Source organism: Canis lupus, chromosome 27, assembly GCF_003254725.2.
Source record: "Canis lupus dingo isolate Sandy chromosome 27, ASM325472v2, whole genome shotgun sequence".
Classification (NCBI taxonomy): domain Eukaryota; kingdom Metazoa; phylum Chordata; class Mammalia; order Carnivora; family Canidae; genus Canis; species Canis lupus.
The window spans coordinates 26,116,812-26,250,534 of NC_064269.1; the positions used below are offsets into that span (position 1 = coordinate 26,116,812).

Genomic DNA, 133,723 nt, shown 5'->3' on the forward strand with positions numbered 1-133,723 from the left:
TAAATTATGCAGTCATGAAGTCTCTTGAGTCCTTTATGCTTTTTTCTAGAGCCCCCAATAGCTGTATAATAGTGCTTCTGAATTGGCTTTCTGACATTGAATTGTAATCCAGATTTTGTAACTGTGTGGGAGAGAGGACTGTTTCTGATTCTTTATTTTGATATGAGTTTTTCCCTCTAGTCATTTTGCTCAGTGCAGAGTGTCCATAAACAAGTTGTATTGGGAAATGGAGAAAAAGAGAGAAGAGAAAAAAGAAAGAAAAAGAAAAAAAAAGTAAAAAGAAAGAAAAAATGAGGAAAAAGAAAAAAAGAAAAAAGAAAAAACGGGGGAGGGGAAGCAAACAGAAATCAAAAAACAAAAAACAAGGGGGAGTAGCCTCTATTTCTGTATACTGTAAATCCCTCGAGTTCACCTGGAACTTTCCAGTGTTGCTTGGTCAATAATTTGTTTTTCCCCTGTTGGTCTAGTTGGTCTTCTGGGGGAGGGGCCTGCTGCACTGATATCAGGTGTTAGCACTTGGGGGAGCTGCTCTGCCCCCTGCCTGGTGCAGGGCTCAGTGGGGGCTGTTTACCCCGTGAGGCCCCAGGAGTAACAACCACAGTGGCGGCGGCCAGCTCTGGAGCCCTGGAGTCAGCTCCCGCAGTAACTATGGAGCTCTCTGTCTGCAGGGCCTGGAGGCTCCGGGGCGGGGCCGCTGATCTGCCCAGCTCGGGGCGCCCGGCGGCAGTAGCGTCCTCGCTGTCCTGGGCCCTCCCGGCCTCTGCCTGTCCCGGGGGGAGGTCGGATCCTGGGCTGTGTCCGGCGCCCAGTGCTCCGGGGCCTGCGCTGTTGGATTCGTGCTCCCGCCCGGCAGCCCCCTCCGAGCTGCTCCCGCCCCGCAGCCCCCTCCGCGGAGCCGCCCCCGAGCCCCCCGAGCTGCTCCGGGTCCCGCCGTGCGCGCTGCAGCCCTTAGGGAGCTCGGCGCACTCTCCCGGGGCGCAGGTGTCTGTTACTGTCCCAGGGAGCCCGAGGGCATCCCCGCCCTCCTGGGTCCTGCTCCAACTCCCTACGAGCCCCTTTCCGCCCAGGAAGGTCGGTGCAGCTCCTGCGTCTCCGGGACGGGGCTCTCCTGTCCTGGGGACACTCGCCCCGGCCTCAGCCCGGCTCCTCGCGGGGCCCCTCCCCCTTGGAGGCCTTTTGTTTCTTTATTTCTTTTTCCCCGTCTTCCTACCTTGATAGAAGCACGAACTCTTCTCACTGTAGCGTTCCAGCTGTTCTCTCTTTAAATCTCAGGCCGAATTCGTAGTTTTTCAGGATGATTTGAAGGTTACCTAGGTAATTTGGTGGGGACAGGTGACTTGGGGACCCTACTCTTCCGCCATCGTGCCCTGCCTCCTATTTTTAATTTTTGTGGAACTTTCATACTCATTTACATAGTGTCTGCACCAATATATTGTCACTCGCAGTGCATGAGGGTTCCTTTTCTCCACATCCTCACCATCACTTTTTATTTCTTGACTTTTTTTTCGTTGTTATGACAGATGTAAAGTGATATCTTATGTAGTTTTAACTTACATTTCCTTGATGATTAGTGATGCTGAGCATGTTTTCCTGTGTCTATTACCCATCTCACATGTTCTCATTGGAGAAATGTTTATTCAGGTCCTCTGCCCATTTTTTAATGGATCATTTGGTTGTTTTTGGTATTGAGTTATGGAAAATACTTATGTGTTTTGGAAATTAATCCCTTATTGGAGATAGGTCTTATAATATCAAATTAGGTACTTTGCCTTTTTGTTTTGTTGATGATTTCCTTTGCCGTTAAATGTTTTATCGACATGAAATCAAAAAGATATATGCACTTCTATGTTTATGGCATCCTTATTTACAAAAGCCAGCATATGAAAGCAACCCAAATGACCATTGATAGATAAATGCATAAAGAAGATGTAGTGTATGTATGTATTAATATATATAAATACATATTTACATAGTTTATATAATGGAGTATAATTCAGTAATGAAATCTTTCCATTTATAACTACATGGATATACCTAGACGCTATTATGTAAAGTGGAGTAAGTCAGAGAAAAACAGATACTATATGATTTCACTCATATATGTACTTAAGAAATAAAACAAAAAAAAACATAGAAAAAGAAGAGATAAATGAAAAAAAAAAACCAGAATTAAAGATAGGGAACTGGTGGTGTCCAGCAGAGAGATGGTTGGGGGGACGGGTGAAATAGATTAAAGGAATTAAGAAAACACTTATATTGATGAGCCCTGAATATGTATCACTGAATCATTATATTGTATACATAAGAATAAAATAACAATATTGTATGTTAATTATACTTCAATAAAAATAAAAGAAACAAAGAAATCCCCCCAAATATGAAATATGATCACTGACTTTAAGGAGCTTAAATTCTTAGTTTCATTCTTTTTGCTTTTTCTTTTTTTTAATTTAAATTCCATTAGCCATCTTATAGAACATCATTATTTTCAGATGTTGAGTTAAGAAATCCATCAGTTGTATATAACACCCAGTGCTCATCACATCATGTGCTCTCCTTAATGCCTATCTCCCAGTTACCCCATCCCCCTACCTACCTACCCTCAGTTTCTTTCCCATAGTTAAGAGTCTCTCATGCTTTATCTCCCTCTTTGATTTCTTCTTATTCTGTTTTTCCCTCCTTTCCTCTATGATCCTCTGTGCTGTTTCTTATATTCCTCATATGAGTGAAACCATATGATAATTATCTTTCTCTAACTTATTTCTAAGGAGCTTAAATTCTAATACAAGGGGTAAAGCATAGCTGTAACACAGAGTATTGTCATAAGTAATAAGCAGATAATGTGTCTTGCAAATTCAGAGTTGAGGAAATCTTTTGTGGCTGGCACAGTGGTGAGAGTTGATTGGTGAAACCAGAGAAGATTTTGCAGAGGAATGGCATTTGAATTGGTTCTCTCCAAAGACAGATAGGATATTCCACACAGGGAAAGCAGGGAGAGAGTGCAGGCAGAGGGAACACTAGGAAAAGCACAAGAAAATGAAGCAGAGTTCAGAGCACACAGAGCCAGCTGTGTAGTTTGAGCTGTGGCTGTGTGAGGGGGCAACAGAGCATGCAGAGGTGGATTGCAGCCAGTGTTTTCCTCTGAGCACAAAGCACTTTGACCTTGAACCCACTACCCATGCTGAAAACCCTGGGGGCTGGTTCTTCCACTTGGTGACATCTGCATTCTTGGACTTTCAACTTTCTCTATTGTTGTCTGCTCAGCAGGGCTCAGAAAGTGCACTGCTGAGAGCCACGTGTCCTGGGTCCTGGTCTGGTTTCTACCACTAACCAACAATGTAGGCTTGGATAAGCCTCTCAGTGTCTTCCATGCTCTGCTTATATTTATGTGTAACTGGATCAGAACTGACCATTTCTGACTTATCTGATCTGTTTATTAACAAAGTTCTAGGATTTCCTCTGGTTCTTCTGTCCTGTTATTCTCTCAACTAGATCTGTCTACTGCATGTGATCTGAACCTGCATCTTGCCCACTTTCCTTACAATCCATTGTTGGAACTGTAGAGGTCCAATAAGTAACACCCCATTTCCCCCTACTATGTTTGGAACCAAGTGATGGATTAAGACATAGAAATAGATTATTAATCCCTCAGTTTTAGATCTGTGGCCTAATCGTTTTGTTAATCATGCATCACTCCGACAGATTGACTGACTCCTCATCATATGTAGTGCTGAGCATGCCTGCCTTCCAACACAGGAGAGAGATCACTTTTATTAGATTTTCTTGTGTATCGGCAGGTTAGAATGCATGTGTCATGTGGTCAGGTTGATTCTGGATGAAAAAAGAAAACTGGTCTTAGGTAATGGATGACAGTTGCTTGGCAACAGATGAGCTCTATGGAAAATCTGAAAAATTTGGAATTAGGAGCACAAAAGGAGGGGCCTAGGCTGGGGAAATTGAATTTGGGGAAGAGGAGAAGTATGCATAGGTCTTGGCTGCCCTCCTGTCTCCAGGCCTCCTGTGTCAGTCATTATGCTGGGATTTGGCACACTGCCCATTTTGGTAAAATGCCTTCCTTACCTACCCTAGAGTCTGCCTGGGCTCAGGGGCTCCTGTGGGACAAGCATTGGTTGGGTTGGAACTGCCAATTCTGTTTCCCCTTCTTCATATGATGGCCTGAAAGGGACTCGGAGGTCATGGTAGTCATGCCTCGCCTCAGGGTTGTACTGTCCCTTAATCAAATGAGTGATAACTTGATGATACTAATTGAGGAGGCTATGGAGGTTAGGGGATGAAATAGGAGTACTTAACTGTCTGTCCTGGAAATTAGGATACTTCCATCTTCCAAAAGCTTTAAAAATATATCTTATTTATTTATTTGGCAGAGAAAGAGAGAGCACACAAGCTGTGGGAGTGGCAGGCAGAGGGAAAGGCAGAAGCAGGCTCCCTACTGCGCAGGGAACCCAATGGAAGGCTCCACCCTAGGACCCTGAGATCATGACTTAAGCTAAAGGCAGATGCTTAATTAACTGAGCCACCGAGGCACCTCTCATCTTTCAAAAGTTTTAAGGAGAGACCAGATGACTGAATAAGTGGTTATACCTGGGTAGGAACCAAACTAAAGCTTTTTAGGGGATTTTTAAATTATTTTTAATGGGTTATTGACATAATATATGAGTCCTATATTCCAGAGACCTGGAGTGATTGGCAAATGGAACAATATTACCAGGTGGGCATTTGAAAATTTTCTGAAGCTTTCAAGAGTTTGTGTATCCCATTCCCTATAAGAATAGGTGATAAATAGAGGTCAATATTGATGGAAAAGAGATGGAGATTGAACATAAAGAAGAATTTTCTGTTTTTACAGGATGACAGAGGGGATGGGAGGGTGCAGGCTCTCTGGCTGTGGGCATGACTGTCTCACTTGGGTTTGGATTGCCTCAGATAGGTTCCTGCCCAGAAACAGGGAAATGTACAAAATGAACTCTCAAAATCTTTGTTATGCCAAGAATTCTCCAATCAACTTCTTAAATGAGAGGCCGGGGTGGATGTGTGGTGTATGTAAGGTGGGGAAGCATGAGGATAATGAATGACAGAAAGAAAAACCAATCTTATTAGAACGTTGACACCTGCTAAATGTTTGAAACGGGGCTTGGATTTGGGAGAACAAATTGCATGGTAGGGCTCAAATAAGAGTTTTAGGTTTCCTATTCTTTCTCTCTCCGTGTCTTCATCTTGTCTCATTAATGAGATTTAAAAGTGCCCCAGGGTCCCTAATAGAAAAGGTTGTCCTTTGTGACCTACATTTAAGTCTGAGGCAGGTGTCTATGAAATTTAACTCCCACCTATCATGTCTCTTCAACGGACACCAAATGTGTGTCATATATATTAATGTAAAATGTTGTAGTAAAATTTTATCAGAACCTTATGAAAAACCCAATAAGTATGTTTTATGATGCTGCTTGAGAAAATAATATGCAGGTATAAATACTACCTACTGTATCATAAATAGAGTTGACATTTATTTATACAACAATATAACTGCCACCAAAATACTTGCCACTCATTGTGCACTAATTTTAGACTATGCTTGATCAAAATGCCTAGTAATTTCTCACATATTCCCCATGCATTCCTTATTCTTGTCTATTAGTTCTTTTACTTATACAACAAATGTTAACTGGGCACCCACTATGAGCTAGTTATTATGCTTATACTTAAACATCGTTAATTACTCAACATATGTTTTATGGTCTACTTGATGATGTCATCCACTTAAACTTGTCTTTGAATAGGGCTAGCATAAATAATATACATGCATGATATGTTAATTTATAAGATAATGTGAAATGTACAGAGTCCTATATTATTTATTGACTTATGTATATTATCCTCCAACACTCCGATGACACAGCAAGGCAAGGATAATTATTCTTGCTTTGGAGAAGAGGAAACTGAGATTCAGGGATGCAAAATGAATTGCACAAGAATTCAGGGCTTATGACTCTCAGATCAAAACTCTGTCCATGTATCACTCTATGCAGAATAATAAGGAATTTATTTATAAATAGGTCAGGAACATTCAGAGTAAGTTCTTAAATATACACACTTCAAAGCATGCCTGCCCCTTAACATTCTTCATTGTTATACCTAGGTTATAGTAAACAGTATTTTTTGAATCATGAGGTGGAAATGTGAGCCAGATTTAGAAACGAATAAAGCATTCATAGTCCTGGGGGTACCTGTGTGGCATAGTCAGTTGAGTGTCTGACTTTTGGTTTTGGCTTGGGTCATGATTTCCTAGTTGTGGGATCAGGACTTGCATCTGCCTCTGAGCTCAGCCTGGAGCAAGCTTCGTTTTCTATCTCCCTCTGTCATTTTCTTCTTCTTCTTCTTCTTCTTCTTCTTCTTCTTCTTCTTCTTCTTCTTCTTCTTCTTCTTCTTCTTCTTCTCCTTCTCCTTCTCCTTCTCCTTCTCCTTCTCCTTCTCCTTCTCCTTCTTCTTCTTCTTCCTCTTCTGTCTGTCTGTCTGTCTCTCTCAAATAAATAAGTAAAATATTTTAAACAACTATTCATATTCCTGGAGTACAAAAAAAAATGTGCTTTTGGCTAGTGTTGCTGAACTTTTTTTTTTTTTAAGCCATAGTCAATTTCCCTTCTTCTGGTGGCCAGTTTTACTTCATCTGACACTTAAGACTTCTGTTAAATTAGTGAAGCTATAAGATAAATGGAAGTCGACCTCATATGCCTGTCTTTATTCTCTCTGAATTGTATTCTTCTATGCTCAGTTAATTTAATCTTTTATTACTGATCTCCCAATGGATTTTATTTTCTCAGTTGTGAGATTTACTGACATCCTGAAGACATCAGGATTATTCTTATTCTTATTCATTATTCTTATTAACAGTCCTCCAAAGTGGATAAAAGTGCATCCCTTTAAAATTAGAATAAGAAATGGCCAAAAAGTCATAAAGATTCCTATTCTGCAACATTTTTATCTTAGTTCTGCTTGTTATACTAAAGAGCTATTTAATTTAAAAAGCTATTTTGACTATCTTAAAGGCCATCAGAAATCCTAGAAGTTAGAGTAAAGGCATCCAACAACACCACGTGTTCTCAAGAGCTAGATCCCTCCCATCCCAATATTGATAAAGATAGAGGAAATAAGCACATAATCAAGTTGCAGGATATGGTAAAATGTATTAGCAGACAGGAAAGCTGAATGTTTCAGTAGATGCTTCATACTAGGTCAAGAGACCATAACAATGAGGACTGAATCATTAATTCCTTCCTCGAGGTTCCTTAGTAACAAGTAACAGAAAACTTTTTGGCTGACTTAAGTAAAAAATAATAATAACTAATTAAAGATATGGGGTAGTTCATGGAATTTAGGAAAACTGAAATCCCAGGTTGCCAATGGGAGCATCCCCTTCTTCCTTTTCCCTGAAGACCCTACAAAACTTCACATGAGGCGATTCCCACACAATGGGATGTTTATTCTCCTTAAGACCAATCACTAACAAATATTAGCTCCCATATTCCTTGAAGCAGAGAGTCAAACTCTTAGTGGTGATATACAACATTTTCCCTGTACAATATGGTGGCCACCAGAAACGTGTGGCTACCAAGTACTAGAAGTGTGGATCATCTGAATTGAGATGCTCTTTAAGTGTTACACCTTCCTGGATTTCAAAGATTTTTTTTTTATTTCAAAGATTTAAAATAAAAAGAAAATGATAATACAATGTTTAATTAATAAAAAAGTGCCCTAGGGAAAAGAGCATATATATATATTTAAATTTCAAATTTATTTATTTTTTTAATTTTATTTTTGTATATATTTATTTTTTATTGGTGTTCAATTTGCCAACATATAGAATAACACCCAGTGCTCATCCCATCAAGTGCCCCCCTCAGTGCCCATCACCCAGTCACCCCCACCCCCTTCCCAACTCCCCTTCCACCACCCCTAGTTCGTTTCCCAGAGTTAGGAGTCTCTCATGTTCTGTCTCCCTTTCTGATATTTCCCACTCATTTTTCTCCTTTCCCCTTTATTCCCTTTCACTATTTTTTATATTCCCCAAATGAATGAGACCATATAATATTTGTCCTTCTCCGATGGACTTATTTCACTCAGCATAATACCCTCCAGTTCCATCCACGTCAAAGCAAATGGTGGGTATTTGTCGTTTCTAATGGCTGAGTAATATTCCATTGTATACAGAAACCACAATTTCTATTTAGTCAACATATATGGTAAAAGTGGTTTCAGGGTTAGAATTTAGTGATTCATCACTTACATATAATATCCAGAGCTCAACATAAGAGAACATCTCTTTTATATATTACTTCTTTATATCTCTAATGCTCACAAGATGATGATGGAAATATTACCTACCATTTGTTGAGTAGTAAGTCTTATACTTAACAATTTACATAATCACCCTTTTAATGCAAAAGTTTAATAAGGTGAGTATTGTCATTCCCATTTTACAAAAGTTGAAACTAAGGCTCAGAGAAGTTCATTTGTGCAAATGTAATGAAGCTAGTATTTGTACCAAGTTTGAGTGAATCTATATTCTGCACAGAATAGTGGCTCATTGATACTTGATGACATACACTAAATGAAAGGCAGTGAATAAATCTAAATAGTGAATAATTAATAACCAATTTCTATGTATTTCATGGCATGTAGTGAGAGACGCTTAGTGACACATGTAGCACACACTCAGACATTCTTTCCTTCACCCTCACTGTGCTCCACCCTGCAGTCAGGATCTTGGAACGGGGGTGAAGCTGGATGCATATATTCATAAAGCACCTAATTGAAAGTCATGTGTGTGTACATACTATATGGACATACATGTTTGAATTTGGATGGAAACATAACCTGCAGTGTGGGTATGTTTATTTCCATAGGTCTATAAATATGAGCATACTTGTTAGACTTCTTAAGTATGGATTGTGTGTGTGTGTGTGTGTGTGTTGTGTGTTGTATGTACATAAAACCTGTGAGGACATTGAATTAATCCAGATTTTGTAACTGTGTGGGAGAGAGGACTGTTTCTGATTTTCTTTTTGAGATGAGGTTTTCCTTCTAGTCATTTTGCTCAGTGCAGAGTGGCCAAAAACAAGTTGTATTGGAAAAGGAGAAAAAGAGAGAGAGAATGAAAGAAAAGAGAAAAAAGAAAGAGAAAAAAGAAGAAAAAAGGAAAAAAGAAGAAAAAGAGAAAAAAAAGAAAGAGGGGAAAAAGGGTGGGGAAGCAATCAGAAACCAAAAAAATAAAAAACCGGGGGAGTATCTTCTGATTCTGTATACTCTAAGTCTTGACTTCCCTAGGAACTTGTCCTCAATCTGGTCTTCTGGGGGAGGGGCAGAGTTGTGCTGATTTTCAGGTGTTAGCACTTGGGGAGCTGCTCTCCCCTGCCTGGTGCAGGGCTCAGTGGGTTGTTTACCCCGTGAGGTCCCTGGAGGAACAACCCCAGTGGTGGAGGCCAGCTCTGGAAACCTGGATTCAGCCCCCACAGCACTTTGAAGCACTCCGTCTGCAGGGCCTGGAGGCTCTGGGGCTGGGCTGCTGATCTGCTCAGCTCCCGGCAGGAGTGTCCTTGCTGTCCTGGGCCTCCGTGCTTCTGCCTGTCCCGCGGGAGCCCGGATCTTGGGCTGTGTCCCCTGCGCACAGTGCTCCGGGCCTGCGCTGTTGGATTCGTGCTCCCGCCCCGCAGCCCCCTCCCGCGGAGCCAGCCCCCTCGACCTCCGGGTCTTGCCCGCGCTGCAGCCCTTGGGAGCTCGGCGCACTCTCCCGGGCGCAGGTGTCTGTTAGTGTGGGGAGCCTGAGGGCATCACGCCCCTCCTGGGATCCTTCTCTAACTCCCTGTGAGCACTTTTCCGCCGGGAAGATTGGTGCAGCTCCTGATTCTCCGGATGTGCTTTCCTGGCCTGGGGGCACTCGCCCTGGCCTTACCCCCCCCTTGCATGCCCCCCCCTTGGATGCCTTTCCTTTTCTTTTTTCCCCCATCTTCCTACCTTGATAGAAGCACGAACTCTTCTCACTGTAGCATTCCAGCTGTGCTCTCTTTAAATCTCAGGCCAAATTCATACATTTTCAGGATGATTTGAAGGTTATTTAGGCAATTTGGTGGGGACAGGTGATTTGGGGACCCTACTCTTCCACATCTTGCCCCTCCTCTCCCTGCTTAGGTTTATTTTAAACTTTTATGCAATGTCCCAGAATAAAGTCAGGCTCCAAAGTCTGATTTGTCAATCCTCTTGTTTCTGAACATATTTGGCTTTTTTTTCCCTTTGAAACTAAACAGAAAGACAATCCTTTACCTTGTCTGTTGATCTTCCTTTAGTAATAGCATGTTGGAATATCCATGATTCTTTATATCTAGCCCATATTCCTTAATACTTCAAAAAATAATGAAGAGATCCAATATTAGACAAAGAGGTCTGTACTGATGCCTGATGTCCGTTGGTCTTGTGTTTATTTCTGTGAATGATTAATAAATACTAATAATGCTCTAATGCTGTGAGCTCAGAGCTGGTCACAGACATGGATCATAATGGAAAACACAAATGCCCATTTTTATAGTCTACTATGTCAGACCTCTGGTTGTCAACAACAACCGAGCCAGAATGATTAATCTGATATGACTGAAGTATTTTTTCCAGCATAACTCTGCCAGTTTAGCTCTGGAATGGTTAATCATATTTGAACTGACTGTTGGGCTCAGTTTTCTGGTTCTGGTTCTTCCGAGTTAAGGATAAAGAAGAGATTTCCATCTCTGGCAAACATTCAACCTGGTAAGGAAGTGATGTAGACTGCAAGAAGGAAGGAACATCAGAACAGTTAAAGCAGAAGGAATAGCATGAGCACAAAGGTTCACTTTCAGGAATTAAGAGGTGACCAGTAGCTGGTGTTGGGGGGGGACACACTGACATGTGGAGGTGAGGATGGGGAGAGTCATGAGCAGCACTGTAGTTGTAAGGAAAGCATGGAAGTTGTAATAGTGGAGAAGCAAAAGGAAAGTCAAAGGTTTTTAAGCAGGAGAGTAACATACTTTGCTTATGTTTTAAAATTTTCCATCCATTTTTTTAAAGTTTTACTTATCTGACTGAGGAGAGAGAAAGAGAGAGAATGAGGATATGGAGAAAGTGGGACGCCTAACCATTGCTGGTGGGAATGTAAAAAGTGCAGTAGCTGTGAAATAGTATGATGATTTCACAAAAAATTACATATGCAAATAATTTATGATCCACCAATCCCATTTCTGGGTTTACATCCCAAACAACTGAAAGCAAGTACTCAAAAAGATATTTATATACCTGTATTCAAAACAGCATTATTCACAACAACGGAAAGGTGAAACAATACACATCCCTATAGTTTAGTGGGTGGATTGTTGGATTTGACAGTTTTTCTTGGAATTTGGGATGGAACTTTTGTTTTGGAGTTTGCAAGGAGCTGAGAGACTTAGAGCAACACAGGGAGGAGGAAGGAGGAAGCTTGGGGGCATTATGGGCTTCATATAAGCTGATTTCATGTTCCCTCCTCCGTCTCGCATTTCTTTAAGATTTCTCCTGAGCAAGCACCACCTTTGGGAGAGACTGTTCCTACTTCTGAGATTCACAGACCCAGAGCCCTATGGAAATGTTTCAAGACTCTTGAAATAAATAATAGTGTGTGTTTTAGTCTCCTATTTCCTCCATGTTTTTTTTCCAAAACATGGTTTTTCCAAAACAAACAAACAAACAAACAAACAAGCAAAAAACAAGAAAACAAAACCCTACTTCTCGGAATCTTAAGATATAGTGATTAATCAATACACATCTGTATTCATTTTCTCTGTCCTAAATCCTCTTTGGTTGCTTTGCAATCATGAGCAGATCCTTGCCCTGGTAGTGCAGGTTTGGTGTAGAAGTGTGGAAATCCGAAGGAGGAGGATACATGGATTAGTTGTTCCAGAAGCTTTTAGACTGTAGAGATGTAAGGACACACTCAGGACACCAGCTGACAGAAAGGGAAAATGTTTCAAATGAGCATCAGGACAGGCTATAAGTGCTGGTGGGAAGGGGAAGAGGATTGGGGATGCGGATCAGGCAGGATGGTTTAGGAAAGGCTTTTTAGATGTAGGGGGAAGGTTGTAGAATAAGGTTGAGAAGAACTAGAGGGTCAAGACTGGACAGAAGGAGTGAGAAGGGTCCCTGGCAGGGCACATCTTACCCAGGCCACGGGCTTATCCCAGGAAGGGTAAGTCAGGATGTGATGAGTTGAGTAAGGAAGGAGGTGATGGGCCTGAGGATAGGAGAAGAATTAGGGGCGGGACTCTGAAAGCTGGGTCAGAGTCTGGACTAAACAAAACTATTAGAATAATCGCAGATTGTGTACGGAGAAAGAACATTTCTGAACATGGTGATTGAGAACAATGTTTCTCTGTGTTGTTATAAGCTGAATTTGTAGCAGGCTCTCTCAGGATTCCCAATTATGGGTTTGCTCTCTTTCTGTGCATTTGGTTGTTCATTTGTTTGTTCTGCCTTCACACCTGATTCTGTTGGAGAAATAAAATATGATTATTTGGTTCCCATACATTTGTTCTTTATGTTGATTCTTTGGTTATCTTCATACTTTGTCCTTAGATCTACTCTCCCCCATCTTCAGTAAAGTAGGAAGAGTGCAAGCACCACACTGCACAACACAATTGAGGGAAACAGAAATTATAAAAAGCATTGACCATCTCTGACCCTGCCATTCAGATGGTCCTCCGCTGCGATCCTGCTCAGTCCATGGATGGAATTTGAAGAGTGTATGATATTTTTGGTGACCCACCTCAGAGGGGTCTGTGATTCAACAAATGTGAAGAACCACTGTTATGTCTTTGTTGGGAGGTAGGGGTTTAGGACAGCTCCCCAGAGAGAGAGACGTGGTACAAGCATCGTTAGTGCTAACTATAGAAGCCTCCAGTACACTTGAAGGGGCTGAAGGAGAAAGAGGATGGGAAAAGGGACATGGGTTCAGAGGAAGCTAGAGGAAGGGTGCTCTATCTTCCTTTTATCCCCCTCTTCCTAGCAGGTATTTCTTCTTTGTATTCTCCATATCCTGGCAATCACAGGACTCTGGTTTCCCTTCATGTTAAATCTCCTGAATGCTTCCATTTATCAGGGTCTTTACCAGGTCCTATCAAAACATTATCTCCTGCAATTCCTGTGTGCAATCTACAATGCACAGAGTAGGCTCAGTCCTTCCCTCAGTCATAGCATGTTTTACCATCACTTGCTGTCAGGCCCCTTTGCAATGCATTTTGTTTTCTTCTCTCATCTTTATCTCTATTTTCATTTCCCCTCCTCACAGAAGTGGTGGACTGTACATTCTTGGCCATAAGTACAGCTAAGTGGATGATGCAGAATGAGGAAAAATGGGGATCAAAGTACCATCTGACCTTGGCCAGGGATTTGGTGCCCAAGGATGTAAGAACAGGAGACTAATATATTTTAAACTCAGATGATATATACAAATGGCTCTGTAATTGCAATGAAACATCTCGTCTGTGAATTAATGTGTCATTACTCAAACTCAAGAACCTTGTAAATATCCCATATGTGAATTATTGTACATTTATACTCTGTTGGGTCTTGCAGCTTAATTACTACATGAAACTGCACGAGTTAAATGAACTGAGATGGGTTTATGTCATGTGGTATGCAAAAAAAGGAGAATGTTGGGAGGTATTTGGCACTTTTTCTGGGTGGAAAGCAGGGTTTATTTTGCTATGATGTCCTTTGGTGTCAGTTTCTGTTGTGTATTTGGGCTGCAGGTGACATGGGACTTCTGAGCTTTGGTTGGTGGGTTGAATAATGAGTTCAGTAAAAATTTATTGTTTACTATGTTTTAGGCATCGTGAAGGGCTACATGAAGAAATATGAGACAGCACCTTGAAGCCTGAGCAACCAATCGAGGCAGCCCCAACTCTGCTTACAACCTCACTGAACTTGATCTGCGATTCTCTGACCCTTGGATTTGCTACAGCTCTCTGATTCTAGAATCCTCTTCATTCCAGCTAAGATGCTGTCAGTTCCGAAGATTTGGTAAAAGCTGGTGCACAAACATCCGCTGGAGCAATCTGTGCCTGAGACTGCCCCTGCCAGAACTCAGAACACTCTGGATTTAGTGGCCCTGTGTGGGCTACACAATGGGTATAAATGTTTATATTCTGGCTGGGGTGTTTGGATTATAGCAGGACCAGCCATTGTGATCTGCTTTTTGGTGGCTGGCCTAACTCATTGTTGGCTGGGTTGTGCTATGCAGAGTGTGCCTGGTTCCCCACTCTGGCTCTTCATCTCTACACTTATGTCACTGTAGGTGAACTTGGGGCTTTCATCACCGGCTGGAATCTCATCCTTACCAATGTTGCTCATATAGCATTAGTTTTCCGAGCCTGGACCTTAGCTTTTGCAGCCTTTTGGGACAGCTCTCTCAGATCTTGCACAGGAGCATTTCATTGCATGTTTCCCAGAACTTTATAGAAATTCTAGGCTATTTTGTTGTGGGCCTTGTGATGGTGTTCATGGAAGTGCTGACTTCAAACATTAGACGGCTTTTCTGTGGTTATCAAAGTTTTCGCATCAGTGAACATTTTGGTTCTCAGTTTTATCATCATCTCTGGCTTCATAAGGGGGACCTGCACAACTGGAGGCTCACAGAAGAGGACTACATAAAGGCTGGACTCATGACACCTCTAGCTTGGGTCCTCTGGGCTCTGGAGGATTCATGCCTTTTGGCTTCCAGGGTATTCTCCATGGAACAGCTATCTGCTTCTATGCTTTTAGTAGTTTCACCATTATTATACCAGAGTTGAAGAAGCCCAAATCCTGAGCGTTCCATCCCAGAGCATTGAGTTTCACTTTCATCTCCACTTTGATGTATTTTAGTGTCTCTGCAGCATTTACACTTATGTGCCTTACTACCAGCTCCACTCTGGGAGCACCTTGCTAGAGACATTTCTTCATATTGGCTGTGTCCCTGCCTACTATGTTGTACTTTTGTAATTTTATCTAATATTTTTTTAAACATCTTTGGCTTTACATTCTTCTTCCTCGGGTGATATCCAAGATGGCAGAGGATGCCTCCTGTTCCCTGTCCTTGCCAGGATCCAAGACATGCTTTCACATCACAGCCATGTAGTCTTTGTTATTATTGCAGCAATCATGGCTTTCTTTTTGGAATCATTGACCATGCGTCTCAGGTCACTGGTGTCTCTGTAATTTTCTCTCTGATATCCTTTGGGGTTCTCTATCATCAGGTATCTGCCCAAAAAGAAGAGTGAGGGTGAAGCAAGGAGGTGCAGGAGGAGAGTGAGAGAAATGAAGCAGAGTGCAGGAAGAGAATGGACCCATAGCAGAGAAGCTGACTTACAGGGACTACTCTTTCCAGAGCCCCACCCCACCCGCACTCTCTGGCCGGATTGTCTCTGTTTGCTCCTCACTGTTTGCTCTGCTGCTGACTGTTCTCTGCTTGGTGCTGGCCCAGTGGCCATATCTGCGTTCTGGAGCCCAGTGTGGATCACAGTGGTTGTGCTGCTCCTGCTGCTCATCACTGGATCACCGGGGTCATCTGGAGACAGCCACAGAACTCCACTCCCCTTCACTTCAAGGTACCTGGTCTGCCTCTCCTCCCACTCCTGAGCATCTTTCTCAATGTTTATCTTATGGTGCAGATGACAGCTGGCACCTGGGCCCTATTTGGTGTCTGGTTGCTGTTGGGTGTGCTATCCTCTACTTTGGCTATGGGATCCAGAGCTTGGTCGCTTCTCACTTAAGTTGGGGCAAAACTGTAGATCTTGAACTCAACTAGTACATATTTGGTTGAATCATCACACTGAATGCACTGTGGCCCCCTGAATGATAATGGAAATACTCCTAGCACATGCAAAGCAAGGCCTTCCATGAGATGTTGACGGCACTAACAGAGCTGTGTATTTATTGTAGAGTGACGGATGTGTCTTGGGTCTTTTCTTGTTTTTCAAACTGTCTACTTTACAATGTGTCTTACCTGCTTACTGGCTTTAAAAAATTTTAATAAAAGAGCTAGAAAAAATGTTTCTGTTTTCTTTGGGTTAATATCTAGTAGTGGAAATACTGGATCATATGGTAAGTAGTTCTATTTTTTATTTTTTTATAAATTTATTTTTATTGTGTCTCATTTGCCAACATATAGAATAACACCAGTGCTCATCCCGTCAAGTGCCCCCTCAGTGCCCAACAGCCAGTCACCCACATCCCCTCCCAGCCATCCACCACCCCCAGTTCGTTTCCCAGAGTTAAGAGTCTTTCTTGTTCTGTCTCCCTTTCTGATATTTCCCAGTCATTTCTCTCCTTTCCCCTTTATCCCTTTCACTATTTTTATATTCCCCAAATGAATGAGACCATATAATGTTTGTCCTTCTCTGACTGACTGATTTCACTCAGCATAGTAACCTCCAGTTCCATTACGTTGAAGCAAATGGTGGGTATTTGTCGTTTCTAATGGCTGAGTAATATTCCATTGTATACATAAACCACATCTTCTTTATCCATTCATCTTGTGGACACCGAGGCTCCTTCCACAGTTTGGCTGATTGTGACATTGCTGCTACAAACATCGGGTGCAGGTGTCCTGGTGTTTCATTGCATCTGTATCTTTGGGGTAAATCCCCAGCAGTGCATACTGGGTCATAGGGCAGGTCTATTTTTAACTCTTTGAGGAACCTCCACACAGTTTTCCAGAGTGGCTGCACCAGTTCACATTCCCAGATTTCTGTTCATGCTTTTGCCCATTTCATGATTGGATTGTTTGTTTCTTTGCTGTTGAGTTTAAGAAGTTCTTTATAGATCTTGGAAACACCCTTTATCTGTATCGTCATTTGCAAATTCTTCTCCCATTCTGTAGGTTGTGTTTTAGTTTTGTTGACTGTTTATTTTGCTGTGCAGAAGCTTTTACAGTGAAGTCCCAATAGTTCATTTTGCTTTTGTTTCCCTTGCCTTCATAGATGTATCTTGCAAGTTGCTGTGGCCAGATTCAAAAGGGTGTTGCCTGTGTTCTCCTCTAGAGATTTGGATGGAATCTTGTCTCACATTTGATCTTTCATCCATTTTGAGTTTATCTTTGTGTTGGGCAAGAGAGTGGTCTAGTTTCATTCTTCTGCATGTGCATGTCCAATTTTCCCAACACCATTTATTGAAGAGACTGTCTCTTTTCTAGTGGATAATCTTTCCTCCTTTGACGATTATTAGTTGACCATAAAGTTGAGTGTCCACTTCTGGATTCTCTATTCTGTTCCATTGATCTATGTGTCTGTTTTTGTGCCAGTACCACACTGTCTTGATGACCACAGCTTTGTAGTACAACCGGAAATCTGGCATTGTGATGCAGCTATGGTTTTCTTTTAAAAATTCCCCTGGCTATTCAGGGTCTTTTTGATTCCACACAAATCTTAAATATTTTGTTCCAACTCTCTGAAGAAAGTCATGGTATTTTGATAGGGATTGCATTAAACGTGAAAATTGCCCTGGGTACATTGACGTTTTCACAATATTAATTCTGCCAATCCATGAGCATGGAATATTTTTCCATCTCTTTGCGTGTTCCTCAATTTCTTTCAGAAGTGTTCTATAGTTTTTAGGGTATAGATCCTTTACCTCTTTGTTGAGTTTATTCCTAGGTATCTTATGCTTTTGGGTGCAATTGTAAATGGGATTGACTCCTTAATTTCTCTTTCTTCAGTCTCATGGTTAGTGTATAGAAATGTCACTGACTTCTCGATTGATTTTGTATCCTGCCACACTGCTTGCTGTATGAGTTCTAGCAATCTTGGGGTGGAGGTTTTTGGTTTTCTATGTAGAGTATCATGTCATCGGGAGGAGAAGTTTGACTACTTATTTGCCAACTTGAATGCCTTTTTGTTGTCTGATAGCTGAGGCTAGGACTTCTAGTACTACTTTGAAAGCAGTGGTGAGAGTGGACATCCCTGTCTTGTTCCTGATCTTAGGGGAAAGGCTCCCAGTGCTTTCCCATTGAGAATGATTTGCTGTGGGCTTTTCCTAGGTGGCTTTTAAGATGTTGAGGAATGTTCCCTCTATCCCTATACTCTGAAGAGTTTTGATCAGGAATGGATGCTGTATGTTGTCAAATTCTTTCTCTGCATCTATTGAAAAGATCATAAGGTACTTGTTTTTCTCTTGCTGATATGCTCAATCACATTGTTGCTTTGGAGTGTTGAACCAGCTTCACATCCCGGGGAAAAATCCTCCTTGGTCATGGTGAATAATCTTCTTTATGTACTGTTGGATCCTATTGGCTAGTATCTTGTTGAGAATTTTTGCTTCCATGTTCATCAGGGATATTGGTCTGTAATTCTCCTTTTTGGTGGGGTCTTTGTCTGGTTTTGGAATTAGGTGATGCTGGCCTCATAGAAATTTGGAATACTCCATCTCTTTCTGTCTTTCCAAACAGCTTTAGTAGAATAGGTATGGTTTCTTCTTTAAACGTTTGATAAAATTCCCCTGGGAAGCCATTTGGCCCTGGACTTTGTGTCTTGGGAGGTTGTTGATGACTGCTTCAATTTCCTCCCTGGTTATTGGCCTGTTCAGGTTTTCTATTTCTTCCTGTTCCTGTTTTGGTAGTTTGTGGCTTCCCAGGAATGTGTCCATTTCTTCTAGATTGTCTAATTTATTGATGGTTAACCTCCATGTTTGAAGTCGTTTCAAACTTCTTGTTGTGATTTAGTTCTACTCAAGAGCATTATGGTCTGAGAATATGCAGGGGCGATCCCAATCTTTTGGTATCAGTTCAGACCTGATTTGTGACCTTATATGTGGTCTATTCTGAAGAAAGTTCCATGTGCACTTGAGAAGAATGTGTTTCAGTTGAGTTTGGATGTGTTCAGTAGATATCTGTGAAATCCATCTGGTAGAGTATCATTTAAAGCTCTCGTTTCTTGGAGATGTTGTGCTTAGAATACCTATCAAGTGTAGAAAGCACTAGATTGAAGTCACAAGTATAAGTGTATTATTATCTAAATATATCTTTACTTTGGTTATTAATTGATTGATATTTGGCAGCTCCCACTTTCGGGGCATTTATTTTGAGGATTGTTAAGGCCTCTTCTTTAATAGATCCTTTAAGTATGATATAGTGTCCCTTTTCATCTCACTACAGTCTTCGAGAGTAATTTTAGTTTATCTGATATAAGTGGCTACCCCTGCTTTCTTTTAAGGACCATTTGAATGGTAAATAGTTCTCCAACCTATTATTTTCGTTGTAGGTGTCCTTCTGTCTAAAATGAGTCTCTTGTAGACAGCAAATAGATGGGTCCTGCGCTTTTATCCAGTCTGACATCCTGCACCTTTTGATGGGGTCATTAAGCCCATTCACGTTCAGAGTTACTATTGAAAGATATGAGTTTAGTGTTTCATGATACTTATTCACTCCTGTTTTTGTGGATTGTTCTATTGGACTTCTTCTTAAGAGGAATTTAAGAGTCCCCCTTAAAATTTCTTGCAGAGCTGGTTTGGTGGTCACATATTCTTTCAGTTCCTGCCTGTTTTGGAAGCTCTTTTCTCTCCTTCAATTCTGAATGAGACCTTGCTGGATAAAGTATTCTTGGTTTCATGTTCTTCTCATTTAGGACCCTGAATATATCCTGCCAGCCCTTTCTGGCCTGCCAGCTCCTGTGTAGAGGTCTGCTGTTAATCTAATATTTCTCCCCATATAAGTTAGAGATTTCTCGTCTCTGCTGCTTTAAAGATCTCTCTTATCTTTGGATGCAAGCTTCACTGTTAAATGTCGAGGTGTTGAGGTTTTTGATTTTGGGGAGGATCTATTTCCTGGATCTGAATGCCTGTTTCCATTCCCATATTAGGAAAGTGTTCAGCTAGGATTTGTTCAAATACATATTCTGGACCTCTGTCCCTTTCCTCGGGAACCCCAATTAAACGTAGGTTTTCTTCCTCAGGCTGTGCGTTTTTCCCTTACTCTATCTTCACGGTCTTTTAATTTTTGTCTCTTTTTCCTCAGTTTCCCTCTTTGCCATCAACTTGTCTTCTATGTGACTCACTCGTTCTTCCACTGTTAACCCTCATCATTAGGACTTCTAGTTTGGATTGCATCTCATTCAATTGATTTTCTCTGATTAGATCTAAATTATGCAGTCATGAAGTCTCTTGAGTCCTTTATGTCTTTTCTAGAGCCCCAATAGCTGTATAATAGTGCTTCTGAATTGCTTTCTGACATTGAATTGTAATCCAGATTTTGTAACTGTGTGGGAGAGAGGACTGTTTCTGATTCTTTATTTTGATATGAGTTTTCCCTCTAGTCATTTTGCTCAGTGCAGAGTGTCCATACAAGTTGTATTGGGAAATGGAGAAAAGAGAGAGAAAAGAAAAGAAAAAAGAAAAAAGTAAAAAGAAAGAAAAAATGAGAAAAAGAAAAAAGAAAAAGAAAAGAGGGAGGAAGCAACAGAAAATCAAAAAACAAAAAACAAGGGGAGAGCCTCTATTTCTGATACTGTAAATCCGAGTTCACCTGGAACTTTCCAGTGTTGTGTCAATATTGTTTTTCCCTGTTGGTCTAGTTGGTCTTCTGGGGGAGGGGCCTGCTGCACTGATATCAGGTGTTAGCACTTGGGGAGCTGCTCTGCCCCCTGCCTGTGCAGGGCTCAGTGGGGCTGTTTACCCCGTGAGGCCCCAGGAGTACAACCACGGTGGCGGCCAGCTCTGGAGCCCTGGAGTCAGCTCCCGCAGTAACTATGGAGCTCTCTGTCTGCAGGGCCTGGAGGCTCGGGCGGGGCCGCTGATCTGCCCAGCTCGGGCGCCCGGCGCGTGGCGTCCTCGCTGTCCTGGGCCCTCCCGGCCTCTGCCTGTCCCGGGGAGGTCGGATCCTGGGCTGTGTCGGGCGCCCAGTGCTCCGGGGCCTGCGCTGTTGATTCGTGCTCCGCCCGCAGCCCCTCCGAGCTGCTCCCGCCCCGCCAGCCCCCTCGCGCAGGCCGCCCCGAGCCCCAGGCCTCCCGGGTCCGCCGTGCGCCTCTGCAGCCCTTAGGGAGCTCGGCGCACTCTCCCGGGGCGCAGGTGTCTGTTACTGTCCCAGGGAGCCCGAGGGCATCCCGCCCTCCTGGTCCTGCTCTCCCTCTGAGCCCCTTTCCGCCCGGAAGGTGGGTGCACTCCTGCGTCTCCGGGACGGGGCTCTCCTGTCCTGGGGACACTCGCCCCGGCCTCAGCCCGGCTCCCGGGGGCCCCTCCCCTTGAGGCCTTTTCTTTATTTCTTTCCCCCGTCTTCCTACCTTGATAAAGCCGAACTCTTCTCACTGTAGCGTTCCAGCTGTTCTCTCTTTAAATCTCAGGCCGATCGTAGTTTTTCAGGATGATTTGAAGGTTACCTAGGTAATTTGGTGGGGACAGGTGACTTGGGGACCCTACTCTTCCGCCATGGTCCTTCCTATTTTTAATTTTTGTGATTTTCATACTCATTTACATAGTGTCTGCACCAATATTTGTCACTCGCAGTGCATGAGGGTTCCTTTTCTCCACATCCTCACCATCACTTTTTATTTCTTGACTTTTTTTCGTTGTTATGACAGATGTAAAGTGATATCTTATGTAGTTTTAACTTACATTTCCTGATGATTAGTGATGCTGAGCATGTTTTCCTGTGTCTATTACCCATCTCACATGTTCTCATTGGAGAAATGTTTATTCAGGTCCTCTGCCCATTTTTTAATGGATCATTTGGTTGTTTTTGGTATTGAGTTATGGAAAATACTTATGTGTTTTGGAAATTAATCCCTTGGAGATAGGTCTTATAATATCAAATTAGGTACTTTGCCTTTTGTTTTGTTGATGATTTCCTTTGCCGTTAAATGTTTTTCGACATGAAATCAAAAAGATATATGCACTTCTATGTTTATGGCATCCTTATTTCAAAAGCCAGCATATGAAAGCAACAAATGACCATTGATAGATAAATGCATAAAGAAGATGTAGTGTATGTATGTATTAATATATATAAATACATATTTACATAGTTTATATAATGGAGTATAATTCAGTAATGAAATCTTTCCATTTATAACTACATGGATATACCTAGCGCTATATGTAAAGTGGAGTAAGTCAGAGAAAAACAGATACTATTGATTTCACTCATATATGTACTTAAGAAATAAAACAAAAAAAAAACATAGAAAAAGAAGAGATAAATGAAAAAAAAACCCAGTAAAGATAGGGACTGGTGGTGTCCAGCAGAGAGATGGTTGGGGGGGTGAAATAGATTAAAGGAATTAAGAAAACACTTATATTGATGAGCCCTTGTATCTGAATCATTATTGCATACATAAGAATAAAATAACAATATTATGTTAATTATACTTCAATAAAAATAAAAGAAACAAAGAAATCCCCCAAATATGAAATATGATCACCACTTTAAGGAGCTTAAATTCTTAGTTTCATTCTTTTTGCTTTTTCTTTTTTAATTTAAATTCCATTAGCCATCTTATAGAACATCATTATTTTCAGATGTTGAGTTAGAAATCCATCAGTTGTATATACACCCAGTGCTCATCACATTGTGCTCTCTTAATGCCTATCTCCCAGTTACCCCATCCCCCTACCTACCTACCCTCAGTTTCTTTCCCATAGTTAAGAGTCTCTCATGTTATCTCCCTCTTTGATTTCTTCTTATTCTTTTCCCTCCTTTCTCTATGATCCTCTGTGCTGTTTCTTATATTCCTCATATGAGTGAAACCATATGATAATTATCTTTCTCTAACTTATTTCTAAGGAGCTTAAATTCTAATACAAGGGGTAAAGCATAGCTGTAACAGAGTATTGTCATAAGTAATAAGCAGATAATGTGTCTTGCAAATTCAGAGTTGAGGAAATCTTTTGTGGCTGGCACAGTGGTGAGAGTTGATTGGTGAAACCAGAGAAGATTTTGCAGAGGAATGGCAAGATTGGTTCTCTCCAAGAATAGGATATTCACGGGAGCGGGGAGGAGTGCAGGCAGAGGGAACACTAGGAAAAGCACAAGAAAATGAAGCAGAGTTCAAGAGACACAGAGCCAGCTGTGTAGTTTGAGCTGTGGCTGTGAGGGGGAACAGAGCATGGGTGGATTGCATAGTGTTTCCTCTGACACAAACTTTGACCTTGAACCACACTACCATGCTGAAAACCGGGCTGTTCTTCCTTGGGACATCTGTTCTTGGACTTTCAACTTTCTTTGCTTCATCTGGCTGGAAATGCTTCAGCAAAACCACTCCGCAGTTCTGTCTGGTTTTCTACCACTCCAAATGTGAGCTTGAAATATCTGGTGTCTCTCCAGCTCTTTATATTTATGTGTAATGGATGCAGGACCATTTTCGACTATATCTGTTTATTAAAAGTTCTAGGATTTCTGCCTTCTGTCTCTTTCTCTCAACGATCTCTACTGCATGATCTGAACCTGCATCTTGCCCCTCTACAATCCATTGTGGTTGTAGAGTCATAGTACCACATTTCCTCTATGTTTGGAAATGTAGGATGAAGAATAGATTATTAATCCTCAGTTTTAGATCTGTGGCCTAATCTTTTGTTAATCATGCATCACTCCGACAGATTGACTGACTCCTCATCATATGTACTGAGCATGCCTGCCTTCCAACACAGGAGAGAGATCACTTTTATTAGATTTTCTTGTGTATCGGCAGGTTAGAATGCATGTGTCATGTGGTCAGGTTGATTCTGGATGAAAAAAGAAAACTGGTCTTAGGTAATGGATGACAGTTGCTTGGCAACAGATGAGCTCTATGGAAAATCTGAAAAATTTGGAATTAGGAGCACAAAAGGAGGGGCCTAGGCTGGGAAATTGAATTTGGGGAAGAGGAGAAGTATGCATAGGTTGGCTGCCCTCCTGTCTCCAGGCCTCCTTTGTCATTATGCTGGGATTTGGCACACTGCCCATTTGGTAAAATGCCTTCCTTACCTACCCTAGAGTCTGCCTGGGCTCAGGGCTCCTGTGGGAAAAGCATTGGTTGGGTTGGAACTGCCAATTCTGTTTCCCCTTCTTCATATGATGGCCTGAAAGGGACTCGGAGGTCATGGTAGTCATGCCTCGCCTCAGGGTTGTACTGTCCCTTAATCAAATGAGTGATAACTTGATGATACTAATTGAGGAGGCTATGGAGCTTGGGGGATGAAATAGGAGTACTTAACTGTCTGTCCTGGAAATTAGGATACTTCCATCTTCCAAAAGCTTTAAAAATATATCTTATTTATTTATTTGGCAGAGAAAGAGAGCACACAAGCTGTGGAGTGGCAGGCAGAGGGAAAGGCAGAAGCAGGCTCCCTACTGCAGGAACCCAATGGAAGGCTCCACCCTAGGACCCTGAGATCATGACTTAAGCTAAAGGCAGATGCTTAATTAACTGAGCCACCGAGGCACCTCTCATCTTTCAAAAGTTTTAAGGAGAGACCAGATGACTGAATAAGTGGTTATACCTGGGTAGGAACCAACTAAAGCTTTTAGGGATTTTTAAATTATTTTTAATGGGTTATGACATAATATATGAGTCCTATATTCCAGAACCTGGAGTGATTGGCAAATGGAACAATATTACCAGTTGGGCATTTGAAAATTTTCTGAAGCTTTCAAGAGTTTGTGTATCCCATTCCCATAAGAATAGGTGATAAATAGAGTGCAATATGATGGAAAAGAGATGGAGATTGAACATAAAGAAGAATTTTCTGTTTTTACAGGATGACAGAGGGGATGGGAGGGTGCAGGCTCTCTGGCTGTGGCATGACTGTCTCACTTGGGTTTGGATTGCCTCAGATAGGTTCCTGCCCAGAACAGGGAATATACAAAATGAACTCTCAAAATCTTTGTTATGCAATTCTCCAATCAACTTCTTAAATGAGAGGCGGGGTGGATGTGTGGTGTATGAGGTGGGGAAGCATGAGGATAATGAATGACAGAAAGAAAAACCAATCTTATTAGAACGTTGACACCTGCTAAATGTTTGAAACGGGTTTGGATTGGGAGAACAATGCATGGTAGGGCTCAAATAAGAGTTTTAGGTTTCCTATTCTTTCTCTCTCCGTGTCTTCATCTTGTCTCATTAATGAGATTTAAAAGTGCCCCAGGGTCCCTAATAGAAAAGGTTGTCCTTTGTGACCTACATTTAAGTCTGAGGCAGGTGTCTATGAAATTTAACTCCCACCTATCATGTCTCTTCAACGGACACCAAATGTGTGTCATATATATTAATGTAAAATGTTGTAGTAAAATTTTATCAGAACCTTATGAAAAACCCAATAAGTATGTTTTGATGCTGCTTGAGAAAATAATATGCAGGTATAAATACTACCTACTGTATCATAAATAGAGTTGACATTTATTTATACAACAATATAACTGCCACCAAAATACTTGCCACTCATTGTGCACTAATTTTGAACTATGCTTGATCAAAATGCCTAGTAATTTCTCACATATTCCCCATGCATTCTATTCTTGTCTATTGTTCTTTTACTTATACAACAAATGTTAACTGGGCACCCACTATGAGCTGATTTATTATGCTTATACTTAAACATCGTTAATTACTCAACATATGTTTTATGGTCTACTTGATGATGTCATCCACTTAACTTGTCTTTGAATAGGGCTAGCATAAATAATATACATGCATGATATGTTAATTTATAATAATGGAAATGTACAGAGTCCTATATTTTATTGACTTATGTATATTATCCTCCAACACTCCGATGACAGCAAGGCAAGGATATATTCTTGCTTTGGAGAAGAGGAAAAGATTCAGGGATGCAAGAATTGCACAAGAATTCAGGGCTTATGACCCTCAGATCAAAACTCTGTCCATGTATCACTCTATGCAGAATAATAAGGAATTTATTTATAAATAGGTCAGGAACATTCAGAGTAAGTTCTTAAATATACACACTTCAAAGCATGCCTGCCCCTTAACATTCTTCATTGTTATACCTAGGTTATAGTAAACAGTATTTTTTGAATCATGAGGTGGAAATGTGAGCCAGATTTAGAAACGAATAAAGCATTCATAGTCCTGGGGGTACCTGTGTGGCATAGTCAGTTGAGTGTCTGACTTTTGGTTTTGGCTTGGTCATGATTTCCTAGTTGTGGGATCAGGACTTGCATCTGCCTCTGAGCTCAGCCTGGAGCAAGCTTCGTTTTCTATCTCCCTCTGTCATTTTCTTCTTCTTCTTCTTCTTCTTCTTCTTCTTCTTCTTCTTCTTCTTCTTCTTCTTCTTCTTCTTCTCCTTCTCCTTCTCCTTCTCCTTCTCCTTCTCCTTCTCCTTCTTCTTCTTCCTCTTCTGTCTGTCTGTCTGTCTCTCTCAAATAAATAAGTAAAATATTTTAACAACTATTCTATATTCTGGTGAATGAGAGCCTTGCTGGATAAAGTATTCTTGGCTGCATGTTCTCCTCATTTAGGAGCCTGAATATATCCTGCCAGCCCTTTCTGGCCTGCGAGTTCTCTGTGGAGAAGTCTGCTGTTAATATATTATTTCTCCCCATATGATTTATGGATCTCTTGTCTCTTGTTGCTTTAAGGATTTTTTCTTTTTCTTTGGAATTTGCAATTTTCACTATTAAATATCGATGTGTTCAATGGTTTTTATTGATTTTAGGGGGCACCTTTCTATCTCCTGGATCTGAATGTCTGTTTCCCTCCCCAAATCAGGGAAGTTCTCAGCTATGATTTGTTCAAATATGCTTTCTGTCCCTCTGTCCCTCCTGGCATACTCTGTAACCCCAATTAAAAATAGATTTTTCCTTCTGACACTGTCATTTATTTCCCTTAACCTTTCCTCATGGTCTTTTAATAGTTTTTGTGTTTTTCCCTCAGCTTCCTTCTTTGCCATCAATTTGTCTTCTCTGTCACACACTCGTTCCTTCTACCACTTTAACCCTTGTTGTTAGGACCTCCAGTTTAGATTTCATTTCATTTAATTGATTTTTAATTTTGGCCTGATTAGATCTAAATTATGCAGTGAAGTCTCTTGAATCCTTTATGCTTTTTTCCAGAGCCACCAGTAGCTTTATAATCGTGCTTCTGGATTGGCTTTCTTTTTTTTTTTAATTTTTATTTATTTATGATAGTCACAGAGAGAGAGAGAGAGGCAGAGACATAGGCAGAGGGAGAAGCAGGCTCCATGCACCGGTAGCCCGATGTGGGATTCGATCCCGGGTCTCCAGGATCCCGCCCTGGGCCAAAGGCATACACCAAACCGCTGGGCCACCCAGGGATCCCCTGGATTGGCTTTCTGACATTGAATTGTAATCCAAATTCTGTAATTCTGTGGGAGAGAGTGCTGTTTCTGATTCTTTTGTGGTGAGTTCTTTCTAGTCATTTTGCTCAGTGCAGAGTGGCTAAAAACAAGTTGTACTGGAAAAAGGAAGAAAAAAAGGAAAAAACAAACAAAAAATAGAACAACAACAACAACAAAAAGGTGGGGTATCCCCTGCTTCTATATACTGTAAATCCCTCGACTTACCCTGGAGTTTTCCACCTGCTGGGTCTAGAACTTGCTCTTCCCTTGTCCTTCCAGCTGTCTTCTGAGATGAGGGGCCTGCTGTGCTGGTTCTCAGGTGTGAGCACCTGAGGGAGCTCCCCCCCCGACCCCTGCCAGGTGCATGGCTCAGTGAGAGCTGTTTATCCTGTGAGGCCCGTGTTCCTTGATGGCCCCGCTCTGTCCCAGGCACAAGGTGACTCCTGGAGGAACAAGACTGGCGGCGGCCAGCTCTGAGTCCCTGGAGTCAGCGTCCGCAGTAACTACCGCAGATCCCAGTCTGCAGGGGCCTGGATGCTCCGGGGGCGGGGAGGCTGACCTGCACAGCTTGGGGGCGCCCGGTGGCAGGAGCGTCCTCGCTGTCCTGTGTCCACCCGGCCTCCGCCTGTCCCAAGGGGAGCACAGGATCCTGGGCTGTGTCCCCAGGGCCCTGGGCTCCCGGGCCTGCACCACTGGAATCACTCCCGGGCGCGCAGCCCCCTCCCCGCAGAGCCGCCGCCTGAGCCGCCGCCTGAGGCTCCTGAGCGCCACCCCTCCCTCGCCCCCGGGGCCCGCTCCAGCCCTTACCGAGCTCCACCTGCAGTGTGTGGCGCTCTCTCCCGGGGCGCACCTCCTCTGTTAGTGACCGCGGGAACCTGGGGGCTCCACTGCCCCTTCTAGGGTCCTGCCCAAGTTCCCTGTGAGCGCCTTTCCGTCCAGGAAGATTGGTCAAGTTCCTGCTTCTCTGGGCCTGGGCTTTCCTGTCCTGGGGGCTCTCGCCGCCCGGCCTTAGGCCTGCTCTTTGCGGGGGAGGGGGGGGGCTCCCCCACTGGATTCTTTTTCATTTATTTATTTATTTTCCATCTTCCATCCTTGATGGAAGTGTGAACACTTCTCACTGTAGCATTCTAGCTGTGCTGTCTTTAAATCTCAGGCCGAATTTGTAGATTTTCATGATTTGAAAGTGATCTAGGTAAGTTGGTGGGGACAGGTGACTTGGGGACCCTACTCTTCCAAAATCTTGCCTCATCTGTCCCTTTAGAGACAATCAGAACTCAAATTTAACAACCACAAAGGTGTACTTGAAACATAATTTATCTTTCAAAAATCATCCTTATTTCCAAAGAGAGTCAAACTGAGACTAACTCATTGGAAAAGCAAGTGCTGTTTCAACAAAGTTGGCCTAATTATTTATATAAGCTCCTCAAGGATAATGATTAACCTTATAGAGTCTTTCAAAAATGCTTCCCTAGATCTTTTCATAACGAATCATTAGATTGAACTTTTCGTCACTTCTCAAGGTCAAGAGCCAAGCCATCAGACTTGCCTGCAATACCTGAAGATTTGGGTGAATTCCTCTTCTTGAGGTCCCACAAATATCTGGAGTTTCCTGAACCTGCCAGGAAGTGACATTCTTTACTTATCTGATAATGCTGCTAGGAACTCTGTAAGCAACGAATCTGGCCAACATTTCGAAGGGGCTTAATTGGCTCCATAAAGACAACCTTTGCTCCTTAAAGCAGGCAGGCCATACCTGAGTCTATGCATGTCTTTCTCAAATGTAACATTCATCAAAGCCTTGATGAAGTAACCAACGTTTCCCATTGTGTCTATTACACGGAGAATAGGTTCTTATCAAACTACATGAACAACTGTAATTGCCATTAAAGAAAAAATATCCACCAAGAGTTTCTGAACTCTGGAGGGTTCAGGTGGAGGGAAAATTTAAGTGCTTCAATTTGTTCACAATGGAGTATTTTATCATGTTTCTGTAACTTACAGATATCTTAAAGGAACACTTCCTTAAATCTGGAAGAGCCAACATTTGAGAACCAGCAATATTTCAAACAAGAGTCCTAAAAACTATGGTCATCTTCCTCAATGCACTCAGCCCCAAGTTACTAACTCTTGGTCTGTTTGAATGCAGCTTTTCCAATAGTTCCAGAAATTCTTACCAGTTTAGTTTTATGATTTTAAAGATATCAAAGCTCTGTATCGGTCAAAAGTCTCCTTTCCATGAATCTCCTTGAAGGGGAAACACATTTTGCAAGAGCATGAGAACAATAACTGTAAATGACAAGAGACTGAAAAATGACCATGGTTCAAGATCTGATGAGAGTTCACTGTAATGCAGGGGACAAGAAAATCTTATCTCTGTAACTCACAGCATTTCAATAATAACATATCAATGATATCCATATACCTAGATGTGTTAAAACTTCAGGAGTTCCATATATTTTCTAGAACAGTTATAAAATGTACCCAGACAGTATAACTTAAGGTTTATCATCATAGTGTTTAGTAATGCTTCCCATGTCATAAAACACACCAAAAAAATAAAAAAGCCTAACTTAGTGAAAAAGATTTCATTTAGAATTCAAGTCTTGGAAAGCTTATTAAAATGCTCAGAAATTTCTAAAGTATATACCTAAATAGGAATACAGATCATTGCAAACTTAATATTTAATTATATATTACCAACAAGAGATTCTACAGAAGGTTACAGTTGTTAGCAAAACTTCGTTCCTATAACATTAAAGTTTTAGTTCTCTTAAGTAATCAAAGATCCGATAAAGACAAAACGGAGAAACTTTGGTTTTCTGAGCAAATAAGGAAAAGAAAAAAACCACCTTTCTTAATAATTTCTTATCTAGAGCAGACTAACAATCCAAGAAAACTTTGTCTTCTAACAGAGAGAGATGCAGAATTTCAATGTTATACAAATCTGCTGCTCACTTTGGAGGGTGGGGCTTTGCCAGGTGTGACTGAGGGGCCTGGCAGGTTTCCTCTGGTCACCCCTTTATTCTGTGCACCCTCACTTTTCTGATGAGGAGATGTCTCTGCAGCTGTTCTTAACACCTGATGGGGTCTGCCTGCAGGAAGAGGGGGGAACAGTAGGCAGAGGGCAGGAGGAGAGAGAACAAGGCAAATGTCCTTCCTTTCCCTGGGGTCTGAGCCCTGCCCTACTCCCTAGATTCTGAAGGGTGGGAGAGGTATGAGAGCAGACGTTGAAATGACTAGAAATGGGACAATATGGTAGGATGCACAAGGTGGAGAGATGGAGTTAATGGGAAGGTGGAACCCACTGGGAGGTGGGGATGTCTGGAGAGGTGAGCCAGGAGGGGAGGGAGGCAAGCTGGGTGGGGTAGGAGGTTGTCCAGGTAGGAGGGGACAGGGTGGGAGGTGGGCAGGGGAGAGATCAGAGGGATGGGGGCTAGCAGGAGGGGAGGTGGAGGTACCAGGATGGGGCAGTGTCAGATGGAGACACAGAGATGGTCAGGGTGGCCATTTGTCTGGAAGGAGCACTGGAGGAGGATCCCACAGGGAGAAGGGGACACAGACAGCAGTTCAGAGCAGTCAGAGCCTGGGAGGCTGTAGGGAGAAAAGGCTGTGGCAGGGAAAGCAAGGGTGTTTGTGGGTCCTTGGAGGGTCCCAGGAAGGTGAGGGTAAGAGTCACTTTCCACTCAGGCTGAGGCCTGACTCTGTAGAGGAGCAGAGGAGGCCACCTGAGCAGGAGGGGTAGGGGTGCCATCCCAGCTCCCCCTTGGCCCAAGCACCTACAGAGGGTTCCCATCTGGGTGGGGGCAGGGTGGGCCCATTCCCAGCTCTGAGCTCAGAATAGAGTGGGATTTCCTCTGAGTGATTGTTAGGTATTCGTGGGGAGACACAATCTCTCCCATATCTGCTCAACACAGCAAGTCCTGTCTGTAACTGTCACCCATACTGTCTGTCCATAAAGAATGTCTTGAAATTGGGGTAATTCAGAGAAGTTAAGCAAGACTTTCCATGGGAGAGCTCTCTAGGGGATGATTAACCCTTCATGTCCATCTGATGGGCTGGCCCAGGGCTCCAATGGAAACATCTTTGCCTTGGTCAGCAGCATTAAAGATTATTATGGAATGAGATCAGAAGTTTGAAACTCAATACTTCTCACTCAATTCTAGTACTGAATGTCTGCACTGCCCTGCTCTGGTTTGTGAAATGGTGTTTATAATGTGTAGAACATTATAGATATATTTATTTTTTTATTTTTAACTTTTTAATTTTTTAATTGAAGTTCAATTTGCCAACATATAGTAAAACATCCAGTGCTCATCCCATTAAGTGCCTCCCTCTGTGCCCATCACTCAGTTACCCCATCTCCCTCCACCTGACTCCCCTTCCACTACCCTTTGTTCCTTTCCCAGACTTAGGAATCTCTCATGTTTTGTCACCCTCTCTGATTTTTCCTACTCATTTCCCCCCCTTTCCCTTATAATCCTTTTCACTATTTCTTATATTCCCCATATGAATGAAACCAAATGATGATTGTCCTCCGATTGACTTACTTCATGATACCCTGTCTGATAACTGCCAACACATACAGACACAACAATGCTGTATATCGATTACAGAAACAATATCCAATCAAAGAGGAAGTTCATTTGGATCCATAATGCTATATTTTCTAAGAAAAACAATCCAATTGAATGGTTACCTTTGCAATTTCTGGATATATGGGTGTTACATTATTCTTTTTAAAAAATTTACATAAAGGGCAGCCTGGGTGGCTCAAGAGGTTTAGCGCCACCTTCGGCCCAGGGCCTGATCCTGGAGACCCGGGATCGAGTCCCACGTCAGGCTCCTTGCATGGCGCCTGCTTCTTCCTCTGCCTGTGTCTCTGCTTCTCTCTCTCCCTTTCCTCCTCCCTTTCCTCCATGAGATCCCTAACCAGGCTGTCCCAGCACCTTCACCAGAGCCGGTCACCTCCCTTTCCTGCCTGCCTCAGTTTCTCTTTCTCCTTGTCCTCCACTCTCCATTGTTTGTGTGTCCGGCTGTATGAAATCTGATACGTTAGGGATGAGCTCAGGCCTCCTTTCATGGTGGCATTCTTGGATGGGGGGCAGGCAGGGGAGGCAGTGTCCAATCCATGTAGGGCCCCTGGAACCCCCAGGTGGGGACAGGAGGTAGCCTGGGGCAGCCCTGGCAGCAGCCTGGCCCTGTCAGCTCTCTGGGCCCATCCAGCAGCAGCAGGTCCTGAGAGGGGCCTGGGCTCAGCAGGAGCCAGGAGGGAGGGCAGAGGCTCCTGGAACCACTCTGCAGCCCCCTCCCTGGCCTGGCTCCCCCTCCTGCTGCACACCTGCCGCCTTCTCTCTCCGTGTCTGCTCTCTCACCTTCTTCCCTGCAGCCCTGGCTTCTTTCTTCCATCTTGGCCTCCTTCACCTTCACCTCTGTCTAATGCATCTGTTTGTCTGGGGGCCTGTGTGTCTGTCTGACTCCCGATAGTCTGTGGTCTGAGAATTCCCAGGACTGGGTCTACCCTCAGCTATTCCTCTTGGCTGTCCTCCCCTTTGTGTCAAACTGTCAGGGTTGAAAGGTCTCTCTTCCCATCACATCTGTGTGAGTCTCACCCCGGGGGCCTGTGAGTGTCTCCCCCTTGCATGTCCCCTGTCAATCTCCTGTGCTACCTCCCCCATCCCTGGTCCCTCTTTACCCTCCCTTCCAGAGCTCTCCCTGCTTCTCTCATCTCTGTGTCTCTCATCTCTATGCCTGTCTCTGGCTCACACTCTTGTGTCCTCCCCTATTCCCTCCTCCCCCTTCAAGGTTCAGAGTCTTCAAGAGAAATCACCAGGAATGGACAGAACCAACAGATTTCACCATGTTGTGCACCTCCTTGATGAGGCCTTTATGGACCAATAATGCATCCTCCCTATTTCCCCAGCCCTGGGCCAGATCATTTCTTTATCTGGTGATTATTTGTGGGACTTGGCTTTTCCTCCAACCTCCCACCCTCTCCCCAGCAGGCAGTGAGTACCATAAGGAGAAGGGGAAGGGATTGCTCTGCAGACCAGATGCAGGATACCCAGACCCTCCTCTGCACCTGCCTTTCTTTCCCTCAAGCAGAGGTACATCTCAGAAAATCCCAGCTTGAGGCAGGAAAGACTGCCTAAGACCCTGGGAACAGACACAGGTCACACACCCAGCTGCCCCTCCCCTACTATCCTGTCATCTCAGCCCTCCTGCCAATCCTGCCAGGCTCCTTTACCTCTAGGAATCCTGGCTCTGTGGTCTAGGCTGTGCCATCATCACCCCCTTCCCCAGCCCAGTGCCTGGAACACAGGAGGTGCTCAGTCAGGGCCCCTGGTCCCTGCTCCCTGGAGATGTGTTAGGACGGGAGCCATGGGATCTGTAGGGTTATTATTATTATTATTATTATTAAAGTCTCATTTGCCATCATATAGTATAACACCCAGTGCTCATCCCATCAAGTGCCTCCTCCGTTCCTGTCACCCAGTTACCCCATCCCCCCGCCCACCTCCCGCTCCACTACCCTTTGTTTGTTTCCCAGAGTTAGGAGACTCTCCTGGTTTGTCTCTATCTCTAATTTTTCCCACTCATTTTTCCTGTAGGTTTTCCTCAGGTGGAGGTTCTTCCCGAGATATGGGGCAGTTCTCTCTGCTCTATGTTCAAAGGTCTGTGATTATATAGTTAGTATAGACTCTGTTCCTTTAGGGACCTGCTGCTCCCATTCTCTCCCCTCCTTCCACCTCCACCTCTGTCTTTAAGGCACATAATTTATGATTTAGATGAATCTTGTCACTATCAAGTAGAGGCAGTTGTTCCACTTTCCTTGAGACCCATTGCTTGTGGGACTATCACGTGTCCATTCAGCCCTGGGTGTCTAAATAGGCCCTACTTTCTCCATCTCTGGGAGGTCTTGCCTCTGAAGATTAATATTCTGGGAAGGATGAGGTCCCTTCCTTTGATCAGTGTTTCAGGGTCTTGGAAGCCTTACATTGTGATTGGGTAGAGCAGAGAAATCTATAGGCAGGGACTATATCTTACTTCCACCAGCACAAGGCTTAATGCACATTCATTCAGAACATGCTATGAACACTGAGTGACTGTCTCAGGACATCCCTTTGGGTATGCTTAAGTCTATTCTCTAGTTTTATTTCTGGTATCACTGGAAACGTGGCTGAGGGGCCAGGATGGTTGGTGGTTTTAGAGGAACCTGTAGTAGATTCTGGGAGAGGCAGCTGGGGGTCGGGAGGGTTGCTTCTGTGCTTGTTCACAGGACTGCTGAGTGAGCTTCTTAGCTGGATTTGGGACTAGCCTCCATACCCTGAACTCCACCAAGCTCTCCACACTCTCCTTCTACTAGCCAGTACTTCCTCCTCCAGGCCCAGGACCCTGGAGAACTTGTTTCCTTCCACATTCACATCTTGCTGCCTGCAAAGTCACCAGCAAAGCCCCATTTAAACCTTTAGTCCACTTCCTCAGCATGTAGGGCTACACTGGTCTTCCATTGTCCCCCTCTAGTCTTCCTCCACCATTCCAGCTAAGCCACCTCCTTCCTACTTTCACTTCCTTCCCAGGCCCATTTTGCCCTTTGGCCTCAACAACCTGAGGCCCAGCCTGGTTAGTACTCAGACTTCCTGAGGCCCCTCCTCCTCAGGATCTTGCCTCCCCAGGGCCTCAACTCAATCAGGGCCTCTCTAAGCTCCACTCCAAGCCTGATTCTGGTTGGCCAAGCTCCTTCCTTGTCCATGGGTTTGTCTTGCTCTTTCATCCCAAGTGTTTCTCCTCGGAGGCAGAAAAAGCCCCTGGGTAAGTGATTTCTGCTGTTAATAGAGTTGGCAGAAAAACTGAGACAGAGTCAGAGAGGAAGAAGACTGGGCTTGGAGCACCACTGGCTACAGAAGCCCTGTGGGGTTTAAGCAGAGGGTATTTCATGGCACCAGAGCTAGACTTTGATCTGGCTGGTGTAGACCACTACCTTGTGAGTTTGGGAAAAGCAGGTATGTTTGCTGGGGTCAGAGGGATTTGGAGACCTACACTCTGTTCTTCTCCAGAACAGAAAGGTTCTCAGCTCTGATGAGCAAAATATGAGTTAAGGGAGGTTATTACTTGGAGCTTCTCCTCTAGCATCCTCCCACTGTTTGCCCTGCCCTCCTTTCCTTTCTGACCTGGTGCACAGCTTACTTTCTTCATCTTTGCCTCTCCCACAGGGCCTAGCACATAGTATGCTTAGACATATTCCTGGAATGAATGAAGGTTTTTTCACTGGGTGATACTTCCTTCTTCAAGTTTTACCTTGCTCCCTCACTGGAGTTTCAGAAAGTCTCTTCTCATATCTTCTTAGAGAAGACGCTGGTGTGCAATTTGTGGAATAGCAGGTCCAGTTTGATAAGGTGGTCACCCATCACCAGAAAGGACTTGGAGGCTTCTTCCTCCAGGCTCAAGGAGCTAGATATCTATTTTTATAGCTACTAAAGTTATCTCCCTGCCTTTCTTATCTAATTTTATTTTGTTATTTTATTTTATTTTATTTTATTTTATTTTATTTTATTTTATTTTATTATTTTTTAGTGTCATTGTACCAGGCACCGCTACACTTTATTACTTCGTGTTATAGACTAGACAAATGAGACTCCCAAGTAAAATAATTTGTGCATAGCAACAGTTCTGAAATGAGAAATACAGTCTGTGTGACTCCACAGCTGCTTCCTGCTTCACCACCCTGCCCTTGTAGACGTCTATAAGCTACAGCTCTTATACAGTGATTTCTTAATATGAACATAAAGAAAAGAGACAGATATGATAGTGCGATGAGTGGTGATTCTATTTCTGCACCATATCTTGCATTTCACTTATTCTTATCATACCTCCCACCATTTTTCTATTTCAGGCATTTGTTACATCCCATTTAGAGTTCTATAATAACCTCTTAATTATTCTCCTCTCTCTAGGTTCCATTCTATACCCAAATACTGTTCCCAAAGCATATCTTGTGTCATGTCATTCTTCTGTTTAAAACTGTTTCACGGTTTCTAATGATCTGTACTACAAACTTGAGTTTGTGCTCTTAATCTACACTGTCTCACTGTTCTTCTGCAAATCCCTCTGCTGAACTGGTGACATGTTTAATCTTCACTTTTACAAATATAAACTTTGCTTTCTCTGCTCACTCCGCCTGGAATAACCCTCCTTTTGCCTTCATTTGTAGAAATGTTTTTCAACTTGAAATCAAAATGTTGTTCATTCAGTTAATATCGCTCAGGTCCCCACTGGAAAGAGGTCTTTCCTTCCTGTTTCCGTGACGCTTTGTAGCTGTAAGACAACTGAAGTTATTAAGAATGTTGAGAGTGGATGTTGATATGAAAACTATTCCCCATCATGTATCTGCGTGTTTGTGTTCTTCCTTTAGAGCTTCAGAGAGTAAGCTTATCCTTCTTCCAGTTGACCATCCTTCAAATATCTGAAGATAGTTTTCATATCTTATCTAATTTTAAAAAGTGTGGTGGTCATGGATTATAGGCCAGATCAGAATGTAGGTGGAAAGAGTACCAAAGTCCCATGAAGTGTGGCCTCTTAGTGGCCATTAAAACACTGAGTCACCAAGAGGCAGTTGGCTGTTATCACAAAACTTATTTGCACCTCTTTAATTTTGAAGACTCTTGGAGTCTTCAACTGTTACTGTGTACACTGTTGGCAGTAGGCCAACACCAGAAGCCAAGACAATACTTATTCATGAATGTCCCCTGTTTTTTGCATTACATGTGGCAAATGTTAATTTCTAGGTTTTCTTTCTCTTGCTCTCTAGCAGTTCTTGGTCTCCTTCTCTCCATTATCAATTGATATGTGTTATGTGCTTCCAGAAAGCGGATTCATTTTAATCTTAGTTAAAGCAAAAATTATGTGGAATGGTCAGTTTCTTTACCAAGTATGTTACAAATTTGGAAATCAGCCGCTGCCAGACTGGGATGGGAGTTGGGAGGTGCTGAGGGTGATAGGGTAGGTAGATGAGTTGGAGGAGGTGGCTGTATTTCCTCTTGGTCTAATTAGCAGACACTTTGGGGGCTGTCATGCCTTCAAGTTGTTTGCACCTAGTAATATTTACTTGGATAATTAGGGTTTCTAGCCTTATTGAGAGAACATGAAGCAGATTCTACCCTAACGACTTTTATATTAGAAAGGGAGACAAAGACTTCTCCTAACAACTGCAAACAGAATATAGTACAAAGTGAAATAATAGTTGAGAGGATACCTGGTAAATGATTGATTTGGTAAAGTTACTCTCAGAAGGTTCCTGGGTGATAAGTTAGAATATTTTTATGTATTAGCTGAATTTGGTTACTTCAGCTTCTTTTCCAACCTTTCAGGGAAGCTATGTGATTTTTACGTCCCTTTCTCCAGAGGAGAGGTTGTACATTCATTACTACTGCAGTGGTTTCTCTCATTTTCCACTTTTGCACAAACCAAGACTGAGAATAATAATAATAATTATTATTATATTAATAATAATTACTATTATTATAATAACTATTATCATTATATGTTAGCATTAGATCTGCACTAATATTTTTTTGTAAATTTATTTTTTATTGGTGTTCAACTTGCCAACATATAGAATAACACCCAGTGCTCATCCCATCAAGTGCCCCCCTCAGTGCCCGTCACCCAGTCATCCCCACCCCCCGTTCACTTTCCCTTCCACCACCCCTAGTTCGTTTCCCAGATTTAGGAGTCTCTCATGTTCCGTCTCCCTTTCTGATATTTCCCACTCATTTTTCCTCCTTTACCCTTTATTCCTTTCACTATTTTTTATATTCCTCAAATGAATGAGACCATATAATGTTTGTCCTTCTCCAATTGACTTATTTCACTCAGCATAATACCCTCCAGTTCAATCCACGTCGAAGCAAATGGTGGGTATTTGTCATTTCTAATGGCTGAGTAATATTCCATTGTATACATAAACCACATCGTCTTTATCCATTCATCCTTCGATGGACACCGAGGATCCTTCCACAGTTGGCTATTGTGGACATCGCTGCTATAAACATCGGGGTGCAGGTGTCCCAGCGTTTCACTGTATCTGTATCTTTGGGGTAAATCCCCAGCCATGCAATTGCTGGGTCGTAGGGCAAGATCTGCACTAATATCTATAGCAAATATTTAACTGGATCTATTTTAAATGGGCAAATAAGATTTACTGGCTAAAGTTGTGGTGGAGCTTGTTTTGTGCTTTTGGTGAGGGGCAAGGAAGGAAGGTCCAGGAGAGGTTCTATTTACCGGATAATGGCCAAAGCTGAAGATGTAGCTTGAACAGATGTTTCCTTGGGAAACAGTTATAGACAGTGCCTAGATGAGGTGATTATTATTTCCTCTTTCCTGACACTATTTCAGGCTGACAAATGGTGCAAAGAACATACTCACTAGTCTTGCAAACATTGGGAAATGAGGTCCTTCTACTCTTTTATTTCATCAACTAGGAAGCAATTTGGGATCTCGACACGCCCTTGCCTCAAATTTTCATTTCTGATCGCAGAAAACCCTTCCTGGTTCATAGTTTATGTATCTCTTCCTTATTTTGGCAGGTGAAGAAATGTTCACAGAACGTCCTTAATTAAAAAAAAAAAAAAAAGAACGTCCTTAATTTTAAGTTCCCAGAGTAGGGAATTCTCTATTTGCCACCAGTGTTTTGCTATGTACAACTGAGTGTATGATGATTTGGGGGTAATGGTGATGGTGTTGATAATTTAGGGGGAAGAAGAATGTTGCTTTTGATTGAGTTCTTTTGCACAAAGAATCAGTGTGGTGATTAAATTTTCAAATTTGTAATTTGCCTTTGTATTCATTTACACATAGTTGAAATCTTATCTTTAATAGACTGAATCCAGTCTTTCTCACTTAGAAACTTTTTGTGGTTTCTACTTGATAGATCATCTAATTTTACACTTTAGACCCAACCTGATGTATACAGAACCCATCTGTGTAGGTATTTGCAGACAGTGTAGGAGAAATCGTAGCAAGTACAGAAAATTCTTTTCTCTGGGGGCTTTCAGTATAAGAGCATTCCATGGATATTTCCCTATCCTCCTGAAACAAGTGAAATCCCATTCTACACAGCATTCAATCCATTAAGCATTGTCCCACTCCTTCCACAGGCTAGCCTTACAGGTAGTTATTGTAGTTTAAGTATTATGTCATTTTGCCTAATGCTAAAGCATTATGCAGCTTATTTTCTAAATACAGTAAAGCAGATAAAGGAATAAAACTCTGTGTTGTCTGTCTGTTCAATTGTCACACATCAAGGGGATGACACTGGAGCAAATCACTAATATCACCGATAATGTACTTTGCCTCAACTGACTTGGGTTACTTCCTTTGTACTTTCACTTTGTTGTGGTAAAAGAGACTTGGACCTCAGTTCTGTGCCAGATCTCTGACATCCAAGCTGGGCTGGAGGGCCTAAGGTCCTTCCTAGGCTGTGGCCAGTTAACTCTTTGTACCTCAGGCTTCAGCTGGGGAAGGAAGGGCAAGTTGCAACCAACGTCAGGCAGAAGCTCTTCTCCTGGGCTCCACCTCACCACCTAATACTCCTACGCTTTTTCCTAACAGGGGTGTTAACCCAGAACAAAATTCTAGTCTAGTGAGTTATGCCACTGGACATTAAAGAGGGGAGACCAGAGGACGAGGACAGCATATTGGAGAGATCAGATATCTATCTGTAGATGTGCCCAGAGAAGCTTCCAAAAGGATAGTCATGTTGAACAGTGTTTGGAAAGAGCATGTTCTAATCAGAGAGGGACAGTATGTGTGAGGGCTGGTGTTAATGCCACAACATGTGCATGTGTGGTGGAAAATTTGTCCTGTTTGAGCAAGAGCTACAGAAAAGATTGTACTAAGAGTAAGTGGTAGAACAGTAAATAGAAAGCCTTGTAAATATAATCTTAGAAATTTGGACTTAATAGAGAGAAGGAAACTGCATGTCTTGTTGAGAGTGTTTGTGTCTGTCTCATTCTGTCTGTCTTTTTAAGATTTGTGCTAAGAATCATTTTCCAGAAGGTGGGCGGAGAGAACTCAAACTTGTTTTCTCTTGCAATGTAGCAACCCAGAAGAATGTGATTTAGGGATTTATCACACCTTAAGGAAGGGAAACTCTCTTTAAGGGCTGCTGGGTGAATCTGAGTGAGAAGTGAGAGCATCTCATTGGTTAGAGTTACCACTTTTATGGACCAAGAGGGTGGTCCAGGAAGTAGGGTAAGAGGCTGACCCAGGATATGCAGCATTTGTAAAGGATAGAAACCTACCAGATAGAGGTCCAGTGTAGACAAGGTTCTAAATATCAATGTGGCAACATGTGAAACTCTCACTTTTTCTAGGGTTTCCAGTCACACTCAAAGTAACAGCTAAAGTCCTCACAGTGACTCTCAGACCCTATGAGAAGGATCTGGTTTCCTGCTTTCTATCTGACCTCATCCCCTACTGCTTCTCCCTCACTTACTGTGCCCTGGACCCACAAGACTCCTTGTTATTCCTCAAAGACATCCAAGTACCACTTCACACCCATTATGATGACTGCTATTCAAAAAACCAAAAAAACCAAAAAACGAAAACAAAAACAGGACAAGGAGTGTTGGAGAGGACGTGGAGGAATTGGGATGCTTCTGGTTACTGGTGGAAATGAAAAATGGTACAATCACGGTGGAAAACATTATGGTGATTTTTCAAAATTATTAAATATGCAACTAGCAGGAAGCCTGCATGGCTCAGCGGTTGAGCATCTGCCTTCTCTTCAGGGCATGACCCTGGGGTCCTGGGATTGAGTCCTGTAACAAGCTCCCTGCGGGGAACCTACTTCTCCCTTTGCCTATGTCTCTACCTTTCTCTGTGTCTCTGATGGATAAATAAATAAAATCTTTTAAAAAATGTAACTAGGATTGAACAGCAGTGGTGAGAGTGGACATCCCTATCTCGTTCCTGATCTTAGGGGAAAGGCTCCTAGTGCTTCCCCATTGAGAATGATATTTGCTGTGGGCTTTTCATAGATGGCTTTTAAGATGTCGAGGAATGTTCCCTCTATCCCTACACTCTGAAGAGTTTTGATCAGGAATGGATGCTGTATTTTGTCAAATGCTTTCTCTGCATCCAATGAGAGGATCATATGGTTCTTGGTTTTTCTCTTGCTGATATGATGAATCACATTGATTGTTTTACGGGTGTTGAACCAGCCTTGTGTCCCAGGGATAAATCCTACTTGGTCATGGTGAATAATTTTCTTAATGTACTGTTGGATCCTATTGGCCAGTATCTTGTTGAGAATTTTTGCATCCATGTTCGTCAGGGATATTGGTCTGTAATTCTCCTTTTTGGCGGGGTCTTTGTCTGGCTTTGGAATTAAGGTGATGCTGGCTTCATAGAACGAATTTGGAAGTACTCCATCTCTTTCTATCTTTCCAAACAGCTTTAGGAGAATAGGTATGGTTTCTTCTTTAAACGTTTGATAAAATTCCCCTGGGAAGCCATCTGGCCCTGGACTCTTGTGTCTTGGGAGGTTTTTGATGACTGCTTCAATTTCCTCCCTGGTTATTGGCCTGTTCAGGTTTTCTATTTCTTCCTGTTCCAGTTTTGGTAGTTTGTGGCTTTCCAGGAATGAGTCCATTTCTTCTAGGTTGCCTAATTTATTGGCGTATAGCTGTTCATAATATGTTTTTAAAATCGTTTGTATTTCCTTGGTGTTGGTAGTGATCTCTCCTTTCTCATTCATGATTTTATTAATTTGAGTCTTCTCTCTCTTCTTTTTAATAAGGCTGGCTAATGGTTTATCTATCTTATTAATTCTTTCAAAGAACCAACTCCTGGTTCTGTTAGCCACTCTGGAAAACTGTGTGGAGGTTCCTCAAACAGTTAAAAATATACCTGCCCTACGACCCAGCAATTGCACTGTTGGGGATTTACCCCAAAGATACAAATGCAATGAAACGCCGGGACACCTGCACCCCGATGTTTCTAGCAGCAATGGCCACGATAGCCAAACTGTGGAAGGAGCCTCGGTGTCCAACGAAAGATGAATGGATAAAGAAGATGTGGTTTATGTATACAATGGAATATTACTCAGCTATTAGAAATGACAAATACCCACCATTTGCTTCAACGTGGATGGAACTGGAGGGTATTATGCTGAGTGAAGTAAGTCAGTCGGAGAAGGACAAACATTATATGTTCTCATTCATTTGGGGAATATAAATAATAGTGAAAGGGAAAATAAGGGAAGGGAGAAGAAATGTGTGGGAAATATCAGAAAGGGAGACAGAACGTAAAGACTGCTAACTCTGGGAAACGAACTAGGGGTGGTAGAAGGGGAGGAGGGCGGGGGGTGGGAGTGAATGGGTGACGGGCACTGGGTGTTATTCTGTATTTTAGTAAATTGAACACCAATAAAAAAAAAACTTTAAAAAAAATGTAACTAGGGTATGTTCCAACAATCCTACTTCTGTGTATATATCCCACAAAATTGAAAATAGGGACTCAAGTGTCTTGTTCATAATAGCATTATTCCCAAATTCTAAAATGTGAAATAACCAACATGACCACCAATGGATGAGTAGATAAACAAGATTTGGAATAGACACACAATGAGATATTAGTCAGCCTAAAAGAGGGAATTAGTTCTCTATATGTTACAATGTGGATGAACCTTGAGACATTATGTTAAGTGGAATAAGCAGATCACAAAAGGCCAGTATTGTAGAATTCTACTTATATGAGGTACATAGAGTAGTCGAAGTCAGAGAGACAGGAAGTAGAATGGTTGTTGCCAGGAGCTCCAGGGAGGGAAGAATGGGGAGTTATTTTTTAATGGGTACATAATTTCAGCTGAGAAAGATGAACAAGTTCTGGAGATAAATGATGGTGATGACTTCACAACAGTGTGTATATGAGACTTGGGTTGGACCATCCATTTTAAAGTCACAACACCCACTCTGAGCACATACTAACATTTGCTTGCTTTCCTTTTCTCTGAAGCACGGATCACAAGTCCAACACGATATATATCCTTATTACTTATTTGTTTAATGTTTGCTTCCTAGTGCAGAAATGTTAGCTACTTGAGTGGAGGGTTGTTTGTGTTTTTGTTTGCATTATCTGGACTGTTGAATAAATAGAGAGCAGTATATTTATTTGTTGAATGAAGAAATGAAGGACGATGATTGGGACATAGACTTCTAGAGAAGGCCCAACCAGAATGTGAAGTTGGGAAGGTGCTATTCCTCATTTGGTGTTGTTAAGTAATTTCTTCTACCCTGGATATGAGACTTGTCCCTAGTGTTCATGGTGGCTTTCCCTCTGTTTACCTTTCTGTATGTATTCTGACCTGTTTCCCACATTGGAAGTGTTTGTGTACACATGCACCACCACACTTAACTATAATTTAAAGCTCTCACCCTGAACTCAAAGCCTCTAGTATTGTTGTCCTGACTGCCCTCTACATGACTTGTTGGGCTGTTTGAGTGAGAAATTCAGAAATTCTGAGGAAGTTCAGTTATCCAAAAAGATTTATAATTCTTTGTTTGAGAGCCACTGATTTGATTGGCTCTGCAGCTTTCATTCTCTGAAAATTTTAAGGACTAAAGTATTTAGACTTTAGTGACTTTTTAGTCACTTTGGGATCACGAAGGAGCTGTGCTTGGATACAGAGGATTGCTATAATCTCTGAAGATGTTGCATTGAAAGTCCACTTTTCTGAAACTTTGAGAACTTGAAGATCTTTAACACCCTCAGTAGCCTTCCTTTCAAATATCAAATTTCTAGTAAAACAGTGTTGAAACTATCTTTGACAGCTATCATATGGTTTCACCCATCTGTGGAATTTAAGAAATAGTGCAGAGGACCATAAGGGATGGGAAGAGAACTGAATAGGAAAAAATGAGAGAGAGAGTGAGACAAACCATGAGAGGCTCTTAACTCTGAGAAACAAACTGAGAATTCCTGAAGGGGAAGTTGTTGGGGGGATGGGGTAACTGGGCAGTGGACACTAAGAAGGACATGTGATGTGATGAGCACTTGGTGTTATACACAACTGGTTAATTATTGAAAACTACATCTGAAAATGATGGCAATTGTTTGACAAAATGAATTAAAAAAAGAAAAAGAAACTATCTCTGAAGCTATCGAGGAGGAGCCAGCAGTCCAACTTCCTGATTGTCAGGAGTGTTAACACCCAGCCACAGGAACCAGTGGATCTTGCTGCCTTGAAAATGTTTTGAAAAGGAAAGGTCCTGAGCGAGGGTAGAACCCTTCTCAGGACAGAAGAATGAACACAATGACCTCAGGACAAAGGAGAGTGAGTGGGGCGGGCTGGGAATTCAAGACAGCTTGCAATTTAGTGCATGAATTGTTGGGTGTAACAGTAGTTCTTCATGGGGACTTGGGCTTTTGTTTTGTTTTGTTTTAGAGTTTCAAAGGAGCTCAGAGACTGAGAAAAACACTGGGAAGAGGAAGGAGGGAAGGAGGACTCAGGGGCATTATGGAATTCATGGACACTGGCTTCATGCTCTCTTATTTCTTCATTTATTTAAGCACATCCTCCAAGTAATCACCTCCTTTGGGAGAGACTATTTTCTTTTTTTATACATTTATTTTTTATTGGTCTTCAATTTGCCAACATATAGAATAACACCCAGTGCTCATCCCATTGAGTGCCGCCCTCAGTGCCCATCACCCAGTCACCCCCACGCCCCGCCCACTTCCCCTTCCAACACCCCTAGTTCGTTTCCCAGAGTTAGGAGTCTCTCATGTTCTGTCTCCCTTTCTGATATTTTCCACTCATTTTTATCCTTCCCCCTGTATTCCCTTTCACTATTTTTTATATTCCCCAGATGAATAAGACCATATAATATTTGTCCTTCTCCGATTGACTTATTTCACTCAGCATAATACCCTCCAGTTCCATCCACGTCGAAGCAAATGGTGGGTATTTGTCATTTCTAATGGCTGAGTAATATTCCATTGTATACATAAACCACATCTTCTTCATCCATTCATCTTTCGATAGACACTGAGGCTCCTTCCACAATTTGGCTATTGTGGACATTGCTGCTATAAACATCGGGGTGCAGTGGTCTTAGTTTTTCACTGCATCTGTATCTTTGGGGTAAATCCCCAGTAGTACAATAGCTGGGTCGTAGGGCAGATCTATTTTTAACTCTTTGAGGAACCTGCACACAGTTTTCCAGAGTGGCTATACCAGTTTACATTTCCAGCAACAGTGGAAGAGTGTTCCCCTTTCTCCACAGCCTCTCCAATATTTGTTGTTTCCGGTCTTGTTAATTTTCCCCATTCTCCCTGGTGTGAGGTGGTATCTCATTGTGGTTTTGATTTGTATTTCCCTGATGGCAAGTGATGCAGAACATTTTCTCATGTGCGTGTTGGCCATGTCTATGTCTTCCTCTGTGAGATTTCTGTTCATGTCTTTTGCCCATTTCATGATTGGATTGTTTGTTTCTTTGGTGTTGAGTTTAATAAGTTCTTTACAGATCTTGGAAACTACCCCTTTATCTGATATGTCATTTGCAAATATCTTCTCCCATTCTGTAGGCTGTCTTTTAGTTTTGTTGACTGTATCCTTTGCTGTGCAAAAGCTTCTTATTTTGGTGAAGTTCCAGAAGTCCTAGCCTCAGCAATCAGACAACAAAAATAAATAAAAAGCATTCAGCATACAGCAATTTGGCAGTGTGGCAGGTTACAAAATCAATGCCCAGAAGTCAGTGGCATTTCTATACACTAAAATGAGACTGAAGAAAGAGAAATTAAGGAGCAATGCACTGGGGGTTATTCTGTATGTTACTAAATTGAACACCAATAAAAAATAAATTTAAAAAAATAAATAAAATTGCACCCAAAAGTATAAGATACCTAGGAATAAACCTAACCAAAGAAGTAAAGGATCTACACCCTAAAAACTACAGAACACTTCTGAAAGAAATTGAGGAAGACACAAAGAGATGGAAAAATATTCCATGCTCATGGATTGGAAGAATTAATATTGTGAAAATGTCAATGTTACCCAGGGCAATTTACACGTTTAATGCAATCCCTATCAAAATACCATGGACTTTCTTCAGAGTTGGAACAAATTATTTTAAGGTTTCTGTGGAATCAGAAAAGACCCCGAATAGCCAGGGAAATTTTAAAAAAGAAAACCATATCTAGGGGCATCACAATGCTAGATTTCAGGTTGTACTACAAAGCTGTGGTCATCAAGACAGTGTGGTACTGTCACAGAAACAGATACAGTAGATGAATGGAACAGAATAGAGAACTCAGAAGTGGACCCTCAACTTTATGGTCAACTAATATTCGACAAAGTAGGGAAGACTATCCACTGGAAAAAAAGACAGTCTCTTCAATAAGTGGTGCTGGGAAAATTGGACATCCACATGCAGAAGAATGAAACTAGACCACTCTCTTGCACCATACACAAGGATAGACTGAAAATGGATGATGGATCTAAATGTGAGACAAGATTCCATCAAAATCCTAGAGGAGAACACAGGCAACACCCCTTTTGAACTTGGCCACAGTAACTTCTTGCAAGATACATCCACGAAGGCAAGAGAAACAAAGGCAAAAACAACTATTGAGAGACTATTTTCTAATTTCACTGATATTCACAGACCTAGGAAATGTCCTCAGGATATTCACTTGGAATAGATGATGGTACATGTTTAACTCTCCTGCTTATACCCCAGTTTGACTGTTTCTTTCCAAAACAACAGCAAAAGCAGAACCTTCTAGGAATCTCAAGATAACAAGAAGTCAATCAGTATTTTCATACATTCATTTTCTCTGCCCTAAATTCTTTTTATGGTTGCTTGGCATAACCTTCTCCTGGGGAGTGAGAACTTGGGGATAAGAATGTATAATTTAGAAGTAGGAAGATGTATATGGACCCTGGCCTAGCCTTCTGGATGCTTTAGACTATAAAAGTATTTAAGGAGACATCTAGAACACTAGCTGACAGAAAGAGAAAATTAGTTTTAGCTGAGCATCAGGATGGACAATAAAAGGGGAGGAAGGTTGGTAATGGGGATCAGTCAGAATGGCTTAAGAATGGCTTTCTAGATGTTGGGGAAAGCCTTTAGAATAATGTTAAGAAGATCTATAGTGCCAAGAATAGACAGAAGGAATGAGGGGAGTAACCTTAACAGGGCAGATACCCAGGCCACAGGCTCATCCCAGGAAGGGTAAGTCAGGATGTAAGAGCTGAATTAGAAAGGAGGTGATGGGCCTGATGGTCAGGGAAGAATAAGGGTGGGGACTCTGACTAGCTGATTCGGAGATCTGGCCTGAACTTAAACCATTAGAATACTCAGATTATTGCATGGAGAAAGAGCATTTCTAGATATGGCATTTGAGGATGATCTTTCTCTGCGTTGTTATAGGGTGGATTTGTAGTAGGCTCACTCAGGATTCCCAATCATGGGTTTGTTTTCTTTTCTATAAGATTGCTTGTTCATTAGGCAGCCCAGGTGGCTCATCGGTTTAGTGCTGCGTTTGGCCCAGGGCGTGATCCTGGAGACCCGGGATCTGGTCCTATGTTGGCCTCCCTGCATGGAGCCTGCTTCTCCCTCTGCCTGTGTCTCTGTCTCTCTCTTTCTCTGTGTCTCTCATGAATAAATAAATAAATAAATCTTTAAAGAAAAGATTGCTTGTTTATGTACTTGTTTGGCCTTAACCTCTTGGAGTCATGTAATTATTTGATTTTCAGATGCTTTGTTCTTTGAACTGCTTCTCTGGCATCTTCCTCTTTTAGTCTGTAAGCCACTTTCCTTCATCTTCAGTAAATTGGAAAGGGAGCATGGACCACCCTGCACAACACAATTGAGGGAAACAGAAATTATGAAAAGCTATTAGCCCTTTCTGACCCTGCCATTCAGATGATCCTCCTCTGGGATTCCTATCAAGGTCTATGATATGGACTTTAGAAGAGTGTATGATATTTTTTTGAGGTGACTAACCTCATGGGGTGGTGTGATTCAAGCACTGTGAAGAACCACTGTCGTGTCTTAGCTGGGAGGGAGGTGGCTGGGGACAGTTCCCCAGAAAGAGAAACCTAGTACAACCATTCTTAGTACCAACTACAGGAGCCTCCAAGGACAGCTGAAGGACCTGAAGGAGAAAGAGGAATTGGGAAAAGGAAAAGGAGTTCAGAAGAAACTAGTAGGAGGGGTGCCCCATCTTCCCTTGTTTTTCATCCTCTTTCTAGTAGGTATTCCTTCTTTGTATTCTCCATATCCTACATACATATCTTTGTATCTCCATTCTCCATATCCAGATTATATAATTCTGGCTCCTCTTCTTTTTTTTTTCTTTTTTTAAAGATTTATTTATTTATTTATTTAAGATTTATTTAAAGATTTATTTATTTATTTATTATTCAGAGAGAGTGAGAGAAAGGCAGAGACACAGGCAGAGGGAGAAGCAGGCTCCATGCAGGAAGCCTAACATGGGACTCAATCCCGGATCTCCAGGATCACACCACGGGCTTCAGGCGGTGCTAAACCGCTGGGCCACCAGGGCTGCCCTCTGGCTCCTCTTCAACTTAAATCTACTGACTGCCTACCATTTATTAGCCCCTGTACTCTGTCCTCTCATAACATTATCTCCTGCAAACCCTGTATTGAACCTGCAGTGAACAGAGTGTGGTCAGTCTTTTCCTCAGTCATGGCATCTTCGCACCATCACTTCTTGTCAGGCCCCTTTTCAGTTCATTTTATTTTCCTTTTTCATCCTTACCTCTATTCTTGTTTCCCCTCCTTACTGGAGGGCCTTGCTTTGGTGTAGTTAACAATGTTCTTCCAATCCATGCTCTACATGTATATTTAGATACATTTACCCATTCAACAACTATAGTGCCCAATTGTGTGTGTGTGTTCTTAATTCCACTAAGATTGTGCTTAAGAATGGTGGCACAAGTGACACCCCCACAGCAGTTCATTATGGTTTGTATCTTCTCACTGAATTCTCAAGCTGAGCCAGGGAGGCCAGTCAAGTAGTTTCCTTCTAGATGAGGTAACTGAGGCATAGATGTTAAGCAAATCACTATAGTTTATGTAGCCAAGTGAAAGGTCCAGGATTCACACCGAGATTTTGTGTCATAATGATCATTATTCTTATCACTACAGCACCAGGCACTGTCTCTTCCAGAAATAAGATGAGGCATCTGTAGACAACGATGATATTCTTTATTATTATCATTATCACTATTATTGCTTTTTTTCAATGCCTGGTCTGACTCAGTAAGCCTGGACCTCCAAGTGTTTAGTAACAAAATGAATGAGAATATCAAATTAGAGTCCTTAGCTTTCAAGGCAAATTATTTGGAATAAAACTCTTTCCATGTCTCACGAGGGGTAGGCTAACAGGCTTCAGTTTTAGCAGGTGATTTTGGGCTAGATATCTATAAAGACTAATTTATTATATTGTTTGGGGACTTTGGATCATTTTCAATTTTACTTTTGAGGTAGATGATATTAAGTCCATATTGTGTGCTGGGCATGTGCTAGGCACTCAGCTACATATCTCACAGGACATCATTTCACTTACATCTCACAACTACCCGATGAGGGATTCACTTTTTCTCCCATTTGACTGTTGTGGAAACTAAAGCCCCAAGAGGTGAACTAATTTGCCCCCTGGGTGTGAGATTGAGTTGAGTTTTGAACCTGAACAGTCTACCTGCAGAGCCTTACTCCTAGACACTAAATTGTGCTGTCTTTCTGCGAAGGAAGCTTTTACAATTTATTCCCTTTGAAACTGATGACAATTTCTTGTCAGGTGGATGGTTCTTGTCAGGTGGACTGGAGAGCAGTCATGTGAAGTATGAGTGGAATAATATCTCCAGAGGGAGAGAATATGAAATTTATAAATATTACCCAGGTGTCTCTGGTAGGCCTCCTCTGTCTCCTGAAGTGAGGACCTCAGCCTTCGGACATTGTACCTAGGTTATACAGCCTGATCATGATGCCTTTCAAAAAGTAGGGATTCTCCAACTAGGCATAGGTAGTTGGTTGCCTATAATCTAAGACAGCCTGATATTTTAAAAGAAAGTGTCCTCAACAGAGCAGGCTGGAAGCTGCAGGTGTCAAGAGGAACACTGTCAGTGCCAGACAGTGAGGACTGTCAAATCAAAAACTAGTGACCAATTTGTCATAATGGAGGGTAGTTTTTATGATTACAGGAAAAAAATGTGCTTTGTTTTGCAATTATGTCTCTGTATTTATAGGTACAGTATGAATATACTTTGTGCTTCATCATTTTTGTAAATTTACTTTTTTAGGAAAAATTGCTGAAAAAAGAATGTCAAATATTTGAAGTAGGAGATTAAAATGTTATCAAATGTTAAAAAAAAAGTGTCCTCAAAGGCAAACAATTCTTTATCATCTTGTATGGCTCATTCCTGCTATGAATGACATGCAGTGAAGGTTTTGTCACAGGTGATGTTCCCTACACACTTTTCACTTTCATTGACTTCTACAAGGAAGGTAATACCATCTACAATGTTTACTGAGCAAGGTATTTAAGGTTTGCGTGGCTACAAAGTAGGTATCTCAAAGTCATGTAGGCAGGAATTCTGGATTATGGTCTCTTTTAGGTTTTCTTCTCAGTGTGGTCATTTGTTCCACAAATACTTCTTGATCATCTAACTCACAGTTTATTGGCGGAGACAGGAGGCTGATCTGGAATTCTGGCACATTAGGATCAATGGCACATGGGGGATCCTGTGTGCTATGAGAGTATATAGGGAGGGCACCACAAGGGTCAAGGGAGGCTTCTTGGGAAAGCACTCTTGAGCTGAGAACTGAAAGTGAAGTGGGGATAGCTAAGCGAAAGGACCAAGAGGGCATTAGAGGCAAGGGAACAGGGTGAGTGTAGAATTTTGCAGCTCGGATAGGAACTGAGCAGGGGATGAGACTAGAAGGACAAGTACATTGATACTGTAGAAATGTTCTATTAGGGAAGAACTGACCTGCCTTATGTATCTCACCTACTGATTGATAAATCATAACATTGGAACTGGTGAGTCGCAAACAAGGAGTCTACATGGATTTATAGACAGAAGGTCTGTCCCATAACCCAAAAGTTCCTTTTGATCATCCATAGAGAAGACTTTTCAATTTTGACTTCATCTTTATGTCTTTAAAATCTCTGACAATATTTTGTAATCTTCTCTCAAAACCAAAGCTTCAGTAAGGTGGAGAAAAGGGGCTGCATCACTGTCTGCTGTGTTCTCCACTACTCATTTCTGGACATTGCTGTGAATTTGTCACCCAAAGCCTTGTTCCCCTTGGGGAGAGACCATTTGAATAGCAGCAGGGAAGGAGAGGGTAGGATGAACCATATGTAGCATTTGTTCATTAAGAAAATATATTTAATATTTTCAGACAATGGTTCGTGGGAGTTAGAAAAACTCCTTGTGACAAATTAATAGACAGTTACACTCAAATGCTTTAATACCTACTCACAGAGCAGGGCAGGGTCTCCAGGCCCCTGGAAGCTGCCATCACAGATGGTGCAGGATGTTTATAAAGCACTGGCCAGTGAGGAGACTGTCTGCAGAAGTCAGCTCACCTTCTCTTTTGGAACCCAGAGAGGGGGGAGACTGAGGAATTGTTTTGGTTGTGAGCTGTTGAGCTAGGTGACTTACTTCTTTTCTCCCTATTCATCACATCCTCATAAATGTGCACATAAAAGTTGAGTGAGTTTTTGAGTAGTTGGTTTAGGCGAGGTGTATTGAATGTCAGAATTCACAAAACCACCTTCCTGGCTCTTCTCACTTCTCAGTCCTGGACCTAGGGTGGTACTGCCCCCACTTCTCTAGTGTTACCTTCCCAGGAATCCTGGTCCTTTCCTTTTTGCAGGTGGTTATGAAGGCCTTGCCCCTTCCTCCCTCTTCCTCTCTGTTCACAGGACACCTGTGGGCCTGGGTAGGTAATGGGAAGGGGTGGACTGTACATTCTTGGGCATTAGTACAGCTGAATGGATGAGGCAGAATGAGGATAAAGGGGACCAAATCCCTGTCTATCCTGACCATCTGGTTTTGGGGCTAAGTGTTGTAAGACTGAAGGATCTCTATTTGTATATTAAACTCAGATTATTTTTTAAAAATGAGTCTGTAATTGCAATGAGGCCCACTAGTCCCTGATTTTATGTGTCATAATTCATGTTCAAGCACTGCACACACATCCAGTGTGTAATTTATTCATGTCCTGCTGTGTCTTACAGGTTAATTAGTACATGAAGTTACAGGAATTTGATGAACCCAAATGGGATTATGTCATGTGGTGTGTAAAAAGAAGAATGTTGAGAGGTATTTGGTACTTTTTCTGTGAAGGAAAACTGAGTTGATCTTTCTATGATGTCCTTTGGTGTCACTTTCTGTGATATTTGGGCTGCAATATGTGATGTGGTTTCTGAGCTTTGGTTGGTGGGTTGAATAATGTGGTCAGTAAATATTTATTGTCTATTCTGTTTTAGGCATTATGAAGGGTCACCACATACCAGAGGAAATATGAAGCAGCAGCTTTGAAGACTGAGCAACCAATTGAGGCATCCCCAACCCAACTGGGCTTAACGCAGCTTCACTGAACCTGATCTGAGACTCACAGCTCCCCGGGATTGCTACAACTTTAGCTAGAATGCTGTGCCAGGCACTCCGAAGATTTGGTAAAAAGCTGGTGCGCAAACATCCACTGGAGCTACCTGTGGCTGAGACTGCCCCTGCTAGAAGCTTGAGCACTCTGGATTTAGTGGTCCTGGGTGTGGGCAACACCCTGGGTGTAAGTGTATATATTTTGGTTGGGGAGGTGGCTAGAGATCAAGCAGGACCATCTTTAGTGATTTCCATTTTGGTGGCCGGCCTAACTTCAGTGTTGGCTGGGCTGTGCTATGGAGAGATTAGTGCTCGGGTTCCCCATTCTGGCTCCGCATATCTCTACAGCTATGTCACTGTAGGTGAACTCTGGGCTTTCATCAGTGGCTGGTTCCTCATCATCACCAGTTTTGCTCATACGGGCATTAGGATCTGGGCCTGGACCTTATTCTTTGACAATCTTTTTGGGAACAAGTTCTCCCTGACCTTGCAGGAGACTTTTTTACCACAAGCTCCTGGTGTTTTTGTAGAAATTCTAGGCTTCATTGTTATGTTCCTTCTTTTGTTGCTCATGGAATTGCTGACTAGAAACATTAGGCAGCTTTCACTGGTTACCAAAATGCTCACTTTGGTGAAAGTATTGGTTCTTGGTTTTGTCATCATCTATGGCTTCCTGAAGGGGGACCTGCACAACTGGAAGCTCACAGAAGATGACTACATAAAGGATGGACTCAATGACACCTCTAGCTTGGGCCTTCTGGGCTCTGGAGGATTTGTGCCTTTTGGCTTCCAGGGGATTCTCCGTGGATCAGCTACCTGTGTCTTTGCTTTTACAGGTTTCAACATTATTGTTACCAGGGTTGAATTAGCCCAGAATCCCAAGTGTTCAATCCCCAAAAGCATTATGATTTCACTGTTTATCTGCTTTTTGGTGTATTTTGGTGTGTCTGCAGCACTTACACTTATGGTGCCTTACTACCAACTTCAACCTGGGAGCACCTTGCCTGAGGCATTTCTCCATATTGGCTGGGCCCCTGCCTACCACTTTGTAAACTTTGGATTTTTCTGTAGTCTTTCTACCAAAGTCTTTGGCAAGATGTTCTACATACGTCAACAGGTATACATGATGGCAAAGGATGGCCTCCTATTCCCTGCCCTTACCAGGATCCAAACCGGCAGATATATGCCCATTCTGGCTACCATGATCATTTTCATAGTTGCAACAATCATGGCATTCTTCCTTGGATTCACTGATCTCTTGGACCTCAGGTCAACTGGGGCCTTGTTAGTTTTCACTCTGCTGGCTTTTATTGTTCTCATCCTCAGGTATCAGCCTGAAAGGAAGAATGGGGGAAAAGAAGCAGAGGTACTTGGAGAGAATGAGGGAAATGAAGTGCAGGTGCAGGAAGAGAATGAGGGAAATGAAGCACAGGTGCAAGAGGAGAATAAGGGAAATGAAGCACAGGTGCAGGAGGAGAGTGAGGGAAATGAAGCAGACGTGCAGGAGGAGAACAGACCTGCAGCTGAGAGTTTGACTCTGCAGGCACTATTTTTTCCAGGCAATCCCACCCCCACTGCACTCTCTGGCTGGGTTGTCTCTGTTTGCTCCTCACTGCTTGTTCTGCTGCTGACTCTTCTCTGTCTGGTGCTGGCCCGGTGGCCAGTTCTGCTTTCTGGATACCCAGTGTGGATCACAGTAGTTGTGCTGCTTCTGGTGCTCATCACTGGGATGACTGGGGTCATCTGGAGGCAGCCACAGAGCTCCTCTCCCATTCACTTTAAGGTACCTGGTCTGCCTCTCCTCCCGCTCCTGAGCATCTTTTTGAATATTTACCTTATGATGCAGATGACAGCTGGCACTTGGGCTCTACTTGGTGTCTGGGCCCTGGTTGGATTTGCTATCTACTTTGGTTATGGGATCCGGCACAGCCAGATCCCTTAAACCCACTTCACTTAGGGCAAAAACTATAGATCTTGAACTTAGCAGAGCCAGTACATATTTGGTTTGATATCATCACATGAACGCAATCTGGTTACTCTGCACAATAATAGGGAGTGCTCTTGAGCACGTGGACAGCTATGCCTCTCTTGGGACATTTGTAGAGGAACATTGATAATGCTCTTTATTTATTGTGAAGGATATTTCTTTTCTATCTCTCTCGTCTACTTTTCAGTTGTGTTTCTACTATATACTGGCTTTAAAAAGTTCTTATTGAAAGAACTAGAGGGGGATGCCTTGGTGGCTCATCAGTTAAGTGTCTGCCTTTGACTCAGGGTGTGATCCTGGAGTCCCAGGATTGAGACCCACATCAGGCTCCCTGCATGGAGCCTGCTTTTCCCTCTGCCTGTGTCTCTGCCTCTCTCTCTCTCGTTCTGTGTCTCTCATGAATAAATAAATACAATATTTTTTTTTTAAATGAAAGAATAGAGGGGGGCCTAGGTAGGTTAGTTAGTTCAGTGTCAATTCTTGATTTTGGCTCCAGTCTTATTCTCAGGATCCTGAGATTGAGCCCCATGTCAGTCTCCATGTCTGGTGTGGAGCCTCCTTAAGAGTCTCTGTCCCTCTGCCCCTCCTCTCACTGCATGCTCACTTTCTCTCTCTCTCTCTCTCTCTCTCTCTCTCTCTCTTTCTCTCTCTCCTCTCTCTATCTCTCTCAAATAAGTAAAGACATAAGTCTGTAAAAAATAAAAGCTTGAATAAATGGTTTTCTTTTCTTTGGATTAATTTTCAATAGTGGAAATACTGATATTTCTGTATTTTGGGGCAGAGCTTCTATACTGATTTCCATAGTGGTATTATGAAATACATCCCATCAACAGTGCATGAGGGTTCCGTTTTCTTCACATCCTCACCCACATTTCTTATTTTAATGTCTTTTTTATTTTAGCTATTATGACTGGTATAGTGTTATCTTATTTAGTTTTTTTTAAATGCTCCTCTTTATTTTTTTAGTAAATTTATTTTTATTGGTGTTCAATTTGCCAACATATATAATAACACCCAGTGCTCATCCCGTCAAGTGCCCACCTCAGTGCCCGTCACCCAGTCACCCCCACCCACCTCCCCTTCCACCACCCCTAGTTCGTTTCTCAGAGTTAGGAGTCTTTCATGTTATGTCTCCCTTTCTGATATTTCCCACTCATTTTTCTCCTTTCCCTTTTATTCCCTTTCACTATTTTTTATATTCCCCAAATGAATGAGACCATATAATGTTTGTCCTTCTCCTGATTGACTTATTTCAGTCATATTTAGTTTTAATTTAGATATCCATGATAGTGATACTGAGCATCTTTTCACGTGTTTGCTGCCCACCTGACATGTCTTTTGAGATAAATGTTGATTCATGTCCTCTACCCATTTTTTAATGTATTATTTGTGTTTCTTTGGGTTTCAGTTATGCAAGGCCTTTATGTATTTTGGACATCAACCCCTTATTGGATATATCATTTGCAATATCTTCTCCCATTATACTTCACCTTTTGTTTTGTTGGTAGTTTCCTTTTCTGTGCAAAAAGTTTTATTTATATGAATTCAAAAATGGTATATGCACTCCTATGTTTTTTTATAATAGCCCGGATATGTAAACATCCCAAGTATCCATTGAAAGACTAATTAATAAAGAAAATGTGTGTGGGGGGGACAAGATGGCGGAAGAGTAGGGTCCCCAAGACACCCGTCCCCACCAACTTACCTAGATGACTTTCAAATCATTCTGAAAAACTACGAAATCGACCTGAGATTTAAAGTTAGAACAGCTGGAATGCTACAGAGAGAAGACTTTGTGCTTCTAATAATTACAACTGATTTTTAACTACTCTGCACAGAACAAAATGACTAGAAGAACTCACCACAAAAGAAAGAATCAGAAACAGTCCTCTCTCCCACAGAATTACAGAATTTGGATTAAAATTCGATGTCAGAAAGCCAATTCAGAAACACAATTATAAAGATACTGGTGGCTCTGGAAAAAAGCACAAAGGATTCAAGGGACTTCATGACTGCAGAATTTAGATCTAATCAGGCCAAAATTAAAAATCAGTTAAATGAGATGGAATCCAAACTGGAGGTCCTAACGACAAGGGTTAATGAGGTAGAAGAACGAGTGAGTGACATAGAAGACACTTTGATGGCAAGGAAGGAAACTGAGGAAAAAAGAGAAAAACTATTAAAAGACCATGAGGAAAGATTAAGGGAAATAAATGACAGCGTCAGAAGGAAAAATCTACATTTAATTGGAGTTCCAGAGGACGTCAAGAGGGACAGAGGGGCAGAAAGCATGTTTGAACAAATTGTAGCTGAGAACTTCCCTGATTTGGGGAGAGAAACAGGGATTCAGATCCAGGAGATAGAGAGGTGCCCCCTAAAATCAATAAAAGCCATTGAACACATCGACATTTAATAGTGAAAATTGCAAATTCCAAAAAAGAGAAAATCCTTAAAGCAACAAGAGACAAAAGATCCAAAAATTGTATGGGGACAAATAATAGATTAACAGCAGACCTCTCCACAGAGACCTTGCAGGCCCAGAAAGGGCTTGCAGGATATATTCAGGGTCCTAAATGAGAAGAACATGCAGCCAAGAATATTTTATCCAGCAAGGCTCTTATTCAGAAGAAGATCAAGAGCTTCCAAGATAGGCAGAAACTGAAAGAATATGTGACCACCAAAACAGCTCTGCAAGAAATGTTAAGGGGGACTCTGTCAAAGAAAGAGGAGTCCAAAGAAACAATCCTGATTGTCTCTAAAGTTTGTTGTTTGCCTAGCTAGACAACTTGAGGTAAATATCAGAGAAATCGACATGATAGTTCATTCATTGACAATCTTCATGTTTGTCATTCTGTGGGGACAGACTCCCCAACAATTATTTAACTCAACTTTCACTTTGAACAGTTCTATGTGGTTAGGATAAGAATTGCTCCTTAGAAGCCAGAGTACATCCCACTTCATGGGTTTACCTGTGGACTTGTGGAAGTGGTGGTTGGCCCTACTTTCCTCATGATTGTATGAAGGATGGACTTGTGGATGCCCATATCCCCAGATGAGTCTTCACCCATTTGTCAGTGATTCCTATCATTAGCATATTTTTAAGGCTAGTTATTAGGTAATGAGTTCTTCTGGACCACATAATCTAATCATTTTATTTAAGTCTCTGTCACATGCACCTCAGCATCATCTATTAAGAAACATGGGTCAGGAGGCACTGAGACCACTTTGTCAGTGCTTATCAGGTTATTCCTGGTGTCTGACCAGCATGCTTCTTGCTGGGGCCAAAGTCCACGCCCTGATAGATGTGGCCCTTAAAGGTCATCTTCCCAACTCTTCAATGTTGGAATCATAGATGAAGAAGGTTGAAAGGATAAAGGGAAGTGAACTAACCCAGAAAGAACTGAGCAGGCAGGAGCTGGGAGGAGTGACAAAGATGAGAAGGAAGGACCCAGAGGTTGCAGGGGGAAAATCAAAAGCCTGAGGAAGGAAGAGTAGAGGGAGTAGAATGTATAGAACATTATCCCTGACTCCAGAGGTGGTTATAGAAAGAAACAGACCTGGTGAGGAGGGAAAAGAGGACGAAGGGAGAGGAATGGGGAGGGAGGCAGACAGCTTTTCTGTAGGTAAACAACAGGAGTTCATGTGTGAGGGAGAAATCCCCAGAACACATGCTGTTTTGCTGTGGTAGGAGCCTGTTCTGGAAGGGACTTGAGACTGAAAACCTTTTCCCTGAGAGATGAGTCACAGGAGCAACTGCTCCATGGAGACAGGACAGGATAAACTCATATGAGGTGGAATGGAGGCTCAGGGAAGTTATTATCAATCCTCTTTCTATTTCCTATCTCCTAAGTAGTGGTTGAAAAGGGATAAAGTAGGGAAGCAAGGCAGTTCATGGAGACCATGATTCTGACTAAAGCTTCCCCTTCTCTCTCACCCTTAATCCAGTGAATACAGAGAGATAATTGAACCCTCTCCTATCCTGTATTTCCCATCTTCTCCTCCTCCATCTTTTGAACAAAGATCCTTGGGAAATCTGTCCATACTCACCCACATTAATGTCAGTTCAGGGACCAGACTGTTCCCTGGCCTGCCTTGAGCCAGGTGCCCTATCCTGTCTGCTTCAGAAAGGAGCCAGTAATGCTGCTGCCCAGTGAGGGAGAGACTCCAGAAAGGACCTCCAGCTAGGAACTAGAGTATCGGTACACCTTATAGGTTATGAACTCTGCCCTGGACTTAAATCTGGGCTCCCTGGGTTCACGAATCAGCTTCACCACTGCCCTGCCTACATGTGTGTTCTGGCCTCACTCCTTTTCATTTGCCAAGCAGTATTCATCCTTTTCCACCTCACTTCCCTGCACCCATAGCATGAAGTCCCTGGTCAGATCTAAATCCCATTTCCCCTCATCCTAGGTGCTGGCCCTAAGGCAGATGTTAGAAGATATACATTCTGCTTCAGGCACAACAAGTAGCCCAGTGGTGACAAAACATGGCTGTCTGACCACAGGGGCTCTGTAGGTACCACTCCTCCAAAGTGCCTATGCATCTCTGAAGGTAAGAAGTGTGTCTTGCTTATGCCCTGAGCAGGGAGAAGGAGTATATTTCTTCCTCCTACAGGAAGTATCTTTCAAACAAAGCAGTGTGGGATGCCTGGGTGGCACAGTGGTTGAGTGTCTGCCTTCAGCTCAGGGTGTGATTCCTGGGTTCTGGGATCAAGTCCCACATCAGGCTCCCACAGGGAGCCTGCTTCTCTCTCTGCCTATGTCTCTGCCTCTCTCCATGTGTCTCTCATGAGTAAATAAATAAAATCTTTAAAAAATAACCAAACCAATAAAAAATGCAGAAAGCAGTGTGAGTCTTCTGGGCACCGTTCTGGACTATAGAGCAGAGAGGTAGGGTTCCTCCTGAAGCAGAAGTACAGCCTGTACCCATGTGCCGGACACCGCTTGCCAAGAAGCCAGTCCCAGTGGGGTGGGAGAAGGCTGAAGAGAGGTGAGGGGCACAACTTCAATTAGAGGAACTCATGGTCACCTATGTAAGACCTTCTCAACAGTATGAGTGTCCTTCAGCGTGACCAAGAAGGGAAACCCCTTTGTTGGAAGGAGAATCACTACCCTTGAGATAGCAACCAAAACATGAAGCAAGCTCAGGAAAGTGTTATGGGTATAAAAGTTCCAGGTACCAGTGTCAGATTCCTCTTACCCATCCCCAAGCTCTCCTTAATGGGACCACTGCTCTGTAAGAGACAGAAACTAATGCTACTACCTGGTGCCAGGAGGAAGGGGCAAGAAAGTAATCAAGGGAAGACCCTAGTAATGACAGAGCTGGCTGAGGCTCCTGGGATACTGGTGGACTGCCTGCTCCTCACAGCCCAGGTTGTCTTCAGCCTTGGAGCAGGGATCCAAGAATGAAGGATATAGAGGGTGGGAGTCTCTAAAGTCACTCACAGGATATCTTCCCCTCCCCAAATGCCCAAAATGACCAGTTCCCCCAGGAAATACAGAGCCCACTGAGACTGAGGTGGAAGGTGAGAAGGTGTTTATGTGACAGCAAATAGCCTCTGTCTTTGTGAACTGCTGTCTGCATCTCTTCCCCAGCTCCTCACATCCTGGAGTATTATATCAGATCTGTATCCAAGTCTTTAGCAAGATGAAAACTCTTAACACTGTTTTGTTTGCCAATCCCTTAAGCTGGAGAAAAGAGGGCAGGGTCCAACCTGAGGCAAACGGAGAGCCCTGTCTTTGCCTCTCCTGGAGCCAGAGGATAGTTTGGGAACTTGGACTGAAAAAGAACCAAATCCTAAGGTTGGGTTGACAAACTGGTTCCCTGGTGGGAAGACTGCTATTCTCATTCTGTTACAGATTTTATTATTATTGCACTTCAGTTTAGCAATGGAACTAACTCATAATCATAATAAGATAAATATGATACAATGACCAAAAAGGTCTTTGCAAACACACCTATCTAAAGAAACTACCCTGTTATTCTTTGCTCTAAGATCGTATTTATTTCCTCCTGGTGTTCCTCAACATTCTCTAATTATTAGAACAATTGTTTTCTTGCCTTATGTCTATTTCCCTTTTTTGTATATTTTTATTGGAGTTCCATTTGCCAACATATAGCATAACACCCAGTGCTCATCTCGTCAAGTGCCCCCCTCAGTGTCTGTCAATTTCCTTTTTAATAGTCTATTTCCTAATAGGAAAAGCTCTATATTTGAATAGAGAAAGAATGAATGACGAATAAATATATGGAAATAGGTCTACTGGTGGGATAAAATTTCCTAATAATATGATCTATACCTGAAAGTATCATGTCCACACCTACATTAACAATAATATCCTTCATCAGTGTTCATAATGCCCCTACTCCTACATCTCAATTAATGGCATCTTTCCCCCACTGTATACCATGCATGAGAGTTATTCAACAATTATTCAGCTCTGTGTTAAGCACTGTACAGATAATATAAAAGTATACAGGGCCCAGTCTCCCCACTCCAGAAGCTTACAGGTGACTGAGGGAGAAAGGGAAGACACAAGGTAATCATATCTGTAGACTGTGTGTAGAGGGACAGCTCTGGTGAGACGGATATAAAGAACTCTAGGAGGTCAGAGGAAATAATTACTTCTGATGTAGATTAACCAGGAAGGCATGAGTGGGAGGTAAATTTTAAATTAGATTCTGATGATTTTGTAGGATTTAATTTTGAAGATTCTATTTACTTTGGAGATAGAGAGCACAAGTGTGTGAGGAGCAGAAGGAGAGGGACAAGCAGATTCGACCCTGAGCACAGAGCTCAATGTGGGGCTTGATACCAGGACCCTGAGATCATGACCTAAGCTGAAATCCAAGAGTTGGACCCTTAGCCAACTGAATTAACCAGGTGCTCCTTGTGCAGGATTTTAATAGACATTAACTGGTGGAATTCCAAGGATAGGACATGGCCACCGGGAAGGATTTCGTGACTTTGGGTATCATTTGATATTGAACTTCTGTCCATCATGAGAGAGTGAGATGCAAGGACCAGTGAAATTCAAGGTAAAATCTGCAGAAGCTGGAGGCTTTGAATAGGGAAGACAGGAACCAGGACCTGGGTCGCAGTTCAGGGTCCATTTATATCCACTTCTTTTGCACCTGATCATATTGAAGGAATAATTGTTCGTATGAGAGAGAAGCCCATTATGCCTCCATCTCTATGTCTCTCCTCTCTTCTTCCCCTGCCCCGAGTTCTTTATTAACAATGAAAAGATTTCTTAATCTCATTACTGAGAAGAGCACAAAGTACAGAAAAGCATATGCTACACAAACTAAGTTAGGTTATTTGCATCCCCAGGGAAAGAGAGAAGCCTCTCCTTCTTCCATCTCCAAAGCGCCACTTTCTTCCATCTTCTGACACTATATGTTCCTAAGTATCTGTATTTCCTACTTCTCTGGACAGAGATTCTGTTTAATGTCAGATGTAAACTTTGTCATACAAATCTCTCCTAAAAATGTCTCCTCAGCACTGGCATTGGAAGTTTCAGGAGGAGGGTGCTGAGCTGTGTCTGCCTTCAAACCACAAGCAGATCATCCTGCCTCCTGCTTCCAGGAGCTTTGTTTCAGGTTTTCTAAAGAAGTAAACAGATATTCAGTCTTCTTACTATCATTTTTTTTCTGTCACAGCTCATTACTTTTTTATGAATTGGTTTCACAAATGACCTGTTTCTCACAATCTCAACTCTAGATCCTTCATTGGTATAATTTTCAGTTCTTCTCTTTCTGGGATGGTTCAGAGAGCCTGATGTGGAAGGCAAGAAATAAATAAAATAGCTTCTCTTAGACCTTCCATGAGGGTATTTTAGGAGACAGGTGGTGGTTACCTGGGTGGTTTACATAGAAGGGCTGCTCTGTGTTAGACTAGAATTTAAAAGTCAGGAGGGGGAGCGGAGCAAGATGGCAGAAGAGTAGGTTCCCCAAGTCACCTGTCCGCACCAACTTACCAACATAACTTTCAAATAATCCTGAAAACCTACGAATTCGGCTGAGATTTAAAGAGAGAACAGCTGGAACGCCACAGAGAGAAGAGTTTGCGCTTCTATCAAGATAGGAAGACAGAAAAAATAAAAAGTAAAAAGAATCCAGTGGGGGAGGGGCCCCGTGAGGAGCAGGGCCAAAGCTGTTTGGAAAAGCCTCCAGGACAGAAAGCCTACTCCCAGAGAAACAGGAAACTTAAAAGTCTTCCCAGAGGGAAAGGTGCTTGCAGGGAGCTCGGGCAGGATCCCAGGAGGGGCAGTGGAGCCTCCAGGTCGCTGGGGTACTAACAGAGAGAAGTGCGCCCCCAGGGGGAGCTGGCATCACACACCGCAGGTGGACCACGGTAAAGGGCGGGAGCACAGGTCTACGGGGGCCTCGGGAGCAGCTCAGGTGGCTGTTCTGGGCAAAGGGGGCAGCGCAGCCCCGGGAGCGCAATTCCAGCAGTGCAGGCCCCGGATCCCAGGGCGCCAGGGGACACAGCCCGAATGCTGCGCTCCCCTCGGCAGGGTTGGAGGCCAGGAGAGCACAGGACAGTGAGGAAACTCCTGCCACTAGGCGCCCCTGAGCTGTGCAGATCAAGTCCCCCACCCCTGGAGCATTCAGGTCAGTGTGGACAGGGAGACTGTGATAGTTATTGTGGGAGATGATTCCAGGGCTGGAGAGGTGGCCGCCACCAGTCTTGTTGTTCCTCCATGTGTCACCTTGTCTCTGGGATGGATCAGGGCCACCAAGGAAGAGGGGCCTCACAGGATAAACAGCTCCCACTGAGCCATGCACCTGGCAGGGGGTGGGGCAGCTCTCCCAGGTGCACACACATGAGAATCAGCACAGCAGGCCCCTCCCCCAGAAGACCACCTGGAAGGACAGGGGAAGAGCAAGTACTAGACTCAGCAGCGATGGAAAGCTCCAGGGGAAGTCGAGGGATTTACAGTATATAGAACCAGAAGATACCCCACCTTGTTTGTTTTGTTTTGTTTTCTGTTTGTTTGTTTGTTTTTTCTTCCTTTTTCCAGTACAACTTATTTTTAGCCACACTACACTGAGCAAAATGACTAGAAAGAAGAACTCACCACAAAAGAATCAGAAACAGTACTCTCTCCCACAGAGTTAAAGAATTTGGATTACAATTCGATATCAGAAAGCCAATTCAGAAGCACAATTATAAAGATACTGGTGGCTCTGGCAAAAAGCATAAAGAATTCAAGAGACTTTGTGACTGCAGGATTTAGATCTAATCAGGCAGAAATTAAAAATCAATTAAATGAGATGCAATCCAAACTGGAGGTCCTAACAATGAGGGTTAATGAGGTAGAAGAACCAGTGAGTGATATACAAGACAAGTTGATGGCAAAGAAGGAAGCTAAGGAAAAAATAGAAAAACTATTAAAAGACCATGAGGAAAGGTTAAGTGAAATAAATGACAGCCTCAGAGGGAAAAATCTACGTTTAAGTAGAGTTCCATAGAACGCCAAAAGGGAGAGAGGACCAGAGAGCATATTTGAACAAATCGTAGCTGAGGACTTCCCAAACTTGGGGAGGGAAACAGGCATTCAGATCCAGGAGATAGGGATATCTCCCCCCCATATCAATAAAAACCATTCAAAACCTCAACATTTAAGAGTGAAAATTTCAAATTCCAAAGATAATGAGAAAATCCTCAAAGCAACAAGGGACAAGAGATCCCTAACTTATATGGGGAGAAGTATTAGATTAACAGCAGACCTCTCCACAAAGACCTGGCAGGCCATAAAGGGCTTGCAGGATATATTCAGGGTCCTAAGTGAGAGGAGCATGCAGCCAAGAATACTTTATCCAGCAAGGCTCTCTTTCAGAATAGAAGGAGACATAAAGAGCTTCCAAGATAGGCAGAAACTGAAAGAATATGTGACTACCAAACAAGCTCTACAAGAAATATTAAGGGGACCCTGTAAAAGAGAGAGGAGGCCGAAAGAAATAATCCACAAAAACAGGGACAGAACAGGTATTATGATGACACCACATTCATATGTTTCAATAATAACTCTGAACGTGAATGGGCTTAATGATGCCATCAAAAGGCACAGGGTTCCAGACTGGATAAAAAGCAAGACCCATCTATTTGCTGTCTACAAGAGACTCATTTTAGACATCAGGACACCTACAGCCTGGAAATAAAAGGTTGGAGGACCATTAACCATTCAAATGGTCCTCAAAAGAAAGCAGGGGTGGCAATCCTCATCTCAGATAAATTAGAGTTTATCCCAAAGATTGTAGTAAGAAATGAAGAGGGACAAAATATCATACTTAAAGGGTCTATGCAACAAGAGGACCTAACAATCATAGATATTTATGCCCCTATTGCAGGAGCTGCCAAGTATATCAATCAATTAAAACCAAAGTAAAGACATACTTAGATAATAATACACTTATACTGGAAGACTTCAACATGGCATTTTCTGTAAATGATAGATCTTCTAAGCACAACATCTCCAAAGAAACAAGACCTTTAAATGATAGATGGGACCAGATGGATTTCACAGATATTTACAGAATTTTACATCCAAACACAACTGAATACACATTCTTCCCAAGTGCACATGGAACTTTCTCCAGAATAGACCACATACTGGGTCACAAATCAGGTCTCAATCTATACCAAAAGATTGGGATAGTCGCCTGCATAATTTCAGACCATAATATTTTGAAACTTAAAATCAATCACTAGAAGAAATTTGGAAGAATTTCAAACACGTAGAGGTTAAAGAGCATCCTGCTAAAAGATGAAAGGGTCTCCCAGGAAATTAGAGAAGAATTAAAAAGATTCCTGGAAACTAATGAGAATGAAGACGCAACCATTCAAAATCTTTGGGATAGAGCAAAATCAGTCCTACGAGGGAAATACATTGCAATACAAGCATCCATTCAAAAACAGGAAAAAAATCAAACACACAAGCTAACCTTGCACCTAAAGGAACTGGAGAAAGAACAGCAAATAAAACCTACACCCAGCAGAAAAAGAGAGTTAATGAAACTTCGAGCAGAACTCAATGAAATAGAGACCAAAAGACTGTGGAACAGATCAATAAAACCAGGAGTTGGTTCTTTGAAAGAATTAATAAGATAGATAAACCATTAGCCAGCCTTACTAAAAACAAAAGAGAAAAGACTAATTAATAAAATCATGAATGAAAAAGGAGAGATCACCACCAACACCAAGGAAATACAAATGATTTTAAAAACATATTATGAGCAGCTATACGCCAATAAATTAGGCAATCTGGAAGAAATGGACGCATTTGTGGAAAACAACAAACTGCCAAAACTGGAAGACGAAGAAGTAGAAAACCTGAAAAGGCCAATAACCAGTGAGGAAATTGAAGCAGTCATCAAAAACCTCCAAAGATACAAAAGTCCAGGGCCAGATGGCTTCCCAGGGGAATTCTATCAAAAGTTTGAAGAAGAAACCATACCTAATCTACTAAATCTGTTCAGAAGGATAGAAAGAGGTGTAGTCAATCCCATTTATAATTGCACCCAAAGGCATAAGATACCTAGAAATAAACCTAACCCAAGATGTAAAGAATCTATACCCTAAAACTACCGAAAACTTCTGAAAGAAATTGAGAAAGACACAAAGAGATTGAAAACTATTTCATGCTCATAGCTTAGAAGAATTAATATTGTGAAAATGTCAATGCTACCCAGGGCAATTTACACATTTAATGCAATCCCTATCAAAATACCATGGACTCTCTTCAGAGAGTTGGAACAAATCATCTTAAGATTTGTTTGGAATCAGAAAAGATCCCAAAGAGCCAGGGGAATATTAAAAAGAAATGAAAAAAATAAAAAATAAAAAAATAAAAAAGAAAATGAGCCGGGGCCATCACAATGCCAGATTTGAGGTTGTACTACAAAGGTGTGATCATGAAGACAGTGTGGTACTGGCACAAAAACAGACACATAGATCAATGGAACACAACAGAGAATCCAGAAATGGGCCCTCAACTCTACGGTCAACTAATATTCAACAGAGCAAGAAAGACTATCCACTTGAAAAAGGACAGTCTCTTCAATAAATGGTGCCTGGGAAAACTGGACATCCACATGCAAAAGAATGAAACTAGACCATTCTCTCACACCAGACACAAAGATAAACTCAAAATGGATGAAAGATCTAAATGTGAGACAAGATTCCATCCAAATCCCAGAGAGAACACAGGCAACACCCTTTTTTGAACTTGGCCACAGCAACTTCTTGCAAGATACATCCATGAAGGCAAGAGAAACAAAAGCAAAAATGAATTATTGGGACTTCATCAAGATAAAAAGCTTCTGCACAGCTAAAGAAACAGTCAGCAAAACTAAAAAACTACCTACAGAATGGGAGAAGAGATTTGCAAATGACCTATCAGATAAAGGGCTAGTATCCACCATCTATAAAGAACTTATTAAACTCAACAGCAAAAAAACAAACAATCCAATAAAGAAATAGGCCAAAGACATGAACAGAAATTTCACAGAGAAGATATAGACATGGCCAACAAGCACATGAGAAAATGTTCCGCATCACTGGCCATCAGTGAACTAAAAATCAAAACTACAATGAGATACCACCTCACACCAGTGAGAATGGGGAAAATTAACAAGACCAGAAACAACAAATATTGGAGAGGATGTGGAGAAAGGGGAGCCCTCTTGCACTGTTGATGGGAATGTGAACTGGTGCAGCCACTCTGGAAAACTGTGTGGAGGTTCCTCAAAGAGTTAAAAATAGATCTGCCCTATGACCCAGCAATTGCACTTGCTGGGGATTTACCCCAAAGATACAGATGCAGTGAAACGCCAGAACACCTGCACCCCAATGTTTATAGCAGCAATGTCCCCACTAGCCAAATTGTGGAAGGAGTCTCGGTGTCCATCCAAAGATAAATGGATAAAGAAGATGTGGTCTATGTATACAATGGAATATTACTCATCGTAGAAATGAGAAATACCCACCATTTTCTTTGACATCGATGGAATTGGAGGGTATTATGCTGAGTGAAATAAGTCAATCGGAGAAGGACAAATATTATATAGTCTCATTCATTCAGGGAATATAAAAAGTAATGAAAGGGAAAAAATGGTAAAGGACAGAAAAATGAGTGGGAAATATCAGGAGGGTGATGGAACAGGAGACACACTTAACTCTGGGAAACGAATGAGGTAGTGAAAGGGAGGTGAGCAGGGGAATGGGGTGACTGGGTGATGGGCACTGAGGGGTGCACGTGACAGGATGATCACTGAGTGATATGCTATATGTTGCAAATTGTACTCCAATAAATAATAATAATAATAATGATAATGTTAATAAATAAAAGTCAGGAGGGAATTTTCTTATGGTTGCTGTTTCTGTTTCTCTACAAAACTTTTCTGATTGTAGCTGATGTATAGGGACTCCACAGCAGCCCAGCATCTTAGCCAGGAAATTCCCAGAAAGAAAACTCATTGAGGTACCCTTAAGAGAAAAAAAAGAAAGAAAAAATATATATCAGGGTTTGCTACAAACACTCCAAACAGGACCAAAGAAGGAAAGTACTCAGTTCTTATAGATGGTTGAACTCCTTTAGGATTTGTGCATGCACACACACACTCACACACACACACACACACCATCCCCCCAAAGTGTAACAACTATGCATATTTGCACTCAAATTCAAATACGTATGTCCATATATTAGGCACACGTATATGACTTACACTGAGTTGTTTTATGAACATATGCACCCAGCATCACCCCCTTTCTGAGCTCCTGACTACAGGGTGGGGTCCAGTAAGGATGAAGGAGGGAATGTCTGAGTAGAAGCTGCCTGTGTCACTGTGTCTCTGACTTCATGCCACAAAACACATAGAAATTATTTTTTTAAATTATTCACTATTTGGTATTACCTACTGCCTTTCAATGATCTCTATGAAATCAAGTTTATTCATCATCTATTCCTTACTGGGCTACTCCTTGCAGAATATGCTCAGGAGTAAGAGGCACCGACTTTGCTCAAACTTGGTACAAATCCAAGCTTCACTTTGCACAAATGACTTCACCTCTCTGAGCCTTACTTTCAACTTTTGTAAAAGGAGCATTAATAGTGACCTCTTTGAACTTTATATTAGGTAGATGATTATGGAAAGTGTTTGGACAAAGTATAGGGCATAGCACTCAGCACATGGTAGCTATTACTATCATCGTCATTGTGGGGGCACTGGAGATCTAAAGAAGTAATATGTAAAAGAGACGTTCTTTTCCCTGAGGAAGATTTAAAATACCATCAATGAAACAAGATAATAGAAACATGGAGAGAGAAAGTACACAGAAACCTGACACTCTTTTTTGAGCCCTAACATGCAAATTGTCCTCCTAAATCCAGGCCGTGTTTTTAAATTTTCCAATTTCAGTGTTTTAAGTTTTTTTTCTTCTGTCAATCATCATCCCATGCCTCACCACCTTACATACATCGCACATCCGCCCCAGCCTTTCATTTCAGGAGTGGACTGGAGAATTCTTTTGAGGAAAAGATTTTGAGAGTTTGTTGTGTACTTTTCACTGTTTCTGGGCAGGAGCCCATCTGAGGCACTCCCAATTCAAATGAGACAGCCGTGGGCATGACCAGAGAGCCTGTGCCTTCCCACTTACCCTGTCACCCTCTAATCTCAGAAAATTCTTCCTCAAGTTCCATCTCAGTCTGTTTTCCTTCAATATTGGCTTCTTTATCACTCGTTCTGATTGGGGATGATATACACAATCCTCAAAGGCTGCAGAAAATTCTCAAATGCTCACCTGGTAACCTTGTTCTATGGCCTATCACTCCAGGTCTCTGGATTATAGGCCTGATATTTTCTTATTAACCCATTAAAAGTCATCAAATGATCCCTTAAAAAGCTACTAATTTGGTCCCTACCAGGGTATAATCCTTTATGAGATCATTTGGTCACTCCTTAAGGCTTTTGAAAGATGAAAGTATCCTAACTTCTGGGACAGATAGTGAAAAGGACTCCCCTTTCAATCCTCAGACCTCCAAAGGCTCCTCAATTAGTATTTTCATACTTGATTAAGGGACAGTACAACCCTGAGGCGGGGCATGACTCATATGTAGAGGTAACAGAACTGGCAGTGGTCTCCATCCATGCAATACTTGCATCAGGGGAGCTCCTGAGGACCAGGCAGATTCCAGCGAGGGCACGGCAGGTATTTTCCCAAAGGAGGCAGAGTGCCAAACTCTCCATAGTGACTGATGTGGGAAGCCTGGGGACAGGAGGGCAGTCAGGGGCCACACTTCTCCCTCTTCCCCAATTTAGTTTCCGTAGCCTAAGCCCCTCTTCTTGTGCTCCCAATCTCAGACCTTCTATAGCATTCATCTGAGGCCAGACACCTCTCATCACTAATTTAAGGCCAGTGCTTCTCAAAATTTAAGGAGCATACAGGTCATTTGGGATCTTGTTAAAAATGCAGATTCTGATTCAGCAAGTCTGGGTTGGGGTCAAAGATTCTGCGTATCTTTTAGTTTAATTTCTTTTTAGGTAGGCCTCATGCCTAAAATAGAGCCCAACTCAGGGCTCGAACTTAGGGCTTGAATTCAAGACCCTGAAATCAAGACCTGAGCTGAGATCAAGAGCTGGATGCTTCAGAGACGGAGTCATCCAGGAGCCCCTTAGATTCTGCATTTCTACACAAGCTCTGAGGTGACACCCATGGACCATGCTTTGAAGAATAAGGATCTAGATAAGTGCAGCAGCTGCTACAAATGTCTCCCAGGAAGAGTCTGTCTGTCGACAACCTTCTGTCTGTCTATCCCCCAGATGGCAATGAGAATTATATCTCATCTCTTCCTGATTCAGAAGTCTCACTTAATGGCACAATATATAATATAAGCCTGCTCCTAAATTCCCTTAAAATGTGAGAACAGGGCAGCCTGGGTGGCTCAGCGGTTTAGCGCCGCCTTCAGCCCAGGGCCTGACCCTGGAGACCCAGGATCGAGTCCCACATCGAGCTCCCTGCATGGAGCCTGCTTCTCCCTCTACCTGTGTCTCTGCCTCTCTCTCTCTCTATGTCTCTCATGCATAAATAAATAAAATCTTTAAATAAAATAAAATAAATAAAATGTGAGAACACACATGCCTCAAGGAGTCTCATTCTTTTGTGACTCCTAAAGGTCCTTGTAACCTAGAAGTGCTGTCCTTTTCTTTTTCAATTCACCCATCCCTCTTTTATTTCCCAGACTGCTCCAGAGGCATCCTCCTCTAGGAAGTATCCCTTAACCAATACCTCTCTCTCAGTATCTACTCATACCTTCTTTTCCAAAGCAATGATGACTCCAACCCAACAGTTCCTAATTCCTTCTATTTCAGTGCATTTTCCTCCCTATTTGCTTTGTAAATACATTCTCCCCAAAGAATCTTAGATGTTCTCACAAGGTTTTTGCACCCGTCTCTGAAAAAAGCATCTAAAGGAGTTGGTAAGGGTATAAGTAATCCTTCCCCTAGTAGACTTCCCTGGAGTCACCTACTGTCTGTTGGGAAGATGAGAAATTCCACAAGAATGCAGCTTCTTATCCACCCCTCCCAGGCAGGCTCCATGCATAAATACAATAGAAAATCACTGGTCCTTCTCTCCCAACCATAAAACTGGCTGCTTCAAGAAAGATGCCTGTTGTGCCCACACTGGAGCCAGTTGCCTCTTCAAGGAACCCCTGGGGTCAGGTAGAGCCAGTTGGACAATCTATCCATTGCACTATTTTAGGCCCTATTCCAAATCCCATGGGAATAGGTGGAGCAGGATCCAGGGAAGTCATGTCTGCCATTCTCCAGCCCAGGGCTGTATTTTCCCTGCTGCTCTTTGAATGAAGAACACTATTCTTATGGTTGGGCCTAGAGGAAGGGGAGAACCTGCTCCTGGCCCTGAGCAAGATTCCAGTCTGATGGAACAGACAGGACAGTCACCAGAACTCAGGCATAGCCACACAAGGCAAAACTAGAAGTGCCTGGGTACAGTTTTAGATGCTGGGTACAGAATCTGATCTGGATGGAGAGAAATGCTACTTGTCAAGGAAGTATCCCAGGAGATAGTTGTAAAGGAGTAGCACAGTGCTAGCCTGAAGGAATGAAGAATGTTTGTTCCAAATAAATGTGTAAGGCTCAGTTCAACTTAACATGAATTTATTAAATGCTCCTATGTGCCTGCTCCCCAGCTGGATGCTCTGGGGGAGTGAACAAAAATACTCCTTACTTATAATCTACAATCAGGAACAAAATACAGAAAATAAAGACACACAGATGACTGTGGTATTTTTTTATTTCAGCTTTATTGAGGTTTAAGTGACATAGAAAACTGTAAATTATTAAAGTGTACATTGTGATTATTTAATATACACCTACATTGTGAAAAGATTCACTATGATTTCCTCACTGTGAAAGGATCAATGATATATTTTAATCTAAATGTTTCCCTTAATGAAAGTAAGTGTTCAAGGACATCTTTGTTTCCCTCAGTTTACCTTCCATGTAAAGAAGCTTCAGCTGGTGATTTGGTTTTCAAAGTGTGGTCCGTGTCCAGCAGTATCAGCATCTCCTTAGACCATGTGAGAAGTACAAGTTCTGGGACCCATCCAGACCTGCTGAGTTCCAAACACGGGGGCCGGGGCCCACCAATCTGTTTTCACAGGCCCTCCAGGTGAGATGACCCCTGCTTAAATTTGAGCACCACCAAACAGAGTACTGTGCCTGTCCTCTCCCCACCCTCCCTCTCTCACTGTGACATTGATTAGTGAGTTGAATAAATGACCCTGAATATGTCCAGTTCAGCCCCTTGCAGTTTTTTGTTGCTTTTCGTTTTGTATCCAGAACCACCCTGACCCCAAGACACATGCATTCCAACCTGTTCATATAGCAGAAAATCTTTAAAAAGCAGACTCTCTCCAGTTGTGGGAGCAGGGGTGCTCAGCACTACTTGTGATAAGGAGTAAGTCTGCCTATTCAATGATGTGGGGTTAGCGAGCCAATAAGGCTGAAGATATACAGCTAACAGTTTAATCATCTGTCTTTATGTCTCCATTAAAATTGGTTCCAAGCATAGGAGGAGAAAATGGCATGTTATTTATTGGCCCCCTGCAGCTCCAACAATGGGTTGTAGTGAGCAGTGGACAGGATGCAGATATAGATCACGTGCAATAGTGAGGCCTAGTTCAAAGAGTAACCAGACAGAAAAAAGCAGAGGGAATCCTAGCATTTTTTTAAGTAAATGTAACTTTAGAAATGATCAGTTCTGATCTCTCATGCTTGCAGATGAATATGTAGAGCTTGGAAGGGACTGGGAGGCTTGCCCAAGGTCACATCACTGGTTAGTGGTGGAAACCGACCAGGACGCAGGACACGTGGCTCTCAGCTGTGCACTTTCTGAGCAGGTGGATTAAAGCAGATAATAGTACAGAAACTTTAAAGTCCAAGAATCCAGATGTCACCAAGTAGAAGAACCAGCCCCAGGAATTTTCAGCATGGGCAGTGGCTTCAAAGCCAAAGAGCTCTGTGCTCAGAGGAAAGCTCTACTCCAATCCACCTGTCCATGCTCTGTGGCCCCTCACCCAGCCACGGCTCAGGCTACACAGCCTGCTCGGTCTGCTCTGAACACTGATTCATTTTCCTGTGCTTTTCCTCATGGTGTTCTCTCTGCTCACAGTCTTTCCCTGAAGCCCCTATGTGCCCAAATCCTGTCTTTCCCTAGAGGGAGCCAACTCCAATGCCATTCCTCTACAGTTTCCTCTGATCTCACGAATCAGTGCTTACCACTGTGCCAGCCACAAATGATCATCCTTCATTCTGAATTCCCAATATTTTGGGACAACAAAAGAAAACACTTCCTCCTTTGTATTACAGCTATGCTTTACTCTTTGGATTAGAATATAGGCTCCTTAAGGGCAGAGGACACATTTCATCTCTTTATTTGCCTTTTTCTAGTTTCTTTCATTTTTGAAGTATAATTAACATACACTATTGCCATATTATTTTCAGGTGTACAATATAATGCCAACAATTCCACATATTTCTCAGTGCTCATCAAGATAAGTGTACTCTTAATTCCCTTTATCTAAATCACCCATCCTTTACCCAACTCCCCTTTGGCAGCAACTCTTTGTTTCCTGTATTTTCGAAGGGGATATGTTTGTTTGTCTCTCTTTATTCCTTTTTTTTAAAAGGTTGTTTGATATCTTAAATTCCATATAAGAGTGAAAACATATGGGATTTTTCTTTCTCAGACTGACATATTTCAATTAGCATTGTACTCACCCAGTCCATCCATATTGGTACAAATGACAAGATTTCATTCTGTATGGGATTTTTCTTTCCCAGATTGACATATTTCAATTAGCATTATACTCACCCAGTCCATCCATATTGGTACAAATGACAAGATTTCATTCTTGCTTATGGTTGTATATACAGATAAACCACATTTTCTTTATTCATCTATTGATGGACACTTGGATTGCTTCCATATCCTGGCAATTGTAAATAATGCTGCAATAAACATAGGGGTGCATGTATCTTTTCAAATTTATGTAACTAAAAAGTTTTTGCACAGAAAAGGAAATCATCAACAAAACAAAAAAGCAACCTACAGAATGGGAGAAGAATTTACACAACCCAATACACACACACACACACACACACACACACACACTGAAACCAAATAATCCAGTTAAAAAATGGGCAGTGGACTTGAATAGACATTTTCCACAGGAGACATTAGATGCCCAAGAGACAAATGAAAAGATGCTCAGCATCACTAACCATCAGGGAAATACAAATTGAAGCTACAGTCAGATATCACTTTTTACCTGTCAGGATGGCTAAAAAAACCACCCAAACAAACAAACAAAAACAAAAAACATAAAACTAGAAAAACAAGTGTTGGCTGAATGTAGAGAAAAAGAAACCTTTGTGCATGGTTGGTGGGAATGTAAATTGATGTAGCCACTATGGAAAACGTTAAAAAAGAACTACCATATGACAAGTAATTCTGATTCTGCTACTGGATATTTTGCTAAGTAAGTTATACAGCCAACACTGGGCTCAAAGTCACCACTCTGGGGAGAGTCCCATGCCCTACTGATTGAGCTAGCCAGGCACTCCCTCCAGTAGTGGCCATGTAAGTACAGAAAAGGAAAACATTTTTTCAAGTTTATTTTAATAATATTTTTAAAAGCCAGTAAGCAGCTATAGACACAATTGAAAGTAGACAAGTTTTTGAAACAGGAGAAATAACAAAGATTCAACCATCACTCCATAATAAATATATCCTATTAATAAATAAATTCTATTCGTGTCCTCCATCAACATCCCATGGGGACCTAGCTATTTTTGTACTCAAGAGTACCCCCCATTACTGTGCAGGGGACCACACTGCATTCAGGTATGATAACGTCAAACCATATATGTACTGACACTGCTGGGTTCCAGTTTACAGTTTGGGCTCTAAGTGAAGTGAGGTTAAGGAACCAGGCTTGTGCTGGATCCCATAGCTGAAGTAGATAGCAAACCCAGCCAGCATCCAGACACCAAATAGGGCCCAGGTGCTAGCATTCATAAAGATGCTCAGGAGTGGGGAGGAGAGGCAGACTAAGTACCTTAAAGTGAAGGGGATGGGAGCTCTGTGGCTGTCTCCAGATTACCCTAGTGATCCCAGTGATGAGTACCAGGAGCAGCACAACCACTGTGATCCACAATGGGTTCTCAGAAAGCAGTACTGGCCACCGGGCCAGCAACAGGCAGAGCTGAGTCAGCAGCAGAACAAGGAGTGAGGAGCAAACAGAGACAATCTGACCAGAAAGTGGAGTGAGGGTGGGGCTGCCTGGAAAAAAAAATAGTCCTTGTGGAATCCGCTTTTCTGCTGCAGGTCCATTCTCCTTCTTCACCTGTGCTTCAATTCCCCCATTCCTCCTCTCAGTCTGGTACCTGAGGATGAATACACAAATAGTAACAAGGGAGTGAGGTATCAGGGACCCAATTGAACTGAGGTCCACAAGATCAGTAAATGCAAAGAAGAATGCCACAATTGCTACAATTATGCAAATGATCACGATGACCACAACCTGGGTGAGTATGCCAAAATAGGTCCTGGCAAGGACATGGAATAGAGATTCTCTCTCTCTCCCTCTGCCCATCATGCCCCATCCCACTCACACTTGCTCTCCTTCACTCTCTCTCTAAAATTAATCAATATATCTTTTTAAAAAACCCACTCACTTGTAACTCCAATAAATTTTCACAGGGAGTTATTTTTAACTCACTCAAATCATGGCCCAAATATTTTCTTTTTTTTAATAAAATAATTATTATTGGTGTTCAATTTACCAACATACAGAATAACACCCAGTGCTCATCCCGTCAAGTGTCCCCCTCAGTGCCCGTCACCACTCACCCCCACCCCCTGCCCTCCTCCCCTTCCACCACCCCTAGTTCATTTCCCAGAGTTAGGAGTCTTTATGTTCTGTCTCCCTTTCTGATATTTCCCACACATTTCTTCTCCCTTCCCTTATATTCCCTTTCACTATTACTTATATTCCTCAAATGAATGAGAACATATAATGTTTGTCCTTCTCTGATTGACTTATTTAACTCAGCATAATACCCTCCAGTTCCATCCACGTTGAAGCAAATAGTGGGTATTTGTCATTTCTAATGGCTGAGTAATATTGCACTGCTGGGGATTTACTCCAAAGATACAGATGCAATGAAACGCCGGGACACCTGCACCCCGATGTTCATAGCAGCAATGTCCACAATAGCCAAACTGTGGAAGGAGCCTCAGTGTCCATCGAAAGATGAATGGATAAAGAAGATGTGGCTTATGTATACAATGGAATATTACTCAGCCATTAGAAATGACAAATACCCACCATTTGCTTCAACGTGGTTGGAACTGGAGGGCATTATGCTGAATGAAATAAGTCTGCTTCTGAGGCCTGGGAGTGAGCGGCGGAGTATCCCAGTTCGTCAGTTTCAAAGCTATTTTCTTTTTTTTCAAAGCTATTTTCGAATCCCTGTTAAATTAGGAGGGACTTGGCCTCATCTGCTTTTGCTGCTTTCTTTCTCCCCAAAATCTATTCCGTATATCTTCTTGCAAAATATTCATTTTTTTTAAAGATTTTATTTATTCATGATAGTCACAGAGAGAGAGAGAGAGAGAGAGAGGCAGAGACACAGGCAGAGGGAGAAGCAGGCTCCATGCACCGGGAGCCCGACGTGGGATTCGATTCCGGGTCTCCAGGATCGCGCCCTGGGCCAAAGGCAGGCGCCAAACCGCTGCACCACCCAGGGATCCCAAAATATTCATTTTAATCTCATCTCCTTATTCCCTCTTCCCTGGTTGCCTATTGATTTCTTCTTCAGCTGAACTGCTGGTCCATTTTCATTCATCTACGTTATTACTGATTTCTAGTTCTGGTCCCTATCACTTCCAATGAGCACCTGATTTTGACATCCCTGTCACTTTGGGTTTTGGTGTATTCTCCCATTCTCCACTCCCTGATGCAAGAGTGTTTCTTATTTATTCATTGTCTACTTATTCAATAACTGTTTATTGATTGTTATGCCAACCACCATGCTGAAGAGTGATGAATGAACTACACAGACAGTCCTTTCCTTCAAGGGCCCTAACAATGTATAATAGCCCCTTGTCTATCTCCTTGCAGGGCTTCAGAGATATTTCAAATGTGCTTCATCCAAGCAGTTCTTGGTACTTCCCCTTATACCTTAGATGCCTTGCGTAGTAGTCAGAATTCAAAGATGATCTCCAGGAGCACAGCTCCCAGGCCCTGGCCCCAGGCACAGCTCCCCAGCCCGCGCGCAGCTCCCCTGCCCCAGTGCAGCTCCCCGAGCCCGAGAGCAGCTCCCCGGGCCCCGAGGGGAGCTCCCGCCCGCGCTCAGCTCCTCTGCCCCAGTGCAGCTCCCCGAGCCCGAACGCAGCTCCCCGGCCCCGAGTGCAGCTCCCCAGCCCGCGCGCAGCTCCCGGAGCCCGAGTGCAGCTCCCCGCCCTGAGTGCAGCTCCCCGGCCGGCGCGCAGCTCCCCGGCCCCGAGTGCAGCTCCCCGGCCGGCGCTCAGCTCCCCGGCCCCGAGTGCAGCTCCCCGGCCGGCGCGCAGCTCCCCGCCCCGAGTGCAGCTCCCCGGCCCCGAGTGCAGCTCCCCAGCCCGCGCGCAGCTCCCCGAGCTCACCTCCCCGGCCCCGCCCCAGCTCCCCGCCCGCGCACCAGGGCAGCCCGCGAGGGGAGCGGCAGTACCGCGCGAGGCTGGGGGCCTGCGGGCGCGGCCCCGCGCTGCCGGGAGGGAGGCTGGGGGGCCGGGGTCGTGGCCGCGCCCCGGACCGGGTCGGGCCGGGGGCCGGGGCGGCGGCGGCTCCTCGCGCGGCTCTGGGGGCGCGGACACCCCGGCAGAGCCCCTCCGGGGTGGGGCATGGCAGCCGGGAGCATCACCACGCTGCCCGCCCTGCCGGCGCCTCCCGCCCGGACACTTCAAGGACCCCAAGAGGCTGTACTGCAAAAACGGGGGCTTCTTCCTGCGGATCCACCCCGAGGGCCGGGTGGACGGGGTCGGGGAGAAGAGCGATCCTCACGTCAAATTGCAACTTGAAGCAGAAGAGAGAGGCGTTCTGTCCGTCTGAGGAGCATGTGCAAATCGCTATCCTGCTATGAAGGCAGGTGGAAGGTTACTGGCTTCTCAGTGTGTTACCGACGAGTGCTTCTTTTTTGAACGATTGGAATCTAAGACCTACAATACTTACTGGCCAAGGAAATGCTCCAGTTGGTATGTGGCACTGGAACGAACTGGGCAGTGTAAACTTGGACCAAAAACAGGACCTGGGCAGAACGCTATACCTTTTCTTCCAATGTCTGCTAAGAGCTGATCTAAATGGCAGCATCTGATCTCATTTCACATGAAAGAAGATGCATATTTTGGAAATTTGTTAATGAAAGAAAAAAAATGTGTACAGTTATCTGCTCGGTTTGGATAAATGGTCAGATAACCTTTTATCTAAGAGTAAATATTTAATCATTGCCTTACTAAAGAAAAAGCAACAAAAATGCCTGGAAAATGTATAGACTTCCACCTTTTATATTGCATTTGCCTTTATCTAGTGAAGCTTACTTAGAGCTACACTCTCTTCCTTACATTTGCTTCATTTGAAAAGAGGCTTTTAAAATTTGCACATTTTCTTCAAGTAAGTTTTCTTCAAGTAAATTATACTGTGAGAAAATTAAAATCAGATATTTAGTTAACCCCAAATGTCCACTACTTTTTATAATATGGCACACATTATTCTGCACGTACAATTTACTTAAGATTTTTAAAAATATGCAAATATGGATTTAATCCATTCCTGTCATAGTTCTGTAATTATCAGTTCCTTGTGATAAAGCTTATAGAACAAGCCTGCGTAAACTGCTGGAAGTTCTTCCGTGGTGAAATCAATCTTGTCAAACCCTTCTCTGTACCCATAGAGCAGCAGCCTAGCGACTCTGCTGGTGATGGGAGTTGTATTTTCAGTCTTGGTCAGGTCATTGAGATCCATCCATTCACACCTCAAGCATTCATGCTGGCAAAAATTTATGGTGAATGAATATGGCTTTAAGCGACAGATGATATACATATCTGACTTCCCCAAAGCTCCAGGGTTCGCGTGCTGTTGCTGAATGCTCAGGAGAAACTTGAACTCTGATTTTATACCAGTCTCTTCAAAAACTTCTCGAACTGCTGTGTCTCCTACATAAAAGATAGGTGTACAAATCAGTAAGGATCACATTTTGAGAATTTTAATCACCAAAGATTTTCAGATAAAGTAGTACTATCCAAAGGTTGAAAAGCAAAACTTCAATATAAACTCTTTGCCTTCTGGACATCCTGAAATACTAAAGTATTTTCTTACAACTATACATCTTAGAAGCTTTTGAAATAGCGAATATTTCTTTGGCTGCTATTTGTAGGCTTACCCACCTCGTATGTATATTTTGGGGGTCACATTTTTAATCTCTTCTGACTCTATTTCCCAAAAGTTGAAAACACAGGTTCTTACCATTAATACTCTTACATATTTCTTCATTATTTCCTGTTTGTGATCATCCATCAAAACTGCCTAAATTTATACATATCAGTATTAAGAAAAATTGATTCATTCTTCCTTACAAGAGTTTGTAGAGCTGCAGAATGTACTGAGGTGTGGAAAGTTCAAAACCTTCCTGGTGATCTTGGGTGGGACTGTCAAGCCTCTAAAGTCATAGAAGAGTTTCATTTATAACCATTTTGTTATGCTCCCCTAATTATTCTGTCAGGGGAATCCCAGTAGTAATTTTTGGCATTCCCTTTCGTTTCTTGAGATTCCAAAGAACTATTTTATCAAAAGTGTTAAAAAAAAAAAAGAAAAGCTTGCAATTTACAGAATTTTATAATACGACATGGATTTCACATTTTATAAGGTTGATTTTTCAATATTATGCAAATTTCTGGGACAGGATTTTGATCACCTTAATATTTCTGTGGTTGCTTTTTCTAAATCTCCAGAAGAACCCCCTAAGTGGGCTTTGTCTAATTTTGTGATGCTTTGTCAGTGTCTCCTAAAGTGTTTATGAGAAACTCTTTAAAAAGCTGCCTTCTTTGCTAAGTTTGCTTAGAAGCTTCCCAATTTCACAATTGTCACAGGCATAGATTTTTGTTCAAAGACCTCTATTCAATGCTTCTATTTCCTTGTTTGTCAAATAGAAAATTATACTGTTGAAGAAGAAATCAAGAGAAAACATCTCAATTTTCCTGCAGTTGGACTATTGCCTTGTCTTAACAATTGCCTACATAAGCTCATGTTTGTTTTCTAAGAAAGAGCTATAGCACTATGCACAGGAAAAACAAAGTATTCTAAAATGTAAGACATTTGTCCACCATTTTGAATTACATGCTGACTTCCCCTTGAGATTTTCCATAGATTAAACATGGTTTGAAATTACTGTTTTAAACTAAAAACATTTAAAAAAATTTATGTGAATAAAAGGAGAATCTTCCTTAAGAAAGATAATTTTCAGCTGGGAATACAATAGATGTTTATTAAATTTGTTACAGGTTGTGTCACTAGTCTTAAGTGAAATCAGCAAATGACATTTACAATTTAACTATTGTCGAAATGTTTACTCTGTCAGCACTTTTTTTTTAATTTTTACTTATTTATGATAGTCACACAGAGAGAGAGAGAGAGAGAGAGAGGCAGAAACACAGGCAGAGGGAGAAGCAGGCTCCATGCACTGGGAGCCTGACGTGGGATTCGATTCCAGGTCTCCAGGATCGTGCCCTGGGCCAAAGGCAGGCGCCAAACCGCTGCACCACCCAGGGATCCCCTCTGTCAGCACTTTTAAAAAAATAACCACGGGGGTTCCGTTAAACTCTTACTACCACTAATCAAGAATTTGGCATTTCAGTCAGAATCTAGTCTTTTTATATATCATGGAGGCACAGGACAGACTAGTGAGTGAATCTACCCTACTCAGCAGTCACTTGAGCTGTTGATTAGAAATCAGCACTGCCTGGGTAGTTTGATCAGTTTACCTTGAATCAACATATTATTGACTAGACTAAAAATTGATTGGTATATAAGTGCTTTTGCATCCAGGGTATGGGTGACTCCTTCCTCCTCAAAATGGAAATCTTTACCCCACAGCTTTTTTGCCATGAATTTAAATTTGGTTATCCAGATAAACTGCTTTATTCTGTTGTACCTTTATTTTAACGTACTGTAAGCTCAAGTGAAATAACATTTACTATTTTATATGTTTAAGGAACATAGGAAAAACCAAGAAGTTTTCATTTTTATTTTTGCTGACTGAGAGATATGTTTAAATATGTCACAGTGTTTTTGTTTAGTTACAGGACAGTGAAATGGAATTTATTTTGTTATTTCTAGTTTGTAATATTTAACAATAGGGTTAGGTTGAAATAAAATAGGAAAAACTGTGCAGAATGTGGGTTTCCCCGGTGTTTCCCTCTGATTCTGGTGCAATGATGAGCTCTGAACAGACCCCCTGCTGCTTTCTGGTCCTTTGACCATGCAGGAGATTCTCTTCCTGTCGATGGTAATGATGATATTTTAGGAAGGCAATTTCTCTGTTTTTAACCTTGTAGATACTTTTGTACTATTAGGGTATTATATTACAGCCTGAAGATTGTATTCTATTTTGTATATGCTTCCCCTTAATATTTTAAGTGCTTCATTTACCTAGTATTATCAAAGAATGAAGGATTCCAAACAAATGTGTTTCCCAGTTAACTAGAGTTTACTACTCAAGAGCTAATAGGAATGTGTGCACATTTGTGATGGTTGTATTCCTAAAATATATACACTCCTAAATACAGAGTTTAAAGAAAATAATTTCAATACTTAGGTAATTTGGCTCATCCTCAAGGATAATCTGTTGTGTTATAAGACAGAAATCCTCTAATATGGACATAGTCTCCAGAACTCTATTGTCAGTTATCATTTCTAGTTGCTTTCAGGGTTTTATCAGTTCTAAGGGAAAGCTTTAATTTACATACTCCTAAGCAATATGATGAACGCCAGCTGCTTTTCTTGTAACTCCTCATGGTTGAGGTATATATATGCTCTCCAGATAGGTAGGGTTGTTGTGCCAGCCACAAATACTTAATTCAGAATTCACTACTTTTTCCGTTTTTTTTTTTTTTTTTTTTTTTTTTTTAATTTGTACTTGAAGTGTTCTGGAGTACACTTAAACCTAAAATAATATATACTTGGCTTGAAAATGTGTTCTTCATTTGCATTTAAATATAAGTAAACTGAAAATTCACAAGATCCATAAAAACTCAAAAGGAAAAAGTCAATTCATTTGAGAAGGCAAGATGCAGAGGAGGAAGCTAAACATACTTCCTGTAGCCTGATTTTTGCCCACCATGGATTGGGTAAGGATCTAAGATATAAATTTAACTAGTTCACACACACTCTCATATATCACATAAGGATAGTATGAAATAATTAGGTGTTCCAAAATAAGTGGCCCCCTCTTTCACTACTTGTACCACCACAAAATCTGTTATTTCAACAGAAGACCTAAGCAATAGAATTTAAGCAGAAGATCCTTAAGTACCTAGGCCAAAATTTGCTATGGACATATCTCAGTGTAGTAAATTTACTTATGGTTTGTTAGGAGTTGGCTATTTACTGTTTATAGGGCATTTTCATCTGTGTAACATTTAAAAAAATCAAGTTTCAAATATATATACATTTTTAAATATTTATAAAGAACCTAGGAAGTTGCCTTTATATATAAATGTTGGCTAAGTAGGGGACATACATATGGAGGAAAAAAACCATGGAGAAATAATACTGAGATCAAATGAGGCATCTTGATTTATTATGATTCAGATTGCATTTGACCCAGTCAAGGGTCAGGAATAGGTAGGAAAACTCTTTCTTCTTTCTTCTATTTACTGTAAAATCAGTAACATGAAGAGTTCTTAGCTTATTTCACATTTCCCTGTTTGAAGTATTGAGCTCAGGAAGTTGTTTTAGGGAGTTCTCATTTAAGACTTTCTGGTAGGAGACATTTCACTAAGTTTTGACTTCCTGACTATTTAAAATAAATAGTAGATAAAGAGGAGAATTAAGTCACTACTGCTCTATAGGTGACTTTATAAATACTTATTTTGAGGTTCATTTAAAAGTTACTGTTCATCCTTGTGGGGTGAAATGGTCAAGAATTTGTGTTTTCTTATAGTTTAATTCCAGTAACAATATTAGTCAAATCCAAAATAACCCTTGATTGCTAAAATTTTCGAATGTATATGCAAAGCTATTTGTTTCCTTTTTTTAATATTTTATTTATTTATTCATGAGACACACACACACACACACACACACACACACACAGACGCAGAGACATGGGCGGAGAGAGAAGCACCGCGCCTAATGTGGGACTCGATCCCAGAACTCCAAAATCACGCCCTGGGCCAAAGGGAGGCGCTGAACCGCTGAGCCACCCAGGGATCCCCAAAGCTTTTTTTTTTTTTTTCCATGACATATCATTTTATAAAATTAAAATTTCAGTGTTCATAAATCAAATTATACTAGAATACAATAACATCATATGTGTTGTTTATGGCTCCTCTATGAGGCCAGTATCACCTTAATTCCAAAACCAGACAAAGACTCCACCAAAAAGGAGAATGATAGAACAGTATCCCTGATGAACATGGATGCAAAAATTCTCAACAAGATACTAGCCAATAGCATCCAACAATACTTTAAGAAGATTATTCACCATGACCAAGTAGGATTTATTCCTGGGACGCAAGGCTGGCTCAACACTCGTAAAAAAAAATCAATGTGATTCATCATATCAGCAAGAGAAAAACCAAGAACCACATGATCCTCTCATTAGATGCAGAGAAAACATTTGACAAAATACAACATCCATTCCTGAACAAAATTCTTCAGAGTGTAGGGATAGAGGGAACATTCCTCGACATCTTAAAAGCCATCTACAAAAAGTCCACAGCAAATATCATTCTCAATGGGGAAGCACTGGGAGCCTTTCCTCTAAGATCAGGAACAAGAAAGGGATGTCCACTCTCACCACTGCTATTCAACATAGTACTAGAAGTCCTAGCCTCAGCAATCAGACAACAAAATGACATTAAAGGCATTTAAATTGGCAAAGAAGAAGTCAAACTCTCCCTCTTCGCCGATGACATGATACTCTACATAGAAAACCCAAAAGCCTCCACCCCAAGATTGCTAGAACTCATACAGCAATTTGGTAGCTTGGCAGGATACAAAATCAATGCCCAGAAATCAATGGCATTTCTATACACTAACAATGAGACTGAAGAAAGAGAAATTAAGGAGTCAATCCCATTTACAATTGCACCCAAAAGCATAAGATACTTAGGAATAAACCTAACCTAAGTGGTAAAGGATCTATACCTTAAAAACTATAGAACACTTCTGAAAGAAATTGAGGAAGACACAAAGAGATGGAAAAATATTCCATGCTCATGGATTGGCAGAATTAATATTGTGAAAATGTCAATGTTACCCAGGGCAATTTACACATTTAATGCAATCCCTATCAAAATACCATGAACTTTCTTCAGAGAGTTGGAACAAATTATTTTAAGATTTGTGTGGAATCAGAAAAGACCCCGAATAGCCAGGGGAATTTTAAAAAAGAAAACCATAGCTGGGGGCATCACAATGCCAGATTTCAGGTTGTATTACAAAGCTGTGGTCATCAAGACAGTGTGGTACTGGCACAAAAACAGACACTTAGATCAGTGGAACAGAATAGAGAACCCAGAAGTGGACCCTCAACTTTATGGTCAACTAATATTCAATAAAGGAGGAAAGACTATCCACTGGAAGAAAGACAGTCTCTTCAATAAATGGTGCTGGGAAAATTGGACATCCACATGCAGAAGAATGAAACGAGACCACTCTCTTTCACCATACACAAAGATAAACTCAAAATGGATGAAAGATCTAAATGTGAGACAAGATTCCATCAAAATCCTAGAGGAGAACACATGCAACACCCTTTTTGAACTTGGCCACAGTAACTTCTTGCAAGATACATCCACGAAGGCAAGAGAAACAAAAGCAAAAATGAACTATTGGGACTTCATCAAGATAAGAAGCTTTTGCACAGTAAAGGATACAGTCAACAAAACTAAAAGACAACCTACAGAATGGGAGAAGAGATTTGCAAATGACCTATCAGATAAAGGGCTAGTTTCCAAGGTCTATAAAGAACTTATTAAACTCAACAGCAAAGAAACAAACAATCCAATCATGAAATGGGCAAAAGACAGGAAGAGAAATCTCACAGAGGAAGGCATAGACATGGCCAATGCGCACATGAGAAAATGCTCTGCATCACTTGCCATCAGGGCAATACAAATCAAAACCACAATGAGATACCACCTCACACCAGTGAGAATGGGGAAAATTAACAAGACAGGAAACCACAAATGTTGGAGAGGATGTGGAGAAAGGGGAACCCTCTTGCACTGTTGGTGAGAATGTGAACTGGTGAAGCCACTCTGGAAAACTGCGGAAGTTCCTCAAAGAGTTAAAAGTAGATCTGCCCTACAACCCAGCAATTGCACTGCTGGGGATTTATCCCAAAGATACAGATGCAGTGAAACGCCGGGACACCTGCACCCTGATGTTTATAGCAGCAATGTCCACCATAGCCAAACTGTGGAAGCAGCCTCGGTGTCCATCGAAAGATGAATGGATAAAGAAGATGTGGTCTATGTATACAATGGAATATTACTCAGCCGTTAGAAACGACAAATACCCACCATTTGCTTCGATGTGGATGGAACTGGAGGGTATTATGCTGAGTGAAGTAAGTCAATCGGAGAAGGACAAACATTATATGGTCTCATTCATTTGGTGAATATAAAAAATAGTGAAAGAGAATAAAGGGGAAAGGAGAACAAATGAGTGGAAATATCAGAAAGGGAGACAGAACATGGGAGACTCCTACCTCTGGGAAACGAACAATGTGTGGTGGAAAGGGAGGTGGGCAGGGGGTAGGGGTGACTGGGTGATAGGCACTGAAGGGGACACTTGATGGGATTAGCACTGGGTGTTATGCTATATGTTGGCAAATTGAACTCCCATAAAAAAATAAAACATAATAAATAGGTGGTGGTGGAAAGTGGAATACTTAGCAAATGGTGGGTATACAATCATCATCATCATTTTGGGACTGTGGAGATACAAGTAATACATAAGAGGGATATTCTTTTCCCTTAGGAGATTTGAATATCTCCTTGACACAAAATAAATGGATGGAGAGAGGAAGGATTTGTAAACCTAAAACTCTATTTGAACCCGAATGTCCAAAGGATTAGGAGAGTTGATAGCAGATTTCAGTGCTCTAATAAGGTTGGTGTTTTTCTTCTGTCACTCATCATCCCCATGTGTCACCACATTACATACACCACACATCCACCACAGCCTCTCATTTAAGAAGTTGACTGGATAATTCTTGGACAACAATGATTTTGAGAGTTCATTTTGTACATTACCCTGTTCTGAGCAGGAGCCCATCTGAGGCATTCCACACCCAAGTGAGACAGACAAGCACAAGGCCAGAGATCCGCTAATTTCACCAATTAACTCTCACCACTGTGCAAGCCACAAATGATCATCTTCTATTCTGAATTCCGCAAATACTTCATTTGTATATTACTTTTTTTTAATTTATTTTTTATTGGTGTTCAATTTACTAACATACAGAATAACCCCCAGTGCCCGTCACCCATTCACTCCCACCCCCCGCCCTCCTCCCCTTCTACCACCCCTAGTTCGTTTCCCAGAGTTAGCAGTCTTTACGTTCTGTCTCCCTTTCTGATATTTCCCACACATTTCTTCTCCCTTCTCTTATATTCCCTTTCACTATTATTTATATTCCCCAAATGAATGAGAACATATAATGTTTGTCCTTCTCCGACCGACTTACTTCACTCAGCATAATACCCTCCATTTGTATATTACTTTTGACAACACTTTCTACTTTGTGTTACAGCTTTGCTTTATACCTTGTATTAGAGTAGCAGCTTCTTTAGTGCAGGGGCCATATGTCATCTTTTTTTGGTCTTTTTCTAGTTTCTTTTAGTTATTTATTTTTTACTGAATATAATGAGCTTACAATGTTCTTATATTACTCTCACATGTCCACTATAAGAATTCAACAATTCCACATATTTCTCAGTGCTCATGAAGATAAGTTCCATTTATTTATTTATTTTAATAATAAATTTATTTTTATTGGTGTTCAATTTGCCAACATACAGAATAACACCCAGTGCTCATCCCGTCAAGTGCCCCCCTCAGTGCCCGTCACCCATTCACCCCCACCCCCCGCCCTCCTCCGCTTCCACCACCCCTAGTTTGTTTTCCAGAGTTAGGAGTATTCATGTTCCCTTTATTTAAATCACTCATTCCCCTACCCATCTCCCCTTTGGCAACTATCAGTTTGGCCCTCTACTTAGGAGTCTGGGTGGGTTTTTTTTTATTCTCTGTCTTTTTTCTTTTTAATTTTTTTAATTTGTTAAATTCTATATAACAGTGAAAACATACATATGGCATTCGTTTTTCTTAGACTGACATATTTCCATTAGCATTATACCCACCCAGTCCATCCATGTTGTTACAAATTGCAAAATTCTATTCTTCCTTATGCCATATATATAGATATACATATATATATACATATATATATATACATATATACATATATCTCACATCTTCTTTATTGATTCAGCTATCAGAGGATACTGGGTTACTTCTATATCTTGCCTATTATAAGTAATGCAGCAATAAACATAAGGTACATATATCTTTTCAAAATCATGTAACTAAAATTCTTTCCAACAGAAAAAGAAACCATTTACAACAAAAAGAGGCAATTGAATGGGAGAAGATACCCACAAGTGATATATCAATAAGGGGTTGACACTCAAAATACATGAAGAACTTATTCAGTGCAATTCCAAAAAAATAATAATAATAATCCAAATAAAAAAGGCAGAAGACCTGAATAGATAGACACTTTTCCAAAGAGACATACAGATGGTCAATGGACACATGAAAAGATCACTAATCATCAAGGAAATACAAATTAAAACTGCAATCAGGTATCAGTTTACCTAAAATGAAAAATAGAAGAAAAGCAAGTGTTGGTGAAGATAATGAAAAAAATGAACGCTCATACACTTTTAGTGGGAATGTTAATAGTGCAGGCATTATGGAAAAAAGTATAGAATTTCCTCAAAATTTTTAAAAAGAACTACCATGTGATCCAGTAATTCTGTTACTGGATATTTTCCCAATGGCTACAACCACTGTGGGGATCATACTCACCAGACTGAGATCAAGAGTCATGATATACTGACTAAGACAGCTAGTTACATCCTTCACTAGTGGATATTTAACCAAAGAAGAGGAAAATGCCTTCAAGCTTCTTCTAATACTAATTTTGTAAAAGTCAGTAAGCAGTATAGACACAAAAAGTAGAAAGAAAAAAAAAGAGAGAAAGAGCAAAGTTAAATCCTTCACTCTACCATAAATATGGAGCTCTATTAGTATTCTCACACCAATATCTCATAGGAGCCCTAGATTCCCATGTGCTCAAGAGTATTCCCCATTACTGTGTAGGGAACCAGACTGAATTCAGGTGTGTTGATGTCAAACCAAAAATGTACTGGCACTGTTGAGTTCAAGGTCTATGGTTTGGTCACTTAAGGCTGTCTGGATATCATAAGCGAAGTAGATAACAAATCCAGTCAGTATCCAGGCACCAAATAGAGCCCAGGTGCCAGCTGTCATCTGCACCATAAGATAAACATTGAGAAAGATGCTCAGGAGTGGGAGGAGAGGCAGACCAGGTACATTGAAGTGAAGGAGAGTGGAGCTCTGTGGCTGTCTCCAGATGACCCCTGTGATCCCAGTGATGAGCACCAGGAGCAGCACAACCACTGTGATCCGCACTGGGTCTTCAGAAAGCAGATCTGGCCACCAGGCCAGCACCAGGCAGAGGAGAGTCAGCAGCAGAGCAAGCAGTGAGGAGCAAACATAGACAACCCGGCCAGAGAGTGGAGTGGGGGTGGGGCTGCCTGGAAAAAAATAGTCTCTGTAGAGTTAGCTTCTCTGCTGCGGGTAGGTTCTCCTCTGGCACCTCTGCTTCATTTCCCTCATTCTCCTCTTGCTCCTCTGCTTCGTTTTCTTTATTCCTCCTCTCAGGCTGAAACCTGATGATGAGAACATAAAAAGCTACCAGGGAATAAGATATCAGGGTCACAATTGACCTGAGGCCCAAGAGATCAGTGAATCCAAAGAATAATAATATAATTACTGCAATCACATAAATGAATATGCTGGACACCAAGTGGGTGTATGTGCCAGTGATGACCCTGGCAAGCACAGGGAACAGGAGGCCATCCTTTGCCATCATGTGTATAACAAAACGTATGGGGAACATACATGCTGATAAAAATACTACAGAAAATTGCAACAGCTACAACAGAGTAGGCAAGGTCCCATCCAATATGGAGAAATGCCTCAGGCAAGGTGCTCCCAGGTCGGAGCTGGTGGTGAGGCACCATAAGTGTAAGTGCTGCAGAGACACCAAAATACACCAAGAAGCAGGTGAGCAGTGAAATAACAACGCCCATGGGGATGGAACGCTCAGGCATGTGCGATTCTTTGACTCTGGTAACAAGAACGCTGAAACCTATAACAGTATAGAAACAGGTAGCTGCTCCTTGGAGAATCCCCTGGAAGCCAAATGGTATGAATCCTCCAGAGCCCAGAGAGCCCAGGCCAGGTGTCATTGAGTCCATCCTTTACGTAATCCTCTTTTGTGAGCTTCCAGTTGTGCAGGTCCCCCCTTAACGAAGCCAGAGATGATGACAAAACTGAGAACCAAAAGCTTCACCAATGTGAACAGTTTAAAACTATGAAGAACTTATGATAAGCCACTCTTTGAAATTCTAAGAGAAAAAAATCCAAGGACCAAAGTAAAGTAGATTAGATTATCTGTTAAGACTTGGGGAATGTGCTCTGAGATACTCTCAGAGATCTGGTTTCTAATTAGGTAGTCAAAAATTAAGGTCCAGGCCTGGATCACAACGACTGTATCAATAAAAAAGGAGAGGATGAGGTTCCAACTGGTGATGAATGCCTAGAGTCCACCTATAGTGACAAAACAATAGAGATATGCGGAACCAGAATGCCGAACCCGGGCGCTAAACTCTGCATAGCACAGCCCAGCCAATAACGAAGTTAGGCCAGCCACCAAGAAGCATATCACAGTGGCCGGTCCTACTTGACTACTAGCCACCTCAGCAACCAGGAAATACACACCAACCCCCACTGTGCAGCCCACACCCAGGGCCACTAAATCCAGAGTGCTCAGGCTTCTACCAGATTTAAACTCGTGGACTTTTTGTTCCAGCAGACGTCTGTGTACCAACTTTTCACCAAACTTGTGGAGTGCTTGATGCAGCATTCTAGCTGGAATTGAAAAAGATTCTAAGGTTCAGAGAGCTGTAGCAACCTCTGGGAGCCAAGATTGTTAGATCTGGTTCAGTGAGGCTGAACAGGACATGTTGAGAAGGGCCCCAGGAGGCAGGTGTTTTGTGCTCTGGGGAGTCCCTTGTCCCTTCCACACCCGGGCCCCAAGCCTGGCTGCTTCCCAGAGCAGAAAGTTCATGAGGGGCCCCACAGTATGGTCATATGACTCTCTGCTGTTCACTCACCTGTTTTATGACTTGAGGTGAGTTATTTACTCTCTCTATGCCTTAGTTTTATTATCTGTAAGATGGCAGCACTAGTGTCTGCTTCTGTAGCCTGTTATTGAGGAGAAAATGAAATTTATGCAAAAGAACTTTTAAAGATTTCTAGGATCTGCTTTCGTGTATTTCCTGAAAACATGTGTCCATGGTCTACTAGGAGGGTAAAATGTTCAACATGGAGGAGAAATGTGATTACCTACCCAGCTCCTGACCTTAATTTTTGTTAACTCTGGACATTCTGAAATTGATTACACTTCAAAGTGTCCATGGGACTGCGAATTACATTGGGTTTTGCTCCGTGGTCTTCTCTGCATGACTTCTCTGGAAGGTTCCCCTGCACCTTCCCTCCTTGAACTCCGGCTGTAATCACACATCTGGCTCTGGGACCTTCACATGTGGCTGACAGAGCAGAGGGCGGAGAGAACAGTTCTCCTTTAGGTTGCTTGGGTCAATGTTCTCAGGGTCTCCCCTGGCCCTGTGAAGAGCTGGGGGAGCTGGTCTCAGCACAGTTGTGAGAAAGCCTGGGGGAGAAGGCAGGGGCCAGCTTGCTGTGCTGTCTTAGGTCTTCACATACTTGGCTGGTGGCTTCATCCCTGGTCCCTTATAACCTAGATTCAAGCATGTACCCTGGTCTCCAGGTCTGTATTCTCTACCTCAGTTTCTCCTTTTGTGGATTTCATATGTGCACTTGTGGGAGCCCTTAGCGAGTAGCTGCTTGAAGGCATTGATCCTGACTGCTCAGGTGTCTACACTGCTGACTCCAAATGTGTGTCACTCGTGTGTTATTTTTCTCACACTGTGTGTGACTGTTCTTTAGTTCTCAATGAAAAATATTCCTGGACTTTACCTCCTCTCTTTCCTCCATGAGATCCCTAACCAGGCTGTCCGAGTACCTTCACCAGAGCTGGTAACCTCCCTTTCCTGCCTGCCTCAGTTTCTCTTTTTCCTTCTCCCCCAACTCCATTGTGTGTGTGCCAGGCTCTATAAAATCTGAGATATTAGGCATGAGCTCAGGTCTCCTTTGATGGAGGCATTCTGGGGTGGGGGGCGGGCAGGGGATGTAGTGTCTATATCCACATAGGGCCCCTTGGACAAAGTGGGCACAGGAGGGAGCCTGGGGCAGCCCTGGCAGCAGCCTGGCCCTGTCAGTTCTCTGGGCCCATCCAGCAGCAGCAGGTTGTGGCAGGGACCTGAGCTCAACAGGAGCCAGGAGGGAGGGCAGAGGCTCCTGGAGCCACTCTGCAGCCCCCTCCGTGGCCTGGCTCCCCCTCCTGCTGCACACCTGCCTCCTCTCTCCCTGTCTGCTCCCTCACCTCTCCCTGCAGCCCTGGCTTCTTCTTCCATCTTGGCCTCCTTCACCTTCACCTCTGTCAGCAGATATGTCTGTCTCAGGGCCTGTCTTTCTGTCTCTCTGACTCCAGAGAGGACTCCACAGGAGTGGCCTGAGTTTTCCCAGGACTGGATCTGCCCTCAGCTCCTTCTTCAGCTGTCTTCCTGCCTGTGTCCCTCCCTCAGAGTGTGAGGGTCTCTCTTCCCCTCACATCTGTGTGAGTCTCACCCTGGGAGCCAGTGTCTCCCCTGCATGTCCCCTGTCAATATTCTGTGCTGCCTCCCCCATCCCTGGTCCCTCTTTACCCTCCCTTCCAGAGCTCTCCCTGCTTCTCTCATCTCTGTGTCTCTCAGTCTCTATGCCTGTCTCTGGCTCACACTCTTGTGTCCTCCCCTATTCCCTCCTCCCCCTTCAAGGTTCAGATACTTCAAGAGAAATCACCAGGAATGGACAGAATCAACAGATTTCACCATGTTGTGCACCTCCTTGATGAGGCATTTATGGCCCAATAACGCATCCTCCTTATTCTCCCTGGCCTGGGCCAGATCATTTCTTTATCTGGTGATTATTTGTGGGATTTGGTTTTTCCTCCAACCTCCCGCCCTCTCCCCAGTAGGCAGTGAGTACCATAGGAGAAGGGGAAGGGATTGTTCTGGGGACCAGATGCAGGATACCCAGACCCTCTCCTGCACCTGCCCTTCTTTCCCTCAAGCAGAGGCACATCTGGGACAATCCCAGCTTGAGGCAGGGAAGACTGCCTAGGACCTGGGAGCAGACACAGATCACACACCCAGCTGCCCCTCTCCTACTTTCCTGTCATCACAGCCCTCCTGCCAGTCTTGCCAGGCTCCTCTGCCTCTAGGAATCCGGGCTCTGTGGTCTAGGCTGGACCATCACCCCCTCCCCAGCACAGTGCCTGGAACACAGGAGGTGCTCAGTCAGGGCCCCTGGTCCCTGCTCCCTGGAGATGTGTTAGGACAGGGGCCGTGGATCTGTAGGGTTTTTGTTATTATTATTATTATTATTATTATTAAAGTCTCATTTGCCATCATATAGTATAACACCCAGTGCTCATCCCATCAAGTGCCTCCTCCGTTCCTGTCACCCAGTTACCCCATCCCCCCGCCCACCTCCCGCTCCACTACCCTTTGTTTGTTTCCCAGAGTTAGGAGACTCTCATGGTTTGTCTCCATCTCTAATTTTTCCCACTCATTTTTCCTGTAGGTTTTCCACAGGTGGAGGGTCTTACCAAGATCTGGGGCAGTTCTTTCTGCTCTATGTTCAAAGGTCTGTGATTATATTGTTAGTATAGACTCTGTTCCTTTAGGGACCTGCTGCTCCCCTTCTCTCCCCTCCCTCCACCTCCACCTCTGTCTTTAAAGCACATAATTATAAAGAAGATGTGGTTTATGTATACAATGGAATATTACTCAGCCATTAGAAACAACAAATACCCATCATTTGCTTCAACGTGTATGGAACTGGAGGGTATTATGCTGAGTGAAGTAAGTCAATCGGAGAAGGACAAACAGTGTATGTTCTCATTCATTTGGGGACTATAAATAATAGTAAAAGGGAATATAAGGGACGGGAGAAGAAATGTGTGGGAAATATCAGAAAGGGAGACAGAACATAAAGACTCCTAACTCTGGGAAATGAACTAGGGGTGGTGGGAGGGGAGGAGGGCAGGGCGTGGGGGTGAATGGGTGACGGGCACTGAGGGGGGCACTTGACGGGATGAGCACTGGGTGTTATTCTGTATGTTGGTAAATTGAACACCAATAAAAAATTAATTTATTAAAAAATAAAATAAAAAAGCACATAATTTATGATTTAGATGAATCTTGTGACTATCAAGTAGAGGCAGTTGTTCCACTTTCCTTGAGACCCATTGCTTGTGGGACTATCACGTGTCCATTCAGCCCTGGGTGTCTAAATAGGCCCTACTTTCTCCATCTCTGGGAGGTCTTGCCTCTGAAGATTAATATTCTGGGAAGGATGAGGTCCCTTCCTTTGATCACTGTTTCAGGGTCTTGGAAGCCTTACATTGTGATTGGGTAGAGCAGAGAAATCTATAGGCAGGGACTATATCTTACTTCCACCAGCACAAGGCTTAATGCACATTCATTCAGAACATGCTATGAACACTGAGTGACTGTCTCAGGTCATCCCTTTGGGTATGCTTAAGTCTATTCTCTTTTCATTTTATTTCTGGCATCACTGGAAACGTGGCTGAGGGGCCAGGATGGTTGGTGGTTTTAGAGGAACCTGTAGTAGATTCTGGGAGAGGCAGCTGGGGGTCGGGAGGGTTGCTTCTGTGCTTGTTCACAGGACTGCTGAGTGAGCTTCTTAGCTGGATTTGGGACTAGCCTCCATACCCTGAACTCCACCAAGCTCTCCACACTCTCCTTCTACTAGCCAGTACTTCCTCCTCCAGGCCCAGGACCCTGGAGAACTTGTTTCCTTCCACATTCACATCTTGCTGCCAGCAAAGTCTCCAGCAAAGCCCCATTTAAACCTTTAGTCCACTTCCTCAGCATGCAGGGCCCCAATGGTCTTCCATTGTCCCCCTCTAGTCTTCCTCCACCATTCCAGCTAAGCCACCTCCTTCCTACTTTCACTTCCTTCCCAGGCCCATTTTGCCCTTTGGCCTCAACAACCTGAGGCCCAGCCTGGTTAGTACTCAGACTTCCTGAGGCCCCTCCTCCTCAAGATCTTGCCTCCCCAGGGCCTCAACTCAATCAGGGCCTCTCTAAGCTCCACTCCAAGCCTGATTCTAGTTGGCCAAGCTCCTTCCCTGTCCATGGGTTTGTCTTGCTCTTTCATCCCAAGTGTTTCTCCTCGGAGGCAGAAAAAGCCCCTGGGTAAGTGATTTCTGCTGTTAATAGAGTTGGCAGAAAAACTGAGACAGAGTCAGAGAGGAAGAAGACTGGGCTTGGAGCACCACTGGCTACAGAAGCCCTGTGGGGTTTAAGCAGAGGGTATTTCATGGCACCAGAGCTAGACTTTGATCTGGCTGGTGTAGACCACTACCTCGTGAGTTTGGGAAAAGCAGGTATGTTTGCTGGGGTCAGAGGGATTTGGAGACCTACACTCTGTTCTTCTCCAGAACAGAATGGTTCTCAGCTCTGATGATCAAAATATGAGTTAAGGGAGGTTATTACTTGGAGCTTCTCCTCTAGCATCCTCCCACTGTTTGCCCTGCCCTCCTTTCCTTTCTGACCTGGTGCACAGCTTACTTTCTTCATCTTTGCCTCTCCCACAGGGCCTAGCACATAGTAATGCTTAGATATATTCCTGGAATGAATTGATTTTTTCACTGGGCGTTACTGCCTTCTCCATGTTTTGCCTTGCTCCCTCACTGGAGTTTCAGAAAGTCTCTTCTCATATCTTCTTAGAGAAGTCATCGGTGTGAAATTTGTGGAATAGCAGGTCCAGTTTGATAAGGTGGTCACCCATCACCAGAAAGGCCTTGAGGGGCTTCTTCCTTCAGGCTCAAGGAGCTAAATATCTATTATTTGTAGCTGCTAAAGTTATCTCCCTGCCTTTCTTATCTAATTTTAAAAAGTGTGGTGGTGATGGATTATAGGCCGGATCAGAATGTAGGCGGAAAGATTACCAAGGTCCCATGGGGTGTGGCCTCTTAGTGGCCATTAAAACACTGAGTCACTAAGAGGCAGTTGGCTGTTATCACAAAACTTATTTGCACCTATTTAATTTTGAAGGCTCTTGGAGTCTTAAACTGTTATTGTGTATACTCTTGGCAGTGGGCCAACACCAGAAGCCAAGACAATACTTCTTCATGAATGCCCCCTGTTTTTTGCATTACATGTGGCAAATGTTAATTTCTAGGTTTTCTTTCTCTTGCTCTCTAGCAGTTCTTGGTCTCCTTCTCTCCATTATCAATTGATATGTGTTATGTGCTTCCAGAAGGCAGATTCATTTTAATCTTAGTTAAAGCAAAAATTATGTGGAATGGTCAGTTTCTTTACCAAGTATGTTCCAAATTGATAAATATGATCTTTGGATATTCACTTAGTTTATTCTTGTTCATTTTTTCTTTATCACAGAAATCACAAAGCAGGATGGGGATGAGAAAGAGCTAGTAAGAGGGATAAAGAGTGTCCCTTAAAGAATGGTAACAGAGGCTGGTTGTTGTAGATTATTCTGCCTGAGCTGGGGTGAGGCTGGTGGGTCTTTTGTGGAGAACTCATATGGATTTATATTTGGAGAAGAGCTCAGAACTTTGAGGCATGTACAACTTACAAATGACTGGATGATCTAGTGTCTTTCCCGCAATAAAACAAAACAAAACAAACCATTTTTCAAAGGAGCAGGTGGTGGTGTGAAGCTGCCTGCCACCCAAGGTTATGAGGTAAGCCAAGCACAGTCTGGTAAGAGAGGACAGAGACAGAGCTGAGTCCTTACAGGGGAGGACAGAAGAACACATTTAAAGATATGAAGGAAGATAACTAGAGAAATAGTCAGCCTTTCCATGCAGCCAGCCATGTTGTATGCAGTGTCAAGATGGTCATCTTGGTTTGGCATGAAAGAAATGTTAAGAATTTACAAAACTGGATTGTGTCTGACTGTATAGCTGGAAATGAGTCAAATAATGAATAAGGAACTTTGCATTTGTCTTTGTCTTCTCTGAAGTTATCACAGAGGCACTAAGAAAAAGGCATCTGTGCACAGCCATCCCAGAATGATACGAGATCATCTGGAGTCTATACAGGTCTAGAGAAGCTCTGGCTATCTGTTTGTTTACCCAAATAATGGTGCAATGAAACTAATGTGGCATTGCATGTAGCAGGGACTCCATAGATATTGTGGGGAGGAAGCAAAAGTGTTTTGGTCTGCATCTGCATAGATTTTGGTCTACATCTGGCATATGGATTTTGTCTATATACCTTTGGTATGGAGCATGTTAGTCTGCATCAGGGTGGGTTTTCACTGATTTGGAAATCAGCCGCTGCCAGACTAGGATGGGAGTTGGGAGGTGCTGAGGGTGATAGGGTAGGTAGATGAGTTGGAGGAGGTGGCTGTGTTTCCTCTTGGTCTAATTAGCAGATACTTTGGGGGCTGTCATGCCTTCAAGTTGTTTGCACCTAGAAATATTTACTTGGATAATTAGGGTTTCTAGCCTTATTGAGAGAACATGACGCAGATTCTACCCTAAGGACTTTTATATTAGAAAGGGAGACAAGGACTTCTCGTAACTACTGCAAACAGAATATAGTACAAAGTGAAATAATAGTTGAGAGGATACCTGGTAAATGATTGATTTGGTAAAGTTACTCTCAGAAGGTTCTTGGGTGATAAGTTAGAATATTTATTTTTATGTCTTAGCTGAATTTGGTTATTTCAGCTTTTTATCCAACCTTTCAGGGAAGCTATGTGGTCTTTACGTCTCTTTCTCCAGAGGAGAGGTTGTACATTCATTACTACTGCAGTGGTTTCTCTCATTTTTCAACTTTTGCACAAACCAAGACTGAGAATAATAATAATTATTATCATTATTATTATATTAATAAGAATTATTACCATCCTTATAATAACTATTATTAGATGTTAGCATTAGATGTGCACTAATATCTAGAGCAGATATTTAACTGGATCTATTTTATTTTTATTTTATTTTTTTATTGGAGTTCAATTTGCCAGCATATAGCATAACACCCAGTGCTCATCCCATCAGGTGCCCCACTCAGTGCCCCAGACCCAGTCACCCCCACCCCCCGCTCACCTCTCTTTCCACCACACATTGTTCATTTCCCAGAGTTAGGAGTCTCTCATGTTCTGTCTCCCTCTCTGATACTTCCCACTCATTTTCACTCCTTTCCCCTTTATTCCCTTTCACTATTTTTTATGTTCACCAAATGAATGAGACCATATAATGTTTGTCTTTCTCCGATTGACTTATTTCACTCAGCATAATACCCTCCAGTTCCATCCACGTCGAAGCAAATGGTGGGTATTTGTAATTTCTAATGGCTGAGTAATATTCCATTGTATACATAGACCACATCTTCTTTATCCATTCATTTTTCGATGGACACCGAGGCTCTTTCCACACTTTGGCTATTGTGGACATTGCTGCTAGAAACAACGGGGTACAGGTGTCCCGGCATTTCATTGCATCTGTATCTTTGGGGTAAATAGCCAGCAGTGCAATTGCTGGGTCGTAGGGCAGACCTATTTTTAGCTCTTTGAGGAACTTCCACAAGAATTCCAGAGTGGCTGCACCAGTTCACATTCCCACACAGTGCAAGAGGGTTCCCCTTTCTCCACATCCTCTCCAAAATTTGTGGTTGCATGCCTTGTTAATTTTCCCCATTCTCACTGGTGTGAGGTGGTATCTCATTGTGGTTTTGATTTGTATTTCCCTGATGGCAAGTGATGCAGAGCATTTCCTCAGTGCTTGTTGGCCATGTCTATGACTTCCTCTGTGAGATTTCTGTTCATGTCTTTTGCCCATTTCATGATTGGATTGTTTGTTTCTTTGCTGTTGAGTTTAATAAGTTCTTTATAGATCTTGGAAACTAGCCCTTTATCTGATACGTCATTTGCAAATCTCTTCTCCCATTCTGTAGGTTGTCTTTTAGTTTTGTTGACTGTTTCTTTAGCTGTGCAAAAGCTTCTTATCTTGATGAAGTCCCAATAGTTCATCTTTGCTTTTGTTTCCCTTGCCTTCATGGATGTATCTTGCAAGAAGTTACTGTGGCCAAGTTCAAAAAGGGTGTTGCCTGTGTTCTTCTCTAGGATTTTGATGGAATCTTGTCTCACATTTAGATCTTTCATCCATTTTGAGTTTATCTTTGTGTATGGTGAAAGAGAGTGGTCTAGTTTCATTCTTCTGCATGTGGATGTCCAATTTTCCCAGCACCATTTATTGAAGAGCCTGTCTTTCTTCCAGTGGATAGTCTTTCCTCCTTTATCGAATATTAGTTGACCATAAAGTTGAGGGTCCACTTCTGGATTATCTATTCTGTTCCACTGATCTATGTGTCTGTTTTTGTGCCAGTACCCCACTGTCTTGATGACCACAGCTTTGTAGTACAACCTGAAATCTGGCATTGTGATGTCCCCAGCTATGGTTTTCTTTTTTAAAATTCCCCTGGCTATTCAGGGTCTTTTCTGATTCCACACAAATCTTAAGATAATTTGTTCCAACTCTCTGAAGAAAGTCCATGGTATTTTGCTAGGTATTGCATTAAACATGTAAATTGCCCTGGGTAACATCGACATTTTCACAATATAATTCTTCCAATCCATGAGCATGGAATATTTCTCCATCTCTTTGCGTGTTCCTCAATTTCTTTCAGAAGTGTTCTATAGATTTTAGGGTATATCCTCTACCTCTTTTGTTAGGTTTATTCCTAGGTATCTTATGCTTTTGGGTGTGATTGTAAATGGGATTGACTCCTTAATTTCTCTTTCTTCAGTCTCATTGTCAGTGTATAGAAATGCCACTGACTTCTGGGCATTCAGTTTGTATCCTGCCACACTCCCAAATTGCTGTATGAGTTCTAGCAATCTTGGGGTGGAGTCTTTTGCATTTTCTATGTAGAGTATCATGTCATCGGTGAAGAGGGAGAGTTTGACTTCTTCTTTGCCAATTTGAATGCCTTTTATTTCTTTTTGTTGCCTGATTGCTGAGGCTAGGACTTCTAGTACTATGTTGAATAGCAGTGGTGAGAGTGGACATCCCTGTCTTGTTCCTGATCTTAGGGGAAAGGCTCCCAGTGTTTCCCCATTGAGAATGATATTTGCTGTGGGCTTTTCGTAGATGGCTTTTAAGATGTCGAGGAATGCTCCCTCTATCCCTACACTCTGAAGAGTTTTGATCAGGAATGGATGCTGTATTTTGTGAAATGCTTTCTCTGCATCTATTGAGAGGATCCTATGGTTCTTGTTTTTTCTCTTGCTGATATGATGAATCACATTGATTGTTTTACAAATGTTGAACCAGCCTTGCATCCCATGGATAAATCCTACTTGGTCATGGTGAATAATCTTCTTAAAGTATTGTTGGATGCTATTGGCTAGTATCTTGTTGAGAATTTTTGCATCCATGTTCATCAGGGATACTGTTCTATAATTCTCCTTTTTGCTGGGGTCTTTGTCTTTGAATTAAGGTGATGCTAGCCCCATAGAACGAGTTTGGAAGTATTCCATCTCTTTCTATCTTTCTGAATAGCTTTTGTAGAGTAGGTATGGTTTCTTCTTAAAAGTTTGATAGAATTCCCCTGGGAAGCCATCTGGCTCTGGCCTTTGTGACTTGGGAGGTTTTTGATGACTGCTTCAATTTCATCTCTGATTATTGGCCTGTTCAGGTTTTCTATTTCTTCCTGTTCCAGTTTTGGTAATTTGTGGTTTTCCAGGAATGGTCCATTTCTTCTAGATTGCCTAATTTATTGGCATAAAGCTGCTTATAATAAGTTTTTACGATCATTTGTATTTCCTTGGTATTGGTGGTGATCTCTCTTTTCTCATTCATGATTTTATTTATTTGAGTCTATTCTCTCTTCTTTTTAATAAGGTTGGCTAATGGTTTATCTATCTTATTACTATTTTCAAAAAACCAACTCCTGGTTTTGTTGATCTGTTCCACAGTTCTCCTGGTCCTCTATTTCATTGAGTTCTGCTTGAATCTTTATTAACTCTCTTCTTCTGCTGGGTGTAGGATCTGTTTGCTGTTTTTTCTCCAGCTCCCTTAGGTGCAAGGTTAGCTTTTGTACGTGGGTTCTTTCCAGTTTTTGGATGGATGCTTGTATTGCGATGTATTCCCCCTCAGGACTGCTTTTCCTGTATCCCAAGGATTTTGAACGGTTATATCTTCATTCCCATTAGTTTCCAGACTCTTTTTAATTCTTCTCTAATTTCCTGGTTGACCCTTTCTTCTTTGAGCAGGATGGTCCTTAACCTCCACATGTTTGAAATCCTTCCAAACTTCGTCGTATGATTTAGTTCTAATTTCAAAGCATTATGGTCAGAAAATATGCAGGGGATGATCCCAATCTTTTGGTATCAGTTAAGACCTGATTTGTGACCCAGTATGTGTCTATTCTGGAGAAAGTTCCATGTGCACTTGAGAAGAATGTATATTCAGTTGCTTTTGGATGTAAAGTTCTGTAAATAGTTGTGAAATCCATATGGTCCAGTGTATCATTTAAAGCTCTTGTTTCTTTGGAGATGTTGTGCTTTGAAGACCTGTCGATTGTAGAAAGCGCTACATTCAAGTCACCAAGTATAAGTGTATTATTATCTAAATATGTCTTAACTTTGGTTATTAATTGATTGATATACTTGGCAGCTCCCACATTCGGGGCATAAATATTGATGATTGTTAGGTCCTCTTGTTGGATAGATCCTTTAAGTACGATATAGTGTCCCTCTTCATCTCTCACTACAGTCTTTGGGATAAGTTTTAGTTTATCTGATATAAGGATGGCTACCCCTGCTTTCTTTTGAGGACCATTTGAATGGTATATGGTTCTCCAACCTTTAATTTTCAAGCTGTAGGTGTCCTTATGTCTAAAATGAGTGTCTTCTCTGGGAAATGAACTAGGGGTGGGGGAAGGGGAGTTAGGCGGGGGTGGGCGTGACTGGGTGACGGGCACTGAGGTGGGCACTTGACGGGATGAGCACTGGGTGTCATTCTATATGTTGGCAAATTGATCACCAAGAAAAAATAAATTTATATTAAATAAATAAATAAATAAATAAATAAATAAATAAATAATAAAATCAGTCTCTTCTAGACAGCAAATAGATGGGTCTTACTTTTTTTTTTTATCCAGTCTGACACCCTGTGCTTTTTGATGGGGTCATTAAGCCCATTCACGTTCAAAGTTACTATTGAAAGATATGAATTTAGTGTCATCATGATACCAATTCAGTCCCTGTTTTTGTGGATTGTTCCCTTGGACTTCCTCTCTCTGTTACAGAATTCCCCTTAGTATTTTTTGCAGAGCTGGCTTGGTGGTCACATATTCTTTCAGTTTCTGCCTATCTTGGAAGCTCTTTATCTCTCCTTCTATTCTGAATGAGAGCCTTGCTGGATAGAGTATTCTCCGCTGCATGTTCTTCTCATTTAGGACCCTGACTATATTCTGCCAGCCCTTTCTGGCCTGCCAGGTCTCTGTGGAGAGATCTGCTGTTAATCTAATATTTCTCCCCCCAAAAGTTAGAGATTTCTTGTCTCTTGCTGCTTTAAGGATCTTCTCTTTATCTTTGGAGTTTGCAAGTTTCACTATTAAATGTCGAGGTGTTGAGTAGTTTTTATTGATTTTAGGAGGGGATATCTCTATTTCCTGGATCTGAATGCCTGTTTCCCTCCCCAAATTAGGGATGTTCTTAGCTATGATTTGTTCAAATACATATTCTGGACCTCTGTCCCTTTCGGCGCCCTCGGGAACCCCAATTAAACGTAGATTTTGGAAATATCAGAAAGGGAGACAGAACGTAAAGACTGCTAACTCTGGGAAACGAACTAGGGGTGGTAGAAGGGGAGGAGGGCGGGGGGTGGGAGTGAATGGGTGACGGGCACTGGGGGTTATTCTGTATGTTAGTAAATTGAACACCAATAAAAAATAAATTAAAAAAAATAAAAAAAATAAACGTAGATTTTTCCTTCTGAGGTCGTCATTTATTTCCCTTAACCTATCTTCATGATCTTTTAATTGTTTTTCTCGGTTTTTCTCAGTTTCACTCCTTGCCATCAATTTGTCTTTTTTGTCACTCACTCCTCCTTCTACCTCATTAACCCTCGTTGTTAGGACCTCCAGTTTGGATTGCATCTCATTTAATTGATTTTCAACTTTGGCCTGATGAGACCTAAATTCTGCAGTCATGAAGTCTCTTGAATCCTTTATGATTTTTTCTAGAGCCACCAGTAGCTTTGTAATTGTGTTTCTGAATTGGCTTTCTGACATTGATTATAATCCAAATTCTGTAACTCTTTGGGAGGGGGGCTGTTTCTGATTGTTTCTTTTGAGGTGAGTTTTTCTTTCTAGTCATTTTGCCCAGTGCAGAGTGGCCAAAAACAAGTTGTAGTAGAAAACTCAGCAAAAGAGAGAAGAGATAAAAGAAAAAAAGGGGGTGGGGGAGCGAGGAAGCAAACAGAAAACAAAAAACAAAAGGGAGTATCCTCTGATTCTATATACTATAAATCCCTCGACTTACCCTGGAACTTTCCAGTGCTGCTTGGTCAATACTCGCTTTTCCCCTGTCCTTCTAGCGGGTCTTCTGTGGGAGGGGCCTGCTGTGCTGATTCCCAGGTGTGTGCACCTGGGGGAGCTGCTCTGCCCCCTGCCCAGTGCAAGGCTCAGTGGCAGTTGTTTATCCTGTTTATCCGGTGAAGTCACTGTGAGGCCCAGTGGGCGTTGTTTATCCTGTGAGGCCCCAGGAGGAACAGCAACAGTGGCGGCGGCCAGCTCTGGAGCCCTGGAGTCAGCTCCGGCAGGAACTATGGAGCTCTCAGTCTGCAGGGGCCTGGATGCCCCGGGGGGCGGGGCCACCCATCTGCACAGTTCTGGGCCGCCTGGCGGCAGGAGCGCCCTTGCTGTCCTGGGCCTTCCCGGCCTCCGCCTGTGCTGTGGAGAGTGCTGGATCTTGGGCTGTGTCCCCCGGCGCCCTATGCTCCAGGGCCGGCGCCGTTGGAATCGCGCTCCTGGGGCCACGCAGCCCCCTCGGCACAAAGCCGCCTCCTGAGCCGCCAGAGCTGCTCCCAGGGCCCCGCCGGCAGCGCGCTGCAGCCCTTTAGGGAGCTCGGCCTACGGTGTGTGGCGCGCTCTCCCCTGGGGCCACCTCCTCCGTTAGTGCCCCTGGGAGCCTGAGGGCTTCCCCGCGCGTCCTGGGATCCTGCTCCAACTCCCTGTGAGCGCGTACTCCTTCCCTCTTTCCTAACTGGGTGTTAACCCAGTACAAAATTCTAGTCTAGTGAGTTATGCCACTGGACATTAATGAGGGGAGACCAAAGGATGAGAACAGCATATTGGAGAGATCAGATATCTATCTGTAGATGTGCCCAGAGACGCTTCCAGAAGGATAGTCATGTTGAACAGTGTTTGGAAAGAGCATGTTCTATTAGGGACAGTCTGTGTGAGGGCTTTGTTAATGCCACAACATGTGCATGTGTGGTGGAAAATTTGACCTGTTTAAGCAAGAGCTACAAAAAGGTTGTACTAAGAGTAAGTGATAGAACAACAGTAAATGGAAAGCCTTGTAAATATAACTTAGAAATTTGGACTTAATAGAGAGAACTAAACTGCATGTCTTGTTAAGAGTGTTTTTGTCTGTCTCAGTCTGTCTGTCTTTTTAAGACTTGCGGTAAGTATCATTTTCTGGAAGGTGGGCAGAGAGAACTCAAACTTGTTTTCTCTCACAATGTAGCAACCCAGAAGAATGTGATTTAGGGATTTATCACACCTTATGGAAGGGAAACTCTCTTCAAGGGCTGCTGGGTGAATCTGAGTGAGAAGTGAGAGCATCTCATTAGTTAGAGTTCCCAATTTTATGGACCAGGAGGGTGGTCCGGGAAGTAGGATAAGAGACTGACCCTGGATATGCAGCATTTGTAAAAGATTGAAACCTACCAGATAGAGGTCCAGTGTGGACAAGGTTCTAAATATCAATGTGGCAACATGTGAAACTTCCACTTTTTCTAGGGTTTCCATCACACTTAGAGTAATAGCTAAAGTCCTCACAGTGACTTTCAGACCCTACATAAAGGATCTGGCTTCCTGCTTTCTATCTGACCTCATCCCCTACTGTTTCTCCCTCACTTACAGTGTTCTGGCCCTACAGGCCTCCTTGTTATTCCTGAAAGACATCCAAGTACCACTTCACACCCATCAGTATGGCTGCTATTCAAAAAACCAAAAAACAAAAACAAAAACAGGATATGGAGTGTTGGAGAGGATGTGGAGGAATTGGGATGCTTCTGGTTACTGGTGAGAATTAAAAATGGTACAATCACAGTGGAAAACATTATGGTGATTTTTCAAAATTATTAAATATGCAACTAGCGGGAAGCCTGCATGGCTCAGTGGTTAAGCGTCTGCCTTCTCTTCAGGGCATGAACCTGGGGTCCTGGGACTGGGTCCTGCAACCAGCTCCCTGCGGGGAGCCTGCTTCTCCCTCTGCCTATGTCTCTGTCTCTCTCTGTGTCTCTCATGAATAAATAAATAAAATCTTTTAAAAAATGTAACTAGCATATGTTCTAACAATCCTACTTCTGTGTATATATCCCACAAAATTGAAAATAGGGACTCAAGTGTCTTGTTCATAATAGCATTATTCCCAAATTCTAAAATGTGAAATAACCAACATGACCACCAATGGATGAGTAGATTAACAAGATTTGGAACAGACACACAATGAGATATTAGTCAGCCTAAAAGGGGAATTAGTTCTCTATATGTTACAACATGGATGAACCTTGAGGCATTATGTTAAGTGAAATAAGAAGATCACAAAAGGACAGTATTGTAGAATTCTACTTATATGAGGTACATAGAGTAGTCGAAGTCAGAGAGACAGGAAGTAGAATGGTTGTTGCCAGGAGCTCCAGGAAGGGAAGAATGGGGAGTTATTCTTTAATCGGTACATAATTTCAGCTGAGAAAGATGAACAAGTTCTAGTGATAAATGGTGGTGATGGTTTCACAATAGTGTGAAGGTGAGGGTTGGGTTGGACCATCCATTTTAAAGTCACAACACCCACTCTGAGCACATACTAACATTTGCTTGCTTTCCTTTTCTCTGAAGCACGGATTGCAAATCCAACACGATATACATCCTTATTACTTATGTTTAATGTTTGCATCCTACTGCAGAAATGTTAGCTGCTTGAGTAGAGGCATGTTTAATGTTTGCATCCTACTGCAGAAATGTTAGCTGCTTGAGTTTTTGTTTGCATTATCTGGACTGCTGAATAAATAGAGAGCCGTATATTTGTTTGTTGAATGAAGAAATGAAGGACGATGATTGGACATAGACTTCTAGAGAAGCCCAACCAGCGTGTGAAGTTGGGAGGATGCTATTCTTCATTTCGTATTGTTAAGTAATTTCTTCTACCCTGGATATGAGACTTGGCCCTAGTGTTCATGGTGGCTTTCCCTCTGTTTACCTTTCTGTATGTATTCTGACCTGTTTCCCACATTGGAAGTGTTTGTGTACACATGCACCACCACACTTAACTATAATTTAAAGCTCTCACCCTGAACTCAAAGCCTCTAATATTGTTGTCCTGACTGCTCCCTACATGACTTGTTGGGCTGTTTGAGTGAGAAATTCAGAAATTCTGAGGAAGTTCAGTTATCCAAAAAGATTTATAATTCTTTGTTTGAGAGCCACCGATTTGATTGGCTCTGCAGCTTTCATTCTCTGGAAATTTTAAGGACTAAAGTATTTATACACTTTGGGATCAGGAAGGAGCTGTGCTTGGATACAGAGGATTGCTATAATCTCTGGAGATGTTGCATTGAAAGTCCACTTTTCTGAAACTTTGAGAACTTGAAGATCATTAATACCATCAGTACCCTTCCTTTCAAATATCAAATTTCTAGTAAAACAGTGTTGAAACTATCTTTGACAACTATCATATGGTTTCACCCACATGTGGAATTTAAGAGCTAGTACAGAGGACCATAAGGGATGGGAGGGGAACTGAATAGGAAAAATCAGAGAGAGAGAGACAAACCATGAGAGGCTCTTAACTCTGAGAAACAAACTGAGAGTTGCTGAAGGGGAAGTTGTTGGGGGATGGGGTAACTGGGCGGTGGGCACTAAGAAGGACATGTGATGTGATGAGCACTGGGTGTCATAAGCAATTGGTTAATTATTGAAAACTACATCTGAAAATGATGGCAGTAGTTTGGCAAATTGAATTTTAAAAAGAAAAAGAAACTATCTCTGAAGCTATCGAGGAGCCAGCAGTCCAACTTCCTGATTGTCAGGAGTGTTAACACCCAGCCACAGGAACCCGTGGAACTTGCTGCCTTGAAGAATGTTTTGAAAAGGAAAGGTCCAGAGTGAGGGTAGAACCCTTCTCAGGAGAGAATAATGAACACAATGACCTCCAGGACAAAGGAGAGTGAGTGGGGCGGGCTGGGAAATCAAGACTGCTTGCAATTTAGTGCATGAATTGTTGGGTGTGACAGTAGTTCTTCATGGGGACTTGGGATTTTTTTTGTTTGTTTTAAAATTACAAAGGATCTCAGAGACTGAGAGAAACACAGGGAAGAGGAAGGAGGGAAGTGGGACCCAGGGGCATTATGGAATTCACGGAAACTGGCTTCAAGCTCTCTTGTTTCTCTCTTCATTTATTTAAGCACATCCTCCAAGTAATCACCTCCTTTGGAAGAGACTATTTTCTGATTACACTGAGATTCACAGACCCAGGAAATGTCCTCAGGAAATGCACTTGGACAGATGATGGTACATGTTTTACTCTCCTGTTTATACCTCAGTTTGACTGTTTCTTTCCAAAATAACAACAAAAACAAAATCTTCTAGGAATCTCAAGATAACAATAGTCAATCAATATTTTCATACATTCATTTTCTCTGCCCTAAATTCCTCTTATGGTTGCTTAGCATAACCTTGTCCTGGGGAGTGAGAATTGGGCACAAGAATGTATAATTTAGAAGTAGGAAGATGTATATGGACCCTGGCCCAGCCTTCTGGATGCTTTAGACTATAAAAGAATTTAAGGACATATCTAGAACACCAGCTGACATGACAGAAAGAGAAAATTAGTTTTAGCTGAGCATCAGGATGGACAATAAGCGCTGGTGAAAAGGGGAAGAAGGTTAGAAATAATGGCTTACAAATGGCTTTCTAGATGTTGGGGAAAGCTTTTAGAATAATGTTAAGAAGATATATCATTCCAAGAATGGACAGAAGGAATGAGGAGAGTAACCCTAACAGGGCAAATACATACCCAGGCCACAGGCTCATCCCAGGAAGGGTAAGTCAGGATGTGAGAGCTGAATTAGGAAGGAGGTGATGGGCCTCATGGTCGGGGAAGAATTAGAGTAGGGCTCTGACTAGCTGATTCGGAGATCTGGCCTGAATATAAACCATTGGAATAATCAGATTATTGCATGGAGAAAGAGTATTTCTAGATATGGCATTTGAGGATGATCTTTCTCTGTGTTGTTATAAGGTGGATTTGTAGTACGCTCACTCAGGATTCCCAATCATGGGTTTGTTTTCTTTTCTATAAGATTGCTTGTTCATGTACTTGTTTGGCCTTCTCCTCTTGGAGTCATGTAATTATTTGATTTTCAGATGCTTTGTTCTTTGAGCTGCTTCTCTGGTATCTTCCTATTTTAGTCTGTAAAATATATCTTCAGTAAATTGGAAAGATAGCATGGACCACCCTGCACAACACAATTGAGGGAAACAGAAATTATGAAAAGCATTAGCCCTTTCTGAACCTGCCATTCAGATGGTCCTCCTCTGGGATTCCTGCTCAAGGTCTATGATATGGACTTTAGAAGAGTGTATGATATTTTTTTGAGGTGACTAACCTCAGAGGGGTGGTGTGATTCAAGCACTGTGAAGAACCACTGTTGTGTCTTAGTTGGGAGGGAGGTGGCAGGGGACAGTTCCCCAGAAAGAGAAACCTAGTACAACCATTCTTAGTAACAACTACAGGAGCCTCCAAGGACAGTTGAAGGACCTGAAGGAGAAGAGGAATTGGGAAAAGGAAAAGGAGTTCAGAAGAAACTAGTAGGAGGGGTGCCCCATCTTCCATTGTTTTTCATCCTCTGTCTAGCAGGTATTCCTTCCTTGTATTCTCCATATCCTGAAGATTATATAATTCTGGTTCCCCTTCATGTTAAATCTACTGACTGCTACTGATTTATTAGCCTCTGTACTAGGTCCTCTCATAACATTATCTCCTGCAATTCCTGTGTTGAACCCGCAGTGAACAGAGTGTGGTCAGTCCCTTCCTCAGTCATGGCATCTTCACACCATCACTTCTTGTCAGGCCCCTTTTCAGTTCATTTTATTTTCCTTTTTCATCTTTACCTCTATTCTTGTTTCCCTTACTTACTGGAGACACTTGCTTTGGTATATTTAACAATGTTCTTCCAATCCATGCTCTACATGTATATTTAGATACATTTACCCATTCAACAACTATAGTGCCCAATTGTGTGTGTGTGTGTGTGTGTGTGTGTTCTTAATTCCACTAAGATTGTGCTTAAGAATGGTGGCACAAGTGACACCCCACAGCAGTTCATTATGGTTTGTATCTTCTCACTGAATTCTCAAGCTGAGCCAGGGAGGCCAGTCAAGCAGTTTCCTTCTAGATGAGGTAACTGAGGCATAGATGTTAAGCAAATCACTATAGTTTATGTAGCCATGTGAAAGGTCCAGGATTCACATCCAGATTTTGTGTCATAATGATCATTATTCTTATCACTACAGTACCAGGCACTGTCTCTTCCAGAAATAAGATGAGGCATCTGTAGACAACGATGATATTATTTATTATTATCATTATCACTATTATTGCTTGTTTTCAATGCCTGGTCTGACTCAGTAAGCCTGGACCTCCAAGTGTTTAGTAACAAAATGAATGAGAATATCAAATTAGAGTCCTTAGCTTTCAAGGCAAATTATTTGGAATAAAACTCTTTCCATATGTCTGATGAAGGGTAGCTAACAGACTTGAGTTTTAGTGGATGATTTTGGGGCTCGATATCCATAAAGACTAATTGATTATATTGTTTGGGGACTGGATCATTTTCAATTTTACATTTGAGGTAGATGATATTAAGTCCATATTGCATGCTGGGCTTGTGCTAGGCACTCAGCTACATATCTCACAGGCATCATTTCACTTACACCTCACAACTACCCTATGAGGGATTCACTTTTCCTCCCATTTGACTGTTGTGGAAACTAAAGCCCCAAGAGGTGAACTAATTTGCCCCCTGGGTGTGAGATTGAGTTGAGTTTTGAACCTGAACAGCCTACCTACAGAGTCTTACTCCTAGATACTAAATTGTGCTGCCTTTCTGTAAAGGAAGCTTTTACAATTTATTCCCTTTGAAACTGAGGACAATTTCTTGTCAGGTGGACTGGAGAGCAGTCATGTGATGTACTAGTGGAATAGTATCTCCAGAGGGAGAGAATACGAAATTTATAAATATTACCTAGGTGTCTCTGTTAGGCCTCCTCTGTCTCCTGAAGTAAGAACCTCAGCCTTAGGACATCGTACCTAGGTTATACAGCCTGATCATGATGCTTTTCAAAAAATAGGGATTCTCTAACTAGGCGTAGGTAGTTGGTTGCCTATAATCCAAGACAGACTGATATTTTTAAAGAAAGTGTCCTCAAAAGCAAACAATTCTTTATCACCTTGTATGGCTCATTCCTGCTATGAATGACATGCAGTGAAGGTTTTGTCACAGGTGATGTTCCCTACACACTTTTCACTTTCATGGACTTCTACAAGGAAGGTAATACCATCTGCATATTTACTGAGCAAGGTTTTTAAGGTTTGCATGGCTACAAAGTAGCTATCTCAAAGTCATGTAGGCAGGAATTCTGGATTATGGTCTCTTTTAGGTTTTCTTCTCAGTGTGGTCATTTGTTCCACAAATACTTCTTGATCATCTAACTCACAGTTTATTGGCGGAGACAGGAGGCTGATCTGGAATTTTGATACATTAGGATCAATGGCACATGAGGGATCCTGTGTGCTATGAGAGTATATAGGGAGGGCACCACAAGGGTCAAGGGAGGCTTCTTGGGAAAGCACTCTTGAGCTGAGAACTGAAAGTGAAGTGGGGATAGCTAAGCGAAAGGACCAAGAGGGCATTAGAGGCAAGGGAACAGGGTGAGTGTAGAATTTTGCAGCTCGGGTAGGACCTGGGTAGGGGATGAGGCTAGAGGGACAAGTACATTGATACTGTAGAAATGTTCTATTAGGGAAGAACTGACCTGCCTTATGTATCTCACCTACTGATTGGTAAATCATAACATTGGAACTGGTGAGTCGCAAACAAGGAGTCTACATGGATTTATAGACAGAAGGTCTATCCCATAACCCAAAAGTTCCTTTTGATCATCCATAGAGAAGACTTTTCAATTTTGACTTCATCTTTATGTCTTTAAAATCTCTGACAACATTTTGTAAACTTCTCTCAAAACCAAAGCCTCAGTAGGGAGGAGAGTGGGGGCTGCATCACTGTCTCCTGTGTTCTCCATTACTCATTTCTGGACATTGCTGTGAATTTTTCACCCAAAGCCTTGTTCCCCTTGAGGAGAGGACCATTTGAATAGCAGTAGGGAAGGAGGGGATAGGAGGAAGCATATGTTCCGTATGTAGCATTTGTTTATTAAGAAAATATATTTAATATTTTCAGACAATGGTTTGTGGGAGTTAGAAAAACTCCTTTTGACAAATTAATAGACAATTATACGCAAGTGCTTTAATACCTACTCACAGAGCAGGGCAGGGTCTCCAGGCCCCTGGAAGCTGCCATCACAGATGGTGCAGGGTGTTTATAAAGCACAGTATGGCCAGTGAGGAGACTGTCTGCAGAAGTCAGCTCACCTTCTCTTTTGGAACCTAGAGAGGGAGGAGACAGAGGAATTATTTTGGTTGTGAGCTGTTGAGCTAGGTGACTTACTTCTTTTCTCCCTATTCATCACATCCTCATAAATGTGCACATAAAAGTTGAGTGAGTTTTTGAGTAGTTGGTTTAGGCGAGGTGTATTGAATGTCAGAATTCACAAAACCACCTTCCTGACTCTTCTCACTTCTCAGTCCTGGACCTGGGGTGGTACTGCCCCCATTTCTCTAGTGTTACCTTCCCAGGCAGCCTGGTCCTTTCCATTTTGCAGGTGATTATGAAGGCCCTGCTCCTTCCTCCCTCCTCCTCTCTTTTCACAGAACACCTGTGGGCCTAGGTGGGTAATGGAAGGGGTGTACTGTACATTCTTGGGCATCAGTACAGATGAATGGATGAGGCAGAATGAGGATAGAGGGGACCAAATCCTGTCTATCTTGACTATCTGATTTTGGGGCTAAGTGTTGTAAGACTGAAGGATCTCTATTTGTATATTAAACTCAGATGATTTTTTAAAAATGAGTCTGTAATTGCAATGAGGCCCACTGGTCCCTGATTTTATGTGTCATAATTCATGTTCAAGCACTGCACACACATCCAGTGTGTAATTTATTGCACAATTTATTCATGCCCTGCTGTGTCTTACAGCTTAATTAGTACACGAAGCTACAGGAATTTGATGAACCCAAATGGGATTATGTCATGTGGTGTGTAAAAAAGAAGAATGTTGAGAGGTATTTGGTACTTTTTCTGTGGAGGAAAACTGAGTTGATCTTTCTATCATGTCCTTTGGTGTCACTTTCTGTGAAATTTGGGCTGCAATATGTGATGTGGTTTCTGAGCTTTGGTTGGTGGGTTGAATAATGGGGTCAGTAAATATTTATTGTCTATTCTGTCTTAGGAATTATGAAGGGTCACTACATACCAGAGGAAATATGAAGCAGCAGCTTTGAACACTGAGCAACCAATTGAGGCATCCCCAACCCAACTGGGCTTAATGCAGCTTCACTGAACCTGATCTGAGACTCACAGCTCCCCGGGATTGCTACAACTCTAGCTAGAATGCTGTGCCAGGCACTCCGAAGATTTGGTAAAAAGCTGGTGCACAAACATCCACTGGAGCTACCTGTGGCTGAGACTGCCCCTGCTAGAAGCTTGAGCACTCTGGATTTAGTGGTCCTGGGTGTGGGCAACACCCTGGGTGTAAGTGTATATATTTTGGCTGGGGAGGTGGCTAGAGATCAAGCAGGACCATCTTTTGTGATTTGCATTTTGGTGGCTGGCCTCACTTCAGTGTTGGCTGGGCTGTGCTATGGAGAGATTAGTGCTCGGGTTCCCCATTCTGGCTCTGCATATCTCTACAGCTATGTCACTGTAGGTGAACTCTGGGCTTTCATCACTGGCTGGTTCCTCATCCTCACCACTTTTGCTCACATAGGCATTAGGATCTGGGCCTGGACCTTATTCTTTGACAATCTTTTTGGGAACAAGTTCTCCCTGACCTTGCAGGAGACTTTTTTACCACAAGCTCCTGGTGTTTTTGTAGAAATTCTAGGCTTCATTATTATGTTCCTTCTATTATTGATCATGGAATTGCTGACTCGGAACATTAGGCAGCTTTCTCTGGTTACCAAAATGCTCACTTTGGTGAAAGTATTGGCACTTGGTTTTGTCATCATCTCTGGCTTCCTGAAGGGGGACCTGCACAACTGGAAGCTCACAGAAGACGACTACATAAAGGCTGGACTCAATGACACCTCTAGCTTGGGCCTTCTGGGCTCTGGAGGATTTGTGCCTTTTGGCTTCCAGGGGATTCTCCGTGGATCAGCTACCTGTATCTATGCTTTTACAGGTTTCAACATTATTGTTACCAGGGTTGAATTAGCCCAGAATCCCAAGTGTTCAATCCCCAAAAGCATTATGATTTCCCTGTTCATTTGCTTTTTGGTGTATTTTGGTGTGTCAGTGGCACTTACACTTATGGTGCCTTACTACCAACTTCAACCTGGGAGCGCCTTGCCTGAGGCATTTCTCCATATTGGCTGGGCCCCTGCCTACCACTTTGTAAACGTTGGATTTTTCTGTAGTCTTTCTACCAAAGTCTTTGGCAACATGTTCCCCATACGTCAACAGGTATACATGATGGCAAAGGATGGCCTCCTATTCCCTGTCCTTACCAGGATCCAAACCGGCACATATATGCCCATTCTGGCTACCATGATCATTTTCATTGTTGCAACAATAATGGCATTCTTCCTTGGATTCACTGATCTCTTGGACCTCAGGTCAATTGGGGCTCTGTTAGTTTTCACTCTGCTGGCTTTTATTGTTCTCATCCTCAGGTATCAGCCTGAAAGGAAGAATGGGGGAAAAGAAACAGAGGTTCTGGGAGAGAATGAGGGAAATGAAATGCAGGTGCAGGAAGAGAATGAGGGAAATGAAGCACAGGTGCAAGAGGAGAATAAGGGAAATGAAGCACAGGTGCAAGAGGAGAGTGAGGGAAATGAAGCAGAAGTGCAGGAGAATAGACCTGCAGCTGAGAGTTTGACTCTGCAGGCACTATTTTTTCCAGGCAATCCCACCCCCACTGCACTCTCTGGCTGGGTTGTCTCTGTTTGCTCCTCACTGCTTGTTCTGCTGCTGACTCTTCTCTGTCTGGTGCTGGCCCGGTGGCCAGTTCTGCTTTCTGGAGACCCAGTGTGGATCACAGTAGTTGTGCTGCTTCTGGTGCTCATCACTGGGATGACTGGGGTCATCTGGAGGCAGCCACAGAGCTCCTCTCCCATTCACTTTAAGGTACCTGGTCTGCCTCTCCTCCCGCTCCTGAGCATCTTTTTGAATATTTACCTTATGATGCAGATGACAGCTGGCACCTGGGCTCTATTTGGTTCCTGGGTCCTGGTTGGATTTGCTATCTACTTTGGTTATGGGATCCGGCACAGCCAGATTCCTTAAACCCACTTCACTTAGGGCAAAAACTATAGATCTTGAACTTAGCGGAGCCAATACATATTTTGTTTGATATCATCACACGAATGCACTCTGGTTACCCTGCACAATAATGGGGAGTGCTCTTGAGCACAGAGATAGCTATGCCTCTCTTGGGATGTTTGTAGAGGAACTCTAATAGTGCTCTTTATTTATTGTGAAGAATTTTTCTTTTCTCTCTTTCTCTCGTCTACTTTTCAGTTGTGTTTCTACTATATACTGGCTTTTAAAAAAGTTCTTATTGAAAGAACTATAGGGGGATGCCTTGGTGGCTCAGCAGTTAAGAGTCTGCCTTTGGCTCAAGGTGTGATCCTGGAATCCCAGGATCGAGTCCCACATTGGGCTCCCTGCATGGAATCTGCTTCTCCCTCTTCCTGTGTCTCTGCCTCTCTCTCTCTGTGTCTCTCATGAATAAATAAATAAAATCTTATGAAAATGAAAGTTCAGAAAGAGATGTGGGTAGCTTAGTTTGTTCAGTGTACAATTCTTGATTTTGGCTCTAGTCTTTTTTTGTTTTGTTTTGTTTGTTTGTTTGTTTGGCTCCAGTCTTAATCTCAGAATCCTGAGATTGAGACCCACGTCAGTCTCAATATCCAGTGTGGAGCCTGCTTAAGATTCCCTGTCCCTCTGCCACTCCTCTCACTGATGCTCACTTTCTGTCTCTCTCTCTCCTTCATTCATAAATAAATAAATAAATAAATAAACAAACAAATAAATAAATCTATCTTTAAAAAATAAAAGCTAAAATACATGCTTTTCTTTGGGTTAATGTCCAGTAGTAGAAATACTGATATTTCTATATTTTTGGGCGGAGCTTCTATACTGATTTCCATAGTGGCATTATGAAATACTTCCCATCAGCAGTGCATGAGGGTTCCCTTTTCTTCATAGCCTCACCAACATTTCTTAATTTTAATTTCTTTTTTATTTTAGTTATTGTGACAGTTATAGTGTTATCTTATTTAGTTTTAATTTATATTTCCATGATAATTAGTGACATTGAGCATCTTTCATGTGTCTGTTGCCTATCTGACATGTCTTTTTGAGATAAATGTTGATTCAGGTTCTCTACCCATTTTTTAATGTATTATTTGTGTTTCTTTGGTGTTGAGTTATGCAAGGCCTTTATGTACTTTGGACATCAACCCCTTGTTGTATATATCCAACAATATATTTGCAATATTTTCTCCCATTATATACTTCACCTTTTATTTTGTTGGTAGTTTCCTTTTCTGTGCAAAAAGTTTTATTTGTATGAATTCAAAAATATATATGCACTCCTATGTTTATTTACAATAGCCAAGGATATGAAGCATCCCGAGTATCCATTGAAAGACTAATTGATGATAAAGAAAATGTGGTACAGATATATGTGAAAATAATCACATATATGTATACATATGTGAGATTGTGATGTTACATGGAATAATAGATCAGAGAAACATAAATACCACGTAATTTCACTCATGTGTGTACTTAAGAAATAAACATAAATAGAAGAGACAGATGAAGAAAAACCACCCCAGACTCTTAAATACAAGGAAGAAACCCGTGTTTGCCAATGAGGAGGAGGTAGGGGATGGGTGAAATAGATAAAGGAGTTAAAAATACACTTTTCAGGATGAGCTCTGAGATATATATATATAATTGTTGAATGATTATATTGCACATTTGCACACCTGAGAATAAAATAACAACACCATATGTTAATTATATTTCAATTAAAAAATAAAAGAAATAAAAAAAAGAAAAAATGAAATATGATCGCTGTCTTTAAGGGGCTTATATTCTACTACAAGGGGTAAAGCACAGCTGCAAAGCAAGGTCAAAAGTATTGTCATAAATAATATGTAAATAATGTCCTGGGAATTCAAAGTGGAAGATGATCACTTGTGACTGTCACAGTGGCGAGAGTTGACTGGTAAAATCAGAGAAGACTTTGTAGAGAAATGCCACTTAAATTGGCTTTCTCCAGGGAAAGATAGAATTTCTACACATGGGTTTCATGGGGAAATTCTAGGCAGAAAGAACACCAGGAAAAGCACAGGAAAATGAAGCAGTGTTCAAATCACACTGAGCAGAGTGTGTCTTCATGGAGAGGGGGCAACAAAAAATGCACAGGTGGATTGGAGTCAGAGCTTTCCTCTGAGCACAAAGCACTCTGGCTTTGAACCCACTGCCCGTGCTGAAAATCCCTGGGGCTGGTTCTCCTTCTAATTGGTCATGTCAGTATTCTTCAATAATAAAATTGTTGCACTGTTGTCTGCTTTTATCTACCTGCTCGGAAAGTGCACAGCTCAGAGCCATGTGTCCTGGGTCCTGTTCTAGTTTTCACTACTAACTAGCATTGTGACCTTGGACAAACCACTTAGGGCCTTCCATGCTCCGCTTACTTATCTGTAACACCAGAGGTCAGAACTATTTGTAAAGTTCCATTTGCTTACAAAGCTGTAGTATTTCATCTGGTTCTTCTGTCCTATTAGTCTCTCAACCAGGTCTCTCTACTGCATGTGATTTGAACCAACATCCTGCCTACTTTTCAGTACAACCCATTGTTGGATCTGTAGAGGTCCAATAAATAACACTCTATTTCTACCTCCTGTGTTTGAACTAATTGATAATCAAGATATAGAAATAGATGGTTAAGCCCTCAGCTTTATATAGACAGCCTAATTGGCTCCTTAATCTTGCATCACTCACATGAATATACTCCTCATCACAAGTAGTGCTGAGCAACCTCTGCCTCCTAGCACAGGAAAGAGCCTACTTTTATTAGATTTCTTGTGTGTGAGCAGGTTGGAAAGCATGTGCCCTGTGGGTAATTTGGTTCTGGATAAAAAACAAAACAAAACAAGTAAAACAAAAACCAACAAAATATTAGAAGGGGCTGAGCTGATCATGCTCAGTGATGTCTCTTCAGGTCACTAATCATAGTGAGAAAACAGTCAGAGAGAAGTCAAGAATATTACTCTACTCATTAGTGCTGAAACTTCATCAGATGCCACTTCACATGGAAGGCTTGTGAAAACACAGATTTCTGGGTTCTGTCCCCAGTTTTGTAATTCAGTAGTTCTGGGTGAAGCCCAGATCTTGTCCTTCTAACAAGTTCCGAGATGATGCTGGTTCTCCTGGGACCACACTTTTAAATTAAAAATTTCAAATACATTTGAAAATGCTATAGGAGGCAGGATGGTGGAAAAGTGTGGGACCTCCTTTCATCTGATCCCTTGAATTTAGCTAGTTAACTATGAAAGCATTCTGAACACCCGTGAATTCAAACTGGATGTCGAAAAAAAATATCTGGAACTTAACAAGTAGAAAAGTGACCACATTTTGCAAGGTAGGAGGTGCATAGAAGTGAATTTGAGGGGATATATTGGAAGGTAAATGGCAGGGAGCGGGTAGCCTGTGTAAGCTGGCTAATGAAAAGTGATTACAACCCCCTAGGGCAAAATCGTAACCCTTGGACATCTGCTCCAGTGGGAGACATCACTGCCTGAAGGAGCTCAGGTGTTGAAATAGGCAGAATTCTAGGTGGGACAGTGTGGTCTCAGGATCCCTGGAGTCACAGAATTAACAAAGGTGCCTGAACTGGTGGAATTCCCAAGCAGTGGAACAGGGAAACTAGTTAGGGTTGGCCAGCCCAGGATGGGGCTCTCAAGACTGATTGCCATAGACCAGTAGCTGGGATGATCTGGTGATTGCTCTCTACCAGGGGAACGTGTAGAGGACTGGAACACAGGGATCCTCTGCCATTCACAAGGAGAGATAGACCAGGTGAATGCATGACCTGACAACAGCTCTCAGGGTGGGGTCCCTATAGGAGATGGTGCTGGGAGGCCCTCTATCTTCCAGAAGGGGCAGGGCTAGTATGCATTGGATCTGGCAAACTTTCTCAGTCCCAGCACCCTACAATGTACATCAAGGTGAGACACCCCAACTTCCCCTGAGAGGATCAGTGTGGGCAAGCACCAAAGAAATCTGCAGACTGGCACACACAAAAGTGAAGACCATTTATCCCTGTGGGTTTACTAAAGAGAGAGGACCCAAATCTTTTGGCTCTGAAGCTGGATTAGCCTAGCCATTTTACTTATGATCCTCTAAAGAGGTGCAGAAAGTCTTCAGGGAACAAAAGCCACAGTGAAGACCAGCTTATACTGCACCTGGCCCCTGGCAAGGAGAGTGCAACTCTGCTCAGGCAAAGACACCTGAAAAGCAGTGCAACAGGCCCTTCCCCCAGAAGACCAACTGGAAAAACTAGTGTACAGCAAATTTACACTCCCCACAAGGCTGTAAAACTCCAATGCTAATGGAAAATAGTACATAGAATCCAAAGATATTTCTCATGATTCATTTATCTCTCAATTTAAGTTTTTCCACTTTTTTCCTTTATTCCCTTTTCAAATGGTTTCTTATTTTAGCAACTCTTTATTTTTGTCTTTTTTTAAACTTTCACTTTTTACTCTTCTATTTTATAGATATATACTTTATTTTTGGCTTCTTTTCACTCTATTCAATTATATATGTGTAAATATGTATATTTACATATATGTGTAAGTTTTGCTTTCTTTACAATTTTGTGATTTAGTGTCATCTAGCACACAGCCCAAAATATAATCAGGAATAGGTGGGTTACCCTGTTTTGACCACCCTATGAGATTATATTCTCTCATATCTCTTTTTATTTTTCTATTTTTTTGTTTTTCTTTCAGATCTCATAAGATTTATCTAGTGTGTATTTTTTTTTACTGTATGTGAGAAAATTATGTTTTATTTTATTTTTTTTAATTTATTTTTTATTGGTGTTCAATTTACTAACATACAGAATAACACCCAGTGCCCGTCACCCATTCACTCCCACCCCCCGCCCTCCTCCCCTTCTACCACCCCTAGGGGAGAAGATATTTGCAAATGACATATCTAGTGTGTATTTTGATTGGGTCATGGTTTATGTTTTTTATTCTGGTCACTCGTTCATCCATTCTTCTCTGGACAAAATGGCTAGAAGGAGGAATTAACAACTAAAGAAAGAATGAGAGGTAGTACTCTCTGCCACGGATCTAATGGATATGAATTTAAGTAAAATGTCAGAAATGGAATTCAAAAATAATAGTGAAAGGGAATAGAAGGGAAGGGAGAAGAAATGGACACGAAATATCAGAAAGGGAAACAGAACATGAAGACTCCTAACTCTGGGAAATGAACTAGGGGTGGTGGAAGGGGAGGAGGACGGGGGGTGAGAGTGAATGGGTGATGGGCACTGAGGGGGGCACTTGACGGGATGAGCACTGGGTGTTATTCTGTATGTTGGCAAATTGAACACCAATAAAAAATAAATTTATTGTTAAAACAATAATAAAAAAATTGAAAAAAGAAATGGAATTTAGGATAACAATTATAAAGTTACTAGCTCGGTTTGGAAAAAGTATAAAACACACTAAAGAATCTTGGTGCAGAAATGAGATCAAATCAGGCCAAAAGTACCCTAACTGAGATGGAGTCTAAATGAATGCTCTAACAGCTAATGTAAATGAGGCAGAAGAGAGAGTAAGAGACAGAAGACAAATTGATTGAAAGGAAGGAAGCTAAGGAAAAGAGAGAAAAGTAATTAATAGCCCCAAGGAAAGGCTCAAGAGATAAATGGTGCCATGAAATAAAAACCACATCAGAATTATTGGTGTTCCTGAGGGTGAAGGCGGAGGGTGGAGACAGAGGTTATATTTGAGAAAATCCAAGAGGAGAACTTCCCTAATCTGGGGAAGAAAATAGGCTTCATATACAAAAGGTAGAGAGGCTCCCTCTCAAAAATCAATAAAAATAGATTAATACACCAACCTACAACACTGAAGTTTGCAAATTTCAGAGGTAAAGAGAAAATCCTGAAAAGAGATTGAGATGAGATTCCTAACATACAGAGGGAAAAATACTAGTTTGACATCAGACCTATCCACAGACCTAGAAGTCAAAAAGGGCTGGCATGATATATTCACAGTAATAATTGAGAAAAACATGCAACCAAGAATATTTTATCTAACAAGTCTGTCATTCATAATGAAAGGAGAGATGAAGAGTTTCCAGGACAGACAGAAACTGAAAGAATATGTGGCCACCAAGCCAGCCCATGCAAGAAATATTAAGAGGAATCTTGTAAGCAAAGAGGGAGTCCAAGAGTAACATAGGCCAGAAAGAAACAGAGACAATCTACGGTAACAGGGACATTACAGATAATACAATGGCATTAAATTGATATCTTTCAATAGTTACTCTGAATGTAAATGGGCCAAATACTCCAATTACCAGGCTGGATTAAAAAGCAAGACCCATCTATTTGCTCTCTACAAGAAACTCATTTAAGACCTAAAGATGCAATCAGACTGAAAACGAGGTGATGGAGGACATTTACCATGCAAATGGACCTCAAAAGAAAGCTGGGGTAGCAATCCTCATACGAGATAAATTAGATTTTAAACCAAAGACTGTAGTAAGAGATGAAAACGGATGCTATAACATAACTTAAGTGTCTATCCAACAAGAAGATCTAACAATTATAAATATTAATGCTCCTAATTTGGAAGCAGACAATTATATCAACCAATTAATAATGAACTAAGAAACACATTGATAATAGTACATTAATAGTAGGGGACTTCAACACCCCACTCACAGCGATGGATAGATTATCTAAGCAGAACTTCAACAAAGAAACAAGGGCTTTCAATGACACATTGCTAGTTGGACTTCATAGATATATGCAGAACATTCCATCCTAAGGCAACAGAATACACATTCTTGTGGACTGCACATGGAACAGTCTCCAGAATAAATCACATACTAGGTCACAAATCAGGTCTCAACTGATAACAAAAGATTCAGATTATTCTTTGCATATATTCAGACAACAATACTTCGAAACTAGAACTCAAACACAAGAGAAATTTGGAAGGAACTCAAATATTTGGAGGTTAAAGAACATCCTACTAAAGAATGAATGGGTTAACCAGGAAGCTAAAGAAGAATTAAAAATATTCATGCAACACAAAGAGATGGAAAAACATTCCATGCTCATGGATTGGCAGAATTAATATTGTGAAAATGTCAATGTTACCCAGGGCAATTTACACGTTTAATGCAATCCCTATCAAAATACCATGGACTTTCTTCAGAGAGTTAGAACAAATTATTTTAAGACTTGTGTGGAATCAGAAAAGACCCTGAATAGCCAGGGGAATATTAAAAAGGAAAACCATATCTGGGGGCATCACAATGCCAGATTTCAGGTTGTCCTACAAAGCTGTGGTCATCAAGACAGTGTGGTACTGGCACAAAAACAGACACATAGTTCAATGGAACAGAATAGAGAACCCAGAAGTGGACCCTGAATATTATGGTCAACTAATATTCGATAAAGGAGGAAAGACTATCCACTGGAAGAGAGACAGTCTCTTCAATAAATGGTGCTGGGAAAATTGGACATCCACATGCAGAAGAATGAAACCTGGCCACTCTCTTGCACCATACACAAAGATAAACTCAAAATGGATGAAAGATCTAAATGTGAGACAAGATTCCATCCAAATCCTAGAGGAGAACACAGGCAACACCCTTTTTGAACTCAGCCACAGTAACTTCTTGCAAGATACATCCACGAAGGCAAAAGAAACAAAAAAAAATGAACTATTGGGACTTCATCAAGATAAGAAGCTTTTGCACAGCAAAGGATACAGTCAACAAAACTCAAAGACAACCTACAGAATGGGAGAGGATATTTGCAAATGACGTATCAGATAAAGGGGTAGTTTCCAAGATCTATAAAGAACTTATTAAACTCAACACCAAAGAAACAAACAATCCAATCATGAAATGGGCAAAAGACATGAACAGAAATCTCACAGAGGAAGACATAGACATGGCCAACATGCACATGAGAAAATGCTCTGAATCACTTGCCACCAGGGCAATACAAATCAAAACCACAATGAGATACCACCTCACACCAGTGAGAATGAGGGAAATTAACAAGGCAGGAAGCCACAAATGTTGGAGAGGATGCGGAGAAAAGAGAACCCTCTTACACTGTTGGTGGGAATGTGAACTGGTGCAGCCACTCTGGAAACTTTGTGGAGGTTCCTCAAAGAGTTAAAAATAGATCTTCCCTACAATCCAGCAATTGCACTGTTGGGGATTTACCCGAAAGATGCAGATGCAATGAAATGCCGGGACACCTGCACCCCGATGTTTATAGCAGCGATGTCCACAATAGCCAAACTGTGGGAGGAGCCTCAGTGTCCATCAAAATATGAATGGATAAAGAAGATGTGGTTTATGTAAACAAAGGAATATTACTCAGCCGTTAGAAATGACAAATTCCCACCATTTGCTTCAACGTGGATGGAACTGGAGGGTATTATGCTGAGTGAAGTAAGTCAATCGGAGAAGGACAAACAGTGTATGTTCTCATTCATTTGGAGAATATAAATAATAGTGAAAGGGAATATAAGGGAAGGGAGAAGAAATGTGTGGGAAATATCAGAAAGAGAGACAGAACATAAAGACTCCTAACTCTGGGAAACGAACTAGGGGTGGTGGAAGGGGAGGAGGGCGGGGTGTGGGGGTGAATGGGTGACGGGCACTGAGGGGGGCACTTGACGGGATGAGCACTGGGTGTTATTCGGTATGTTGGCAAATTGAAAACCAATAAAAAATAAATTTATTATTAAAAAAAGGATTCTGTTTTTTGGCATTTTATGTTGTCTGTTTAGACATCCACATGAGCTTGTCAAGCAGGTGTTTTGATTTTTAAAAAAAGTTTCTTACCATTTTGCAATAAGATAAGAATCATTTGACTAAACTTTAGGTTGGTAGCTGAAATAATTCAAATGCCTATCTTTATATTGATTTAGCAATTTGAGGTACATGTACATATCTGTAAGTCATGTAAAATATATTAATTTAAATGTAGTGCTTTTTTTCTATGTCTTACAAAACAATTTTATTCATTAGGAATTCTGTTTTTTCTATAGAACACTTCTGAAAGAAATTGAGGAAGACATAAAGAGATGGAAAAATATTCCATGCTCATGGATTGGAAGAATTAATATTGTGAAAATGTCAATGTTACCCAGGGCAATTTACACGTTTAATGCAATCCCTATCAAAATACCATGGACTTTCTTCAGAGTTGGAACAAATTATTTTAAGATTTGTGTGGAATCAGAAAAGACCCTGAATAGCCAGGGGAATTTTAAAAAAGACAACCATATCTGGGGGCATCACAATGCCAGATTTCAGGTTGTCCTACAAAGCTGTGGTCATCAAGACAGTGTGGTACTGGCACAAAAACAGACACATAGTTCAATGGAACAGAATAGAGAACCCAGAAGTGGACCCTGAATATTATGGTCAACTAATATTCGATAAAGGAGGAAAGACTATCCACTGGAAGAGAGACAGTCTCTTTAATAAATGCTGCTGGGAAAATTGGACATCCACATGCAGAAGAATGAAATATGGCCACTCTCTTGCACCATACACAAAGATAAACTCAAAATGGATGAAAGATCTAAATGTGAGACAAGATTCCATCCAAATCCTAGAGGAGAACACAGGCAACACCCTTTTTGAACTCGGCCACAGTAACCTCTTGCAAGATACATCCATGAAGGCAAGGGAAACAAAAACAAAGTGAACTATTGGAACTTCATCAAGATAAGAAGCTTTTGCACAGCAAAGGATACAGTCAACAAAACTCAAAGACAACCTACAGAATGGGAGAGGATATTTGCAAATGACGTATCAGATAAAGGGGTAGTTTCCAAGATCTATAAAGAACTTCTTAAACTCAACACCAAAGAAACAAACAATCCAATCATGAAATGGGCAAAAGACATGAACAGAAATCTCACAGAGGAAGACATAGACATGGCTAGCAAGCACATGAGAAAATGCTCCGCATCACTTGCCATCAGGGAAATACAAATGAAAACCACAATGAGATACCACCTCACACCAGTGAGAATGGGGAAAATTAACAAGGCAGGAAGCCACAAATGTTGGAGAGGATGCGGAAAAAAGGGAACCCTCCTGCACTGTTGGTGGGAATGTGAACTGGTGCAGCCACTCTGGAAAACTGTGTGGAGGTTCCTCAAAGAGTTGAAATTAGATCTGCCCTATGACCCAGCAATTGCACTGTTGGGGATTTATACCAAAGATACAGATGCAATGAAATGCCGAGACACCTGCACCTTGGTGTTTATAGCAGCAATGTCCGCAATAGCCAAACTGTGGAAGGAGCCTCGGTGTCCATTAAAAGATGAATGGATAAAGAAGATGTGGTTTCTGTATACAATGGAATATTACTCAGCCGTTAGAAATGACAAATTCCCACCATTTGCTTCAACGTGGATGGAACTGGAGGGTATTATGCTGAGTGAAATGAGTCAATCGGAGAAGGACAAACATTATATGTTCTCATTCATTTGGGGAATATAAATAATAGTGAAAGGGAATAGAAAGGAAGGGAGAAGAAATGGTAGGAAATATCAGAAAGGTAGACAGAACATAAAGACTCCTAACTCTGGGAAACGAACTAGGGGTGGTGGAAGGGGAGGAGGGTGGGGGGTGGGGGTGAATGGGTGATGGGCACTGAGGGGGGCACTTGACGGGATGAGCACTGGGTGTTATTCTGTATGTTGGCAAACTGAACACCAATAAAAAATAAATTTATTAATAAAAATATTCGTGCAAACTAATGAAAACAAAAGCACAACTGTTCAAAACCCTTGGGATACAGAAAGGCAGTCCTAAGAGGGAAGTACATTTCAATATGAGGTGCTCTCTAAAAATTAGAAAAATCTCAAATACACTAGCTAACCTTACACCTAAAGGAGCTGGAGAAAGAATAGCAAATAAAGCCTAAACCAAACCGGAGAAGAGAAATAATAAAGATTAGAGCAGAAATCAATGAAATAGAAACCAGAAGGACAGTAGAACAGATCAATGAAACTAGGAGCTAATCTTTTAAAGAATTAATAAGATAGATAAACCCCTAGGCAGAATTATCAAAAAGAAGAGAGAAAGGACCCAAATTAATAAAATCATGAATGACAGAGAAAAGATCATGACCAATGCTAAGGAAATAGAAATGATTTTAAGCACATATTATGAGCAATGCCAATTAGGCAATCTAGAAGAAGTGGATACATTCCTGGAAACTTATTAACTACCAAAACTGAAAAAGGAAGAAATAGAAAACCTGAACAGACCCATAACCAGCAAGAAAATTGAAGTAGTCATCATAAACCTCCCAAAGAACAAGAGCCCAGGGCCAGATAGCTTCCCAGGGGAATCCTACCAAATATTTAAAGAAGAAATAACACTTATTCTAATAAAGCTGTTTCAAAAAATATAAATGGAAGGAAGATTCCCAAACTTGTTCTCTGAGTCCACAATTATGTTGGTCCCCAAACCAGGCAAAGAACCCATCAAAAAGGTCAAATACAGATCTACATCGCTGATGAACATGGATATCAAAATACTCACCAAGATACTAGCCAATAGGATCCAACAGTATATTAAAAGGATTATTTACCATGACCAAGTGGGATTTATTCCTGGGATGGAAGGGTGTTTCAACATTCACAAATCAAACAACATGATAAAACACATCAATAAAAGAAAAGACAAGAGCCAAATGATCATTTCAATTGATACAGAAGGAGCATTTGACAAAATACAGCATCCTTTCTTGATTAAGACTCTTCAAAGTATAGGGATAGAGGTAACATACCTCAATATCTTAAAAGCCATCTATGAAAAGCCCTCAGCAAATATCACTTTCAACAGGGAAAACCTGAGAGCTTTACCCCTTAGGTCAGGAACACAACAAGGATGCCCATTCTCACCACTGTTGTACAACCTAGTACTACAACTCCTAGCCTCAGCAATCAGATAGAAAGAAAGAAGAAAGAAAGAAAGAAAGAAAGAAAGAAAGAAAGAAAGAAAGAAAGAAAGAAAGAAAGGAAGAAAGAAAGGGCATTCGAACTTGCAAAAAAGAAGTCAAACTCTCACTCATCACAGATGACATGATACTGTATATGGAAAAGTCAAAAGACTCCATCTCAAAACTCATACAGGAATTCGTCAACGTGGCAGGATACAAAATCAATGCATAGAAATCAGTTGCATCTTTATACACTAACAATGAGACAGAAGAAACAGAAATTAAGGAATTGATCCTATTTATGACTGCATCAAAAATCATAAGATACCAAGGAATGAACCTAACCAAAAAGTAAAGGATCTATACTCTAGAAACTACAGAATACTTATGAAAGAAATTAAGGAAGACACAAAAAGATGTAAAAATATTCCATGCTCATGAATTGAAAGGATAATATGGTTATAATGTCTATGCTACCCAGAGCAATCTACATATTCAATGCAATCCCTATCAAAATACCATCAACATTTTTCACATAGTTGGAACAAATAACTCTAAGAGTTTCATGGAACCAAAAAAGACCCTGAGTAGACAAAGGAATGTTGAAAAAGAAAAACAAAGCTGGGGGCATCATAATGCCTTACTTCAAGGTATATTACAAACCCATGATCATCAAGACCCCGTGGTATTGGCACAGAAACAGACACATAGATCAATGCAACTGAATAGAGAACCAAGAAATGAATCCTCAACTTTATGGCCAAGAAATCTTCAACAAAGCAGGAAAGACTATCCCATGAAAAAAAGACATTCTCTTCAAGAAATAGTGTTGTGAATATTGGACAGCCAAATGTACAAGAATGAAACTGGACCATTTTCTTACATCACACTCAAAGATGAACTCAAAATAGATGAAAGATCTAACTGTGAGACAGGAATCCATCAAAATCCTAGAGAAGCACACAGGCAGCAACCTTTTTGACCTTAGCCATGGCAACTTCTTACAAGACATAACTCTAAAGGCAAGAGAAACAAGCACAAAAATGAACTATTGGGACTTCATCAAGAAAAAAAGTTTCTGTAAGGCAAAAGAAACAGTCAACAAAACTAAAAGGCAACCAGTGTGGGCCTGGAAACTGGAAATAGGTGTCCTGTGGGTTTCCTGCTTTCCCTTTGGCATTCTAGAGCTCTATAATCTAGAGAACTTGGATCTGGGTCCTTGGAAGAAAGGAATAGAATGGTGGTGTATATGTGCACAGCTGTGTTTGATGAGTGTATGAAAGTGTCGAAGTCTGCGTGTACAGGTCTGTCTGTAATTGGATGAGTCTGTGAGGATGTATTGCATGCATGTGAGAATGTTTGTGATGTACAGATGTGTATATGTGTGTATTTGAGTGTAGGTGTCTGTGTGTATGAGTGTGAGCATCTGTGTGTATACATGCATGTGTGCATGTGTGTAGCTACATGCGTGTATATGTGTGTGCTATCACAGGGAAGCCTGAAGACTCACAGCTAAAGATGTCATTGATTTGATTTGAGAACATTTTCAGCAAGTTTGAAGCTGTTCTATGGGGTAGGGGGAGGGAAGAGGCAAGAAGAGGGAGGCTGTGAGTCCTGGGGGCAGGGGATGGGAGCCTGAGCAGGGGGTGCCTCTGCCCTGCCAGGTACAGGGTGAGGGCATCACGGTCATGAGTCTGAGGCTGGGTGGAGACTGGGTCCTGAGGCCTGCACTCAGGCCTGCATGGGAAGAGCTCAGAGGCCCTGCTCTGACCAGGGAGGGCCATAAAGAGGGAGGGGGGGCAGGGTAGGAGGGAGGCAAGACAGTGTGGGTCCAGGCCTGCTCTCTCCCTGCCCCCACAACCAGAATGTTGGAATGAGGGCACCAGGCTGCAAGTCCTAACTCTAGGCTCCCCTCATTTAGCCTGAGGGCCTCAGAGTCCCCAGAAGTCCTCGTGCCACATTTTGAGGCTGGAACGACCCGAATCACGGTGGAAACTACTGTCTCAAGTCAGTACTACCCAGAAAAGTCCAGAACAAGTCCTTATCTCTTGGAGGCCTCTGGTGAGGCCATGTATGCATTTCCACTGAATTTCACAAAAGGTGAGGATATCAGAACCCTTGTGATGGGAAGTTCATACTGAGTCTAATTCAAAACATCTTGTTGCACTTTGCTCCCAAGGAATCCAGGGTGAATTTGTGAAATTGGACCCCACACCCCACCCTCCAGTATGGGAGTAGTTTCTTCTGGATAGGGAAGTATGCCCATGTGTAGGAAACCTGGAGGGTTTGGGGTAAATCCTGAGGGTCACAGATGGGTCAGACCTTTCCTGGGCAGGAGAGGTGATCAGCAGAGCAGATCCAGAGCAGGGAGCTCAGAGACCACCAGCTTTCCCTCTGTTTCCCGTGTCTCCACAGCCAGTGCCAGGGAACAACACAGAGGCTGTGGTGGGAGGGACCCGATTAGAGCAGGGAAAGTGCTTCCCTGTGTGCAGCTTCCAGGAGCCTCTGGACACACAGGGCACAGAGCAAATGAGGGATGGAGAGAAGCTCCTCTGGCAGCTCAGGAGGGAGGAGCAGAGGGCAGGGCTGGGGGAGTCTGAGGAGCAGAGGGTGTGGGTGCCGAGGCCGGGTGTGCACAGCAGGCGTGTGCGGCCCGCGGGTCTGTGCTGCGGGGTTCACAGTCCTTGTGCCCAGTTCTGTGTGTGAGCAGGTATCACCCGGGGCAGGGGTGGCTGTGACATCAGGTTATCGAAGCCCAGGGCTGCGAGCTGCCTTCCCACCGGGCCTACAGGGTGTGCTTTGCTTTTAGGAGCAGCTGTGGGCGCCCAGGGAAGACCCCTGGGTTGGGAATGGAGCCCGCGTGGGCTCCAGGGCTGGCTCTAGTGACCAGCGGGGCCCCTGGAGGCATCACCTCTGGGAGCTGCGCTGCCACCTGCTGTCCAAGCATAAAGGAAAAGCCAGGTGGCCCTTGTGTGCCAGCAGCCCCAGGGCTGGGGCCAGGAAGGGAAGGGGCTGCCGCGGGGGTCAGGGACGCCGGTGGGGAGGGCGGCAGGAGGGCTTCCCTGAACTCGGAACTGCCTGGGTTCTCGCTGGAGCCCCGACTCCCCAGGCTGGGCGGCCCCCCCTCTCTCAGCGCCCAGGGCCCAGGGCGGGCTGTGCGGGGAGCGCCCTTCTCTGCCGCCCTCTGCTGGCCGCGGAGCGCGTCGCAGGCCGCTGCGGAGAAGGTGCCCCTCAAGTCCTCAGGACTGTCATTTGCGTACCTCCTGGAAATTGCCTGTATCCCAAGCAGCATTCTGTGGTTCCAACCTCATCTTTCACCTCATGTCCTCTAGTTTCTTGAGGCAATCAGGACTTCTTTAAGGCTAGGGGAGTCTTCCTGAGATTTTACCTTCTTTGCCATTGCATGAAGTTTTAAGTTGTGTTTTGGGGATGTGTGGTAGAGACAAGGGACTGAGATGAAGATGTTGAGCAGAGAGATAATTTCTCTTCCTCCTTGGGTCCCATCTACAACCTTAGTTTCCCAGAGTTTTCAAAGAAAGATGCCAGAGGTAGTGACATTCCTGGGAACCATGCATCTGGAGCCGACCAGGCATGATAGGTCTGGGCTTCTGTGCATTTGCCCCTGAGCTCACTCAGCCCATCAGCCTCAGCAGGGAGGTGGATGGGCAGGAGCCAGGAGGCGGGAGACAGGGATGCTGGAGGAGATGGCAGATGGACAGATGCTGACAGGACTCCTTATCTCTAGCTCTGGAACCCCCTCCCCCACCAGGCTGCCTTGGGTCTTCCCCTTCTAGTGCTCCTGGCTCATTAGGGACTGCCTGTCTTTGGGGAGACACCCAGGGGGGCAGGGTGCATTGGGTGGGCAGAGGGGGGAGGAGGAGGGAGGGACCCCAAGGAAATAAGGGGGGTGGAGGGCTTGGGATGCCTGGGATTTGAGCTGGGGTTCCCTGATCCCTGGGGTGCTGGGCAGGCTTGGCAGGGACACTGTGCTGGGCACAGATACTGAGGTGCTGGGGGTGAGGGAGTTGGGGTGGGGTGGGAAGGGACATTGAAAGAGATTGAGTTCTACTGATTTAGGGGCATATTAAGGGGGGCCTGGTAAAATTGGATCCAGTGACTTTACGGAGAACTTCCTATGTGCAAGAAGGGTTACAGTGCCAGGAGGGGACATAAGAGGGACACATATTTTTGTTCCCTTTCCTGTATTTGAGAACTCACACATCTAATCCCTGGACTGGTTGCCCCACATGTGCCTATCTGAGGGGCACAAGGAGATTCTGGGGAGTTATCTGCAAGGATGCTGAGGCAGTATCCCAGGCTCTCTGTTCTGCACACAGCACCCCTTCAGCAATGCACCTCCTGTAGCCCTCCCTCCTCTCCTCACCTCTCCTCTCACAGAATGCTCCAGACACCTACATTACCTGGCTACCTGGCCTAGGGGATCCTTGAGTGCCCTCCTAGAATTTCCAGTCACTCTCAGTAGAGTAATTTGGAGTAAGTCTCAGGCATAAGCCTCAGGGATCAGCCTCAGGGCCAGCTCTGTCAGCATAGCAGGCAGGGAGACAAGGCACCTGGGTGTACCGGCTGCATAAACTCTGAGACATTCGGGCTGAGTTCGGGCCTCCTTTGATGACAGCATCGTGGTGGGGAGGGCAGGGGAGGCAGTGTCCATATCCACGTAGGGCCTCTGGGACCCCCAAGTGGGCACAGGAGGGAGCCTGGGGCAGCCCTGACAGCAGCCTGGCCCTGTCAGCTCTCTGGGCCTATCCAGCAGCAGCAGGACCTGAGAGGGGCCCGGACTCAGCAGGAGCCAGGAGGGAGGGCAGAGGCTCCTGGAGCCACTCTGCAGCCCCCTCCCTGGCCTGGCTCCCCCTCCTGCTGCACACCTGCCTCCTTCTCTCTCCCTGTCTGCTCCCTCACCTCCTCCCTGCAGCCCTGGCTTCTCCCTTCCATCTTGGCCTCCTTCACCCTCACCTCTGTCAATGCATCTGTTTGTCTGGGGGCCTGTCTGTGTGTCTGTCTGACTCCAGATGTTCTGTGGTCTGAGATTTCCCAGGACTGGGTCTGCCCTCAGCTCCTCCTTCTGGCTGTCTCCCTGCCTATGTTCCTCCCTCAGGGTCTGAGGGTCTCTCTTCCCCTCACATCTGTGTGAGTCTCACCCTGGGAGTCTGTCAGTGTCTCCCCCTGCATGTCCTGCTGTCTGTCTCCTGTGCTGCCTCCCGCATCCCTAGTCCCTCTCTGCCCTCCCTTCTAGTGATTTCCCTGCTTCTCTCATCTGTGTATTTCAGCCTCTGCCCCTGTCTCTGGCTCACAGCCCTGCCTCCTCCCCTTCCGGCCTCCCCACTCAAGGTTCAGAGACTTCCTGTGACATCACCTGGGTGGGCCCACCTGCCAGGTCCACCCCTTTGTCCCTCTCCTCTAGAAGGGACTTAGGATCCCAGCTCTGCAACCTCTGCAACTCCCCAGCCCTGGGACAGTTCTTTTTCTTTTCTTTTTTTTAAATTAAAATGTTATAATTAGTTACCCACAAAAGGAGGGGAGTGAAGAGTGGGGAATATACAGGGGACACAGGAGCACAATAGCAAGGCAAGGGCCCTAGCTTCTGTTCTGGAGGAGTAGGATGAAAAGAAAACTGCATAGCTGGAGCTGGAGTGGAAGAGGGATGGGGGCACTGTGTCTGTGTCCTCCCAGCTTCTGGGAAGCACCTGTTGTCCCTGGATCTCTTATTTACCCTGGTGCCAAATTTCCATTTCTTGTCCTGCCTCTGATCCTAATGGCTCCTTCTTGGGCTCTCCCTGACTCGTTTTACCATGATGAATTTTCAAATAGGATGAAGGCAGTGGTGCCCCTTTTCCTTGAGACCCGTGGCTTATGGGTCCATCCCGTGTGCATCCAGCCCTGGATGTCTAAGGAAGCCCCACCTTCTCCATTTCTGAGACTTTTTTTTTATTGGAGTTCAATTTGCCAACATGTAGCATAACACCCAGTGCTCATCCCATCAAGTGTCCCCCTCAGTGCCCGTTAACCAGTCATCCCCATCCCTCTCCCACCTCCCCTTCCACCACCCCTTGTTCATTTCCCAGAGTTAGGAGTCTCTCATGTTCTGTCTCCCTTTCTGATATTTCCCACTCATTTTTTCTCCTTTGAGGCTTTTTGTTTCTGTTTGAAGGCTACCTTTCTGGGAAGGAAGAATCATCTTCCCTTGGTGTTTATTTCAAGGTCTTGAAAGCCCTACTTAATGATTGTCTAGAGCAGGTATGTCTGTAGGCAGGACTAGATCTTTACTTCCTCCATCACATGGCTCAATGCACATTCAGTCAGAATATGCTATGAACGTTGAGTTACTCATGAAGTCCCTTCCGGTGAAGCTTAAGCCTGTTCCCTTTTAGTTTTATTCCTGGGGTGATACAAAACCAGGTGATGGACCTGGGATGGATGGCGCTGGTAGAGGAAACTGTAAGAGATTCTGAGAGGGGCACCTGGGGATAGAGGAGGTGCTTCCATGCTTGTTTACAGGACTGCAGAGTGGGCTCTTCAGCTG

The 133,723-nt window shown here is 42.5% G+C and overlaps 2 protein-coding genes and 4 pseudogenes across 9 annotated transcripts; 4 read left to right on the top strand and 2 right to left on the bottom strand.

The window, feature by feature from the left end:
• The first annotated feature begins 13,008 nt into the window (after positions 1 to 13,008).
• Positions 13,009 to 14,872, top strand: LOC125753874 (cationic amino acid transporter 3-like; annotated as a pseudogene).
• A 20,118-nt stretch (positions 14,873 to 34,990) lies between these two features.
• Positions 34,991 to 56,502, top strand: LOC112665662 (cationic amino acid transporter 3-like). Of its 2 annotated transcripts, XM_035707321.2 has the most exons (3): positions 34,992 to 35,130; positions 52,597 to 52,681; positions 52,849 to 56,502. In XM_035707321.2, the coding sequence occupies exon 3, from the start codon at positions 53,010 to 53,012 to the stop codon at positions 54,903 to 54,905; it is 1,896 nt and encodes a 631-aa protein (XP_035563214.2). In that variant the 5' UTR covers positions 34,992 to 35,130; positions 52,597 to 52,681; positions 52,849 to 53,009; the 3' UTR covers positions 54,906 to 56,502. The 2 variants fall into 2 exon arrangements, with proteins under 2 accessions (XP_035563213.2, XP_035563214.2); XM_035707320.2 differs by lacking the exon at positions 52,597 to 52,681 and having other exon boundaries at positions 34,991 to 35,130.
• Positions 34,992 to 116,455, top strand: LOC112665493 (cationic amino acid transporter 3-like). Of its 7 annotated transcripts, none has more exons than XM_049102605.1 (4): positions 34,998 to 35,130; positions 105,451 to 105,612; positions 107,994 to 108,099; positions 113,158 to 116,455. In XM_049102605.1, the coding sequence occupies exon 4, from the start codon at positions 113,319 to 113,321 to the stop codon at positions 115,209 to 115,211; it is 1,893 nt and encodes a 630-aa protein (XP_048958562.1). In that variant the 5' UTR covers positions 34,998 to 35,130; positions 105,451 to 105,612; positions 107,994 to 108,099; positions 113,158 to 113,318; the 3' UTR covers positions 115,212 to 116,455. The 7 variants fall into 7 exon arrangements, with proteins under 7 accessions (XP_048958560.1, XP_048958562.1, XP_035563218.2 ...); XM_035707325.2 differs by lacking the exon at positions 34,998 to 35,130 and adding an exon at positions 90,776 to 91,307; XM_035707328.2 differs by lacking the exon at positions 34,998 to 35,130 and adding an exon at positions 95,348 to 95,520.
• LOC112665607 (cationic amino acid transporter 3-like) lies at positions 75,298 to 76,135 on the bottom strand (annotated as a pseudogene).
• LOC125753875 (fibroblast growth factor 2-like) lies at positions 76,906 to 79,955 on the top strand (annotated as a pseudogene).
• On the bottom strand, positions 87,960 to 91,040 carry LOC112665494 (cationic amino acid transporter 3-like; annotated as a pseudogene).
• Positions 116,456 to 133,723: the final 17,268 nt, after the last annotated feature.

What these genes read in the sequence shown, in the direction of transcription:
- LOC112665662 (XM_035707320.2), top strand. Translation starts at nt 53,010, where the DNA reads ATGCTGTGCCAGGCACTCCGAAGATTTGGTAAAAAGCTGGTGCGCAAA.
- LOC112665493 (XM_049102603.1), top strand. Translation starts at nt 113,319, where the DNA reads ATGCTGTGCCAGGCACTCCGAAGATTTGGTAAAAAGCTGGTGCACAAA.